The 144,179-nt window shown below is 39.3% G+C and overlaps 3 protein-coding genes across 3 annotated transcripts; all 3 read right to left on the bottom strand.

The window, feature by feature from the left end:
* Positions 1–40,117: 40,117 nt before the first annotated feature.
* LOC121383864 lies at positions 40,118–104,772 on the bottom strand. The gene is made up of 26 exons (XM_041513961.1): positions 104,563–104,772; positions 87,261–87,356; positions 78,939–79,137; positions 78,016–78,114; positions 77,033–77,162; positions 76,724–76,851; positions 75,033–75,212; positions 71,430–71,606; positions 70,846–71,097; positions 68,803–69,009; positions 66,480–66,674; positions 65,845–66,074; positions 64,362–64,620; positions 63,563–63,724; positions 61,216–61,377; positions 60,602–60,770; positions 60,180–60,370; positions 59,411–59,584; positions 55,710–55,940; positions 53,376–53,549; positions 49,829–50,017; positions 49,232–49,516; positions 48,615–48,806; positions 47,872–48,027; positions 47,179–47,305; positions 40,118–41,938 (listed from the first exon to the last, which is right to left on the bottom strand). The coding sequence occupies exons 1-26, from the start codon at positions 104,770–104,772 to the stop codon at positions 41,737–41,739; spliced, it is 4,776 nt and encodes a 1,591-aa protein (XP_041369895.1). The 3' UTR covers positions 40,118–41,736.
* Positions 104,773–112,633: 7,861 nt separating this feature from the next.
* Positions 112,634–118,693, bottom strand: LOC121384685 (netrin receptor UNC5A-like). Its single transcript, XM_041515174.1, has 4 exons — positions 118,314–118,693; positions 116,604–116,792; positions 115,644–115,928; positions 112,634–113,381 (listed from the first exon to the last, which is right to left on the bottom strand). Exons 1-4 carry the CDS (start codon positions 118,525–118,527, stop codon positions 113,272–113,274), a joined length of 798 nt encoding a protein of 265 aa, XP_041371108.1. The 5' UTR covers positions 118,528–118,693; the 3' UTR covers positions 112,634–113,271.
* A 126-nt stretch (positions 118,694–118,819) lies between these two features.
* LOC121383863 (sushi, von Willebrand factor type A, EGF and pentraxin domain-containing protein 1-like) lies at positions 118,820–139,224 on the bottom strand. The gene is made up of 6 exons (XM_041513960.1): positions 139,092–139,224; positions 132,294–132,455; positions 131,037–131,226; positions 129,376–129,560; positions 119,475–119,687; positions 118,820–118,860 (listed from the first exon to the last, which is right to left on the bottom strand). Exons 1-6 carry the CDS (start codon positions 139,222–139,224, stop codon positions 118,820–118,822), a joined length of 924 nt encoding a protein of 307 aa, XP_041369894.1.
* Positions 139,225–144,179: the final 4,955 nt, after the last annotated feature.

Below are 144,179 nucleotides of genomic sequence, written 5' to 3'. Positions count from 1 at the left end.
GGCTCCGTACGGATGCATACGGAACGGCATTCGGTAGCTCAAAAAAACAAACATTGTGCATGTTCGAAATAATTTTCCATCCGAATGTGGCGTCCATGTGTATTCGGGAAGCATTCTAAGAGCATACGGCATGTACGGAAAACGTTCGGGAAGCATGCGTCTAGTTCTTGGTGCATTCGGAATGAAAATGTGGAGGTGCTGGGTTCCGTATGCTTTCCGAACACCCCGAATGGACCTAGAACATGACGAATGCTTTCCGAACGTTTTCAGTATCCTTTCCGGATTTTTTTTATTTATGCCGCCGAATGTATAACGAATAGCCAGAACCCTTCCAGTATTCTTTCAGAACATTTTCCGAACTGCTCGTACACTTGCAGAATGCACAGTATGTTCCGTATGCTTTCCGAACACCCCTAATGGACATAGAACATGACGAACCCTTTCCGAACCCTTGCGGAAAGAGTTCGGTCCATTTTAGGTCGATTCGCCGTGTTCTGAAAGCGTTCGGAAAGGAAACCTTTCGAAGTCAACATGCGGGAAGTATTCGGTCTATTCTGAAAGCATACTGAAAACATTCGGAAAGCATTCGGTGATACACTGGGGAAAACACATTCGGAGGGACATTCGGCCAGTTTAAAAAATCACACCACTTTCGTATACGGAAAACAAACGGAAGCTCATTCGGGCCAGTGTGATCGCCCCATTACACTGTGTTTTAATCATATATTATTTTTAAACTGATATGTTTGTTATATATTTATTACCATTGCCTGACACCCAATGGCCGATTTGTTTTTCGTGCTGGGGTGTCGTTAAACATCCATCCATCCATCCTGCTATATACATAATTTGACTAATATTAGCATACTTTTGTTTTTGCATTTATTTTTATGATAAAAGAAAATCAAACTGAAAATGTATATTGATAATATTCCAACACTCTATACCAATTTGGATGCGCCAAAAAATGGCTACGTGTGAACAGTAGCACTTGCATGTAGGAAGATCGCATGGACCATACCACATCATGCAAGTATTATTGTGCGATCAACCTTTCTCCACACGTGCAATAATAGGTTCTTTGCACTGCAATTATTCAACCTTTTCTTAGGTGCAGTGCCATGACTGATCATAGGGAGGTTTGGGTTTTAGATATATATTTTTATATATCGACTATATACAAAATAACGTTTTGATTTAAAGGGACATTCCTGAGTTTGCTGCAATTGTTAAGATATTATCGACTAACAGACTTTTTAACGAGTGTAATTAGGCTACATATATCAAATATATTTTTCTGCATACAATATTAGTGGCTGTATATTAAACGTGTTTATGATCGTTTCAATATTTGTACTACGTTAAATTTCATTTTATTTTCTAAAATATTATTTTTTCGTACGTACGAAATTATTTGAAGACAAAATCCAGTTTGGGCTTCTTACAAATATTAAGTCGACCAGAAACACATTGAATATACAGACACTGATATTCTAAACAAGAACATGTATTTAATATGCAAGTTTAATCGTAGAACTATTTTATTAGTCGGAAACATCTTACAATGCAGCAAACTCAGGAATGTCCCTTTAAACTAAGTATGCATAAACAAACAATATTTCAGCAGACCGATTGTGTATAAACTAATAATTATGGTGCCTTTCGCATCCTAATGTGATACATTCTGGAACATCCCTAACACAGTCAACAATCTATTTCTTTACATGGGCTGATTTTCAGTTTTAACACGTAGATAAAGAAACAATGACTACAAATAAAGAGGTAGATAATGCAGATGAAGGCTCAAATTCTTCAAGAAAACAATCCAAAAACTGGAGTGAGGAAGAAAACGAATATCTACTGGATTCCATCACGGTCCACATTAAAGTAATCGAAGATAAAAAGACAGAATGAATGAATGTTTAACGACACTCCAGCACGAAAAACACATCGGCCACCGGGCGCCAAACCATGGTAATGGGAAAAACTAAAGTGATGATCAATATCAATACAAAAATTCAACAGTTAAATCAAAAACACAGTGTAAAGGAATGTATAAAAACACAAATATCACAGATAGATATAATCAAAATTTAGAATAAAATTCAGTATCACGTAAAAATTGTAAAACAAGTTCTGGATGGAATTGAAAGGACTCCATCCCAGTTCGTGGTCCAAATATATCTTTTCGAATTCTTTCAGATGGGTACACTCCACTGACAGTGCTCACACTGAGGTGAAGGATCTTTCTTCAAAATAAATGTATGGGTCAAATACGTATGACCGATGAGAGCACGACACAAGACTATTTCATCCTTCTTGCACTGTCTATAGGAGGGCTGCCACTCTCCCAAGACTAGCTTGATAGAATGAAGCTTGTTCGCAACCGCACCGTTCTAATCACGTTGCCAAGTCGAAAATATAAATTGGTTGATACTATATTTAAAATCAGTATAAGGTACACCAATCCTGGCATGAGACAAATCCAAAGCAGACTTGGCAGCAGAATCTGCCTTTTCATTATCCCTGATACCAACATGGCTGATGCAGGAATAAACATAAAGAAGACAGCAGCGTGTCCATGCATTATTTACAGCAACATATGGTGAAGCAAGAAACCCAAAACAGCTCAACGAGCAATGGAAACAAATGAAACTGATTGCAAAGAAAAACATTTCCGAATACAAGAAACATACTTTAAAGACTGGTGGTGGCACACCACCAAAGCCACCAAACGCTTTAGACAGAACGTCATCAGTTTATTCCATCTGAATTTAAAGAGTTGCACAATCCATACGATTATGACAAGCAGATAGACGAGAGAGACAATTCACAAGAATCATTGAATATGGTTAAATATCTAGAACCCATTTACAGGTAAACAATTTTTTACTTGAAGTAGGGGAGGGGGGTGCGTGCGGATGGATGTAGTTCAGTGGTAGAGCGTTCGACTGAGGTATAGGATCGATAGCCGTCTGCCGACACGGATTTTTTCCAGTCCCAACCTATGCCTCATGACTGGTATATCAAAGGCCGTTGTATGTACTGCATTGTACAGTTAACCAATTAACGCCTCCGTATGCCCTTCATTTCTATAACTTCATTTCAAGTTATTTTCGTGCTTATATTTAATAAAGGTCCTAGCACGCTGTCCTGGGCACACATATCAGCTATCTGGGCTGTCTGTACATGGCAGTGGGTTAGCCGTTACTGGTTAGCGAGAGAGAAGAGGGTGTAGTGGTTTTACACCTACCCATTGAGTCGTTAAAACTAGCTCTGGGTGGGAGCCGGTACCGGTCTGCGAACCATGTACCTACTAGTCTCATGTCCGATGGCTTAACCACAAAACCGCCGAGGCCGTTTTCTGTCACTTGGTGTAACCTGCCATATTATATATACTGATTGGTTTGCCTTTCTAAGCCTTTACCTTTATGAGCTGACGCCATTATTAAGAAAATAGGTTTAAAGCAATGACTGTCTTCTTAACTTGTAGATTACACTGCATATTATTTCTAAATGATATGAACCGTGCACGTGTGGAGTACATTCAAGGGTTGTATTTGTGTTAAATAAGTATCCCACATTATACTGACAATTTAAAAACCCCAATACATTTTGGCCGTTTTGTGTAGATGAAAGTTAACAAAGTTGCGTGGCATTGCTTCATCCACATGTTTTGGTATGTCTGGATAAAATACCCTCATGTTTTAATTTAACTTCCAGGGAGAATGGCAGTAAACACGGAAGTGATCATATTGCGGAGAAAGAATCGGTAGTAGACGCATACAAAAACTCTGTTGTATTATCAGCCACACCAACAGGGTCAAAGTGAAACGCGCCAGTACAAGCAACACACAAGAGAAACAGCGGATCAACTTTTGTGATGTCTGCCGAATAGCAGCTAGTTAAATTTGCAAAAGAGGAACACGACCTTAAGATGCCACAGCTACGTGAGATACACAATGCCAAAATGGATATTATGCAAATTAAACGGGACACCGCTACGCTTAACTTGCAGTTAGCAAAGAGTCAAACTGACAGTCATTTGGAGAAGTAACTTAAGAACATTATTTTTTTCTTTGCTATTAACTTGTGCCTACAAGATGTTTTATCATAACGACCGGTGTTAACCTTATCATCGTCAAAGTTTCTTCATCACATTACTAGTATTTTGCTGAGAGAGTAGTTTCGGTGATATTAATTTAATGTATACTGTTTTGTTTTTATGATTATCATAGTTTTCTCACTTTTTAAATGTCTTATTAAACATTGATTTGAGACATTGTTTTTGTTTCACGTAAATAAATGTAATTACATGAACATGGCGAATCAATTAAATGTACTGCATAACTTGCGAGATCTGCAACATTTTCATGTGATACCCACAAGCTTGCTATGATATGCACGAGTTTCCACATCGTGCTGGCCTTATAGACTGTGCGCATGTTAGAATTACCAATCCAGTTGCGTGTCTTCGTTACACGATTAGACTTAAATTAAAAACTAGCGTTGCTGTTATAACTGCAACTGCAGTGTTGCAAAACATGTTGTAATTAGAAAAGTCCAGACTTTGAGGGAGACTTAGCTGAGGATCCGTCAAATGATCATAGCTATGGAACTCATGCAAGGTATCAGAATACGCGCGAGGTTAATTGCAGAAGATTTTGGTGGCAATTAAATTTTAATGAATCGGAAAAAAACATCTTCCCACTGGGTGCATACACTTCCCAAAACACTCCCGCCATGTACGATCCTGATGCATATAACAACAGTGTATTAATAAAATGTACACAAGCTGATAAACTCAATGTTTTGTTTCAAGAAATGTGATGGTATTGAACATTCAGAAATACAACCTATACCTTTTATGTCACCAGTTTCAAGTTGAACCACCGTTAAACCTACCTACGAGTAGGTTTTATTTAATCAACTCATTTGGTGTTATTTATTCCACAGTTTAAGTCTAGACGTAGCACGGTTGATCATCTTGTTGGATTTGAAACGTTTTGTAGGGAAGATTTTATCCATAATCAGCACATGGTTTCTTTATTTTTTGATTTGGAGAAAGCTTACGATACCACGTGGAAGTATGGGATTTTAAACGACCTTCATGGCATGGGCCTAAGAGGTCGACTTCCTTTTTTTTTTCTCTCAGTTTTTAAAAGATAGATCTTTTAAAGTCCGGGTGGGGTCGACTTTGTCTGACATTCACCCACAGGAGATGGGTGTGCCTCGATGTAGTATCCTGTCTGTAACTTTATTTTCTGTGAAAATTAACAGCATCACCCAGTGTTTAACACCTGGTGTCGATTGCTCGTTATATGTCGATGATTTTCAGATTTGCTATAGATCGTCCAATATGAGTATCATTGAACATAAGTTGCAGCTTTGTTTGAATAAACTTCATCAATGGACAACTGACAATGGTTTTCGATTCTCAAAGGCAAAAACGGTTTGTATGCATATCTGCCAGAACAGAGGTCTACACTTAGATCCACAGTTTTTGGACAAAAATCCAATTCCAGTTGTGGAGGAGACCAAATTTATGGGGGTTATACATCTCTTTTGTGCCCCATCTTAAATATATTAAAAAGAAGGGCTTAAAAGCTCTTAATATTTTAAAGGTTATTGGTAATACGGAATAGGGAGCAGACCGAAAGGTTATGCTCCGTCTGTATAGATATCTTGTGAGGTCTAAACTTGATTATGGATGTATTGTGTATGGGTCGGAACGCAAGTCGTACTTGCAGATACTAGATCCTATACACAACCAGGGACTTAGGCTTTGTCTTGGTGCGTTTAGAACATCTCCTGTAGAGAGCTCGTATGTTGATGCACATGCTAGACGTGCAAATCTTTCTCTGCAGTATGCCACCAAGATTAAATCATTACCAAAACATCCAGCACATGATTCGGTGTTTGATAACAAATATATGAAGTTGTTTGGTGCAAGGCCAAATGCTATTCGTACATTTGGTCTTCGCATTCAGCGTTCTTTGTCGCTTTCCAACATTGATTTAACTGACACTTTGGAAACTCCTTCATATTTTGTTTTACCACATTGGTGTATTACACCACCTAAAATTGTGTTTGATATTTCGCATCTGAAGAAAGATCGTACAGATGCTGTTGTTTATAAACAGTGTTTCATGGAAATGCAAGACAAAGTACCGTGATTACATTCCTGTGTATACAGAGGGATCACGGGATGGGAATTCTGTGGCTTGTGCTACAGTTTTTTCATCTGACACAACACTTTCCATAAGATTGCCTGACTTGGCAATTTTTAGTGCTGAAGTTTGGGCAGTCATTAAAGCCTTGGAAGAAATAAAGGATTCTAGTGCATCCAAATTTATTTTGTTTACTGACTCGCTTTCGTGTCTCCAAGCTTTGCGCAATATGAAACTGGACCATCCCTTAATTGGGATGGTGATACGAAAGTGTGTCTTTTTATCCATTGCCAATAAAGAAATTGTATTTTGTCGGGTGCCCAGCCATGTTGGTATCAGGGGTAATGAAAAGGCAGATTCTGCTGCCAAGTCTGCTCTGGATTTGCCTCATGCCAGGGTTGGAGTACCGTATACTGATTTTATCATAGTATCGACCAATTTATCTTTTCGATTTGGCAACGTGATTGGGACGGTGCGGTTGCGAACAAGCTTCATGATATCAAGCGAGTCTTGGGAGAGTGGCAGTTCTCCTATAGACAGTGCAGGAAGGATGATATAGTCTTGTGTCGTGCTCGCATCGATCATACTTATTTAACCCATTCATTTATTTTGAAGAAGGATCCTCCACCTCAGTGTGAGCACTGTCCGTGTATTCTGACGATACGCCACATTTTGGTGGAGTGTAAGCATTTGTCAGCAACTCAAAAATATTTATTTGGACAAAGAAATGTGGATGGAATCATTTCGATTCCATCTATATCTTTTATTGCAGTTTTTACGTGATACGGACTTTTATTCTAAATTTTAATTTTATATATCTGTGATATTTGTATTTTTTGCACAGTTCTTTACACTGGGTTTTTTATTTTACTCTTGAATTTTTATATTCATGTTGATCATCAAATTTGTTTTGCATTTACCATAGTTTGACACCCAATAGCCGATGTATTTTTCGTGCTGGGATGTCGTTATTCAGTCATTCCACGGTTTAGGCTAAACCAGATTTATGCAAACGGACATCTAACACCGGTTTAACATTAAAGGGACATTCCTGAGTTTGCTGCATTGTAAGATGTTTCCGACTAACAAAATATTTCTACGATTACACTTACATGTTTAGAATATCAGTGTCTATATTCAACGTGTTTCTGGTCGTCTTAATATTTGTAAGAAGCCCAAACTGGATTTTGTCTTCAAATAATTTCGTACGTCCGCTAAAATATATTTTAGGAAATAAAATGAAATTTAACCTAGTACAAATATTAGAACGATCAGAAACACGTTTAAAATACAGACACTAGTATTTTATGCAGAAAAATATATCTGATATTTAATTACAATCGTTAAAAAGTCTGTTAGTCGATAACAACTTACAAATTGCATTCCTGAGTTTGCAGCATTGTAAGATGTTTCCGACTAATAAAATATTTCTACGATTAAACTTGCATATTAAATACATGTTCTTGTTTAGAATATCAGTGTCTGTATATTCAATGTGCTTCTGGTCGACTTAATATTTGTAAGAAGCCCAAACTGCATTTTGTCTTCAAATAATTTCGTACGTACGAAAAAATTATATTTTAGAAAATAAAATGAAATTTAACGTAGTACAAATATTGAAACGATCATAAACACGTTTAATATACAACCACTAATATTGTATGCAGAAAAATATATTTGATATATGTAATTACACTCGTTAAAATGTCTTTGTTAGTCGATAATATCTTAACAATTGCAGCAAAGTCAGGAATGTCCCTTTAACTAACAGTTTACATTAAACCGACTGTATGCATACAAACAGTGGTGTAAGTGTAAAGATATCCCTGGTTTAAGCTAAACTCCCACTAAGCAAACGTTGTGCATTCAGGCCCAGAATATCCATTTAGGGGGAGGTGGCAATGACATGTGGCCTTAACGTTCCCGATGGGATTCCTCGGATTCTACAATGTAAAATGTTTAAAATAAAAATATAAATGGGTTTTTTGGGGGGTTTTTTTGTGTGCTCTTTTTTTTTTGGAGGGAGGGGGGTACGGTTTCGTGGTGCGAGTCCCCCAAAACACGCAAAATATCTAGACCGAGCACGCAAAACCGGGTACCGTCGGATCTGAGTAAACACCTCGATTCACTTACGACACGTTTGCAGCACCCCCCCCCCCCCCCCCCCCCCCCCCCCCCCCCCCCCCCCGCTAATACCTAATAAATACGTGTTCTTCCTCTACACAATGCACAGTCTAACGGGCATTTGGTAAAATAGTGGTTCATTCAGTGAATCTATCCAGCGCCTTGTCCAAAGGAGGACAGCCATTCTATAGAGGAGATGACTATGTGTCGAAAATGTTACCAAATGTTGATATCCAATAGCCGATGATTAATTAATCAATGTGCTCTAGTGGTGTCGTCAAACGTAGAACTAAAATGATATATAACCAAGACAAGGCTATAAATTGTAATAGTTTTGACGAAATTACTGCAAAAGAAATTCTATCCGTCACAATGTCTATAGACAGAGCCCTAATACATACTTATGTTCGTGAAAATTTTAACACTTTATTGTTTTACTATCTATAATTTACTTGACTGCAGATATGCGTGCGTGTAATTCTGTTACTGGAATATCCCTACCAAAGTTCATATTCAACAGAAACAATAGACAATCCAATTCTATCACTTTATGTACTATACATTAGTGCATAGCTTCTTTTATTATAGGAAAACTCTGCTGTGTGTAAAGAAAGAAAGAAATGTTTTATTTAACGACGCACTCAACACATTTTATTTTACGGTTATATGGGAAAAAGTAAAGTTTGTTTTATTTAACGACGCCGCAGAGCACATTGATTTTTTATTTTATCATCGGCTATTGGACGTCAAACATATGGTCATTCTGACACTGTTTTTAGAGGAAACCCGCTGTCGCCACATAGGCTTCTCTTTTTACGACAGGCAGCAAGGGATCTTTTATTTGCGCTTCCCACAGGCAGGATAGCACAAACCATGGCCTTTGTTGAACCAGTTATGGATCACTGGTCGGTGCAAGTGGTTTACACCTACCCACTGAGCCTTGCGGAACACTCACTCAGGGTTTGGAGTCGGTATCTGGATTAAAAATCCCATGCCTCGACTGGGATCCGAACCCAGTACCTACCAGCCTGTAGACCGATGGCCTGCCACGACGCCACCGAGGCCGGTCGGTTATATGGCGTTAGACATATGGTTAAGGATCACACAGATTTTGAGAGGAAACCCGCTGTCGCCACTATATGGGCTACTCTTCCGATTAGCAGCAAGGGATCTTTTATTTGCACTTCCCACAGGCAGGATAGCACAAACCATGGCCTTTGTTGAACCAGTTATGGATCACTGGTCGGTGCAAGTGGTTTACACCTACCCATTGAGCCTTGCGGAGCACTCACTCAGGGTTTGGAGTCGGTATCTGGATTAAAAATCCCATACCTCGACTGGGATCCGAACTCAGTACCTACCAGCCTGTAGACCGATGGCCTACCACGACGCCACCAAGGCCGGTTAATATTTGTAAGAAGCCTAAACTGGATTTAGTCTTCAAATAGTTTAGTACGTACGAAAAAAAATATTTTAGGAAATAAAATGAAATGTAACCTAATATAAATATTAGAATGATCAAAAACACGTTTAATATACATCAACTAATAGTTTGTGCAGAAAAAATATATTTGATATGTAATTACAGTCGTTAAAAAGTCTGTTAGTTGATATTATCTTTAAAATTGCAGCAAGCTCAGGAATGTCCCTTTAAATGTTTGAAAAGTGCCATTTCATGACTCCAAACCCTGAGTGAGTGCTCCGCAAGGCTCGATGGGTAGGTGTAAACCACTTGCACCGACCAGTGATCCATAACTGGTTCAACAAAGGCCATGGTGTGTGCGATCATGCCTGTGGGAAGCGCAAATAAAAGATCCCTTGCTGCTAATCGGAAAGAGTAGCCCATGTAGTGGCGACAGCGGGTTTCCTCTCTATATATCTGTGTGGTCCTTAAACATAGGTCTGATGCCATATAACCGTAAATAAAATGTGCTGAGTGCGTCGTTAAATAAAACATTTCTTTCTTTCCCTCTAATAATTTACGTGTAGTCCAAATTACCCATATTGCTTTACTCCAGAGAAAAAACCCCAAGTTCGACGCATAGTTGCCAACTTTATGTTTGATTCCAAAAATCATTGTGTACGGATTTAATCTGAATTTGGGGTCAAACGTTTTTTGAAAATGGGTTCAATTTTTAAAATAAATTGTCTAGTTTTGTTGCAGTGAAAAAAGGCGTGCAAGACTGAGTCTACTCTGTCGCACACAAGGTAGGTAGGTAGTAAATTTTTACATGCTTACATGCCACTAGAGCTTCAAGCATGTCTGCCCCGGGGCCGAGTCCTGGATAGCCAGGGGTCTGCTCCGGGCCAGAAATTTAACGGGACAATTTAGATATTTACTCTAAAAATTAAATAAATATGGGGACAAATTTAAAAATTTATAATTTATTTGGTGTAATCCCAAATCAATCTACTTAAAAATAAATATTATAAATTCAGATATATCTTAATTTAAACACCTAATTTTGAACGGGCTTCCAAAATAACACAATTTCATGATCTACTTCATTTTAATTATTTAAGCCCTTGTCTGGAGAGGATTGGAGGTTTAAAGGTTCAAAGCGCCACAGGAAATACCAATTTTATTTTTGGTTAATTTATTTAACAGAGGAATACCGAAAATATCGGTAACTAAAGCGTGGCCGGATGGGGGGGGGGGGGAGGAGGGGGCCAACCCCCAAACAAACCTAACTCTCCCTACGGCCTAAACCGCCTACGACTAACCACTAACCTCCGGTGGCACACACACACACACACACACACCCACCCAACAATCTACCCCCCCCCCCCCCCGCCCATCCCGCCCAGCCGACGTGCCCTCCAACATCGGCATCCTCTATTTATCCAGAGGTGGTGTTCCTAGGAGAGGGACAAAATTAAACCACCTCCGGGAAATTCAAAAATAAAGGTGGTGTCCCTAGTAGAGGAACATACAAAACACCTCCAATAAAGTTCAAATAACTGCATGTCTGGAAAGTCGTGGGTGTGAAACGTATCTGTGTGTGAAGATCCGAGGCGCCTCTCTGTAGACCAAAAAGAACATAAACGTTACGTCATTCAAAAGACACTGGCACCCTTTAATTTAGAAAACCGATGCCTATGAGAATTTATGGGTAAAGCTACTCACAGGATATCGGCATAGGACCAGCATCCCGCCCTATTAAATTCGCACACAGGGCACTTCGGAATGTACTCAATCTTCCAGTCATAGAGATGTTTTCTAACTGCAATTACATTTCTAATCATTTTATAAATTAAGTCGAAGTCGTGATTTTCAATTAATCTAGAATTTAGTGTTTGACAAACATTTTTCCAGTTTATGTTTTCATTAAAAATGGTTTCCCATTTGGACTGCATATATGTCCCTAGTTTTCGGGACTGTCACGTCTTTATTCGTATCACCTACGTTGATACGAAAGATGGCGTCTAAGTCACCATAATAAGGGTCGCGGAAAGTTGTCCTGTAGGTCTTTTATTTGACGATTAAATGCCGCGCTAGTCGAGCAACCAGCGATGTCCATAAAGTCGTTTTCACCCAAGTCCCATATGTCTCGGACTAAATTTAGTCCTTCGCTACGTATACGTTTGTGTTGTTTGTTACTTATTGTCGGGTTGTCATGGACAGGTTCATACATAATTTGTTGATAACTCCCCGTGTCACGTGTAATGTCAAGCTCGTCCCAAATTAATAAAATATCTTTATAAATGTTCGGCATCGAGTTGAAATTATCTTTTTTGTTTACAATATTACATTTTAAAATGTGCCTTTCGATATTTACATTTTTGTATTGGCCTAAAAACTAATCAGCTAAAGATTTCCAATTTCCATCTCCCTCTAAAACTCAAAAGTCTGCTTACAAATTTAATTCTTTGTGTTTTAATTTTCATCCGAATATTTACAACTCCTAACCCACCTAACTCCTTAGGTAGTTGAATTTGCTCTTTTGATATAAAATGTTTTCTATAGCTCAAAATAAATTCAAAAATCATTTTATCAATTTGTTTAGCATATTTTTCCGGAAGTTCCAAAACGTTTCATAAATACCAAATGCCACTAGTGGCGAGTAAATTTACAGCGATTATTTTACCATGTAATGTTAATTTTCTATTACTCCATATATTTAAAAAAAATGTAATTATTTTAATTTGGGGTTCCCAATTATCAGCTGAAACGTCAATATTGCCAAAATAAAAACCTAATATTTTAATTTTTTCATTAGTCCATCTTATATCATGGGGAGTGTTTTTCTTATACCTAAGTTTCCCCATTAGGAAAACCGTTGGTTTTCTGAAGATTAACCTTAGCTCCAGATGTACGTTCATAGATATGTAAAGTTTTGAAGAGTTGTTTAACTGAGTCAAGGTCTGATTGAGTTGCGTTACTGTCATCCGAATATCCAACCCACTTACTGACGAAGCCATCTGGCAAAGTTATCCCATTAATTTTTTAATCTTCCCGAACAACTTCAGCCAAAGTTTCTGCTACTAGGATATAAAGAACAGTGCTGATCGGGCACCCTCGTCTAATACCCTGTGAGAGATCAAAGTAATTTGATACATACCCATTAACCGTAACAGCTGACTGAATATCTGTATAACATGTTTTAATCATTTTAATAAAATTTGGCCCAAAGTTTAAAAAAAATTAAACTTTATACAGAAAGTCCCATTCTACTCTATCATAAGCTTTTGTTTGATCTAAAGAGAGTATTAACCCCGGTAAATCATTACGATTAACATATTCTATTAAGTCTCTTATCAATGATGCTCCGTCATGAATTGATCTGCCTTTGACTGAACATTTCTGGTTTGGGTGGATAATTTTTGGTAAAAATTCTCTAATTCTAGTAGCCAAAGCTTTTGTGATAATTTTGTAGTCGCAATTTAATAAAGAAATGGGTCGCCAGTTTTTGAGAAATTGTTTTTCGCTACCTTTCCAAATTAGTCCAATTACACCACGACGCATGGTGAAAGTTAATTTTTCCTTATTAAGCGCGTCGTTAATTACCAGATCACTACCAATTAACCGAAAAAATTCCGGTAGAATTCGGCAGTCAAGAGTTACCGGCCTCGGTGGCGTCGTGGTTAGGCCATCGGTCTACAGGCTGGTAGGTACTGGGTTCGGATCCCAGTCGAGGCATGGGATTTTTAATCCAGATACTGACTCCAAACCCTGAGTGAGTGCTCCGCAAGGCTCAATGGGTAGGTGTAAACCACTTGCACCGACCAGTGATCCATAACTGGTTCAACAAAGGCCATGGTTTGTGCTATCCTGCCTGTGGGAAGCGCAAATAAAAGATCCCTTGCTGCTAATCGGAAAGAGTAGCCCATGTAGTGGCGACAGCGGGTTTCCTCTCAAAATCTGTGTGGTCCGTAACCATATGTCTGACGCCATATAACCGTAAATAAAATGTGTTGAGTGCATCGTTAAATAAAACATTTCTTTCTTTCGTCAAGAGTTATTTTCCCTTCACATGCGTCTCTGTCTTCATAACTTAAATGTCTTTGTCATTTTATTTAATAAATAATTTTGTGCTCAAACATCCGTCTTTTCAAATGTGTATAATGTTTTGTAAAAAATTGTAGTTTCATTTAAAATGTCTTCTTGTGTGTCAATTATTATTCCGTCTTCAGTTGTTAAAGAATTCATGAATTTATTGTTGGCTTTTTGTTTTTCAAGATTAACGGCGGGAACTGGTAACCCGATGTTGGCGAATGGTCGGACATGAGTGGCTACCATCAGCAAATTTTTCCTGCAACGGCCCGATATCAGCGCAATGACGATATCTTCTGTGACTACATCAACACTAATTTATCATCGGGTATTAATTATAATTATGTAAATAAATCCATAGTTTGTTAAAATTAGGGAAAAAAGAAGATCATTTTTGTTTTTCCTACAGCGGGCATACGTCGGCCCGACGTTGGAGCGATAACCCTATTTTCTGTGGTTAGATCAACACTAATTTACCATCGGATATAAATAACAATGTAGACCAATATATTTCTTTGAATTAAAAATAAAAGAAAGCTTATAAAATGTGTTTGTCTACATGTACAACGGCCCGCTGTTCGCCCAACGATATTTTTCATGGCTAGTACACGACTAATTTACTCATCAGACATAAATAATAATTATATACAGATCTGTCCATATTTTGCTTGAATTATAAAAATTTGCCTGCAGTCAGCCGTATATTGGTGCGATGGCAATATTTCAACATTAATTTACCTTTGGATAAAAATAATAATTATGTAGATATATGTCTACATTTTGTTACACTTAATTTTGTTTTAAAGGGACATTCCTGAGTTTGCTGCATTGTAAGATGTTTCCGATTAATAAACTATTTCTACGATTAAACTTACATATCAAATATATGTTTTTGTTTAGAATATCGATGTCTGTATATTCAGTGGGTTTCTGGTCGACAATATTTGTAAGAAGCCCAAACTGGATTTTGTCTTCAAATAGTTTCGTACGTACAAAAAATATATATTTTAGGAAATAAAATGAAATGTAACCTAGTACAAATATTACAACGATCAGAAACACGTTTATAGTTTATGCAGAAAAATAGATTTGATATGTAATTACAGTCGTTAAAAAGTCTCTGTTAGTTGAAAACATTCTTAAAATTGCAGCAAACTCAGGAATGTCCCTTTAATAAAATTTTAAAAACATGCGCACACAAGCTCATTATAAATACATTTTGCCCACAGCGGTCCACTGTCGGCCCATCGTAGAGCCAGATCAACACTTGGTCATGGTCATAGGGTTTTACGTGCACATTCAGAACAAGCTGTTGTAGCGCACGCCTGTCGTGGGCACAAGAGCCGGCCTTGGCCGACCCTTTTGTCCAAGACAGGAAAGGTGGGGGGGAAGAGGGACCGCCTGCACTGGCAGGTGCAAGGGAGCACCAGCAGTCCGATTGAATCGGTAGCAGGCGGGTGGTGGTGGTGCTATGGAATTTTGAGTGGAGCCATTTTAAAGCCAAAGAGAAAATGGTGCGCAGTTTTGTTGAGTAATTTTGGCGCAATTTTGAGCGGTCGGTCGAAAGGTAAATGATTGAGCTAGTATAGGTTTTGAATCGAGTGTAGCTCGTTAGTGAGTCGAGAGTAGCTCGTTACTTATCGACCTTCATGATGCTGGTTGTCTCCCTAGGTTGTCCGTAGGGTCCTGATAAGGACCTGACCTCTTCTGGTCGTGGCATGACAACCCAGAGGAGACTCGTGCAATTGTGTAGACACTGGCAGGCAAGGCGATTTGTTCCGGGGTGGTCGAAGCGCTGATGTTGGTTTGGTCTTCAGTTTCCTCCTCAGTGACACCAAGTACATTTCCCAGCAGCAAGTATCTGGGGATTGGGTAGGGGCGGCTGATATTCTTTTATTCGGCCTCCCCCGGGTGCATTGCAATTGTGTACGTTTTATATACCATATGTATTTGTTGCCTCTTGGGGCGGTGGCTAGGGGTCAATTAGTTTTGGGGTGATTTTGCCAAACACGTTTTCTTAATGCCCGAAGTATATCAACTCTATGTATCCCTGGCATGGCTGTCTGCTGCTTTGTTATCCGCAGCACCATGTCCCCTTTGTTGGACCCGGTGGTGGGTGGGGGGCATGCTTGATGAACATTTTTTCAAATCTAATATGGATCAACCAAAAATTATACCAAATACAGATGGGACCCTTAAAGGGTCCACACCGAAGTTTCGGACTTCTTGTCTTCCGACGAGGAGTCCATGAAATCGAAAACTAGTGTGAAGAAATCCAAAGTGATTTCTTCACAAAACTGGCCAAGGTTTCTCGTCATCAGTTCCACTGATGACGGAGCCTTGAATAAACTTTCCACCCTTTGCCATTCAAAAGGCAATTGTTGGCTTGGCTGGTGAGCCAAAATCTGTCAAAAAAATTAAGACTGGCCTTTTGGTTGAATGTTTAACCGAAAGGCATTCTACTTGTCTTCTCAAGTCGACAGTTTTTTGCAACGTACCAATTAAGGTAACTGCGCATTCCTCCCTTAATTCGTCAAAGGAGTTATCAGATGCAGAGATTTTGGAAGGTGTTAGCGAGGAAGAAATATGCCAAAATTTACGTATACAAGGAGTTTTTACTTTTACTGCTGTGAGGAGGATAAAGGTTCGTCGAAACAATGACTTGTTACCGACGAATACTTGTATCCTCACCTTTAACGTCCCTACCCTTCCTCAATCTGTCAAAGCCGGTTACCTTAATATTCCTGTTGAACCCTTTGTTCCAAACCCCTTGCGTTGCTTCATATGCCAGCGGTTTGGCCATGGTCAGAACACATGTCGTGGAAAACTTACATGCGCTCGTTGTGGTCTATTTGACCATGACAGCAAGACATGTAAGAACGATACACTTTGTCTCAACTGCAAGGGCAACCACTGTGCATACTCGCGAGAGTGTCCGCGGTGGAAGCTGGAAAAAGAGTTCAACAGGTGAGGTACAAAATAAACTGTCCTTCACGGATGCCAGGAGGTTGGTGGAGACAGCAACACCTACAGTCGGTGACAAGTCATATGCAGCTGCAGCTGCTGCCAAAGTCGCCACTAAAGTGTTGCAGTCAACACAGACCTCACTTTGCATTGTGATGAAGCCTAAGTACAAGAAACTGTCTGATATTGAGAAGACGCAAAAACAGGTGCAAAAAAGCAGCACAAAAACTAAAAATCACACCCCAGAAAAGGAAATTGAAACTCAGTGTCATTGGATTTTAAAAATCCACCAAATAGGTCGAGCACTAGTCTCCCTAAGACAGGCAATGACACAAAGAAATCTCCAAAGAAAGCTACAGAAGTACTGTCTGGTAGGCTGAAAAAGATCGAATTACGTTCGGTCCCGATCAGCAATATGTATGATACTTTGGCTGATATTGGTGATGATGATATGGAGATTTCATCTCCAGATCATTGCCGATCACAAAGACCACCAGCAAAGTCAAAGATATAACCCATACTTCCTCCCGATGGAAAATAAAGTTATCCAGTGGAACTGTCGTGGGCTTAGGCCCAATTTTGATGAATTAAGTCTTCTAATTCAAAAGTATAATCCTCTTGCGGTGTGTCTTCAGGAAACTTTCCTGAAGGATACTGACAGTATTAACATCAGAGGATTTAATCTCTACCATAAATGTCAACAGAGTGAAAACAGAGCGTCTGGGGGCGTTTCCATTATTGTAAATGAAAACATTCCCCAGAGTGAAGTCATATTAAAGTCGACTTTACAAGCTGTGGCCGTAAAGGTCACGGCTCATAAAACTATTACTTTCTGTTCAGTTTATTTACCCCCTTCGGAACAATTACAATTTTAGCACTAGGGACTTTCAAGGTCTTCTTGATCAACTCCCTACTCCCTTTATTATTATGGGAGATTTTAATGCACACCACACTTTGTGGGGACGCGATGACATAAACACTAGAGGTAAACAATTAGAAGACTTAATTCTCAAAAATGACTTAATATTACTTAATGATAAAAGTCATACATACTTTCATCCTGCAAGTGGTTCATTCACATCCATTGATTTAACCCTTTGTAGTCCATCACTTTGTCTTGATTTCTCATGGAAAGTTTGTCCAGACCCTTGTGGTAGTGACCACTTTCCAGTTATTTTGGAGAATGATGGACCTCCATCACTTGAAAGAGTTCAGAGATGGAGGTTGACAGGGGCAAACAGGGATCAATTTCGGCATCTATGCAGCACTCGACTGCAACAAACTGCCATGACTGGTGCCGATGATCCCATGTCTTTGTTCACCTCCATCTTGAAAGATATTTCAGAGGAAACTATTCCTAAGACTTCGGCAGTACCGAAGCGTTTCAATAAACCATGGTTCAATGAGACATGCAAAGATGCAATCAAAGAGCGAAACAGGACCCTCGAGAGGTTCAAACGCGAACCTACCGGGGATAACCTGAATAGTTATCGCATTGCTCGGGCAAAGGCTCGTAAAACTATCAGACAGAGTAAGAAATCATCTTGGAGAAATTATGTCTCCAAGTTGACTTCTCAAACATCTGTGAAATCTGTCTGGAATAGGATACGTAAAATCAAGGGAAAAGAATCCAATAATACAGTTCGCCATTTGTCTGTCAATGACACGGATGTTACGTCTCATCGTGACATTGCCAATGCATTGGCAGACAGTTTCTCCCATAACTCTTCTTCTTCTTTCAGTACAGATGTTTTTACGTCTGTCAGAAATAAAGCTGAAAAGCAACCTATTAACTTTTCATCTGAAAATGTTGAAGTATACAACAGGCACTTCTCTTTGGAGGAGTTGCAGGACGCTCTACGTAGAGCCCATGATACTTCGGTAGGACCATAGATGAAATACATTATCAACTCTTAAAACACTTACCTGAATCATCCTTAATGGTTCTATTAAATATCTTTAACAAAATCTGGATTTCGGGTGACTTTCCTTCTGATTGGAGAAAAGCCATTGTCATTCCTATTCCTAAGCCTGGTAAGGATCCAACAAATCCTACCAGTTATCGCCCTATTGCTTTGACAAGTTGCATTTGTAAAACCATGGAAAGAATGATCAACCGTAGACTTGTCTGGTATCTTGAGTCCCACAAATTGCTTACTAACGTGCAATGTGGGTTCAGGCCTAGACGTAGCACGGTCGATCATCTTGTTAGATTTGAAACGTTTTGTAGGGATGCTTTTATCCATAACCAGCATTTGGTATCGGTCCTTTTTGACCTCGAGAAAGCTTATGATACCACGTGGAAGTATGGGATTTTGAAAGACCTCCATGGCATGGGCCTAAGAGGCCGTATGCCTGGCTTTATCTCAAATTTCTTACAGAATAGGTCTTTCAAGGTACGAGTGGGATCTACGTTATCCGATTCTCACTCCCAAGAGATGGGTGTGCCTCAAGGTAGCATCCTGTCAGTAACTTTATTTTCCGTGAAAATTAACAGCATCACCCAGTGTTTAAAACCTGGCGTTGATAGCTCGTTATATGTCGACGATTTTCAGATTTGCTACAGGTCGTCCAGTATGAGTATCATTGAACGTCAGTTGCAGCTTTGTTTGAATAAACTTCAACATGGGCAACTGACAATGGATTTCGATTCTCAAAGTCAAAAACAGTCTGTATGCACATCTGCCAGAAACGAGGTCACCATTTAGATCCACAGCTGTTTCTGGACAAAACTCCGGTTCCAGTTGTGGAGGAGACCAAATTTCTGGGGGTTATTTTTGACAGGAGGCTATCTTTTGTTCCTCATTTACAGTATGTGAAAAAGAAGGGCTTAAAGGCCCTCAATATCTTAAAGGTTATTGGCAAGACTGAATGGGGAGCAGATAGAAAGGTTATGCTCCGACTTTATAGATCTTTAGTTTGGTCTAAACTTGATTATGGGTGCATTGTGTATGGGTCAGCACGTAAGTCTTACTTGCAAATGCTAGATCCTATACACAACCAGGGACTTAGGCTTTGTCTTGGTGCTTTCAAAACATCTGCTGTGGAGAGCTTGTACGTCGATGCACACGAACCTAGTTTGGGTGCTAGACGTGCAAAGCTTTCTCTGCAGTATGCTACAAAGATTAAATCAATGCCAAAACATCCTGCACACAATGCGGTGTTTGATAATAAATATATGAAGTTATTTGATGCGAAACCGAATGCGATTCGAACATTTGGTCTTCGCATTAAGCAGTTTTTATCAGTTTCCAACAATGATTTAACAGACATTTTGGAAACGCCTTCATATTTTATTTTGCCACCTTGGTGTATCAAACCACCAAAATTGTATTCGATCTTGTGCATCTAAAAAAAGATCGCACAGATGCAGTTATTTATAAACAACATTTCATGGAAATCCAAGAGCGGTACTGTGATTACATTCCTGTTTACACAGACGGATCACGGGATGGGAATTCTGTGGCTTGTGCTACAGTGTTTCTCCATCAGACACAATCATTTCCATGAAATTTGGGCAATCATTAAAGCCCTGGAACAGATTAAGGATTCATATGCATCCAAGTATATTATTTTTACAGACTCACTTTCGTGTCTTCAAGCTCTACAGTACATGAAATTGGAGCACCCCTTAGTTGGGATGGTGATACGAAAGTGTGTCTTTTTATCAATTGCCAATAAAGATGTTATACTGTGTTGGGTACCCAGCCATGTTGGCATTAGGGGTAACGAAAAGGCAGATGTTGCTGCCAAGTCTGCTTTGAACTTGCCCCGTGTCCATGTTGGTGTCCCCTACAGTGATTTTAAATTTCATATTAACCAATATATAGATTGGGACGGTGCGGTTGCGAATAAGCTTCATTCTGTCAAGGCAGTCCTGGGAGAGTGGCAGTCATCCTACAGGCGATGCAGGAAGGATGAAGTAGTCTTATGCCGTGCCCGCATCGGCCATACATATTTGACGCATTCATTTATTTTAAAGAAGGACCCTCCTCTTCAGTGTGAACACTGTCAGTGTACACTGACTGTGCGGCACACTTTGGTGGAGTGTGATCATCTCAAGCCGACAAGAAATGATATATTTGGCAACAGAAATGTTTTGGAATCGTTTAAATTCCATCCAATGTTAATTGTAAAGTTTTTAAAACACTTTGACTTCTATACAAAATTTTAAGATATACTTAACTTGATTTTATATATTGTATTATACTTCCTCCCCACAGCTCCTTACACTGTGGTTTTACATGAGTCTATATAAATATGTTCATATACTTACCATTTGTGACACCCAATAGCCGATATGTATTTTTGTGCTGGGGTGTCGTTAAACAAACATTCATTCATTCATTCATTCCATACCATATCAAAGGCTTTTTCTATATCTATAAAGATTGCTAGTACTTTATTGGACTTGCGGAAGGCGTCATTTATGCTATTTTGTAGTCTAACTATCTGGTCTATTGTTGAGTGTTTAGTTCTAAATCCACTTTGTACATTTGTAATTAGTTTATTCTCTAGTAAGTAATTATTTAGTCTTTTATTGATTATGGTTTCTAGCGTTTTGCACATGTGCGATGTGAGTGTTATCGGTCTATAACTCCCCGGGAGGGAGTGGTCCTTTCCCGCCTTTGGGAGACTGAAACACTCTGCGTGCTTCCATGCTGTGGGCATTTGGCCCTCCTCCCAGATTCTGTTATAGAGCGATAACACTACCTCCAGGGTTACATCTGGCATATGTTTTAGTAGAGTATAGCTGATTTGATCTGGCCCTGTGGCGGTGCTTTTTTTTGGCTTTAATGGCCGTTTTTAGTTCTATTAGTGTTAGTGGTTTATTAAATTCTAGATTATCTGTGTTAGGCTGTTTGTCCATCATAGAATCGTTTGTTGGTAAGTTGTTGTTTGTTTTAAGTTTATCAAAAAATTTGTTAGGGAAGTTTTCGTTGCTGCTATTTTTACTAAATGTTTTACTTAGGAGATCTGCTTTTTGTTTATTTGTGGTAGCCACTTTACTTTTTTGGAGGACTGTAGCGATCGTGCGATGTCCTTGAATAGCTTTAACTTTTTTCCACATTTCTCTAATACATGTTCTGTTATTAATTTCCCCGCAGAATGTCTGCCAGCTGGTCTGTTTAGCTTCAATGATTAGTTTGCCTATTTCGTTTTTTGCTATTTTATATTTGGTGTGGTATTCTGGTTTACCTGGGGGGTTTTAAAGAGCTTTCGCATCCTGTTTTTGAAGCCGCATTTTGTTTTAATTTCGTCCGTCCACCAACTGACGGGTGTATTTTTTTTTAGCTTGTTTGGTTTTTGATATATTATTTTCCGCTACTTTAATTATTTCATTGGTAATTTTAGTGGTCGCTTCATCGATATCTAAATTAGTTTCTAGTTTAATTTGCATTCGCTAGTAAAGCCTGCCCAATTGGCTTTACTGAATTTGAATTTTGGTAAGAATTTTTCTTGTTCGGTATATTCTATGTTACTTTTATAGTTGGTTAGGATGGGTAAGTGGTCGCTATTTAGAGTATCCAGAACTTCCCATTGGGCGTTTGCCCCTATATTATTAGAGGTTATGGTAAGATCGATGGCAGATGAGGTTGCTAGTTGGTCATGGTAGTAGGTGGCGCTGCCATCGTTGAGACATACTAGGTTGTTTATGTTAATGAATTCTTCTAGTATGTCTCCTTGTGTGTCGGAGTGCTGACCTCCCCACAGTGGGCTATGACTGTTGAAGTCTCCTACTAGGATTAGGTTATTATTAGGTTTAATAAGTTTATTGTAGTCGTTTATGTTTAGTTTTTTATGGGCTGCTCCCGGTGGGCTATATACATTGATGACGTCTATAGGCATCTTTTTGTTTAATACAGTAAGTCCTAGGGCTTCTAGGTTGGTATTTAGGGCTTCGTATTTAATTTCGCTATGCGGGATGGCGCTTTTAATCAGTGTGGCTATTCCACCTCTATTTTTATAGTAAGTTGTATAGCCTGGGATTTTGAATTTTTTAGCTGTTATTTTATTATTACTTTTTTTTTTAACCAGTTCCTAGCCAAGTTTCTTGTATGCATATATCTGGCTTGGTGTTGTTGGTGCTAATGAGTTGAATGAGTTCGGCACCATGTCCCATTGAGTGGAGACCTTTAGCGTTCCATTGGAGAACGCTAAGGCCTTTACTTATAGGTTTATTTTTATTAATATGGGTGTGTGGAGACTTGTCTCCCATATTTTAGTCCCGTTGATTAGTTTATTTAGTTGTTGTTGTTTTGTTTGTTTTTTTAATTTATTGGTTTATACTTTTTTTTTTTTTTTTTTTTTTTTTTTTAATTGTTGAGTTTATTTTTAATGTTCATTTCGACAACCAGTGTTTCGATTAGTGTTTTTAGCTCGGTTATCTGGGTTTGCTCGTTTGTTTTTACTTTCGCCGCGTAGGTTATTTTGGTTGTAACTGGTTTTGGCGTTGGGTAGGTTGTTATTGGTTGTTTTGGTTGCTCTTTCCTATTATTTAGCTGTCTAAGCGCACGCTGGTAATGGTGGCATGTGTCATCGTGGGCCATGTGCCTGCTTAGACAGTTGGGGCATTGGATGGGTCGGGTGCATGGCGAGTTACGGGAGCTTCTGGGGTGCTTTTGGCCGCATCTGTAGCAGGTGGGCTGCTCCTTATGATGTTTACATTTGTTGGCGCCATGGCCCCATTGCTGGCAGTGGTGACATTTGGATGGTTTTATCTCGTAGGGTAACAGTTGGTATTGGCGGCTTTGTATGAAAATATATTTGCTTTTGGTTTCTGCTGTGATAAGCACATACCCGTTGGTCCATGTTGTGGCCTCGGTGATGTTGAGTTCAGGGTTGTTAAATTTTAGGCGGTTTAGGGAGGTTTCGTGGGTTGGAAGGGGGTATAATTTGATTAGCCATTTGGAAGTGGATTTCGGGTTTTGGTGGTTATGGGTATCCCGGGGGGTGGTTGGGTGGGTTGGGTTTTCCTGCAGGGTGGTTGAGGGGTTGGCAGGACTTGCTAGAGTTGGGGTGGGGGTAGTAGAGGGTGGGTTGGTTGGGAAGCTGGTGGGTCCCGTTGGGGTTGGGACGATGGTAGTAGTGGGTGGGTGGGTTGGGGAGCTGGTGGGGCCTGCTGGGGTAGAGGGTGGGTGGACGAGGGTGGTGGTGGGTTCAAGAGCTGGGGTATTGGTGGGGCCTGCTGGGGTAGAGGTGGGTTCAGGGGCTGGGGTAGTGGTGGGGGTAAGGGAGGGTTTTTGATAGTGTTGGAGAAGGTGATGGTGGTGAGAGGGTGGTTAGGTTGGTTGGCGGAGTGGTTTTACTGGGTTTCTTGTTGACTAGCGTTACAGTCTTTTTGGTGAATTGCCCTAGTTTATGCCCCCTGGGTTTTAGGAAATTGGTTGCTTTGAGGTTATTTTTAATTGGGCTCCTGTTTTTTTGGTTGGCTAATCTTTTTATCGCAGTAGCTCGGGGGGGGGGGGGGGGCAGTTTGATTGTTGGGATGCCTGTTTGGTTTCTTGTTGACTTTTTTGGGGCTATGCCGTTTGGTTTAGTTTGTTTGCTTTTCTCAATTGTTGGGACTCCTGTGTTGTCTGCCAGTCGCCCCTCCGCAGACAGCTGGTTTGGTTTGCTGTCAGCTGCCATGACGGCGGGTGCGACTGTTTTGTCAGGGTCCGTTGTTGTCTGCTGGATGTCCATTGGTGACTCGGCGGTAGTAGCTGGTCGGTTATCGTTTACTGGGTTTTGGTCGAAGTTAAGTTTTTTTTGGTAGGATTTAACTAGATTGTTTCCCATCAGTTTAGTTTTAATAGCGCTGTGAATTTTTTTTTGGCTGATTGTTGGGTTATCGCGGTTGGTTGCCAGTACTTTGTGCGATCGAGCGGGGCTGGCCGTGCCGGAGTTTGTTATGACCGGCAGGAGTTCAATTAAAGTTAGTTCGTCCGAATCCGGGTTGGTTGTTAGTTGGAGGCTTGTCCCTAAGGATTTTAACGCTTCTTCCGAGACTTTTACAAAGGTGTCCCCGTTCGTTAGTTGGGCGTGGAAAATTACATTGTGGATTCCCCCTTTGGTTTGGGCGTGATGGTTCTCCAATGTCTGCTACCAGTATATGTACTGATAGAGAGTGGGTTTTTTTCCGCCGAATGTTACTCTCCGAATACCTTTGAGGGGTTGTCCTGTCATTTTTGCTTTTTTGTGGCTTTTCTCGGGGGTGGCTTGGGATTCGAATTTGTTGCTAAGCTTAATTTCTGGGTGGATGTCGGCTTCCACATCGACGTCTGAATCACTGTCTGATTCGATTAGGATCTCTTGGCTGAGGTTTGGGGATCCTCTTCTTTTCATTGAGCTACGGGGGGTGGAGGGGGCTGGGCGGCTAGTTGATTGGAGTGCTAGCTTTCATGCAGCTTCCGCGTTGTTGAGGTGGGGGTGCTGACGTCGGCTGTTGGTAGTTTTTTCCCTGTCTTGCTGGTTGGCGCGGCTGGTTTATGAGTTTGAGGGGGTGGTGGAGAGGGGGACCTGGGGGAGACAGTTGTCTCGCTAGTTTCGTCCACTGCTTCTGTTAAGACATATCACGGCTATACTGCCGCTTGCTGTGGTTGTTTTGGTGACTGAGCTATCAACGGTGGCCATATTCTTGTATTTTGCGGGGTTTATTTTTATTTTATTGGTTCGTAGGTTAATGAAGAAGGTTATCTAGTTAGTATGGTCGGTATTTGGGGTTTAGTTGGAGCGGTTTAATAAAAATGGTGACGGTAAGACAGTGGATTCCACTGTTAGATCGCTATGAAGCTGGACGTTTCGTCGTGCGCTCTTAACTTCCCCCCCCCCCCCCCCCACCCCCCCCCCCCCCCCCCCCCACACACCAATGGCAAGCTTCGGAATGCTTGTGGAGTTCCGCGTCGCGTACACCGGGTCACGGGCGACCGTGACTTTGGTTTACAGCGACGCGGACTCCAGAAAGAAGACAAGAAGAGGAGGAAGGAACGTGCGCCAGGGGCGGCTCAGGAGGGAACAAAGCGGGCGGCTCAACCGCCAGCGGCGGTCCCGTCTGCGTCGCCGCCCCCCCCACTACAACTTCGCCGAAGAGGAGGACCATGCCACCAGCGGAGACCACCTTGGACGCTACGGCAGGCCTACTGAACACCGCCATGGCTCAGTCGCCGCCACCGTCTCCTGCGTCGACTTACACGCCTGCTCCGGTGCAGCGGTCAACTTTACCGACCGCTCCCGTTGAGCAGGCAAGGGACCCTGTTGTTGTTGCGGCGGCGAAGCGCAAGGCCACTACACCTGCCATCCAGCCAGACACGGACAAGCCGCCGAGCCGACAACGTACCCTCCCAGCCCAGCCGGAAGACGCATGGAAGCTTCAAGTCAAGAAGATCAAGCCAGCGTTCCGGCATTGCGTGCAGGGGGACACCACCGACCCCGGCAAGCTGATGGGGAAGTTCCTCAACCAGGCCTGGAGACCACTGCAGGATGGTACCGAGTACGAACTACACCATCTCCGGACCAAGGAAGGCCACTCGGGACTCGTTGTGACCCACCGGCGCCGAGACTGCTACCGACAAGCGATCCTGCTACGAGAGATGGATAGCTAGACCATCCACAGGATCGTCAAGGCTATCTTCGGCGCCGGCTACCACCAGGTCATACCAGCTATTATGGACAGGAAGCACGAAGTCCCGAACTTGACCACCGGACCCCTCATCAGCTCGCCGTAGGCGTCAACCTTTTTCAGGAGACATAGATTGGACTTTAAACTTTTAGACCTCCTTTCAAAATTTTATGTCGAAATTATTCTTTTTAAAAAAAATATTATTAAATAGTCCGATCCTCTCTTCTTTCTCTTATTTATTTTTGGACTGTCCGTCTAAAATGCTCCAAATTATATAAATATTCGGCCGAGCAGTCAATTCTTTTTATTTTTGGCTCATAACTTTTTTTTATTTTTTATTATTCTACTAACTTTTTTTTTTTTCTCTCTCTTTACTAATTGCTATTTTCAAAATTCTGCCCATTTTCAACACTAACCCCATCCCGAGTCAGGCCACCGATCTTGTCGGAGGTTACTCAGGATGAACGTGTTCGAGGCCCTAGTTATCTAATTTCTTTTTGACCGTCCGATCTAATCTAGCGACCAAATTTCATGAGTAGAATTATTATTTTTAATTAGAGATGCGCATCAAAATTTCAAAGGCCCACTATTTAATTTTTGGATGTAAATTTCAAAATTAACCCTATTTGTTAGGTTATCCCTGTCCCGAGTCAGACCCCCGACCCTATCGGATGCCGGACTCGGGATAGGCGTGTTCGAAACCCTAGTGGTATATGGACACGTTAAGTATTTAGTTTAGCTTAGCTTAGTAACTTGTTTAACGTGTCCATATACCACTAAGGTTTTGAACACGCCTATCCCGAGTCCGGCCTCCGATAGGATCGGGAGTCTGACTCGGGGACAGGGATAAGTATTTAGTAGCGTCCAGCGACTGCGCGGACCGACTAGTAGACACCGAAAATGGGCCGTGTTCTGACTGGCTGAATTTCGATTCCTTCGGATCTAACTAGAAAAACCTAAGTCTACGGAGAATAACTGCACCTAACATCATGTCCGGACTAAGAATTTAAACCCAAAAATAAGTTTGACTGCTCGGCCGAAAAGGTTTTAAGGTGATTTGAGCAATTGAACGGGCGCCAAAGTAAAATGTGTTGGACTATTTATAAAAAAATAAACATAAGGATTTTGAAGCTCGATCTAAAAATGTTTAAAGTCCAACTAAGCCCAAAAAGGAGGATACCTGTCCTAGGTAAGGTTGTTCTACTTCGGGGAGCCTGGAGTGTCTCGGAGCGACGGCAGCTGTTCCTTGATTTGTTGGAGATTCTTTATCACCAGGGAATAGTCGGGGCCGCAGACCGCTTTGAGCATCCTGTGGATCGATCTGTTGTCGAGCTTCCAAAACAGGATGCACTGCCTGTAGGTCCGGTCCCTTCGGTGCGTGACGACTATTCCCTTAGTTCCACCGAAGATCTTAGAGTGGAGCTCATAACTGCTGCCGTCATCCAATGATTTCCAGTTGGTGTTACGAAATCCTCCCCGAAGTAGGTGTGGGTCGAGCGTGTCCCCCTGCATGTACTGATGGAGGTGACGGCGAAGTCCACTGATGGAAATGGTCCATTCGTCGTCAGCAGGGGGAGCGGCTTCCGGCGGCGGCTTTGTCTTGGCTGGCTGGGTGGTCGGTGATGTCGCCTTCCTTATCGTCGCCGGAACAACAAGTCCATGTGGCGACTCGACGGGAGCGGTCGGTATAGTTGACCGCTGCACCGGAGTCGTCGACTTTGGGGTGGAGGTCGGTGGTAGCACACTCGTCCGTTGGAACATCTGGATGTCCTGGGTGGTGTACGGCCGTTCCGGGGATGCAGGGTCCGCAAGCGGTTGCTTCCTCTCTGGAGGACTCGGTGGGGGCGGTGTCACAGAAGGGACCGCCACTGGCGGTTGAGCCGCCAGCTTTGTCCCCCCCCCCTGGGCCGTCCCCAGCACGGGTTTCTTCCTTCTCCTTCCTCTTCCAGTCCCTCCTTTCCTCTTCTGTGGAGGCGGGTCCCCGTACAACGTTAAACCAGTTACTAAGCTAAGTTATTGTTGATTGTTGAAAACGTTTTAACGTGCATATATACCACGAAGGTTTCATGCACGCCTGTCCTGGGCTTAATCTCTGGCCTTTGTCCAGGACAAGGGGGGGGGGGGTGAGTTTGAAGTGGGCAGAATTTTGAATAAGTATTTAGTAGCGTCCAGCGACTGCGCGGACCGACTAGTAGACACTGAAAATGGGCCGTGTTCTGACTGGCTGAATTTCGATTCCTTCGGATCTAACTAGAAAAACCTAAATCTACGGAGACTAACTGCACCTAGCATCATGTCCGGACTAAGAATTTAAACCCAAAAATAAGTTTGACTGCTCGGCCAAAAAGGTTTTAAGGTGATTTGAGCAATTGAACGGGCGCCAAAGTAAATTGCGTTGGACTATTTATAAAAAAATAAACATAGGAATTTTGAGGCTCGATCGAAAATGTTTAAAGTACCAACTAAGCCCAAAAAGGAGGATACCTGTCCTAGGTAAGGTTGGTCTACTTCGGGGAGCTTGGAGTGTCTCGGAGTGACGGCAGCTGTTTCCTAAGTTGTTGGAGATGTTTGACCACCAGGGAATAGTCGGGGCCGCAGACCGCTTTGAGCATCCTGTGGATCGATCTGTTGTCGAGTTCCCAAAACAGGATGCACTGCCTGTAGGTCTGGTCCCTTCTGTGCGTGACGACTATTCCCTTGGTTCCACCGAAGATCTTTGAGTGGAGCTCAAAACTGCTGCCGTCCTCCATTGGTTTCCAATTGGCGTTTAGAAATCCTCCCCGAAGTAGATGTGGTTGGAGCGTGTCCCCCTGCATGTACTGGTGGAGGTGACGACGAAGTCCACTGATGGAAATGGTCCATTCGTCGTCAGCAGGGGGAGCGGATTCCGGCGGCGGCTTTGTCTTGGGTGGTCGGTGATGTCGCCTTCCTTTTCGCCGCCGGAACAACAAGTCCATGGGGCGACTCGACGGGAGCGGTCGTTACTGACCGCTGCACCGGAGTCGTCGTCTTTGGGGTGGAGGTAGAAGTCGGTGGTGGCACACTCGTCCGTTCGAACATCTTGATGTCCTGGGTGGTGTACGGCCGTTCCGGGGGTGCAGGGACCACGAGTGGTTGCTTCCTCTCCGGAGGACTCGGTGGGGGCGGTGTCACAGAAGGGAGCGCCACTGGCGGTTGAGCCGCCAGCTTTGTCCCCCCCTGGGCCGTCCCCAACACCGGTTTCTTCCTTCTTCTTCCTCTTCCAGACCCCCCTTTCCTCTTCTGTGGAGGCGGGTCACCGTACACCAAAGTCACGGTCGCCCGTGACCCGGTGTACGTGACCCGAAACTCCAGCATAGGGCCGAAGCTGGCAATCAGTCCCCCCAGGTGGGGGGGGGGGCAGCTCGAGAGCGCAGGTAGATACGTCCACCTTCATGATAGACAGCTGGAGAAGTGAGAAGCTAAGTTAAACTGGGAAACTCTTTTTACGTGCCCCTATCCACAGAGGTTCAGGCACGCCCACCACGGATTTAGCCTCTGACTTCGCCAGTGACTAACTCCGGAGCAGGAGGGGGGGGGGGGGGGGGGGGGGGGGGGGGGGGGGGGGGGAGTTTGAGGTGGGCGGAATTTGGAATAAAGCCATTTAGTAAGGTCGACGCGAGCGCGGACCAAATAGCAGACACTTTGTAAACTTGAAGTACACCGAATGGGAGCCGTGCTCTGATTGGCTGAATTTCGATTCCTCGGTGAAGCCTGTATTTTACCTAAGTCTACAAAGAGTAACTGCATCCAAAACATGTCCGGACTCTAAAATTTAACCAAAAATAGTTAAGACTGCTCAGCCAAAAGGTTTTTAAGGTGATTTTGAGCAATTGAACGGGCGCCAAAATAAAATGCGTTAGACTACTTATAAAAAAAATAAACATAAGAATTTCGAACTGCTTCCAAAACGTTTAAAGTCTAACTAGCCCAAAAAAAGAGGTTGTTACCTGTCCTAGGAAAGGTTGTTAGCGGGGATGTCGTCACGGAGAGGCGATGAATAGGGACGAGTCCAGATGGGTGAGGGCGTACCGGTTTGCGGACTTGGCGATGCTCTCGGTGATTGGACGGTAGTCATCCCCGGCAACGGTCTTGATGACGCGGTGGATGGTCGGGTTGTCCATTTCATCGAGAAGCATCCCTTGGTTGAAAAGTCCCTTCCGGCGGACGGTAAGGCAGATCCCTCGCCCATCGTTTATCGTGATCCTACGCACCGAGAACTCTCCCTCAGTTCGTGGCAGAGGTTGGTAGGACTCCGGAGACGGTCCACAAAGGAGCTGACGGACATCCCCAATGTTGGTCTTGACCAGCCTGGAGTAGCGTGTTGGGAGCTTGCCGGCCTGCAGTGACCAAGGTTCTTCAGGGGGCTGGTCGTTCACTGGAGATGATGTTGGTGGGGGCGGTTGTATCGGCGGACTTGGCTTGGCTGTCTGGTCGCCTGGTGACACCATCGCCTTTCGTTTTCCAACGAGTACCAGTCGGGCCTGGGTCTCTACAGCGCCACTCTTCCTGGGTGGGGGTGGCATCGCTGGAATCCCGGGGGTCGAAGTAGTCGGAGTTGTTGGTGACGACTCCATCTGGGCCTGGTTAGGGACCGTGTCCGCCACTGGCGAGTCGACGACTGTATCCTGCAAAGCTGGATCAGCTGGCCTCGCTGGTATTGACTTGGGCTTGGGGGGTTCAACGGGAAAAGTCGCCGCCGGTAGTTGAGCTACCGGTTTTGACCTCCCCCGGTCCGCCCCTGGCGCGTCCGTCTTCCTCCTCCTTCTCCTCCTAGTTGGTTTCTTAACCGGGTCGCCGTACACCAAAGTCACGGTTGCCCGTGACCCGGTGTACGCGACGCGGTACTCCAATAGCACTCCATATGTTGTTATGAGTCCCCCCAGGTGGGGGGGGGGGGGGGGTAACTCCAGAGAGCATGAACATACGTCCTGCTTCATCGTAACAAGAATTAGGAATGAGCTAAGTTAAGACAGTGGGTTTATTGTGGACCTGAACGGAGCCACTGAGAAATACAGTAAATTGATCGTTTAATATGCAGTCGATTCTTGCACTTCGAAACTGACCACGATGAGGATGGACGTATGTCAATGTACTCTCGCGTTACCCCCCCCCCCCCCCCCCCCCCCCCCCCCACCTGGGGGGACTTATGGTCTCCTACGGAGCGCTGCTGGAATACCGGGTCACGGGCTTCCGTGACCTTGGTGTACGGGGACCCGGCACCACTGAAGACTGGAAGATGGAGGAGGAGGAGACGTGCGACAGGAAAGGCACAGGGGGAGCCAAAACCGGCGGCTAAACCGCCGGCAGCGACTCCTTCTGTTGCGCCGCCAACCTCCGTACCCCGGAAGAAGACAGGATCGGAAGAGGCACCAGCCCCGGACGTCCCGACTTCAACCAAAGGTCTGACTAGACCCACTCCACAGGCCAGGACTTCAGCGCCTCCGGTTGTGCCGCCGACTATACAGGCAGCACCCGTTGAGGCACAGGCCCGAAAGATTGCCATGGTGAAGCGGAAGGCAACCACTCCCCCGAGTGGCCAACCAGACAAGCCAGGCCCTCCGAGTCAACCACCGAAGCCGGACATGGACGGGGATGAGCCTTGGTCACTGAAGGCCGGCAAATTGACAGCACGCCACGCTCAGCTCTCCAAAACCAACATCGAGGACGTCAACTTCCTCTTCACGCAACCTAAGCACGAGGCATTTCAACCATTACCAACGAGGCCGACAGAGGGAGACTACTGTTTCCACCACGTCACAATGCGGGATGGCCGAGGTATCTGTTTTACAGTACGCCGAAAAGGAATTTACAACCAAGGACTGCTACTCCCAGAAATGGACAACCCGACCATACACCGAATGATCAAGATCACAGCCGGGGAAGATTACCGCTCAACAGCCAAGGCGTTGGCAGCATCCCCATATCGGTCGGTCATCCCGCATTTCGACGCTGTCAACTTTATCGGAACACCGTGACGTGCTCCCCTTTGCCAACCTCCTTCACCTCCGTGAGTACTATTTTTTTGGGGGCTAGTTAGACTTTAAAAGTTTTCGATCGAGTTCTAAATTCATATGTTTATTTTTTTGTAAATAGTCTAACGCATTTTATTTTGGCGCCCGTTCAATTGCTCAAAATCACCTTAAAACCCTTTCGGCCGAGCAGTCATAAACTTTTTGGGTTTAAATTTAGAGTCCGGACATGTATTTGGATGCAGTTACTCTTTGTAGACTTAGGTAAATTACAGGCTTTACCGAGGAATCGAAATTCAGCCAATCAGAGCACGGCTCCCACTCGGTGTTACTTCAAGTTTGCGAAGTGTCTGCTAGTCGGTCCGCGCTCGCGTTGACCTTACTAAATGGCTTTCTTCCAAATTCTGCCCACTTCAAACTTACCTTCTCCCCCCCCCCCCCCCCCCCCCACCCCCTGCCCCGGAGTTAGTCACTGGCGAAGTCAGAGGCTAAATCCGTAGTGGGCGTGCCTGAACCTTTTTGGATAGGGGCACGTTAATACAGTTCCCAGTTCCCAGTTTAATATAATAGTTAACTTGTAATTCTAAGTTAAAAATAGATCTATTAACTTGTATTTTGATGCTAGATTGTTAATAGTAATTTTAACTAAATGATTTCGGTAGTTAGTATTATATGTTTTGGCGGTTTTTTGAGACGGTTATAATAATGCTAGAAAAAAACAATATAAAGAACTATCTAATATTATACGCAAATTATCTAATTATGTTGAAATACTATCTTAACCTTTCAACACGGGAATGTATTCTACTTTAAGTCCTAGGTAATATAAGTATGGTGGTTTGAACAAAGAGAAATATACAATAGTAAAAGTAACAGTGTAGAGAAGCTATACGTATAGATAAATTATTTATAGTTATTCAGTTTTTTCTATGTTATCAACAAAGGAAAGTTTTCCTACCTTACGTCCTAAGTTCAAGTTCTGCTCCTGTAAGTAGTGTTCAGCTCTTAGCAGTGTAATAAAGACATTTTGCCGATGGGTCGATATCTATTCAATATTGTTTGGCAACAATGGTCCACTTTTGTATGGATGAGTGAAAAAGACTATGGGCTGATGTTGGCAACTGACAACATATGTCAACGACGGAGTCGATGGTGGGCCATCGATGGGCCGATATCGGTTTAATGTCGCGAACCGCTTCCGTACAGACGAGTAAAAAAGATTGTGGGCCGACATCGGCAACCGATAGCGGGTCAACGATTCAATCGACGAATGAAAATGACAAGAATTGGCTCAACAGCTTATGGGTGCTGTCGTTGTTTTTATAATTATGCTGGGGAAAGACCGATTTCGTGAATTTTCCTCCACAAACACTGTGCCCTGTGGAATGAACAACCCATGACACATCCTTCGTATGGACTTCAACACTTTTTTATAATCTAGTTTCCTTTCCCCCGACATCAGGACGAAAACTAGCGGAACTTGCTTTATATTATCACCGCTGCGAACAAAGCCATGTATTGTGACTAGCTGCGTGAATGGCTCCTTGACCAGTTTGAATGTTCCATCCATATACCACGGTTTGGCATTCGAAAGCAACTGTATCATCTTATCAGAAGCAAAAGTCGACTGTGGTGTCGCTGCGGAGGAATTAGTCTGGAACAAACGTAGGGTCTATTCCGAAATCAAGAGTTGTCTTAACTTTTGTCGGTGTTGATTGGCGGCTCGTGCTAAGTTTTCTGGCTTTCATAATGCTGGTAAGGGTGCTATAATAATGTCAAGTTGTTCCTGTAGTATTGCCTGCTTTAGAATTTCCGCTGCTGAAGTGACGATTTCTTTTTAGACCGTCTTTTTCACCTCACTTCGTATCTTTGTTGCAACGGCTATGGGTTGACTGGGTCCGGTGATGTTGTCAAACACGACCATTCGATGTCAGTCCCTCTGCCACAGCCCTTCTGTACTCTTCGAGCCTAATGCCAGTTTGGCATGTGCGGTGTTGTCAAACACGACCATTCGATGTCAGTCCCTCTGCCACAGCCCTTCTGGACTCTTCGCGGCTAGTGCCCGTTTGGCAGGTGCGGTGTTGTCAACGACTGCAACCATTACAATTCAGGCCTTCTTGTCTCAGTCTCACGGGTTGCTGGCAGGAAATGTAGATGTCTCGACTTAAATCGGTCATAGTTGTTAGTTTGTTTTCTTGAATCCCCACTTCGTTTATATAGTTTTGAGGATTTAATGCCCAATAAGGATATCCCAATAAGGATATCCCTAACGAAGCCCCACAAACACCCTCCGAAAACAAAAAGGCCATTGTAGTTTATAATTGCCTTTTATGACGTCAAAATCCACATACATGTGCTTTCCTAATTTAGTATCAGTAAATAATTTTTAAAACCTGACCCTTTCATTCCCCGGCCCCTTTAAAGTACTATATCAAATTCAAAAATGTCAAATTTCGCTATTTTGATATTTACTTGCAATAACTAACTGGGAATTAACCGATCCCACCCTTGCATAAATTAGTCATGAATGTCGATAATGTAATATGCTGACGGCTGAGGAGGCTTTAGCCCACCCCTAATACATCTGAATTGAAAAAGTATTACTGGCATTTACCAGCATTTGTCATGATGACTATTACTTGAAGAATAGAAAACATTGCATTGTTGGACATCTAATAGTTTCAGTTTTACGCTTGAGCATGCACATGAACCCCTTAGCGCTGTAACCTCACCGTGGTGCAGGGGTGTAACATTCTCTTTGAGAATGGCCAATACAGCACAAACTTGAAGTTTTGAGTAAAATTCAGTATCCGTAAAATTCGCTGATATTTGTGTTTTTGCACAGTTCTTTACACTGTTCTTTACACTGTTTTTGTTTAAACCTTGAATTTTTATATTGATGTTGATCATCACTTTATTTATTTGCATTACCATAGTTTGACACCCAATAGCCGATGTATTTTTCGTGCTGGGGTGCCGTTAAACATTCATTCATTCATTCATTCCCTTAGCGCTGATGAAAACGTACTTGCAATGGAGTCAAACCAGTTCAGTTCCATTGTTTAAACACAACGTTCTACATAGCAACTTGAAAATAATGCATTGAAAATGATATAGTTTTTTGAAAATCGATGCAAGTGTTTATTTCGAAATTTAATCATGATTTCATTTCAGTTATTTTGGTGCTTTGATCTAATTAAGATTTAAGCACACAGTCCTAGGCAGACGCCCCATGGGTTTTATTGTCTATCAAGGTCTGGGATTAATGGTTAGTGAGAGAGAATTGGGTTTACGGTGCTTTATTTCTTTCCATCGATCCGTTAAAGCTCGCTCTGGTGGGAGACGATTCCTGGATGCGTCCTCAGTAACTATCAGCCTTACCACTGCAAAGTGACTCTGGAAACTGCACTGTGGGAACCAGGACACAATTATTGGACACCGTCCAAAAGGTAAAGGACATGAGAATAGTTGAGAGGCACCAACGGATAGATGAGGTCTACCTATTCTAACCTCGGAATGTACGGGGAATTGCTCTGTGAACGATTGGTCGTCCAACAATTGTAACAGTCCACACTGTATGAGAAAAGAATGGTATCATTCGGTCTATTAACATACGTCTTACAAAACAAGTCTCTTATCTATTATATTATAGTATATGGCTTATTACGATATCTCTGTGTTTGGTCACCGAATCAGTGCCAAACACAAAACAATTCTAAAACGTTCAGTTGTAGCCATGTCGTTGTGTATGCCATTTAAATCCACATACATCTGATTGACTGTTTTCATAAGCTTGAATTAAGCTTGAGATTATATGAGGCTGGTATGATACAATATTTATTCCTGATAAATGATATTGACGATACCGAAACACACTGTTAAAGGGACATTCCTGAGTTTGCTGCAATTTTAAAGATGTTATCAACTAACAGACTTTTTAACGACTGTAATTACATATCAAATATATTTTTCTGCATAAACTATTAGTGGCTGTATATTAAACGTGTTTTTGATCATTCTAATATTTGTACTAGGTTACATTTCATTTTATTTCCTAAAATATATTTTTTCGTACGTACGAAACTATTTGAAGACAAAATCCAGTTTGGGCTTCTTGCAAATATTGAGTCGATCAGAAACACATTGAATATACAGACATCGATAGTCTAAACAAGAACATATATTTAATATGTAAGTTTAATCGTAGAAATAGTTTATTAGTCGGAAACATCTTACAATGCAGCAAACTCAGGAATGTCTCTTTAATGTGCCCCTTCTTTGTCTTTAAGTCTGTCTTCATTTACCATAGTTTGACACCCAATAGCCTATGTATTTTTCGTGTTGTGGTGTCGTTATACATCTATTTTATTCTGTGTCCGGTCTCGCGGGTTTCCTCAGATGACTACTGAGTCGGAAAAACCAAATGTTTGACATCCAATAGCCGATGATTTATTAATCAATGTGCTCCAGTGTTATCGTTAAACAAAACAAACTTCTGTTGAGTCAATATGATTAAGTCAATATTACATGTTCAGGTATGGGGAGGCTTTGACCCTCCCCCACCAGAGGTTCTGCCCCCTTGCAGATATCGTTCCTACGGGTCTGGGGCCTAATTTAGGTCTTTTAGGCTCTGCTAGACAACAAAGCATCCTCTTTGCAAGTATGTTAGCATTGCACTGCGAGATCGCAAAGTTGCGAGAGTTTAGTGAATTAGGATCCAGGCTTCGTATTCATAAACGTACTTAACTCAATGTATGATACCTAAATACATACTTAAAGTACATAAATAAGTATCATACATTGACTTAAGTACGTTTATGAATACGGAGCCTGGTGTTTCTATATATTATTGGGTCCCAACCTAGACTTTTATTTAGAAAAAGGTCTATGTGTGGACATTAGTATTATGTGTTAAAATATATAAAATGTTTAAAATTATACGTTTGATGATTATAATGAATGCGTACAGGTATTAGCAAAATATTAGATATGATTTGTAATTTCTGAACAATTCACAGTTCAGATGAATGGATAAAGCTATCTAAAATATTGAATAATGTATTAATTAATAAATGGTCTCATCGAACTTACACGAAAACGCTAGCAGATGACATAATTGTTACTTAATCCATGTCTGTACGGTCACAGTATTGTGAACTGATGCAATTTGAACGTTGTATGCGTTCATATAAAAAAAAATCCCAAAAACACCCCACACTAAATGTTTGGTTTTTTAAAATTATGTTTTAATTTTATTTCATAAAAAAAAGTTTAATGTAAAATTCACGATAATAAACACCTAAAGCTATATTCAGTGCTCTCAAGATTCCATATTCAAGTTGGCACCCCACAGTGCTGGCGTGACCTAGTTCCGCTATCCTAGTTCATTTTCAAAAGCACGTCCGCTATGTTAAATATCAAACGGTCTTGCTCGCAAAATTATATTTTCATTGAAATCTAAACTCATTAACATTTCCTACTCGAAAGAGCGAAGAATGCGATTGTGTTCAGCAAACGTCGAGGTTTCAAATCGCCGCCCCCCCCCCCCCCCCCACTACTCGGAAGCAGCAGATGCCAGGAGCGGCAAAGGGGGACCTAAGCTGTCAGCTCAACTTGCAGTGGCGGCCCCTCCCTCTACACCACCAGCGCCGATGGAGACAGGACATGCCAAAGTGTCGTCAGCATCAGCCAGCCGATCGGCGTCTCCACGAGTTGTTTCGACAGCTAGTGCAGAGCGGGAAGAGGAAAGTGTCGGTTCAGGACCCGTTTGACACCCAACCCACTACTTGGCAGATCGCCTGCGACAAGCTTGCAGGACGGTACCGCGAGTGTGTCAAGGAGGAATTCACTGCTACCTCCCAACTGCCAGGCCCCTTCATCCCCAAGAGTTGGAGACCAACACCATATGGTCAGGGGCGGTACCAGTTCCAGTACGTCGAGAAGAGTCGCACCTTCTACTTGACGTCTGAGCGGAACGGGGTGTATCGGCAAGGACTGCTGAAATCAGACAATCGTCCATCGGATTAACAGGCTGACAAGTCCGGAAGATTACCCAGCCTTACTTCGGGGAGAGTGCTATATTGACCTGTCTCACTTCTTCCCGAGATTCGAGGCCGATCACCCCAACATTTCGCCATGAGTTCTGCCAAATCTCTCATAGGACAGGAACCTCCTTTTGGGGGCTTAGTTGGACTTCTTTTGGCCGTGGTTCGAAATTTTATGGTTTTTTGGGGGGTTTTGTTGTTTTTTTTGTAAACAATCCGACACACTTTACTTCAATCTAATTAAAATTAGCTCCACTATTACATGTGGATCTAACAGCAGCCAGATGGAGCTCATGTCCACCAATCAAAACCTTACTTGCAGAATCATGCCAGTGATTTGAAAATAATTTGAAAACATTCCGAATTTTTCATGTTTTATGTGAATTACGAATGCCTTATTTAGACCAGTAGAACTAATTTTAATCAGATTGCTAACAACACTGCGTAGTCTCCAATGTCCAAGTAACATTTCGTCTGTAAATAATAATTTAAATATTGACCAATCACACTTCGCCTTTTATAACGTTATTTGGGAGCATACAAATTCTAAAAATATCGGGCGAGTCTATTTTAGTGGCCGCAGTACAGACAACCATACCAATACGTACGGAATGGGTTATCAGTCTTCAGTTTTACATTACAAATTATTTATTTATTAAAAAAACTAAAAACTGAAAACTAAATCAGTCTTCAGTTTTACATTACAAATTATTTATTTTATAAAATAAAACATGTTTTAAGGCATTCGTAATTCACACGAAAAATGTCGTATACCCTCAGGATAATTCGGAATGTTTTCAAATTATTTTTAAATCACTGGCATGATTCTGCAAGTAAGGTTTTGATTGGTTGACATGGGCTCCAACTGGCTGCTGTTAGATCCACATGTAATAGTGGAGCTAATTTTAATTAGATTGACTTTACTTTGGCAGCTCGTCTAAATTGCTCAAATCACCCTAACAACTTTTTGGCCGAGCACTCTATTATTTTTTGGATTTTAAATTTTATCCAGAGTCGAATGTAGCAGCTCCTTTTGGCTTTAGGTCCCTTGACCTAACTACTAAATTCCAAATACCAAATTCCGCCCACATTAAATTCACCCCCTTCCCCCGGCCCGGACCATATATATCGGACTTCATAAACTTTTAGACCTCCGTTCAAAATTTTATGTCGAAATTACTTCTTTTTAGTATTATTAAATAGTTCGATCCTCTCTTCTTTCTCTTATTTATTTTTGGACTGTCCTTCTAAAATGCTCCAAATTATATAAATATTCGGCTGAGCAGTCAATTATTTTTATTTTGTGGCTTGTAACTTTTTTTTCTTTTTTTTTTAATTCTATTAACTTTTTTTAGTCATTGGTATTTTCAAAATTTTGCCCATTTTCAACTCTAACCCTATTCCCCCCCCCCCCCCCCCCCCCCCCCCCCCCATCCCTATCGGAGGTCGGACTCTGGGTGAGCGTGTTCAAAACCCTACTGGTCTATGGGCACGTTAAACTAGTTATCTATTTATCTCACTGACTCGCATACATTACTCACAATTTCTCGTCCATGGGACCAAAAATGTGTGACTGCCCAACTACTACATCGTGTACCCTCCCCGTTTATATACATACCTATATCAGAATCCAAAAATAACCTTTACAGATTTCAATTTAAAAAAAATTAAACATTAGACTCAAACTACTTAATAAACAACTTAACCACTGTCTTTGATATATAATAGTTTATTTCAAAAATAATAAAATTTCAATAATACATCACTTCAATGAACAACTCGATGCTTATTAGTGTGTTTCACAGCACGTTACAAGGGATCAGATTGAAAATGACCCAGCAGAATTAACATTCATATAGAAATTAATGAATACAGTTCAACTGGTTTTAGCACTTTTTTGTCAAACCTCAATTTTAATTGTTTATATTCTGTCCTATTGGTAAGTTCATGGATTTTCCTCAGGTTGGTTTTTAATCACCAAGCTAGCCTTGTACAGAATGCACGGTAAACTAGAAATTCATGGATTTTCCTCAGGTTGGTTTTTAATCACCAAGCTAGCCTTGTACAGAATGCACGGTAAACTAGAAATTCATGGATTTTCCTCAGGTTGGTTTTTAATCACCAAGCTAGCCTTGTACAGAATGCACGGTAAACTAGAAATTCTGCCGGTATTTACATGTATTAGCCACTCGTATAATATTATTTATAGATTTATGCTTTACATATCTACAAACATGTATTTCTTGTTACCAAAAGATGTTTTCTACGGAAACGACTTTAAAATTATGTATAATACATTTCTGAACTAAACAAACATAATAATTAATGAAACTGGAAAAATCTATTACCTTTTTATACGGGCAAGGGTACCCTAATATAATTCACATACAATATTGGTTTAAACAATTATTTATCAAGCATAAAACGTGTGCGGTATTGGGATTAACCAACACGAAGAATTGTTTTTATTACCTCTCCCTACATTTTACCGGTAGATATGCGCGGTAAAATTTGAACAATACGACGTATCTCGATATTTTTCTCCAGTACCAGTACATTACGCTTATATTTTTTGTACGTGTGTTGTTGGTGCACACGTATTATATTTTCAAAGAAACCCTGCCAATTTAAGAAAAGAAACAGAAACAATAGCTTGTTCGGAACGAATCTTGATTGACAGGTGTATCATTGTATTAAGTTATACAAAATGTACATGAAATTAAAGCACTTTACAAATTTTAATAATTGAGAATTGGTCTTCGCAATATATCACACTACGAAAACATTGGCAATACCTATCACTAATTACCAATACAAAAAGGAAGGGGAAGTTATGGAACCTACCTTCATTTTGATCTATAGATACATTTTCAAATGATCCACACAAAACACATAATTTTTGTATATTACAATTAGCATTTACTGAAAACTGCACGTGTTTCAAAAGTACATAAAAAACGACTTGATATCATACAATTCCAAAGAGGGTGGTTGTTTGTGGTTTCCTACTCACTAACATTTTTCAGACAAAGTTCGATTGCTTTTTACTACTTTGAAGGAAAGGAAATGTTTTATTTAACGACGCACTCAACACATTTTATTTACGGTTATATGGCATTTACTACTTTGATGAAAAAATACTTCGAACAACACCGAAAAATAATTGAATTTTGTTTTGGGTGAATAATGACACCCACACACACTTAATATATCAATTATACATGTAAAACTTAAAAAGGCTTCTCCGAATACTGTCCACTTCAGTATATGTGCATAAACATGTATTTAGATGGTGTCACCTTAATTAAATTTCAATTTTGTCATTACTGGCACTATTTTACATTTCAGCTCAATTTCCCGTTGTCCAGGTATTATATATGGGAGTAGGACAACGTTCTGTGTAAGCAGGTGGCTGTTCGCCCATGTAGTAGTGGTCATACGGACCCATGCTGTACCCAGGAACGACTTCAGGAAGCACCTTGCTCGTACTAGCCTGACTTGCTGGGCGGCCTCTGTCCTTTCGGGGGCCTGCTTTCTTTGTCATGTGGCTTCTGGAAAATAGATTTTAAAACAAATCATATTTCTGTGCACAGTAGAATCAAAGAGACGTTTTGACAAAGTCATGACTGCTATCATCAAGCACTGGCATTGGCTTTTTCTACAGATATCGGGTGATTCATTAAAAACAATGCCCCAGTTTTGATGTTGAATAGAACATATACTGATATAGTATTCAAGACAGAGTATTACAAATTTGCATAAAATCAGTTTGTTGTCTGTTAACACACAATGAGATTAAGAACACAAAGGAATACTAACTGACTTTTGTTTAGTCTAAGATTTATTGATCTAGGACTTATTCGGCACGCGAACGAAACGACCAATCGTGTATAATTCTCTGACTTTTAAAAAAGGGAGCAATAATTTTATTAGAATTAAATAGCAACAGATAGTAGATCGAATCAGCCAATAATTTGCAAGTCAAATGTTTTGGTATTCTTAACGTCTGACTGCTAAATATAACTAATGGTGTATGATTTAAGCATGCGTTGTCAGTATATAAAACTATTTTTAAAAATGTCTTTTATTATTTCATGAAATTCATTTTCAATGAATCAATCAAATAAATGACCAGATGTTTTCTATCAGTTTGTAAAATGACTGAAATATTTAGACAATTTGTAGATTGTCCGATTGAATCAGTTTACAAGTTAACTGAAAATAAATGTCTGTAATTTTACAAGTTACAAATTATAGGAAGACTAAAATGGGAACATACTCGGATAATGTTTTGATAAATCAGTTGACACCGTTATGGAAACAGATGAAAGCAGTAAACATTTGATCACACCGACTTCATTCAGCATCGCTAACCAAATTGCTACGGTCTCACTACACAGATCAGTTCCGGGTGAGAGTTCATTCATCACAGTTCACTATAGTTCCTAACTGTGACGCAAGTTATGGTTCACATATTCACTTCTAGGAAATGGTAAAGAAGTAAAAGAATATGTATGTTTAAAGTGCTGTTCCAGATGTATGATGTATTGAGCTATATCAGTCAACATTATTTAATATGATTAGAATATATATATATATATATAGAGAGAGAGAGAGAGAGAGAGAGAGAGAGAGAGAGAGAGAGAGAGAGAGAGAGAGAGAGAGAGAGAGAGAGAGAGAGAGGTTATTACCCTCATGTATTTCGGTATCGTCAATATCATATATTAGGAATAAAAATAATGTATTATGCGAGCCTCTGGCGAGCATAATACATTATTTTTATTCCTAATATATGTTATTGACGATACCGAAATACATGATGGTAATAATCTCTTTATCATATAAACTCAAGCTTAAAGGGACATTCCTGAGTTTGCTGCAATTTGTAAGATGTTATCGACTAACAGAGACATTTTAACGATTGTAATTACATATTAAATTTATTTTTCTGCATAAAATATTAGTGGCTGTATATTAAACGTGTTTGTGATAGTTCTAATATTTGTACTAGGTTAAATTTCATTTTTTTTCTTAAAATACAGTTTTTTCGTACGTACGAAATTATTTGAAGACAAAATCCAGTTTGGGCTTCTTATAAATATTAAGACGACCAGAAACACATTGAATATACAGACACTGATATTCTAAACAAGACAATATATTTAATATGAAAGTTTAATCGTAGAAATATTTTATTAGTCGGAATGCAGCAAACAATGCAGCAAACTCAGGAATGTCCCTTTAATACAACGTGTTTTTGTAAACTGTACACGCAACTTTAATTCCAGTCCGCCATTACTAGATATTCAAATGTCGTAAGAATATGAGGCGCGGTGTATTTTTGAATGGAAATGACGTCAAACTCGAATGACGTCATTTTGGATGTCCTTACATCAAAATAAAGTTATGCCTAACGTTTTTTTGTTTTCTGAACGCTGGACAGCTTTCAGTGTCAAATTGCCATTGAAATGTTTTTATTTGATGACTATGAATGCATACGTCAATCATGGCGTGTCACCCAAGTACGTTTGTTTAAATGTCAATAAACCTAGTGCCGAGACCTCGACTAATTTACATCTAATTTGCAAAGTTATCATATTCTCAAAGTATGTGATCTGAAAAATATCACATACTTTGATTGTACTGAAAATGTAAGATATGTATATATATATATATATTCCCCTGAAAAACAGAACCAGCTGAATTCGTTTCGGGAATTTCCGTAAGATTTAATCCGTGACGTCACGAAGGGAACTCCTTTCGATAGTCGGCGCCATTGTTCATTGCTTCTCGTGTGTTTGTTATGGTTAAAAGGCGTGTTGTTGGCGGCTGTAGCAATACAAAAGCCGATACATTTAGTCTTCACGCATTTCCGAGTAATGTTGCTGTAAGAAATCTGTGTGTGAATTTGATTAAAACAACGTGGAAAGACTGGACAGGAAGAAAATGCCGGAGACCGTTGCGACAGCAGACACTTTAGTTTCGATTCGTCCGAACTGGCTTGTCGGCTTAAGCGAGATATGGGTATACCATGTGTTATGGCTTTTAAAAAAGATGCCGTACCAACAATGTTTCTGCGACACAAAACAAATGACAACAAGCCGACGCCATCCACACCGAAACGACCTTGGGGTGCATATCGTCAACGTCCCAAACTGCGTTATGCTTCCAACTCCGGTCAGTTTTGTTTTCTCATGCACGGTTCGTGCAATCAACCAGATCCGATTTGTTGTTGTTTGCATCTCGTTCATTTGTGAGGTTTTTATTTACAGTTCGAGAACATTTTCATTAACAATAAAGTTCCGACAAGTAAGTATCTATAGCCTAGTCCGTCTCATCCTACCAAAATGTTTTTTTTGGTAAATAACAACACAAAAAAAGAGGGGGGGGGGGGGGGGGGGGGGGGGGAGCTATTTTTGTATGCAACTTAGAAACCAATCGGCTCAGAAATAAATAACTTGTACATTCCATAGTATGAAAAAAGGCGTTCCCTGTGAGACAGACCATAAGTACATTAAATTAATTTTACTATACCTTCCCACAGAGAACACCTTTTTTCATACTGTGGAATGTACTATAAGTTATTTATTTCTGAGCTGACTGTTTTCACAACTGCACACAAAAATAATATTGTTTTGTTATTTCCAAAACACTTTTACTTTTTTTCTTTTTTTTTTTTTTTTTTTTTTACGTCAAACCAAACTGAAATTATCACAAAAAACATCTTTATAGAGGGATGGGACGGACTAAAAGTCGTCTTTGTTTATTTCTTAAAATTACCGATATCGGGTCCACTAGACTCGTAGAATTCAAGTGTTATTTATCGTCTTTTCTACTACATCACAAGTATTAGAACATACAGTGTAGCAAAATAATTCGCACGAAAAGCTAAAGAACAAAACAAGAATAAAAGTTGTAAATTAGTGGTAAGCTGTCTCCACGACCATTTTCATCGTCATCTGTCAGGCCGGTGGTTCGTCGGAAGATGTTCCAGGTTCAAACTGATAAGGCATTATTTGTTGTGTTGCACAAATAGTAGTCCAGTCGTCATTACTACATTATACATCATCGAAAGAAGAATCGCATGATAATTGAGCTTGGCAGTCACTGTCGGTCCCACTTTCTGTGAAGCGAGTTCCCTTCATGACGTCACGGCTATTTACAGGGTCTATACTACCAAATCAAATCCCATAGACGACAATAGTAATATATGTGGCTAAAACTCCGACCTGCAACGTATCAATCGACATAAACGCCACGGATATAAATACTACCACCCCTCACCCTTAAAGTGAATCACAAAAAAGTGGGTGTCAAGCTGCTCATTTCTGAGATAAAGGGTAGCGTCTATGACTACCCTAGTTCCGCACAAAATTTGACTACTTTTTTTTCCAAGCACAAGGCTACTTGACACAGTGGTACTAGATGAAATAAAATTGCATACATTTTTAGCCCAGATGAAACTAATTTTTTTTACAACCAATACACTCACATTTATAACCAATCACAGGACTTGTGGTGTTGTTCACTTCTCTATCAAAAGTTCGGTGCACCTCGAACTTTGACCCAGCCGGAAGTTATTTGGTTTAGTACTACCTATAGGTAAAGTTTGTTTTATTTAACGACGCCACTGGAGCACATTGATTTTTTTATCTTATCATCGGCTATTGGACGTCAGACATATGGTCATTCTGACATTATTTTTAGAGGAAACCCGCTGTCGCCACATAGGCTACTCTTTTACGACGGGCAGCAAGGGATCTTTTATTTGCGCTTCCCACAGGCAAGATAGCACACACCATGGCCTTTGTTGAACCATTTATGGATCACTTGACGGTGCAAGTGGTTTACACCTACCCACTGAGCCTTGCGGAGCACTCACCCAGGGTTTGGAGTCGGTATCTGGATTAACAATCCCATGCCTCGACTGGGATCCGAACCCAGTACCTACCAGCCTGTAGACCGATGGCCTGCCACGACGCCACCGAGGCCGGTCGGCAGATGTCTATAGTTATCCCTGTAGATACTAGTATGTTTTATAGTAATATTTAAAGCAACAAAGCCACGAGACAGAGTTCAATTTGTACCTATTGCCAGTAAAACAAAGGGAAGGGATGAGTTGTGGATTCTAGTTCCATTTTGATTTATACATTGTCAAATGATCCACACAAAAACGAATAAAAAAGGGGACATGCTGAGACAAGGTTTTGATAAAAAGAATTATTTCAAATCAGTTGACAGTTATGGAAACCGATGGAAGCAGTAAACACATTTGATCAGGTCAACGTCATTCAGCAGTGTCGGTACGTAGCTCAGTGGTAGAGCGCTCGCCTGATGCGCAATCGATCTGGGATCGATATCCGTCGGTGGGTCCATTGGGCTATTTCTCGTTCCAGCCAGTGCTCCATAACTGGTGTAACAAAGGCCGTGGTATGTACTATCCTGTCTGTGGGATGGTACATATTAAAGATCCCTTGTTGCTAATCGAAAAGAGTAGCCCAATCTCAATATCTGTGTGGTCCTTAACCATATGTCCGACTCCATATAACTGTAAATAAAATGTGTTGAGTGCGTCATTAAATAAACCATTTTCCTTCCTTCCTTTTCAGCATCGCTATGTCTTCCAACATTCTTATCGCCTATCTAGTCAAAAATTCAAAATAGTTTATTTGTTCTTGGGATGACCATCCCGTAACAATGAGGACGGCAAGAAATTTACTGCCCCTTTACATAGTCAATATTCAATTCAATCAAACACGAAAGAAGTGCTTTTTTTCAATTAATTGCAAACCTATATATTTTGTAGACGATAGCCACAAGAAGACCTGCTGCCGCCATAGCGCCCAGGGCACCACCTACGACTTTCCAAATTGAGTTTCTCTTGTCATCCGTAGTCTCATGATTATTATCAGCTGATTCTGGAAAATCAAAGTGTGTTTTATTGATAACAATTTAAGAATGTTTCTATTGATAACAATTTAAGAATGTTTCTATTGATGTTCATCGTCATACAGCTCTGTTTGACACCCACTATTCCATAAATAAAGGCGGGACGTAGGCCAGTTGTAAAGCGCTAGCTTGATGCGTGGTTGGTCTGGGATAGATCCCGGTTAGTGGGCCTATTGGGCTATGTTTCGCTCCATCCGGTGCAACACGACTAGTATATTAAAGGCCGTGGTATCTGCTATCCTTTCTGGGATGGTGCATATAAAAGATCCCTTCCTACTAATGAAAAAATGTAGTGGGTTTCCTCTCTAAGAATATATGTCGAAATTACCAAATGTTTGACATACAATAGCCGATGATAATAAATTGATGTACTCTGTTGGTGTCGTTAAACAAAACAAACTTTACCTCTATTCGATAAATAAATAACTAAATAAGTACATCAATACATTAATTAATTAACGCATATATTTATTTATTTATTACATCATCCCTGCGTCCCCAGTAATAACAGACAGCTATGTTAACAGCTTCTTACCTGTGCAATCCTCAACATCTGTTGATCCAATGAACTGTGTAGATTTCCCTGGCGGACATCGCTTACATTCAGTTTGTCCTATTTCATCCTGATAGGAGCCCACTTCACAAAACTTGCATTCGTCTCCCTGGCTGTAGGCTCCTGGTGCGCAGTACACTATAACACACATTATTTAGTCAACTTCAGGTATTATATACAAAGGAATGGCACTGTATTTGTGAAAATAAATTGTTTCCTCACTGACCATAGTGCAGTCCCGAGACAGTGCTTTGTGGCCCGCATCTAGAAACGCTGGCCTCAGGCATTCATATTCTAAAAACCCTAACATAAGACAGTTTGAATTTAACTTGTGCTTAATTCATAAAAAAAAACCCATACTTACCCACATTCAAGTCCTTATCACAATGATTACGTTACATCTTGGGTAGCAGAATGGCATCATGGAATGGGTTAAAGGCGTTATGAGCTGTTTAATTGTGTTTTAACAAGATTTACTAACTTTTAGAAACCATTTGTCTTTTTGTTTAATAAATTGAATAACGACAGTCATGACACTTGTATTATAGGTTACATGTATCAAATATTTATTAATACAATCTTGGTAAATTACATCGCGATAATAGTGAAACGAGGGAGGTTCCAATTAAGGTAAAAACAAAAAGAACATTATATCGAGTGATGCGTATGCAAATGACTACATTTTGTCTCCGGCAATAGTTGAACGGGTTATAGAATTATCATACCACAATAGATATCTCTGGCAGCGGTCCCTGTTGGACAGTGCAATCCTGTTGCCGTGGTTACACTCTCTTTCAGTACCGAATACTCGACTCCATTAACTCTTGCAAGGAATATTGAAGTGTCGTTTTGGATCTGCTTTGCTGACATTTCCAAAATGTTTATTGCATTAATCAAAGACTGTAGAGGCTGACTGACTGCAATACACAAATTACATTGCATGTGAAGTTCGATTCGATGCCCAACGACTACACATACAAATGTATAATAATAATAATAATAAATAGGACAAGGTGGCTTTCCTACCTTGCTTTTTAAACAATACAAAATTAGCGACTTGGGATTGCCAACAAGCAACAGCCTATACAAGTCTCTCACTACATTTTATCAATCCAAATATTTGTTTTTAAACTGACAAATCAAATACAATATAAATATTTCAAAATGTCTAATAAGTAGCACAAAGAGAAAGAAAGAGCTATGTATTAAATTAAAGGAAAGTAAAATGATGAACGGCTAATTAATCTCAGAATTGGTATTTTCAATAACGAAGGTTATCATACCTGTAAGTCTGTCGTAAAACGACGTTTGTACTTGCCCGTAACTCTGACGTAATACTTACTTGTTTGTGTTGCCAGAAAGTCTCCAAGTTGAAGGTCACCTTCGATAATATTTATAGTTATATTAATGACAACTGTTGTTAAAATCGATCTTCTTCCTCTGTAACTGTCACCACAGCCGACTGCCTGAACATTTGTCTGGCATGAAGAATGTGAACTGCATGCTAGAGTGGCGGTATTTTGGTGTACAGACGACTCAATACCAGAAAGTGAGGTTTGGGACAGACACGAATCTGTCTGGTATGTCGCAGTTGTAGTAACCGTTGCGACAGATGGGGCATTGATTTCTGAAATACGAAAACAATGTTAGACCTACGTTATAGATATAGTAGAAACCTGATGAAACACTCGGAATTATTAATGCTGCAATTCATGAAAATAATGCCTCATAACATTCATTATCTTGCGTTGGGATGGGTAAACGCAAAGATGAGTCATTGTTTTCAGCAATGCATGTGAAATATGTAACTTAAACCTGTTTGTTTGGTTTTTGGAGTTATCAGCAAACAATAAACTGTGCAGCAATATCCGGATAACATTTTGTGTGTTAATAAATTAATAACTTTTCCTTAATTTCATGATCACAGTGATCATCTTACTGGTGCATGAAGCCACCTTCGGCCGTTCAGCATCCCAGATTCCATCTCTGCAGCGCACAACTTGTTTGTCAAATGGATCGACCACGTGATTCGGGTTTCTGCACACCGATACACAGTCTAAGGAAGACTCGGTTCCGTTACACTGAGCTCTAGATCCTAATCCATTCCGGACAGCAGTCGAACGACAAACTGTTAAGAAACCAAAACAAAACAAAAATATCATAATTGTGGTGTGATACTATCATGTGTTATGTAAGATCATAATTGTGGTGTTACACTGAGAATATAAAGTGCTGAATTGTCTTTATTAGTTTCATTGGTGCAGTTGTCCATTATAAATACAATTAGATAGATACTATCATGTGTTATGTACTCGACTGCGAAAATGAGGTGGAACATTGTTGGTATTCATAACCTGAATAACTTGTATAAGTGTATAACTAATGCGGGTCTAGATATGTGGTTCATCTTTGCATGAACGACACAAATTACCATGGCCAATTTGTATAATTCCACGTATATACTTATTTCATTAATAAAATAAATACTACGAAGTAACGACGAAACACTTTCTTCAGGCATAATGGGAATCCCTATTCTGTTATTAGGCTTTCATTTTATTTCCTAATTTAGTTTTTTTGTACGTACGAAATTATTTGAAGACAAAATCCAGTTTGGGCTTCTTATAAATATTAAGACGACCAGAAACACATTGAATACACAGACACTGATGTTCTAAACAAGAAAATATATTTAATATGTAAGTTTAATCGTAGAAATATTTTATTAGTCGAAAACATCTTACAATGCAGCAAACTCAGGAATGTCCCTTTAATGGGGAAAATGCACCTCGTTTAATCTGGAGGCTGTCAGAATTACTAGTTGTTTGACCTCCAATAGCCGATGGTTATGCTAATCAAAACAAACTTTACAAAGACGTCTTCAGTGGTATAGTTTGGTTTATTGGCCAGTGACGTCAAAGTACTGTGCGCGGCCATGTTTAGAATCACGTGATCGGTCCGCCATTAATGGAGTGAAACTCGCACAATAATAACATGTGAAGGTATTGCATCTGGGTAAATTTTCAGTATTTATGACCTTTTTGGTACATTTTGTGAAAGCAAAACCAGTATGTCGGATAATTTAACCTCATTTAGAGATTGTAGATTCATAACAAAGTTGGTGGAAGTATGTTAATAATTAAAAACGTCAATAGTGAAGCTCATATGCACGCGAATACAAAAGCATAATGAATAATTCAAATCTATGCAAGCAAATATAATTTCCCTGGACGCCCATATTGACTAATATATTACACTTTAAAAACAAAAGTTCGCCTCGGCGGAGGTGGGTGTCAAATGACACCGCACCCCAGTCTATCCCTTTCTTCCCTTAACAAACATCCCTTTCTTCTCCTTAACAAATATTCCTTTCTTCTCCTTAACAAATATTCCTTTCTTCTCCTTAACAAACATCCCTTTCTTCTCCTTAACAAATATTCCTTTCTTCTCCTTAACAAACATCCCTTTCTTCTCCTTAACAAATATTCCTTTCTTCTCCTTAACGCATATGCCTTTCTTCATAACAAACATTCCTTTCTTCGAGACAAATATGTCTTTCTTTCCCTATGACTAAAACAAAATAATAAAAATAAATATTTGTATTCAATTAATCTTTATTTTACGAGGAAGGAAATGTTTTATTTACTCAACACATTTTATTTACGGTTATACGGACATATGGTTAAGGACCACACAGATATTGATTGAGGAAAGAAAGAAATGTTTTATTTAACGACGCACTCAACACATTTTATTTACGGTTATACGGACATATGGTTAAGGACCACACAGATTTTGAGAGAAAACCCGCTGTCGCCAATACATGGGCTACTCTTCCGATTAGCAGTAAGGGATCCTACACCATCCCACAGGCAGGATAGCACATACCACGGTCGTTGTCCAGTTGTGGAGCACTGGCTGGATATAGCCCAATGGGCCCACCGACGGGGATCGATCCCAGACCTACCGCACATCAAGGGAACACTGAACTACGTCCCGTCCACACAGGGTTATTAGAGGATGCTATTGGGTTCTGCTTGAACATAATACATAAATAAATAAATAAATAAATAAATAAATAAATAAATAAAATAAAAACAAATAAATAAATAAAATAATTTAAAAAATAATAGAAAAAAAAAATTCTACCTCATGAGATACGAACGACGTAGCTTTCACGCTCAAGTCGACTACGCTAACGACTGAGCTACCGAAACAGTGGCAAAACCTGTCATTTAAACCTTATATATGTGTGGGTGTGTGTGTGCTCGCGGGATGAAGCGACGAAATAGGTCAGTTCATAATAATCTTGTGAATGCGCTATCAGATAGTGTAGAACGAGAATTCCTTTTTTCACCTATTTCAATCATTTCGTCTTTCTGCCAGACTTTGAGAAAGTAACTTCTAGAAGTTCCGTAGAGTATTTTATTTAGAGACTGACAACACAAGATACCATCACTTGCCGGATGTAAACAGTGATAACCATTCATCATTCAGCGCGCTAAAATTAAATACACTACCTCGCGTCGGGCAGTCCTTAGAAGTGGTAGGTTAACGGCACCACTAGAGCATCTCGATTTATTAATCATCGGCTGTTGGATGTGAAACATACTTCTGACAGTTTTAGAGAGGAAACCCGCTGCACTTTCCCATTAGTATCAATTTGGGATCCTACACCATCCCTGTCAAGGCTAGGCGACGAGTCACACACCAAGTACGTCAAGGCTATGACTTACACCAAGGTCGCACACCTGCCCAGGTATACCAGTCACTGCCTTCTAAGTCGGTCAATGCTAAACAAATCGGTCAGGGCCAGTCCAAGGACATCAGTACCAACCTAAGTCGGTCAGGGCCAGTCCAAGGACATCAGTACCAACCTAAGTCGGCCAGGGACACGGGCGAGCGTTCACCCTAGTAGGCCACACCACTATGACTCACACCAAGGCCAGACACCAAGGTCAAGGTCACGGAAAGTAGGTCATGGCACCCGGCAGGCCTTGTTACTACTTACACCACCTGTTTTCTACAAACGTACATAACTGAAATCTTTTTGTATACTTTAAGATGCATTCAGTTTCACTTAATAACCATCAAAATTATATTCTTGCGTGTGTTTAATTTATTCGCTATGCTTTTGTATCTAGGTGCTTTACTATTTATGTTTTTAATCATTAACAGACTTCCACCGATTTTGATATGAATGCAGAATCTTTAAAAGATGTTGAATTATCCGAGATGTAATACTGATTTTGCTTTCTCGAAACCTTCCAAAAACGTAATAAATACTGAAATTGCACCTAGATACAATGCCCTCACATGTTATTCTGGCATGAATTTCACTACCTTAATGGCGGCCGTACGGTTAAGCCATCTATCGACGACGTCATAAACTACTGGGCGACAATCGGGAAAACCCCATCTATAGCATCCCGTCTGTGGTTACGAAAGTTGTGGGTAGATCTGGGCTAACAACTCGTAATACAAACCCGGACAGTCGACTGTGTTACAGGCACGTGTCTGTGAACCTGAACCACTACAATTCTTTCCTTCAGGTTGAGTTGGTGCAGGGTTGTCACATCGTCTTCTCCTCGTCTGAGTTCCATATCCACAAGTCAGAGAACACACATCCCAGTCAGACCAGTTATTCCATTCGCCGTTTACTACAAAATACGCTCAACACAATTAGTTATGGGCTAATAGACTTTAGGTAATTCTTTGCTAGTGTCTTATTGTAGCAACTTTTAATAGCAGACGGCATCTTAGCATAAGCGTACGAGACAGGGGGGGTAATTGCCCGCCTAGTGCTGGAGCAAAACCTCAAATTCGGGCAAATATTGTAGAGATATTCGGAAAAAATGTGCGATTCTGAGACCGGTTTACTATGTATTTCCACCATTCTACCATCAAAATTAGTTCTAATCCATGTACAGTGATTCGTTTACAACCCTAAATAGCTGTTTGGCAGTAAAGACCGGCTTACTATGTATTTTCACCATTCTACCATTAAAATTCGTTCTAATCCATGTACAGTGATTCGTTTACAACCCTAAATAGCTGTTTGGCAGTAAAGACCGGTTTACTATGTATTTCCACCATTCTACCATCAAAATTAGTTCTAATCCATGTACAGTGATTCATTTACAACCCTAAATAGCTGTTTGGCAGTAAAGCTTACATGAATAGATGTTCTTATCCAGATTCGGGCATTTTCGTTTAATTCGGGCAAACGGCAACACACACACACACACACACACACACACACACACACACACACCACCTACACAAATGGGAGCCCGTACGTCTTTGCTTCTAGGTAGTGTTTCTGTAACATCTGGCCCACGATAGACGCAAAGATTTTGCACATAGTGGGTTTCTCGTGCATTAATGAAAACAGTTTGAATTCGACTAGGATTCGTTATACTTTGGTTCGTAATGATACCTGTCATTTTTTTCACTCTAAACTGTTATTTAAGTCATTAAATTTATAACGTGGACACCAAACAATGGAAGGATTGTATTTGTTTTTACCATATTACACAAAACGAAAACTATCTACAGACACTTATTCATTAATTAACTATTTTCCACGGATCTGGACAATTTGGAAGGACTGAGAGTGAATCCAGACTAAAGTATACTGAGACAGACCTATGTGAAATGCTGGACTTCCTCACTGACAGCTTATATCTCAAATCCTGGGATATGACATATAGACAGGAAATAGGAATTCTCATGGAAACTGTGCTCCATTACTCGTCTATATGATTCTCTATGCATATGAACAAGAATTTCATACTAATCTTGTTAAATCAAAACAAAGGAATCTGGCTTTTACTTTAATTTCTGCTGTATTTATGATCTAATAGTCAATAATGGCAGGATGAAAGATTACCTTCCACTGATTTACTGACAAACTACTGAAATAAAGAAACATCTGAAGGTATCAAATCAGTTCCATACTTCGATCTTAGCACAGCAGTTGTTCCATCAAGGTTATGATGTCCAGCGACTCCTGGGGCATTCAAGGCGTTGTATGGTAGATATTTGGGGGCTATATCTCCTAACTACGATGTATCACTGATCAAAATGATGGCAGTTACTATCCATATTTCTAACTTGTTGCATACGTTTTCAAATTTGTTTCACATTTTTTATTCCTTCCAAGAAGTGACCGACTTGACAGCTATGGTGGCAGTATTAATGATGGGTGCCACCGGTTGAGTAGGTTTTGCTCACATGTCAGTGTTTTCACAGTGATACATGAGTGCGTGTCATCACACTTATATTTATTCCAATGAGCTCTCGCCTGTGCTAGGTTTGATCTAGTAAACTAGTCTGGGAGTGGCAGTGCTCTTTTTGGCGGTGCAAGAAGGATGTATTGTCCAGTACACTATAGATGAGGCACTCGATAGAGATTCATGGAATCAATCCGTGTGTGTGTGTGTGTGTGTGTGTGTGTATATATATATATAAATACATACATACATGTATGTGATATATATGCATGATGGTATGTGCCCATGAAAAGGTTTTACTTTATTGATTAAGAGAAACTGCATTATGGAAATTAATTCATGGAGATCATTTGCCCTAGTCCATTGCTTTTTGGATTTAATTGTATCTGATGCTGGGGTGTCGTTAAACATTCATTCATTCATTGTATCTGAATGACTAGACCATTATGCTCAATCAAGATCGAATCTCTGCATAATTTAGATCCGAATGGTATTTGCCTCCACGAATCTCTATCTAGTGTCTCGTCTATACGGCTGCGCAGTCATCCCTGAGTCTACCTACCATGGAAATGTTAGGAATATTACCTATTTTCACTTCACACAACTGTCCTTTAAACCCATCATAGCAGTTACACACGTAGTCCTTTGTTCTGTTCTCACACGTTCCCTGTTCACATTTGTTGTCTGCACAAAAATCCGGAGGAACTGAGCAGTCTGACCCAGAAAATCCGTCCTGACATTCACACCTGTAGCTACCTGGCAGGTTTATACAGGTGTGTCCGTTACAAGGTGAGTTCTGCTGGCATTCGTCAACAGCTGTAATATAAAATGTGACTAATTTAAGAATTGAAAGTGATAATATTTTATGTTAATATATGAACCTAAGAACTGTTTTAAAGTATGGAAAGCATATCACTTTCGCGTGAAACTGTTCATACCTAACTGTGTATAACTATTTCAGTGTTTTCCTTGGTAGCCAAAAGATATAATTTTCATTATTCTTTCTTACATTAATATAATTGTTTTTTAACCTTTAATAATATTTACTGATTCAACATTAAAAGTAATGTAAAACGTACGAGTGTTGTGCGTAGTTATTGTACACTCGTGATGTTTTGATTGACAGCCAATACTCCCGAGTGACAAAGCACGAGGATGTATATTCTGTCAGTCGAAAGTGTGCGATAACCATGTATATAAACTAAGTTTATGGGATGTATCACGGCATTAATTGGAAGTCTGGTCATTCTATATAGAGTACAACGGGAACGCGGACTTTGTCACGCTTGTGTACAGCGGGGGCAATTTGCCTACAGGGACACGTCCGAAGAGATAAAAGAGGAAGTCAAGGAGATGCGCGCCAGGGGCAGCACAGTGGAGCTCAAAGTTGACGGCTCAAAGGCAAGCGGTGGTCTCTTCTGCGTCGCCGCCCAAGGCTAAGAAAGAAACACCAAGAGCGGCAACAGGGACTGCATTGGGTCTCGACCCGAAACACGCGCCAGGGGTGACCAGGGGGGAACCAAAACTGTCGGCTTAACCGCCAGCGGCGATTCCTTGTGTTCGGTTTCCCCCTGTGGAGCCCATGGAAGAACACATCATTCTCATGGAAGTCCCAGGCAGCCCCACATTCTTGCCATTGGTGCCCTCCCCCCCCCCCCCCCCCCCACACACACACACACAATAAGGGGAAGGTGGCCCCACCTCTATTCCAGGGAGCAGCTTAGGTACCAGACGCTGAATCGCCCCCTCCGGTCAGCCCTTGGAACGCATCACAGTCCACGCTGGCCCCTCGCTATCACCACAGTACATCCAGGGTGATGTAGATGTAACCAAGTTACGTTTTCGGCTGAGGGCGGACCGTTTCAAGGCCTTCAACCACCGCAAGGGGGGGGGGGGGGGGGGGGGGGAGGGGGGTACGAAGCTTGGATCAACATCACCAAGGAGCAGCAGCCTACTGGACACTTCATTACAACTCGAGAGGATGACATCTTTCGACAAGCGCTGATCAAGGCCAACTTCGACGCCCACACAATTTACTCGATGCTGAGGATTATGTTTGGGGGGAAAGACTGCAGGCTATTCGTCAGTGAAAACAACCTCACCACAATTTTCCCCAAGCTCAGGCCGACAACACCTGCCTCACCGTAATCATGCACGAACCTTTCTACCTGCCTCCAGGTAAAGACTTAGTCGGACTGTTTTTCTGTTCCTGTTCAAACACTTATGTTTATAGTTTTTGTAAATAGTCCGATGCACTTTATTTTCAACGTTTTTGATCGAGCGCTCAAAGTTTATTTTTGGATTTAACCTTTTTGTGACAGACGTGAGTAGACTGCTCCATTTTTGGCTTTCTAAATTTATTCCAAATTCAGCCCACTTAAAAGTTCCCCCACCCCCCATCCTGTCCCGGACTTAGTCATTGGCAAAGTCAGAGGTTCAGCTCGGCACGCGCGTGTTCAAACCTTTGTGGTATAAATACTATGAGTACGTTAAACTAGTAACCAGGACATCTGAATGAATGAATGAATGAATTAATGTTTAACGACACCCCAGCACGAAACATACATCGGCTATTGGGTGTCAAACTATGGTAATGCAAATAAATAAAGTGATGATCAACATCAATATAAAAATTCAAGACTTAAACAAAAACAGTGTAAAGAACTGTGCAAAAACACAAATATCACAGAATTTTACGGATACTGAATTTTACTCAAAACTTCAATTTTGTGCTGTATTGGCCATTCTCAAAGAGAATGTTACACCCCTTCACCACGGTGAGGTTACAACACGATCAGGGGCAGGACATCTGGTGCTGTGAGGGGTGGCATTTGTTATGCAGGAAAATATATTTGAGATGTAATTACAATCGTTAAAAAGTGCTGGAGCAAAACCTTAAATTCGGGCAAAAATCATAGATATTCCGGCAAAACGTGAGTCCGGGGTGATGCATGACGAACCGTAGATCGCCACGGTTGTTTTATGATGTTTAAAACTTCCGTGGCTCACCGTGGTCGCCGCCGGTGAATGCATATCGTAGTGCCGCTATAGTGTAACCTTAGTACCACCGTGTCCCGCCATAGGACCACCGTAGACCCTTCCTTGCCCATCCGTGACCATCCGTGGTTCACCCTGAGTGTCGACTTATGGCTGCCGCCGACTCTGCTACATAGTCGAATCGTGGGTAACCGTGACACACCGTAGCACCACCTTTATGGTCCTTGACGACACCGTATTGGTCGCAGGTAGCACAACAGTGCACCGTAGCCTACCGTGGGGACACGTAGTGGGGTCCATAGCAATACTGTGGTCTTCCGTACTAAAACCGTGGGATACCGTGGCTCACCGTATAATAACCTTAGCACCACTGTGGCAGACTGTCTTTTGGGACAAAATTGGAGCCAGAGTTACGGTGAGCTACGGTTCATAGCACCGGGACCTACCGTGGGATACTGTGGCCATCAGCGGGACCTACCGTGGGATACTGTGGCCATCACCGGGACCTACCGTGGGATACTGTGGCCATCACCGGGACCTACCGTGGGATACTGTGGCCATCACCGGGACCTACCGTGGGATACTGTGGCCTTCACCGGGACCTACCGTGGGATACTGTGGCCATCACCGGGACCTACCGTGGGATACTGTGGCCATCACCGGGACCTACCGTGGGATACTGTGGCCATCACCGGGACCTACCGTGGGATACTGTGGCCATCACCGGGACAGTGTGACTGGGGTTTTAAAGGGACATTCCTCAGTTTGCTGCAATCTTTAAGATGTTATCGACTAACAGAGACTTTTTAACGATTGTAATTACATATTAAATATATTTTCCTGCATAACATATCAGTGGCTGTATATTAAACGTGTTTCTGATCGTTCTAATATTTGTATTAGCGTAAATTTCATTTTATTTCCTAAAATCTGTTTTTTCGTACGCACGAAATTATTAGAAGACAAAATCCAGTTTGGGCTTCTTACAAATGTTCAGACGATTAGAAACACTTTGAATATACAGACACTGATATTCTAAACAAGAAAATATATTTAATATGTAAGTTTAATCGTAGAAATATTTTATTAGTCGGAAACATCTTACAATGCAGCAAACTCGGGAATGTCCCTTTAATAATTAGTTAGCAAGTAATTCACTAATAGAATCAACGTCACTACATGTATGGCGTTAAAAGATTTAAGAAGAAGTGCCAACTTGCTATTCTGAACTATAACACCATTAGCATATTTAAACTCGTATCTTGACACAGGACTACTGTTATATTTACCATCACAAGTACTTGGGATGATCACCCGGACAGATCGTGGTGAATCGCCGCCTGAGAGGTCAATCAGAGACAGGGCAAAATCACTCGGTTTACTTCCACAAGAACTAGCCAGAGTCCGGACGTCACTAGCAGACAAGGCAGTGGGAAGAAGGAACAGGGACCTCATTGTCATAACTGAAAGTAATATAGCGGACTTAATGTGCACACATACATATACACATATATAAAACATTTTATAAAGATAGTTAATTGTTGTAGATGATTTGTTTTGTTTGTTTGTTTAACGATACCACTAAAGCACATTGATTAATTAGCCATCGGCTATTGGAATGTCAAACATTAGATAATGTTGACATATAATCTTAGAGAGGAAACCCGCTAAAATGTTATTTAGTAGCAAGGGATCTTTTATATGCACCATCCCACATACATGATAGCACACACCACGGCCTTTGATATACCAGTCGTGGTGCACTGGCTGGAACGAGAAATAACCCAATGGACCCACCGATGGGTATTGATCCTAGACCGACCGTGCATCAAGTGAACACTTTACTGCTGGACTACATCCCGCCCCCGGTGTACATGAATTCACAAACAGCAGAATACAAAATTGCATTCAGAAAATAGAAATCACATATATTAATACATTGTATTATGTTTAACTACTAAGTGCCACTATCTGTATTTTAATATAGGTATGAGATTACGGTAACAACATATTAAATATTTATTTTATATATAACTGTAAATTAATTTATTCACATACCAGCGTCGGCTTGTGCAATGATTTCCAGGCGGGAACCAGAATCAACTGCTGGTGTAGGTACAGATGCAAGAGTTTTTGATAAAGACACTTCCCCATTGTTATACACAGTCACTAATTTATCTGTGTATGCAAACACGATGGATACATGGGCCCAGCTTGATGAAGGTAACACGACGTCCGTGATATTATTTCTGCAATAATGTAAAACAAAACTATGCAAATCCTTTACATTTGATGTGTGTTGTTAAAGTCTGTTCACGTGTCACACTTTAATTGTAGGCAGAACTTCCAAGTACACTATGGTTAGCTACACATACTCTAGATTTTAATTTTTGAAAATCTTTGCTGTTTGCTGTTAATTTATAATGTTCACTGTAGTTGGTAAAGAATTTACTATTGCTACAAAAATTCCAAAATCCTACCCTAGCACGTTGAGACGTTGGAATGGGTAACTTTCGTCAGACTGTTTGATTCTTAGATTTGCTTCAGCACCAGTGGCAAACCACAGAGCAATGGTGAAATCATCAGTGCTGTTTTGAAGGGATACCGTAGATGATACCAGTGCTGGACCCTCGACTCTAATGTCGAATTCTGTAAATGAAAACATCCATTAATCAATGTGTTCAAAATAACCACATTAGAATGTGTGCAATGTGTTTCACTGAAGATGATATAACAGTATTTATATTAAAATGTATTGGCACTATAGCATTCAGTTATGATGTTTGTTTTTAAAACAATTGTTTCACAAGACAAGAGTCCTAACTAAATTATAAGATACTTGTCTCATTTGTGGATAGCAACAATTTGTATTTTTCTTAATAAGTTTCCCTGTGTGTGTGAACACTGAACCATTAAAACTTTCGCAAAAAACCGGTATCATCATTATTCAGTGATTCTAAGTACATAATCACTGCAATATCAAACTGTCCTTTTAATTCTGGCATTTGTAGAGAAATTTAGAACGTTGACGATATTTTGAATAACTGACTTAATGTTTATATTTATGTTATGTCAAAAGTCTTTAAATTCTTACCCTGACAGGCGTCAGGATCAGTTGTAGCAGTGTTAGTGGTCGTGGTGCCATAGTCGCATGACAGACAGTTCTTTGATCCGGAATTCGGCTGGTATTGTCCAATTGGACAACCGTCACAAGGTACGACACCATTACTGGAGAAATGACCAGCAGAGCAGACTTCTGTTTTAAAAAAACAACAAAAAACAAAAACTGAACATCAAGTTAAATGTATACAATCTTCTTCAATACCTAGTAAGCCTAATAATATCTTTTGTGATATGATATAAATGAAATTTAGAAGAAAAATAGGTTGTCTGTGTTCTCGTGTCCGCCTAGTAATCAAAGTTTGATTGTTTTGGTTTAATTTGAAGTAACCTGAGTGACCGAATTATATAACTCTTTGTGCGCTTGTTTTGTTTAACGACACCACTAGAGCACATTGTTTTATTAATTATCGGCTATTGGATGCCAAGCATTTGGTTATTTTGACGTATAGTCTTAAAGAGGAAACCCGCTGCAGTTTTCTATTAGTAGCCAGGGATCTTTTATATGCACCAAGCCAAAGACAGAATATCAAATACCACGACCGTTGACATATCAGTCGAGGTGCACTGGCTAGAACAACAGACAGCCCAATTGACTACTGACTGGAATCGATCCTAGACTGACAACTCATCACGCCAGCGCTTTAGCACTGGGCTACATCCCGTCCGAATCATATAACTGAGACCAACGTAGACAGAAACGGGATGAACAGAACAAGGCAAATTTACATATCTGAGATGTAGGCCTATATACGTAACGGGAGACAAGAGTGCCTAAAGCACCCCCATACTGTTTGATGTGAAATGCAGTGTATTACAACTGTCTTACGTCTGTGAAAATTGAACAGTCAGCTGGTATTCACTGCGACGTGAGAGCCGTGGTGGATAACACTGGCTCATATGGCTTGTCAGTTAATTCATCAAATAATTACTTTATGCTATTAGTTGTGCTGGAGTGAGGTCATCACCAAACGTCATTTAGCAATTAAAGATAGGCCTGCACGTGAAGCCTTGATGAAGTCATAATTTCATAAAAATACAGTTACTAATTACAGATTTCACAGTACAGTTCTGATGCAAGACTGATATCAACAAATATCATTTATTACCCACATGGGCAGAGATAAGTGGGGAAAGAAAAAATATCTTTCCCTTGGGAAAGAAAAAAAGAAGAAAACATTTCTTCCTCTGGGTAAGTTGTGACATCTTAATCAGTGGTTCACTACAGGCTTTGAGGTCACAACTGTTAGGCAACAACAAACAACCGTAACCAGTGTATTAAGTGTAAGAAGTTTCCATGGTGTTAGTCACAACCGACGTACGTTATCAGCGATATGTACGTCACAACTATGACGCAACGCTGTCTCTTGTTCTCAACTTGCAAATTTGATTTTGATAACAGTATCGTTTGAAAATCTTCCATAAAATGATAACGATTGATAATGGGTAATGATAAAATAACCAACTCGCTACTCGGCAATACCGTTTATCTTGCACGAGTGAAATGATGTTGTCCTTCCAGAAAAAAAGAAATGTTTTATTTAACGACGCACTCAACACATTTTATTTACGGTTATATGGCGTCAGACATATGGTTAAGGACCACACAGATATATAAAGAGGAAACCCGTTGTCGCCACTACATGGGCTACTCTTTCCGATTAGCAGCAAGGGATCTTTTATTTGCGCTTCCCACAGGCAGGATAGCACAAACCATGGCCTTTATTGAACCAGTTATGGATCACTGGTCGGTGCAAGTGGTTTACACCTACCCATTAAGCCTTGCGGAGCACTCACTCAGGGTTTGGAGTCGGTATCTGGATTAAAAATCCCATGCCTCGACTGGGATCCGAACCCAGTACCTACCAGCCTGTAGACCGATGGCCTACCACGACGCCACGGAGGCCGATTTGTCCTTCCAGAGTCAAAGGACAAAGGCTCGGAGAGGACAACGTCAATTCACTCGTGCAAGATAAACGGTACTGCCGTCTAGCTGGTTAAGTATTCTCTAATTACTAATCACGGATTCATCTGTATAGTTTTAATAGAGCTATGACATCATCGTAACTAGAGCTACATGGAAGCTAAACAGTGGCGCAGGGGCCATCCCACTCAATCAAACTAAAAAAAACTTTTACATTTTATAAAATCATACATAAATATATACATACAATGTGCATACCTAGTGTCGATTGCCCCCCACCCCCTCCCCCATATAGGCTGCCCTCCCAATCTAAAATTTTAGCTACGCCAGTGTGCTTACCAGTACAGTTTTGATGAATCGATGACGTCATCGTAACTAGTGATACATGTAGACTTACCAGTACAGTTGTCGCGAGTCCTGGCGCCGGTGATCACGGTCGTGGTACCTGTGGGACACGTTTTACACTCAAACTGTCCAGCCTCGTCTTGGTAGAACCCAGTGGGACAACTCGAGCAGACGTCGTTAGTTTTATCATACATCGTACCAGTGGGGCAGGGAGCTGTTCAAATCAATGGTGATGTTCAGGTCTTAACACATTTAAAACAAAACTCAAATACATTTAATATCAATGTATCATACACCAAAACTAAGTTTCTCTAACGCTATGTACAATCACGTCCATGTAAATTACATGCAGCTATAGTCTACGTGGATTTTGATGTAAGGACATAAATAATGACGTCTTTCGAGTTTGACGTTATTTTGATTCAAAAAGACATATAATAGCTAGCATATCCAACTGTTGTTTTCCTCACCCAACCATCCTGGTGCTGTAGAAAAACACTCAAACTCAAAACTCAAAATGGAGTAGCATGAAACGTTTTCACCATGTATTTCAATAATTGTAACCACACTTTCAGTTGTAATACATGTGAAAATGCGTACTATGCAGTCATATATAATCGTTTGGCAGTAATGCTAATATAAATAAATGTTGTTATCCAGAATTGGGCATTCGGGCAAAAATCGTCCAACTCATTATACAATTGGGAGCATGTACGCTTATGTCTGTTCTATTACAATAGATGCAGAATTACTCTCTTTCTTAGGGTTAGGGACAAATATCGGTGTACATTTGAGCAGACAAATCCCAGTCACTATATTCAGTAACTTATAATGACTATAACAGGGCTTACAGCACGTTCCTCTTGCCCAGTTCTCCGAGTACCCTAGAGGGCAGACAAGGTGTGATTCATCATATCCGTACGAATTGGATCTGAGTTCAAGTCCAGTCAGACTGATCGCACTATCATTGTTTTGAACGAAGTTGTTCATGCGATCTGCGAGAGCCATCAGAAATCCATCTGCTGTAGTGATAGCTGAAACGGTGTCGCCGTCGATTGGAACAACCCAGTCCCATGATATGACTGTCTGTGTCTCTGCAGATCGCTTCATCTGAATAAATTTAGGAAATGTTAATTTTAAAAAAAACCTGAAACTATTTGACGAGGGCTATTAAAAGTGTACTCCAAAATATGCAAAACATGTTTGCGCCACAATTATGTAATCACTTTTATTCTGAAATGAGAATATTATATGCAATAAAGTACACTTAGAACGAACATACTTAGAACGAACTACTGCTATAACGAACTAACTATCATGGTCCCTTCCAGTTGTTATAAGAGTACTTTACTGTATACACATGTATATTCAAATATATGCCTATAAAATAAAAGTAAACAATAAAACTTGTATTATGTAAGTTCTCGGCACAATTATGTGATAATTTTTACTTTGAAATGAAATATAGTAGTAGTAGTAGTAGTAGTAGTAGTAGTAGTAGTAGTAGTATTCATCTATATGCCTATAAAATAAAGTAAACAATTAAACTTGCACAATGGAAGTTCTCGACCCACAATTGTGTAATCAATGTTAATCCAAATGTTACACCTTCAACTATATTATGCCCACAAAAATACAAGTATACAGTGAACGTTAATAGTGAGATGTTTTTGGGGAGAACATTTAGAAGACAGTTGAGGCATACATTTTGTAACGTTACAATATACATGACATTTGTTTCTGACAAGTTTGCTGTCTTTGTGCAACGCATCTGTCTCTGACCGACCTATCTACATACAGACAGTTGATGTGCCAGAGTTTGTTGTGACGTATCAAAATAGGAATTTAGTCGTATTGAACACCACTCGATATTCCCGAGGTATTAATCAAAGATTAAACGTGACATCAATTAATGTGTAGTTATTTTATCACAAATAGATGTAACATTAGCGAAATATGGCACATGTAACTAGTTACAGCACCTATAATATATTATCGTTGTGTAAACGTCCATACATTAACAATTAAGATATTTCAGCAACCAATCAAATTAACGTCTTGTAATATGGCATTGTGTTTATTCATGCAAATATGAATTAAAAAAGGCGACCCATTGCGTTATTTCTCGTTCCAGTCAGTGCATCACGGCTGGTATATCAAAGGCCGTGGTATATGCTATCCTGTCTGTGGGATGGTGCATATAAAAGATACCTTGCGATGATTAATATGTCAATGTGTTCTAGTGGTGTTGTTAAAAGAAACAAAATAAAAAAGGCGAATTATTGGTAAATTGTTACAGTGCAAAAGTTCGTGAGTATAGAATGTTTTTTTCACCTCGGTGTGTGTATCTGTGCTTCTTCGTTTGCGCCTTGATTGTCCCTCTCCACAGAAAACAACGACGTTATCCACCGTGCATGTCGAACAGCTCACAACCCAAATACCCTTATCATTCATAATATTTACAAAGTTTCCCTTGATTTCATCCAGTGTGGAGTTGTCACCACATGATCCAGAATAGTAATATAATTCTGAACTCAGGCGCATTTTGCCAGCTGTGAATTTCTCTATTAAAATAATAATAATAAAAAATAAAATAATGCATATATCAATGCATGAATGAACAAATGAATAAATGAATGAATGAGTGAAATAATTAACACTGAAGAGAACGTTTTGCACTTCTTAGGTTCAATTATAAAGCCTGGTTATTTTATGAGAGAGAGAGAGAGAGAGAGAGAGAGAGAGAGAGAGAGAGAGAGAGAGAGAGAGAGAGAGAGAGAGAGAGACACACAGAGACACAGAGAGAGAAATAGTGTGTGTGTATGTGCATCTTTTATATATGTGAATACGTTGATATATGTACGTGTACATGTGAATACGTTGATATATGTACGTGTACATGTGAATACGTTGATATATGTACGTGTGCATGTGAATACGTTGATATATGTATGTGTACGTGTACTGACCAGTACAGTCGGGAATATCTGATGTTGGTGCCCATCTGCCCGTACTCCAGCCACAGATATACAAATCCACGGGTTTAGCCAACCGAGGTATGTCCCAGTTTTCCTGACACGACATAGAGCAATAGAAACTTGATACGCTGGTATCACAAGCAAGTGCACCATTCTTTGGGCGCTTTAGGTCCTGACATGGCCTCTCTGAAATCACAATTAAAAACGAGCTGTAGGACATGCCCAGCAATATGTTCAGCAAAACATGGATGGCAGGGAAAATGACGTTCGGTAACTTTTATCTATGGTTAAATTACCGACTCTGGCAACTGACTAACTGATAGATAGATAGATAACAATTTAACGTGTCCATATACCACTAGGGTTTCGAACACGCCCATCCAGAGTCCGACCTCTGATAAGATCGGTGGCTTGACTCGGGATGAGGGGAGGATAGAGTTGAAAATGGGCAGAATTTTGAAAATAGCTATTAGTAAAAAAGTTAATAGAATTAAAAAAAAAACATTAAATAAAAAGTTACAAGCCAAAAATAAAAAGAATTGACTGCTCGGCCGAATATTTATATAATTTGGAGCATTTTAGATGGACAGTCCAAAAATAAATAAGAGAAAGAAGAGAGGATCGGACTATTTAATAATATTTAAAAAAACGGAGGTCTAAAAGTTTAAAGTCCGATCTAAATGGTCCGGGGGGGGGGGGGGGGGGGGGGGGGGGGGGGGGGGGGGGGGGGGCGTGTGAGTTTAAGGTGGGCGGAATTTGGAATACGAATTTAGTAGCTAGGTCAAAGACCTAAAGCCAAAATGAGCTCATTCATACAACTCATGTCTGGACAAAAATTTAAGTCCAAAGAACAAAATTAGACTGCTCGACCGAAAGAGTTTTAAGGTGGTTTGAGCAATTTAGACGGGCTTCCAAAATAAAGTGCGTCGGACTGTTTACAAAAAAAATAAAAAATTAAAGTCCAATTAAGCCCTTGGAACGGTTGGCGACTACGGGGACGAGATGAAGTGCTTGGCGTCGACCAAGTATCGAGCGTACTGGCCCTTGATCTTGGAGATGGCTAGGCTCCAGGCGGCGTCCCTGCCCCGGGCTAACTGACTAACTGATCACGACTGACGGATGAGTGGACGAACCGGCTAACGTACTCACTTCCTCATTGACCAACTCAATCAGTGCCCCCCCCCCCCCCCCCCTTACACACACACACACACACCCAGTACCAACGCAATCACACTCGGTCGCTCATTCGCTTTAAGTATCACCACAAAAGGAGAACGTTAGTGTTTTTGTGTAATGTGGTAGCGTTTTAGACGCTGGTATTATATTCAATTGGTTGGGGTTTCTCGTTCCAACCAGTGCACCACAGCTGGTCAAAGACCGTGGTATGTGTGTTTCTTTCTGTGGGAAAGTGTATATAAGAGATCCCTTTGCTACTAATGAAAAACTGTAGCGGGTTTCCTCTAATGACTACGAGTCAAAATTACTAAATGTTTGACATCCAATAGCCGATTATTAATAAATTAATGTGCTCTAGTGGTGTCGTTTAACAAACCAAACTAACTTTAGCTTTATATTGGCCTGAAATCAAAGATCAGACATATCCCAAACTGATATTCAACTGTATGGTCCATACTATCCTGTCATTAAGGAGCCATTTCACCACGTGACATGTCCTGAACGTGTGTTAAACGAGGTTATTCAAGTCGTTTCATCGTGTAATTAATATTTAAAAAATAACCAAACATAAACACCAGTTGTGACACAAGAATACCTAGATGTACATTTGGTGAAACACCATTACATTACAGAACACAAGAATACCTAGATGTACATTTGGTGAAACACCATTACATTACAGAACACAAGAATACCTAGATGTACATTTGGTGAAACACCATTACATTACAGAACACAAGAATACCTAGATGTACATTTGGTGAAACACCATTACATTACAGAACACAAAAAAACAAACAATACAGTTCTCCCTTTATGGCAATTCTTCAAGTACATTTACCGGCCTAGGGTTGTGTCGTGGTTAAATCATCCGACATAAGGCTGGTAGGTATTAGGTTCGCAGCCCGGTACCGGCTCCCACCCAGAGCGAGTTTTAACGACTACACCCTCTTCTCTCTCACCAACAACTAACCCACTGTCCTGGACAGATAGCAGAGGTGTGTGCCCCGGACAGCGTGCTTGAACCTTAATTGGATATATGATATCAATTAATTTGTAAAGGCGAGATATAAGCACGAAAAGTTGAAATATAAATAAAGTACATTTGTCTATATCTATAGAACAACACATGGCTTACTTATGCAGTGTGGCCTAATTTCGCCTCCCAGGTCCCAGTATGTGACTGGAGGGATGGAGTTGTCCTTCTCACAGACGATTGTGTTAGTTCCGTTCAGTGGAAGTCCAGCCTTGCAGGAAACAGAGCACTGTGATCCGTATCTGTATCCGTGAGTGCAGTCGAAGTGCAGATTGCTGTCACCAAAATCAGGATAGTCACATGTCAAAGCTGTAAATATATTTCAGTAGCTGTTAATAAATGCGCATTTGGAATCGCCGTTGACACTCCGCCGCTCAATGCAGATCAATACAAATAACCCATAAAATTAAATTTTTGTTACATTCATTACAACGTAATGTCATCCCATTGGTCTAGACGTAGCAACTTGAGTTTGTTCATATTTAGATGAACGTAAGAAGTACGTCGTCAGGGAACGTCATATCTTTTGACGTCATTTTATATGGGCAAGTTGAATTGTTGAGCGTTATTGTTTATGGACCAAAAGTAATTAAAAATAAAGTATGAAGTTTTAGTGTTATTATTAGCATGTTTGATTCAAATTTAATTATAAGTATTGTTTGTTATTTCTTTTACGTTCATCTGGGTATGAAAACAAAACAAAAACATCCGCATACTTATGTGAGAACGGCTTTGCCGATTCAGATAGTGTGTGGATGATTTTTTTTCTTTTTTCATACCCCGATGAAGGTAAATGAAATAACAGACAAGCCTTAAACAATTAAATTTCCGTTACATTCATTACAACATAACGTCATCCCATTGGTCCAGACGTAGCAACGGGAGTTTGTTCAATTCTCCATGAACATAAAAATTACGTCGTTAGGGAACGTCATATCTAATGACGTCATTTTATATGGGCAAGTTGTCTTATTGAACGTTATTGTTTATGAACCAAAAGTAATTCAAGATAAAGTATGAAGTTTTAGTGTTATTATTAGCAAGTATGATTCAAATTTAATTATAAGAATGATCTGTTATTTCTTTTACGTTCATCTGGGTGTGAACAAAACAAAATCATCCGCATACTTATTTGAGAACGGCTTTGCCGATTCACACAGTTTGCGGATGCTTTTTTTTTTTGGTTCATACCCCGATGAACGTAAAAGAAATAACAGATAATCCTTAATTGGACCGAGACACACCAAATATGCGTGCAAGAAGTCGTGGGGAATTGACGTCATATAATAATGACGCCATACATTCTACAGTGTAGTGGGACACTGGGAAGTTCATTCTCGCGTTAAGAACATATCGATGTGTCGCTTCCTTGTTGCATTGTTATATAAAAGAAATTAGTCATTTTCCACTTCACACAACGCCGCCATTTTACAACCGTACTGACCCGTAAGCGTGCTGCTCAGTCCACATACATATGTGAATTGAGACCAAAATGGATTGACACGGTTTCTTACCCGTATTTGGTGTGTCCTATACGGATCAAAACGCATTGAAGTTCGGTGTGTCAACGGTATTAGTTTAACACCCAACAGTGCATTTTTCGTGCTGGGTGCCATTAAACGTTCATTCATTCATTCATTCATTCTGAAATATCTGATGCTGACGCCCACTTTTTTTATTCCCCAGCCTGTGTTATGTCAGAGTTATAATGAAATCGATTTGTTTTCACCTTATATGAGAATCAACCAGAAGGTGAAACAAATGATAAAATGAAGTTCAGTTGTCAAATAAAGACCGGCGAGGCGAGTAACCGTTTCCTCTAACAGTGGAACGAATCTGGAAGAGATCAATGGCTTATCTTCGTCACAATGTGTATTTTTGTAGTATCGCATTTCTTCCGGTTCTCTATTATCAGGAAAGGACATGTTGTTGTGTATAGTAGGTAGATACTTACTGGTAGGGTTTTGTGTTATTAAATGTGTGACTGCAAAACAAATTTGAAAACTTTCACTATCATTACAAAGGTACTGATGGATCTGTGAATGTTAATTGTAGTTAAATACTTACTGATGACATCAACAGAAACTATATAGTAAGCTATGCGTTTTGATGTGTATGTGATGTGTATTCTAGTTAAATACTCACTGACGACATTCACTGCAAATGCACAGTGAGCTGTGTTTCCTGAAGGGTCTGTGGCGGTGTATTTTATCGTGCTGCTTCCTTCGCTGAAAGTCTGGTTAGGTCGGAGTCCATCAACCTGCTGCACTGTCACCGTTCCAGAGTTGTCTGTCGCTGTTGGTGGATTCCATGTAACAACGGCCGTTGTTTTACCCCTGTCTGCGTAGGCTTGGATAGACGCTGATGGACAGTTATTGAATTCGGGTCTTAGAGTATCTGAAATTACATAATAAATAACTAACTAAATTTTGTGCTTGTAAATTTGAAATCATTGGAATTTGTGAAAACAAAACAACTTTAAATATTATAAAATAAATTATTAATTTAATTTTTCTTCATTTGCATTAATATAAACCAACAAACGTTTTAAAATGATAAAGTTATCATAGTTATCATGGGTGAATACAGTGGGAGGGGTGTATCTCTTTTTTGATACAATTGATAGCCGTTTGTATTTATTTGACTAAAATTGTAAATCATCAAGTAAGCAACATCCATGTCTTTGCGCACTTTACTTTTCAAATTCCTGTATCTGCCCTTTTTTGTACCTGTACATTCTGGAAGGGGTAGCATCCAGTTCTGGTTAACTTCGCAGACAGTTAGCATTGGTGAACGGGTGAATCCGGGCTTACAGCTCAGCACACATCGGCTGTTGTAGTTGTTTCCATCCGAGCACTGGTAGTCCTTTCCATTGTCTGGTATCGACAGAAGTGGACATTGTTTGGCTGAAATTATACTGAAATATATTAGTAGCATCTGACTGAGTTATGTTGAAATGAAGAGAAAGGTACGCTTGTTTGGCTGAAATTATACTTAAATATATTTGTAGCATCTGACTGAGTTACGATGAAATGAAGAGAAGGATACGCTTGTTTGGCTGAACAAATACGTATATACTAGTAGCATCTGACTGAGTTACGTTGAAATGAAGAGAAGGATACGCTTGTTTGGCTGAACTAATACTTAAATATACTAGAGTCCTGTTCAATTGTTTAGAGCCTAAGTGTTTTGCAAATGTTACATTTAATTCCTATTCAATCCTTGTTTTCTTTACATTTGCATGAAAACAAACCCAAACCTCGACAGGTTTTATATACAAGTCATCATCTAATTTTCGCGAAGTTGACTTATTACTATTTTATAAAAATCTCTGTATGTTTTGAATGCTGGTTCTCTCTCTTATAAATAACTAAGGCTATTTGCATAACAAAATGTTAGGATACGAGGCTACGAGAAGGCCATTATAGCTTGTTTCAGTGAATCAAGGTTGTAGATGTTTTGTAATGTAAAATGTGTACCAGCTTTGTCTAACCTTTTCTTTAAACATATACATATCCATGTACATGCAGTATATTGAATGAATTTTGCCAATACATTATTAATTTGAATTTTATTTTATAAATTATATATTTACATACCTTACCTAACCTAACACAACTGGGGTGTAGTAACAAACAAGAATCAGCTTATACAAGGTCGGGGTGTTACAGAGTCCACAGTGTTAGGTCTGGTAGGCCCTCCCCTTTCAACAATGTTTTTCTTTTAATTGGGATCCCTTGCTGTCAAATCTATAGTATGTATGGTGGTATTTATGAGGGGGTGTGTACTTTTGTAATGCGCAAGCTATTTTGTAAACCAAAAAGCTATTGTTAAAACTTTTTCGGAGGTTCCACCACTTGACCATCCCCTAGACACGGCCCTGAATGTCCAAAATACGACAACATTGCTTGTACATATCAAGTCCATGGTCAATAACATATTATTTTCGAAGTATAATCTATGTTTGCACGTATTGTTGTAGCATTGTGTAAACCACATGAAATACAAGTATAGAAGGGTATATAAGTTCACAGAAAATGTATTACTGGACATTCCATACATTATTGTTATTTGAGTAAAATATGGGTAAATCGAAAAGCATTTCAGTTGATGTAAAATCTTGTATTAAGAACGTTTTTCATTATTTTGAAGACGAATATCAGCGTGGTAGACCTAGATATACCGCTTACCGAACTGCCGAACGAGTTGCCGCTGCACTTAAAGTTTCGGTTTCAACAGTGAAAAGAAGTATTAAAAAATCTAAACGCTACCAATCCGAGCACAGAATGCACTGTTAAAGAACTGAACACTCATCGATTTTGTTTATAAAAATATTATTAGACGACGAGTATACTGATTTTACAGAGAGGCGAATTACCTACATTACATAAGATTAATTTGTCTTTGAGCTCTCTAAATGCGGAATCAACATATCGATATCAACATTACATAGAACACTTCACGACCTCGGTTTTAAATGTCAACGTATTTCTACAATTGGCAAAGTGATTTTAGAGGACGCCAATATATCAAACAGGAGACTCCTATATCCATGAAGTATCCAGTTTACGAAAACAGGGGTATTTAATAGTATATCAAGATGAGACGTAGGTGAACGTTAACCGTACAACATCCCAGCACTGGACAGATATCCATCCGGGCACAAGTACCGCCAATCATCGGCCTAAATTAGACACTACTCATCGAGTTCCTAAACTCTGTTCGATGACTGGGAAGGGAAAACGTATTATCTGTCATGCTGGATGTAATAAATATGGATTGATAGATGGTTGCGACTTGGTATTTGAAACTAAAGAAAAAGCCCAGAAGGAGACTATCATGGTAAGATGAATCATGAAAACTTTATTAATTGGTTTGAAGAAGAACTTATGCCTTCTTTACCAGAGCCCTTTGCCATCGTCATGGAAAGAAATGATTGTTTTATTTAACGACGCACTCAACACATTTTATTTACGGTTATATGGCGTCAGACATATGATTAAGGACCACACATATATTGAGAGAGGAAACCCGTTGTCGCCGGTTCATGGGCTACTCCCTTTTTCGATTAGCAGACAGGGTAGTACATAAAACGGCCTTTGATATACCAGTCGTGGTGCACTAGCTGGACCGAGAAATAGACCAATGGACCCACCGACGGGGATCGATCCCAGACCGACCACGTATCAAACGAGCGCTTTACCACTTGGCTACGTCCTGCCCCAAAATGTTATATCAATGCAAATGATTATAATTTGATGATAAGTATATTCATTCTATGACCTGACTTGACTCATTTATTTATCGTGAAGAAATATCTTCCACCTGTGTGTACTGTCAGTGTACTTTGACGGTACGCCACATTTTGGTGGGGTGTAAGCATCTGGCAGAAATTAGAAAAGATCTATTTTGTCAACGAAATGTGATGGAATCCTTTCGATTTTATCCAGAACTTTTATTATAATTTTTACGTGATACTGACTTTTATTCTAAAAATATTTTTATCTATCTGTGATATTATGAAATTTTCGCAGTTCTTTACACTGTGTTTTAATTTAACTGTTGAATTTTTATATTGATGTTGATCATCACATTGTTTGTTTCCATTTACCACAGTTCGACTGACGCCCAATAGCCGATGCGTTTTTCGTGCTGGGGTGTCGTTAAACATCCATTCATTCATTCTATGACGTGATATTTAGTTTTATATTTATTCTTTGACGTCATATTTAGTGTTGTTTTATTATCCTAATACGATGTTTTATGGTCATCTCAACCATGTGTTATAACGAATAAATCAACTGAACCCAGCAGCAACTGCTCATATATAGTACAAAAATAATTATATTACTTTTGTGAGATATTTCTTTAATTCATTGCTGTCATGACACACCATTAATACAGTAATCTGTGTCAGGACGCACATATACTACTTTATATGTATTATCTTTTAATTAAAGCACATATACTACTTTCATATATATTATCTTTAATTAAAGAAAGCACATATACTACTTTCATATATATAGATGTTTGGCGGATGGCGGATAGTGAAGGTGGCGCTAAATAGAGGGAATTAACCAAGAAAACAAACGGTACTTGGAAGAAAGTTGGCGATACGAGAGGTTGGCGTTAAATCGGGGGGCGGTAAATCGAGGTTATACTGTGTGTGTATATATATATATATATATCTATTCTGTTTTAATTACAATAAGATTTATGTCAGTATTGTAATGTACTTTATTATTATGTGAATGTAAGATCAGATGAAAATGGATACATAACTTATAAGTTATTTAATATAGTTTTGGATATAACAGCATGCTACTTACGTTGACAACTGGCCAGACTGACGTCATAGTTTTCGTTACTCTGACAAGTGGCAACAGTGTAACCTGAAGGTTGGTATCCCGTATCACACGACAGACGACATGTGTCACCATAGATGACGTCATATCTCCCACAATTGATCTGGCCATTGTTTGGTTGATAGGGCCATGGACATGATCTAACTACAACAGAGGACATTCAATACTATTACTATTAGTTATAAATGTACATGACAAAAGATTTACTATAAAGAAATAACAACTCACATCTACATAAAGCAGAGTGCAGGGAGGTTTTGACTAGATCCGCATTGCTATCATGTCCTTTGTCCACGGCTGGACTGTCGCTCACAAGGGCGATATATTCTTCCTAATCCGCCTGCGGGAAGCCACTACTCACATGATGAACTCGACCTGCAAAAGACAGAACTAACTATCTCTCTCTCTCTCTCTCTCTCTCTCTCTCTCTCTCTCTCTCTCTCTCTCTCTCTCTCTCTCTCTCTCTCTGTGTGTGTGTGTGTGTGTGCGTGCGTGTGTCTCTGTCTACTTTTCTGACTGTGTGTCTGTCTTTCTCCTCTCTCACTCTCTCGTTGCGTGTGTGTATCTCTGTCTGTCTTTCCCTCTTTGTGTATGTGTCTGTTTGTCTGTCTGTCTGTCTGTCTGTCTCTCTCTCTCTCTCTCTCTCTCTCTCTCTCTCTCTCTCTCTCTCTCTCTCTCTCTCTCTCTCTCTCTCTCTCTCTCTCTCTCTCTCTCTCTCCACCATAGGCCTTCTCTGACGACTTGATGGAGAAATGACAAAGTGAATTGAAAGTTTACTGCCACATTTATATAACAAGTAATTCAACAGAATTTATAATAACTACTTGAGGAGAAAATAAGTGTCATTTTGGAAAATTGCTTATTTGCCATATGTATATAAGAAGTGGGTTTCTTTTATTATCCCACTGCTCGAAATAGCGGCCTGCAAAAAGCAGATCATGTTTTAAACCTAGCAGGTGAAATAGACATTTTGGTCGTGATTCTCTTATATTTTAATTTTATACTACTGTGAAATATACAGTGAAACCCCGCTATTAAGATCACCCACGGGACTTAATAAATAGGGTCTTATTAGCGGGGTGGTCTTACTAGTGTGTTACTATCTTTTTAAGTATCTCAGAGTTCCTTCCTTTTCACAGTCTGACCCAAACTCTTCACTCAACCCGTGCTGTTTTATTTCCAGCAGGCCATATGTTTTCTTAGTAAGATATAATTCTTTGGCTTGCTATTTTCAAACAAAAGGCCATGTTTCACTTCAGATTTCAAACCTTGTCCTTTCCTTCCCCCCCCCCCCCCCCCCCCGCCCTCCCCACATGTGTTTCATTTCAACTCCTATCATTCAATTGCTTTCGCTGTCCTTCCCCACACTCCAGTCCCTCTCTCTCCAACAGCGACATGTGCTTGCCTCTTGTGGTTATCTGTGCCAAACACCTGCTATTTCCCATCAGCTTTAGCTGTGGGCTTAATCTCGCCACTTTGGAGAGTGTTCAGTAGGTGCACCTAAGATGTTCATGATTTAAAAACAAAACAAACAAGCTAAATTTAGCTAATTGCATACAACAGCTAAACGTGTTCTCTATTGTTTAATGTACATGATTTGATTAAATGTTGTTTTTAAGCGATAATATATTGGAAAAAGAATTACGAATGCATACCTTTAACTTCAAAGGAGAATGAACATGTCTTTGTGAATGCCTTTTGGTCAACAAGTTCATAGACTATTGTATAATGACTGACACTAAAGTCGTTTCCAGAACTTCCCGATGTTGATGCAAGACTGAGGCTGAAAGGTATAAGATTCAAACAAGTGGCCAATATTAAACGAAATGTAAATAAATAACTGTCATATATATTTAATATATACATATAATTTTGTATTCATTCGTTTCTTTCCAAAGAGAGAACGTCAAGCAATTAACATTAGTGCGTTATTTATTATTTCTAGATATATATAGTAGTCTCACGTTGGTTCTCCGGCACTTCCGCTTTCATAAGTCGGTGTTGTCCACGTGACAATAGCAGCCCTTTTTCCCTTGGGAGTGTAGATGACAGATTCAGGACCTGCACATTTTGTAAACTTGGGAGGCTTATATTCTGTAATGAAAATATAGAGATAATTATGAGTGTCTGTCAAATAATTGTGTAGGACAGTAGCGAGACAGACGGGAACGAGGGTTGTAGAACTAGATACTGAACCTGACGACAAAGCAAAGGGTTTTATATTATTTTCCAATATGCATTTGGTCAAACTGTTCATAAAACTCTTGAAGCCAGTACAATGCAACTCTTCTGATTGGCCTATCGACCACCATTTTTCGCAGCCTTCAGGTCTTCATAATCGTGAAATTGGGTACCAGACAGACAGACTTAGAAACAATCTTAACAACAATATAGAGGCTGTGGCGTAGCCAGGGGGCACGGAGGCCATGCCTCAATCACACAATCAAACCTTTTCAAAAACTATTAAATTTTACAAAATCAGACATACATACAGTGTGTGTTGCCCCCTCCCCAAAATAAAATCCTGTCTACACCAGTGTATAAAGGCCACTCATTAAGGAGTAATGAGATACTATAATTCTACTTCAATAGTAAAACACACTGGCATGTCATACGTAATAATAAAGAATCTAAGAATATATTTAAATTGTTAAATTAAGATATACTGAGCATATAAAAACATTTGAAACATTAAAAGGTTTTAAGAAAGACAAACGAGACTCGCTGAAGAACACATAAAATTTCTCTTCTTCGGACATCAATTTAAAAATTAGCCGATATCGAAGGTTTTCAATTAAATGATGGTTTTTCTTACACATACATTGTAAGGCAAATTCGTTCGTCAATTGAGAAACGTTTGTATCTGCCGGATTCTTAGTCTTAAAGGTGCAACATCGCATCTGAACTTAAAAAAATCACTTCAAAAGAGACAAAATTATAAACTTACCATTTCCGCCACCACCGCCACCACCGCCACCGCAAAACATAAGACATGCAACAACGCCAGCCACAAACCAAAAAAATCGCTTTTGTCGGTAGTCATAATCTGTAAATAACAAAAAAGATGACCAAGCTATAAAGAATCATTGGTTACTGGATGTCAAACATTTGATTTTTCTGTATTTTGTTTGACAGTGAAATCTGCTCAGTTCACTTAAATGCTGGTCTTAGACAAATGTATTTTTCACTTAGGCAGTCATGTTCTGCCCCTCCCCCCCCCCACCCACACACACACCTCAGCCCCACACACCCTGCCTTAAAATGTACTCTTAAGAACATATTCATAAACAGGCTCTGCGGAAGCAATTGAACAGACAAGATTGGAGTTGATTCATTGAGGCCGAGTGCTTCACGCACTCTAGTTTTTAGGGAGTGGATTTGGCAAATTTTGAAAACTAGATATCCTGAAATTCAATTTCCTGCATTCTACAAGTAAAATTCACAACGAAAGAATGATGGAAATGCAAGGTGAAACGTTTTTGGCCATCATTATTTTGTTCTAATGTATCCATCATTTGGATCGAATGAGTAGATTTGCTCTAACATTAGGTGTGTGGAGGGAAAACGCGTTTGAATGTGACCTAGATTGACAAAAAGGCTTAGACGAAATATAAGAAAAAGTGTGACCACCTAAAAAAAGGAAGATCTATTCTTAATCCTTAAATAATAAAAAAATATTCTAGAGACCGTATATTTAATAATCTATTCTAAATACTTAAATAGCGAAAATATATGCTCGAGACCTCAACTTTAATTATCTATTCTAAATGCTTAAATAGTAAAATTCTAAAGACTGCAGATCTATTTTAAATGCATCAATATATTTAATATATTTACTCACGACTCCAGTCTAATGCAAGTCGTACATACCATGCTGACATTGAGACGTGACCCAGGACCCTCGTACACAGGTAAAACAGGCGTTGTCTACGACACACTCGGAATACTCGGACAGCAGATACCCATCAGACTGAGTCAGGGACATCCCTGGAGTCTCAGAAGGATGTCGACATATAGCAGGTCCTTTGTCTACAGGGACAGCACAATTGTCCACGTTTAGGTTAACATCCTGAAACACGCATTATTCAAATAAATAGTTCTCACAAAGAAAACCAAACGAGTATGTGGTTAATGCCAAAATAACACATTTTTAAGTAAGCTAAAATCTGAACTTCGTTTTAGATACATTTATTCTGAAGAATACGCCAAATTATGGTGGAGTGCAATCATCTCATCGAAACCAGAAAATATATATTAAGATATGGCGTCATTCTGAACTTTTTGTTGCAATTTCTTCGTGATACAGAATTTTATTCTAAATTTTATTTCGTCCTATCGGTGATATTTGTATTGTTTGCAGTTCTTTACTCTGTGTTTTAATTTATCTTACGGGGCGGGATTTAGCTCAGTCAGTTGAGTGCTCGCTTGAGGTGCTTGAGTCGCAGAAACGGACCACTTCGGCGGATCCATTCAACTGATTGGGTTTTTTCTCGTTCCAACCAGTGCACCACAACTTGTCTAAGGCCGTGGTATGTACTTTCCTGTCTGTGGGTAAGTGCATATAAAAGAGTTTTCGCTGCATTAAAGGTAGAGGAAACTCAAACAAGAGCTTTATGTGTTGGAAAGATGCATACCCGGACCACCAACACATACTGACACTTTAACAAATGAAAAACGTGTAATTTTAGAGTTAATAAAAAAAACCCTATTATTCCTGCTAACTGGGGGCAGCCATTTTGTTTCGTTTTTGTGACGTCCGGTGGTATAGCTTGAGGCGAAGTGACGTCAGCTCCGTCCATCTACTGTATACACAATGTAAACAAACGCTCTAATTTACGACAAGGCGCTTCGCTTTCATCAACCTGACTTGTAAAACAACATAAATGACTTGATAGTATAATAAACTATTTAACTAAATATATTTCAATTTGCATCAATAGAACGAAATGAAGTTATAGTATTTTTTTTTTTTTTTTAAATTGCCTAGTATTGGTAGGGTTCCCTCGAGCAAAAACGGCCACTCACGATACCCAAGTGATACTTTTCTTTTCTTTGGGACGACGTAATTGGTCAGTTTTGTGATTTTAGATGGGAAAGTCTACTTAAGCAAGGGTTTTACAGAATTACTTACAGTAATAACGCAGGGCGGCTGGTAATGTACATTACGAATAGAGGGGTATCCGTGCGGTTATAACACAATACCCTGTGCTCTTAATGAAAGAGGCATGTCTTTTAGTGTGTCTAGACACAGTGTCTGGGGACCGTCTAAATATACACCTGCCAATCAGGAACCACAGGTACAGGCCACGGAAAGAAAATACCAATTAACCAAGAAAACACTCCGATTATTATTTCAGTACATGGGTTAATTTATGTACTAAACATATTACAGTTATTTCAACACTTTGACAATGGTGGTTTATTTTGTATTGAAAAATAATATTTAATTGTTACTGGCTTACTGGGATGGCTATTACAGAACACTGCGATGCATCCGCAAAAATCATGTATGTTTTGTTTCTTCAGTTCGAAGACTAATTCCTGACGTGACACGTTAAGTATTACGTAACCACCAGCTCGCCAAAGGGCGTATTCACTAGGATGGTACAAAATGGCTGTCCCCGTTATATATAATAGCCGTCACATTTAACCGTTTTATTAATTAACTATAACATTCTGTTTGTTGATATTAAGCAATAATGTGCATTATATATCGTTGAATATGCATACCAGGCCAAATGCTTAATTGTCCCCTCCTATAACAAACATGTAGCGGATTTTTTCTCACTAAGACATGCTAAAATTACCAAATGTCCAATAGCCGATGATTAATAAATCAATGTTCTCTAGTGGTAGTGTTAAACAAAACAAACTTGAACTTTAATTTAACTCTTGAATTTTTATACTGAAGTTGTTCATGACTTCCTTGTGCACGTGCAATCTAACCTAGCTCCTATTTTGGACCCATCTTTTCACTTACAAGAGAAATTATTTATTAGGGTAATTATTTTTGAAACAAATTACATTAAATATACAGAGGATTCGCCACGAGTATTTTCTAATATGGAAACCTCAGTCATATATTCCCAGTGTATGTTTGACATCCAGTAGCTGATAATTAATAAATCAATGTGCTCTAGTGATGTCGTTAAACAAACCAAACTTTAATTTTAAATTATTTGCATACGTATATATAGAATATTACACGAGTTTTCGCTAGATATCATTTTTACGAAACGAGTGAACTTCCCAAGGTATCTGACCGAACGAAAGTGAGGTCAGATACCATGGGAAGTTCACGAGTTTCGTAAAAATGATGTCTAGCGAAATCGAGTGTGGTATTTTATTTATTACCTACCTTCAAACAATTGAATATTTGTCATAAAAAATAGAAATTCCTGCATTTCGAATATGTAAACATTTTACACTGTGGCGGAATGATATCACAAGACTGTGAACTACGGTATGTCCCAAAGGTCGCCGCTTAACAAAATAGTTTGTTCTACTTCCGGGTTTTAAAAAAAATCCATATTTCGTCCCCAAACCAGTTCGCTACCTGTCTGGTCGTCCCAGTTTTACATATATACATGTATATTTTTATTACAGAAAAAAATGAATGAAATATATAGTAAAAGTTGTGGAATGTTGACAATGTAATTTTTCATGAATGAAAATAAAAGTCCCGGTAGACCTGCTGTCCAACCAATGAAAAGACGTACATCCGGTACGACACTCGTGGTGCGTACCGTATTTGTACGACACCGCTATACGTTCACCAGGTGGGTGATAAATGTGTATATAAACACAACACACTCGTGCAGAAGTATACCCTCAACTTGGCAAGCACGTACACACACACACACACACACACACACACACACACACACACACACACACATAAATTAATTCGACGGTACGTACTCGCATACGTACACATTTTCAAAATATAAAATTGTATTAATCTCCATGGTACTAACAGTTTACTTCAAGCTTTAAAAACAGACTCGTATTTTGCTCTTAACGATTTAGCCGAGTAAATATGACAGCCATTTTGAAAACAAGAAAAGAAATAAAGCTGAACACGCCTGCTTTTTGAAAGGAGTAACAACGGCGCATTTGGACCTGTGGGTTTCAGCAATATAGAATAATAGGTTTTGGCATGAGTCCTTTTGTTGACGCTATTATTTTTCTTGAAAAGAAAAAAATATCTACAAAAGGACGAGTGCAAGAAATATTTTCTAGTGCAATCGGTCTTACATAATTATAGTATAGTTATTAAAATATCAACTGCATTTGATTTTTGTACCATTATGTCATTCCGTCTCTGAATTAATATATAAATTATATTTGTGTGCATATCGTATAATAGATTTCGTATTCAATGTAATAAAAACGTGATATTTTTCAGATAAGATACGTCCAGAATTTCATAACTTTGATGTAAAATAATCAGGTCACGGCTCTACGTTTATTGATAATTATGCAAAAGTACGACCGTGACACTTCATAACTGATGTATGCATTCATAGTTGTGATATGTTTACCACATGTAAACAGACAGACAAAATCTTTATTTACGTCTCACCTTGTGTACAGATTAAAGTAAAAACAACAGTTCAACAGTAATAGTACAGTATTGAAAGTATACAAGCCACACCTATGGAGTTATAAGATACTTTAAATCTATTAAAAGATTATCAGAAATATTTAAAAGTATTTTATTTACAAGAAGTAAAACTATATATATATATATATATATATATATATGTCTATATGTATAAAACATCTTTCACGACGTAATAAAATAAGATGGTAACATTTGGCTTTAATTTTACCAATATCCGGGTGGCTTAAAAGTAATGACATTCTTTTTCTTTATCTAAAAGGTTATTAAAGTTTACTACAGCAGCTACTGCCTTTTTAAAAAGATCTACTCCAATGTCATCTTAAAGAGGACAGTGAATAAGAACATGTTCTTCAGAGTCTATATAATTAACACAGTTAAAACAGGTTCTTTTGTGAATTTCCAAATTTTCATATCTACCCGTTTCTAACTTTAAAGGCGCGATACCACTACGAAACATTGATAACACACGTCGATATCACTCAGGCATAGGCGTAGTAACCTTAAAATTCAGTGGTAAAACCACGTTTAAAAGTTCTATAAGTACGGAGTTTATTTTCTCCATATTTTTCTAGTAGATGTGTCCCATTCCAAAACATTTGTTCACTTAATTTTGAAATCATCTAATGCTTTCCTTTCCGTTTCTGTTATTGAAATTGGATTATTAAAAATATACATTGTACTATTACAACCCAGAGCACTAAAAGTTCTGTAAAATCAAAAATGCCAGTTTTTACAATGCGAACCGGATGCATTGTTTGAACATACAAAAACTGTAAAATGTATGTAATGTGACGAGTTATGGCCATTGAATAAAAAAAAAAAAAAAAAGGTTTATTTAACGACGCATTCAACACCTTTTATTTACGGTTATATGGCGTCAGACATATGGTTAAGGACCACACAGAAATTGAGAGAGGAAACCCGCTGTCGCCATTTCATGGGTTACTCTTTTCGATTAGCAGCAAGGGATCTTTTATATGCACCATCCAACAGACAGGGTAGTTCATACCACGGCCTTTGATATACCAATCGTGGTGCACTGGCTGGAACGAGAAATAGCTCAATGGGCCCACCGACACGGATCAGTCCCAGACCGACCGCGCCTCGAGCGAGCGCTTTACCACTGGGCTACGTCCCACCCCGGTTATTGAATAGACGCACTGCTTCACGACACAGTCAGATATAGTCGTGTTGGATGTTACATGGAGCCAGATATGGACACAAACACAGTCAGATATAGTCGTGTTGGATGTTACATGGAGCCAGATATGGACACACACACAGTCAGATATAGTCGTGTTGGATGTTACATGGAGCCAGATATGGACACAAACACAGTCAGATATAGTCGTGTTGGATGTTACATGGAGCCAGATATGGACACACACACAGTCAGATATAGTCGTGTTGGATGTTACATGGAGCCAGATATGGACACACACACAGTCAGATATAGTCGTGTTAGATGTTACATGGAGCCAGATATGGACACACACACAGTCAGATATAGTCGTGTTAGATGTTACATGGAGCCAGATATGGACACACACACACACACACACACTCTCTCTCTCTCTCTCTCTCTCTCTCTCTCTCTCTCTCTCTCTCTCTCTCTCTCTCTCTCTCTCTCTCTCTCACACACACACACACACACAGTCACACACCAAACTAAACCAAAAACGTGTGGAGAAAAGGAAGGAATGAAATGTTTTATTTAACGACGTACTCAACACATTTTCTTTACGGTTATATGGCGTCAGACATATGGTTAAGGACCACACAGATATAGAGAGGAAACACAATGTCGCCACTCCATGGGCTACTCTTTTCGATTAGCAGCAAGGTATCTTTTATATGCACCATCCCACAGACAGCATAGTACATAACATGGCATTTGTAACACCAGTTGTTGTGTGGAGAAAAATACAGTACCATCAAAGTTTCCAACATTAGGTTGGGTTTTTTTTTAGAGCTAATGCAGGAACACTAATTATAAAACAACAGGAACATTTCAGACGACGTGTGCAAGCAATGCCATTTTGTAAAGACCAGTGATGTACCGTCATGATCGTAAAGTCGATAACATTCTTTATATTGATATCGCTAATATATATATTAATGGGCAAATAGTGTATTAAGTACTGTAAACTATGGAGTGGAAGCGTTTCAAGCAGTATTGTCAATTCATACTTATAGTTCCGCTATCTTCCAAAACGGATGTTTAGAAAGTCATTTAGCTTAATAGAAATTAGAGTTAGAAATCAAGAAAACTACAGAAAGTATATAATTTATACCTTGCTGTGTTTAGAGATTCAAAACGACGTTGACCTTCATACAAAGCCGTATGGTAAAAGGGATGACTTCAGCTTTCCAATAGTCGAGCAATATCCCGTCCACTCTAGCTTCTGAAGTCTACATTTAGCAATGTTTGAGATACCTTAGGACATGCTCATCATATGCCCATTTTAAAGACCGACATATCATTCTGGTTGAGAAGTTTGATCAGGCATATAAGATCCAAGGACTCCTAAAAGCCTTCACAATTCTTTTAATGGTAGACACCCAGAGGTCATTTAACGATATGACGCATCACTGACCAAAATAATACCTGGTGCAATACCCTATTTTAACATTGTGCATGCCTTTACAACCTGTATATTTCAACTCAAGACTGTGTCTGTAGGTTGTGCTCACGACAGATACATCCGATGGAGCAGAATATGCTCATATTTCGCTAACTCCAAATAGCATCACTGTTTTACAGCGATTCATGAGTGCATGCCACCAGAGCTGTATACGTTCCATTGAGCTCTATGCTGTGCTAGTCATACAAATATGGCATAACAGACTTGTAGTGATGAGGCTCTATATACGACAACCGTATAGAATATTTTAGAATTTTATATAAATGACCGCCGTGTATAAAGACTTCGCAAATGAGGGCCGGCTATTATTGCATGACAAAAATAACTGCGAATACGCTGAAATAAAATAATAAACAGTCGGAACATGAACTCACAATTTATTATTATTATTATTATTATTATTATGATCAGGCGCGTGTGCATGGAATTTAACAGGAGAGAGAGTCTAGACGGTTACAACGCTATAGTGCTTGGTTCGAAAACGGATAACATGTTTTCCAGCGTCACATATAACCAGCCAGTCCTTTTTCGTTAAACGTTTGCAAATTATTTTGACTGATTCGCAAAGTGGTAATTCGGTTTAATGTGCAGCGTAAAAAACAACAACAAAAAAAACACAAAAAAACCACACACAAAACAAAACAAAACAGTATAGGGCCTACTGTCGCATGTTTTGCCGTCCAAAGGTTGGCTTAATTATTACTTAACCCAGTTGAATCCAGTTCTACGTGCAGGGACAAGTTCAGCCTGCCGTTTGTGCAGACGTTAATTTTGCATTTTTATTGCCGCCTCCCCCTGCCCCCCCCCCCCCCCCCCCCTCATAAATCACCGCCCCCTCCACCCCAAAAAGGTAGTATAGTAGGCTAATAATAATAATAATAAAAATAATAATATATTATTAATAACTTATTTTCATTGATGTTTTCTTCTAATTACCCTACGTCGCAGAGGACAGTCAAGCGTTCTCGTTACACGAGCTTGGTAAATCGTTTTGACAATGCGATTATTCGGGGGATGCCCCTTCACGTGACTCAAAATAATACGTCACACCTCTGCTCTCCAAATAGCCGTTATTTTTCTCTGAATTATGAACCGTCGACATAATTCAATTATTTTTTTATGAAATATCAATAATAAGTGGAATATGCTGGTTATGCAGATGGTTCAGTAAAGTACTTTTAGGTACATATCAAATGTACATATTATCATATAATACGGTGTTTTGTTGGGTCAATAATTAGGTCAACCATCCGTGAGTGAGCGCCTTTAAGACATTACTCGTGTGCTCGTTCTATACAGAAATTTTGTTATTCCAAGCGCTTACAGAATAAATGAATAGTAGTTGTATGCATTTATATTGCAAACTACATGTAGTTAAAAAATTATTAAACGAGCTTTAACGAGTGACAATGAAAAATATTTTACGAGGGATGGTAGCGAGTGTAATATCCTATTTATTACACACAATCAATTTTAATTTATATCACTCAACTCGTTTCGTTGATTCTGTAAGGTTATTGTCCGCCAATCGATGACGACACAAAGTGTTAGTCCCACTTGGCGTTCAAGATATTTTTAACGATATGTGTAATAAATTTCGTTATAATTGTGTGGAAATATTATGTTATAGTAGCCAGTACTATTTTATGTAAAGACAACTGATATCCTGCTGCTCACTTAAAGGCGCAATATCGCCATCTAAAGTATAGCGTATTATATAATGGATAATATAGGCAGATGCCAGTTCCCGCTTGTATAATTCAAATAAGACTGCACATTCGTTAGTGACAAACGTATTTTACATATCAATGATTTAACCATAACAGCGATATTTGTACGCAGACCAATGCACACGTATTAAAATGCACTTGCTATAGTTCCATTACATTTTAATAAACACGAAAACAAAATGATACTTACATAATACTTAATCTGTGTTGGACTCAAACCTGTGTTTTCTGTCAGCTGCACGAACAGAAACATCCCAAGCAACAACATTTTGAAGTAGTCCATGACCTGAAATATCATGCAATATCTTAAAATCGTACAAATGGCTAATATGGAATGATACTCTTAAAGTGCGAATCAATGTGCATAAATATGAATTGATCAATGTTTTCAAGTAATTTATAAAGTGATCAAATTGTGAAAGAGAAACTTGAGAGATTTGAGAAATATCACGTTGTGTTATTTGGGCTTACCTGCCACAGGCAAGTATGTATAGATGTCTGAATATTTATATATTGTATGTACTGACTAGTACATACTTAGATACTATCACACGGTCTCAGAAGATAGAATCATTTTGTATGTATATATGTATGTATTAATATCTGAATATCTATATATTGTATGTATGTCGGGTTTTACTATTACATGTACATACATAGGTATTGTGTATGTATGTATTGATGTATATATTGATGTATGAATGTGTGTGTGTGTGTGTGTGTGTGTGTGTGTGTGTGTGTGTGTTACCACACTGTACAAAACTATACTACATGTTATGCAAATTAAATATATTCGCAAACCTACCTCAGGTGTCCTAAGAGCAACAGACCACTAACTTGATCTACCAGGGTTCCGCTATTTGAACGTCTAACCAGGAAGATATATCGTACACGCCTCAAGACAACAGCGAACTAAGTGGTTCTTTTTATTGCCAGTGAATACTGGTCTCAAATAACAGCCAGTATAGGCTGCCAAATGGCCAACTCGTGGCTGGCTAACCGTTCATTGGACAGACACTACCCGGAATATCGGAGCGTATATCACGGTCTAATTCGGTTGAATGTGTAGTATGGTTTTGTTTGTGCGTTTGCTGGGTTTTTTCGTTTTTTTGTCGTTTTTTTGTTTGTTTTTTTGTTTTTTTGTGGGGGAGGGTTTGGGTTGTTGTTTTGTTTTATATTGTTGTTGTTTTTATAGGTTTTTGGAGGGTTTTTCATTGTTTTTGTTGTTGAGTTTGTTTGGGGGGATTGGGGAGGGGAGCTTTGTGTCCATTTTTTGCTCCCCTCACCCTCAATGTTAAGAGAAATATTTTACAAGCAAAGATATAGACAGACAGACATACGGATAGACAGACGGAACTCGTAGATGGGACGTGACACTTTATATCCCTCTCTAGATTCGAGCCTAATGTATCGTCCATTGCCTTGTTTCGGTGAGAGACTTGTTTCGATGGTTGCGTCGTTTGTGCGCAACAGTGCGTACATTTGAAGATTTCTGACGTCGTTGACTTTTGCATAGGGAAAGTAAACAAATGTCGATCATATTCACAGAAATGTTCATAAAAACAAGGTTAAAACGAGCAAAGAAAGGAAGATTGAATTTAACCCACACATAACCATGGCACATTTCTTGATACCTTTTTATACAATTTTCAAAGACTGTAATCTGAAAGAAAACTTAATTTTAAAAACTAAATGTGTGTGTGTGTTATCAGCTGTAATGCTATCTAGTTGAAGTCACACGATTGTCACGGTTTCTGCTGGCAATACTCTCTATACAGACACTTGCTAAAAGTATATGGTCCTTATATATTTTAACATAAATATCTTTCTGGATGTCTGTTTATATATTTATTAAAGCTCAGAATGCAACTTATATGTTGTAAACAAACACTTTTACCATTACAACCATTCATTTGCTCAACGTATAACACGACTGCAAGACATCATTATTGTTATATTCGTTTTCTAAAAATGTTGTCTGTCAACATTGATTCTCGAAGATTCCATTTTGTAATTTGCCTTACAATATTTTAAAATTGAACAATATATATGTTTTGATAAAACACTGAAAAGTTTTGTATTCGATAGTTTTGGCTGTAAGCTATACCACTAAACGTTACACTCATCGAGACAGATAACGTCCACTTTAGTGCTCATTTGAAGCGTAGAAATACTAATAAAAAAGTATCTATTTGGATAACAACTGTTAGTTTATAAATATTGGTATATTTGAGCACAGAATGTTTTTGCTAACCGAAAATGGTACATTTATTTATTTAATACTAGTGGAAAGAAATAAGGAAACATGTGATATTTTGACCAAATATGGGTATTATGAAAATGTTCGTATCGCAATATGTGTCATAATATATTATTTACAGCAGCGTAAAATCTCTTTTAAGGAAGGCTTCAAACATAAATTAAGACATTCTTTTGAAATATTCAATAATCTTAGCCCGTTCCTTTTGGCAAGAATGTTTACCATTTTCTGCCATGATGCATTTAGACCACACTCGTAATGATAGATCGCTAACCTACGGTCAAAATCCACCATAACGATATTTCCGACTAACAGACACTTAAGGAAATGACCGAATGTATTGGTGCAGGCAGGGTGCAATGTTATATGTGTTATTTGCCTTTCCAATGCTAATATATCGGTATACCGGCAATACTGCGCACACCTAAAATTTAATCCATCACCAGGATAGTTAGGTATGTATAAAATATAGAGATGTAATGCCGAATTGAATGTCAGTATTGTGGAATTGACTGCCAGTACTGTGGCATTGACTGCCAATATCGCCGTTCATTGATGCTGTCGATGATTTGAATGCAGTCAATATATGCTGTTACTGTCTATGTGGTCCCTTCTGTGTTTCCATCAGTACATATATTGGAGAGAGAGATGAGGAAGGGAGAGGGAGATTATTACTAGAGTGTTTTCCGGTATCGTTAATATCATATATTAGGAATACAAATTGTATTAGACGAGCATAACATTATTTTTATTCGTAATATATATTGACGATACCGAAACACACGAGGATAATAATCTCTTTATCATATAACTCAATTTTTGTAAACTGTATACGCAACTTTTAAAATTCCAGTCAGCCATATATATATATATATATATATATATATATATATATATATATTACATAGTGACGTTGGCCTCGGTCAATATCAATTTCTTCGGTCCATAAAACATGATATCAATATTCACCAACAACGAACTTTTGAGTATGAACCGTGTGCACTTTATCTTCTAAGTTGGCGACATATATATATATATCAATGAGTGATATTTCTTTCCACGGACTAAATAAACAACAAGTTTCTTCTATCTACTTATAAATATATATCTGAATACTGTAGGCGCCGATTTTGTTTAATCGTTGCACACCTCCTTAGAAGAATCCTGCAACCTCCCTAGTAAAATAATAATTGGAGTTGAACTGATTCGGTCATTGAGCAGTGTAACTGTACACCCGATTGTTGCAAGTACATTGCGAGTGCATTGATCTTCCTGGTACACTATAATATGAAAACTTGGCATGTATTCATAATGTGCTTACTGAGCCGGGGCACAGAGACACCAATCAACCAATCAGTGTGAATGGCATGGGTAAAGGGAATGCCCCTATGCCTTTACGAAACCACCTGAATGGAACTGTTATGAATTATGTACTTAGGCTGTAATATAGAAAAGTCCATAACGGCATGCCGAGACAAGTTCAAATCCTTGATTCATGGGGCAGGGTCCTGATATTTTATTTTGTTAGGCTAGTCTAAAATTTAAATACGTAATTAAGATCCGTGTTATTGCCGATCGTTAATAAGAGTATAACACAATAAACACTTGGACCCTTATAAAAACACCATTTTATATACTTATTACGCAAATTGTGGACACTAAATTGTAAAGTAATATTCATCTCCCATAGCATTAGATTAGCATTACAGTGTGGGGTGTGTGTGTGTGTGTGTGTGTGTGGGGGGGGGTTATAGGCAGTGCAGGAAGGATGAAATTGTCTTGTGTCGTGCTCACATCGGTCATAAAGATCCCCCATGTCAGTGTGAGCATTGTCAGTGTACTCTGACGGTACGCCAATTTTCGCCACATGTATTTGTCGTGCTAGGTGTCGTTAAACATTCATTCATTCGTTTGATGGGCGGAACATACCCTAGCGGTAAAGCGCTCGCCTGATGCGCGGTCGGATAAGGATCGATACCCGTCGGTGAAGCTATTGGGCTGTTTCTTATTCAAGACAGTGCAACACCACTTATATAGCAAAGGCCGTGGCACATGCTATCATGTCTGTGGGATGGCGCATATAAAAGATCCCTATGATTAATTAATGTACTCTAGTGGTTTCATTAAACAAAACACATTTTAACTTTTGTCTGATCTTTGATGTTTCGATACCTGCCAGATTCCACACTTAATTTATGAGTGCACATTCTAATCGTACATAGTTCCTTTATACAGCATGTTTCCAGTGACACTCTTGATGTTTCCAATCTAAATTATTTTAACAAATGTTCATATTGCTTGTCTTTTATGCATTGTCGTTGCTTTATTGTAACGCAAAAGCTTGAAGGGCCATTCCTGAGTTTGCTGCAAGAGACTTTTTAACGATTGTAATTACATATCAAATATATTTTTCTGCATAAAATATTAGTGGTTGTATATTAAACGTGTTTCTGATCGTTCTAATATTTGTAATAGGTTAAATTTCATTTTATTTCCTAAAATATAGTTTTTTCATACGTACAAAATTATTGGAAGACAAAATCGAGTTTGGGTTTCTTACGAATATTAAGAGGACCAGAAACACATTGAATATACTGATATTCTAAACAAGAAAATATATTTAATATGTAAGTTTAATCGTAGAAATATTTTGTTAGAAACATCTTACAATGCAGAAAACTCAGAAATTTCCCTTTAAACGTATCTAATATTCTTTCAATGACTGCAATACAGAAGCTGTCGTCTACATGCGATACATTCCTAATGTATACTCTTCAAAAGAAGAAACGCAAAACCACATTGTCGTAACATTTGGAGAATTGATTTAATTATTGAATGGTGAGTCCGATAATTACCAAATGTTGGAGGATTGTTCACAATTCACTCTAGTCCATTGTGAGTAAGTGACAGGACACACCACCAAGGTCAAGGTCATCTGGAGTCAATACCGGGTGTGGCCTCCGCGTGTGTTGACAACTGCCTGGTACCGCCTGCCCATTGAAGCAACCAGAGTACGGATGACGTCCCGGGGGATGGTGGCCCACTCGGCCTGCAAGGCTGCTGCCAGCTCGGGCAGGGTCTGGGGCTGTGGTTGTCGCTGTCGGAGGCGTCGGTCCAACTCGTCCCATAGATGCTCAATTGGGTTCAAATCCGGTGATATCGATGGCCAAGGAAGGACATTAATGTTGTTGTTCTGTAGGAAAGCCGTTGTGAGACGTGCTGTGTGAGGCCTGGCGTTGTCATGGTGGAACACTGCGTTGGCGTTGGCCATAACTGGAACGATGTGTGGCCGGAGGATCTGGTCAGTGTAGCCCTGTGCATTCAGGTTGCCCTGCACGTGGACCAGGTCAGTTCTGCCAGTGTGTGAGATGGCTGCCCACACCATGACACTACCCCCGCCGAATCTGTCCACTTCCTGCACGCAGTTTGCCGCATAACGTTCACCACGACGCCTATACACGCGACATCTTCCATCATGACGTCGGAGCAGAAATCGGGACTCGTCACTGAACCACACCTGTCTCCATCGCAGTTGAGGCCATTATCGATGAATCTGGCACCACTGCAGTCGGAGTCGACGGTGTTGTGGTGTTAAGATGACACCTCGAACTGGACGTCTGGCACGAATTCCTACCTCACGTAGGCGGTTCCGTACGGTCTGGTCGGATATCCTGCGCAAACCTGGTATTGCTGCGGCTGTGGAGGTGGCAGTAGTCAATCGTTCCCGAAGGTGACTGAACTATTCTTTTTCGGAACCAATCCAAATAACTTCAGATTCGGGGTTGGTTTTCTTCTCGATTTTTGTTTTGGGGTTGTTTTCTGTTTTTTTTGTGTTTTTTTCAGGTGGGGCGGTAACCCAGTGGTAAAGCGATCGGTTCATGCGCGGTCGTGTTAGGATCGAACCTCATTGCTGGGCCCATTGGGCTATTTCTCGTTCTAGCCAGTGTACCACTGGTATATTAAAGGCCGTGGTATGTGTTTTCATATCTGTGGGATGGTGCATATAAAAGATCCCTTGCTACTAATGGAAAAATTGAGCGGGTTTCCTAAGACTATATATCAAAATTACGATATGTTTCACATCCAATAGGCGATGATTAATAAATCAATTTGCTCTAGTGCTGTCATTAAAAAAAAAAAAACTTTTAACTAGTGGTGTCGTTGAATAAAACTTTTTCAGGTTTGTTTTTGTTTTAGTTTCATTTCAATTTCGACCTTCTGGGGTTTATTTTTAATGACGTTTCTTCATTAGCAGGTGGAGACTGTAACTTAACATTCAGAATTAAGATATACTAGTGCTTGTGTGTAGTTTTGCTAAGGGTTTCGTACTAGTATACGACTAGAATGCAAATTTAATTAATGGGTAAATTTACTCATGTGAACAAATCCGTTCGAATGACTTATATACTCACATAAGCATATTAGTACAGTGAAACCACTAAATACCGGACCCTCTATAAAACGGAATTTTCCCCAAACAGGACGTTTTCCATGGTCCCGTAATATACATAAATTTGGACATTAAAGTTTACCTCGTTAAACCGGAAACCTCTCTAGACTAAACACCAGACGAATAATTCAGTCACAAAATGTTTATTTAGTTCTGTTTACTCAGAACTCTATTTACGTACCCATATACCCCGAAGGTTTCAGGCATGTCAGTCCCAGGTCCGGTCTTTGGTACTTTTATTTAGTGTAAATCGTACTTCTGAAAACCGGATACTCAGATCATTATGGAAGGAAGGAAGGAAATGTTTTATTTCACGACGCACTCAACACATTTTTTAACCGGCCTCGGTGGCGTCGTGGCAGGCCATCGGTCTACAGGCTGGTAGGTACTGGTTCGGATCCCAGCCGAGGCATGGGATTTTTAATCCAGATACCGACTCCAAACTCTGAGTGAGTGCTCCGCAAGGCTCAGTGGGTAGGAGTAAACCACTTGCACCGACCAGTGATCCATAACTGGTTCAACAAAGGCCATGGTTTGTGCTGTTCTGCCTGTGGGAAGCGCAAATAAAAGATCCCTTGCTGCCAATCGGAAGAGTAGCCCATGTAATGGCGACAGCGGGTTTCCTCTCAAAATCTGTGTGGTCCTTAACCATATGTCTGACGCCATATAACCGTAAATAAAATGTGTTGAGTGCGTCGTTAAATAAAACATTTCTTTCTTTTCTTTTCTTTTCTTTCAACACATTTTATTTACGATTATGTGGCGTCAGACATATGGTTAAGAACCACACAGATATTGAGAGAGGAAACCCGCTGTCGCCACTTCATGGGCTATTCTTTTCGATTAGCAATCATGGGGTCTTTTATATGCACCAGCTCACATACAGGATAGTACATACCGCGGCCTTTGTTACACCAGCTGTGGAGCACTGGCTGGAACGAGAATTAGCCCAATTGACCCACGAACAGGAATCGGTCCTAGATCGATCGTGCATCAGGTGAGCGCTGTACCACTAAGCTTCGTATCCCCCCTCCCCCCCCCCCCCCCCCCCCCCCCCCGATCATTATGGAGCCACTAACTATTTTGTATCTTATCACATCATCATAACAACAGGACGATTAAATATCATTTGGCAGCGTTGATATTTAAGTAACTATTTTGTGCATTATCGGCTTCGGTGGTGTCGTGGTTAAGCCCTTGGACATAAGGCTGGTAGGTACTGTGTTCGCATCCCGCTACCGATCCCACCTAGACCCAGTTTAATGAATCAATCGGTAGGGGTAAAACCACTACATCGACTTCTCTGTCACTAACCACTAACCCACTGTCATGGACAGATATTCCTGATAGCTGAGGTATGTGCCCAGGACAGCGTGCTTGAACCTAAATTGGATATAAGCGCAAACATAGGTATGAATGAATTAACATATGTACTGTGTTTATTTGGAGGTTTGTTGTGGTAAATGTAGTTCACATTTAGTTGTTTGTCTGGGTTAATGATTTTTTTTTAAAGTTTGTTTTGTTTAACGACACCACCAGAGCACATTGTTTTATTAATCATCGGCTATTGGAAGTCAAACATTTGGTCATTTTGACTCGTAGTTATCAGAGGAAAAAAAATTTCCATTAGTAACAAGGGATCGTTTATAAGCGCTTTTCCACAGACTGTACAGCTCATACCACGGCTTTTGACCACTGCTGGTGCACTGGTTGTAACGGGGCAAAACTCAATCAGTTGAATGGATCCACCGAGGTGGTTCGATCCTGCTATGCAAACACCTCAGGCAAGTACTCAACTGACTGAGCTAAATCCCGATCCAGGGTTAGTGATTAAAGGCCCTTCACAAATATGTCCTTTCATGGTTTGCTTATCTGAGCAAATATACGTATATGAGTAATCTGGTGAATGCATTTGGGGTTGGAGGGTCAGAGCCTCCATGCCTTTCCCCTCCCCCGTAAATAACAGTTATACTTTAGAGATTACAAGTTATGTGTTGTAGTTTTACGCAGACTAATAATATTGGGTTAAAACAAGTTCTATTGTGAATGTTTTTTGTTTGTGGTTGGGTTTGTGTTGGGTTTGTGTGGATTTAAAAAAAAAAAAAAAATTGGGGGGGGGGGGGGTGTTTCTTCTAGTTGTTTTTTTTGTTCGGGGTTTTGTTTAGGCGTTAACAAGGACAAATTAATTTTGGTCTGACTATTCTCACCTCGGAAGGCATGGGGATTTACCTGTTTCTGCTAACTACGCGCGACTGGTGTAAGAACAATTGTAACAGTCCATAAGACGATAAATCATATCTTTCGATCCGTGTCGCATATATCTCTCAATACAAAGACTGTATTGTGTATGTGGCGAAGATGCATTTGGACACCGCCTGGTGAGGTCTTACTATTCTCACCTCGGAAACATGGGGATTTACCTGTTTCTGCTAACTACGCGCGATTGGTGTAAGAACAATTGTAACAATCCATGAGACGACAAATCGTATCTTTCGATCCGTGTCGCATATATCTTTCAATACAAAGACTGTATTGTGTATGTGGCGCGTTTGGTACCGCTTGTGTCACTCATTGTTAATGAAACGAACGGAATCGTTTTATAAAAGATTTACATTACTTTATTGGAATCTTAACCAAACAAAGAGACACATGTCCAAGCCAGACAATCAAACAAATATATTCAAAAATCGTTACGGGGGGTGGGGGTGGGGGGTGGGTGGGGTGGGGGGTGTAACCCAGTGGTAAAGCACTTGATGCGCGGTCAGTCTGGGATCGATCCTCGTCGGTGGGTCCTTTGGGTTATTTCTCGTTCCAGCCAGTGTACCACGACTGGTATATCAAAGGCCGTGGTATGTGCTATCCTGTCTGGGATGGTGCATATAAAAAGAGCCTTTGTGTTTTAATCGTCTTGATAAGATAGTCTACATAACCAATATTCAAAGTTTTTTTCTAGAAAATTCCTTCAATATTCGTTTTATTCACCAACGTGCTTCTGTAAATCAAGCTTCAGCGATAGTTTTGCCCCCTGACTAAACCCTATTTTGAAACCATTAAAACAATGCTGGGAGTACGTTGTACTACCTGAGCCTACCTGCCATTAAAACAATGTTGGGAGTACGCTGTCCTACCTGAGCCCACCTGCCATTAAAACAATGTTGGGACTACGCTGTACTACCTGAGCCCACCTGTCATTAAAACAATGTTGGGAGTACGCTGTCCTACCTGAGCCTACCTGCCATTAAACAATGCTGGGAGTACGCTGTCCTACCTGAGCCTACCTGCCATTAAAACAATGCTGGGAGTACGCTGTACTACCTGAGCCTACCTGCCATTAAAACAATGTTGGGAGTACGCTGTCCTACCTGGGCCCACCTGCCATTAAAACAATGTTGGGACTACGCTGTACTACCTGAGCCCACCTGTCATTAAAACAATGTTGGGACTACGCTGTACTACCTGAGCCCACCTTTCATTAAAACAATGTTGGGAGTACACTGTCCTACCTGAGCCTACCTGCCATTAAAACAATGTTGGGAGTACACTGTCCTACCTGAGCCTACCTGCCATTAAAACAATGTTGGGAGTACACGGTCCTACCTGAGCTTACCTGCCATTAAAACAATGTTGGTAGTATCCTGCCCTACCTGAGCCTACCTGCCATTAAAACAATGTTGGTAGTATCCTGCCCTACCTGAGCCTACCTGCCATTAAAACAATGTTGGGAGTACGCTGTCCTACCTCAGCCTACCTGCCATTAAAACAATGCTGGGAGTACGCTGTACTACCTGAGCCTACCTGCCATTAAAACAATGTTGGGAGTACGCTGTCCTACCTGAGCCCACCTGCCATTAAAACAATGTTGGGTGTACACTGTCCTACCTGAGCCTACCTGCCATTAAAACAATGTTGGGAGTACGCTGTCCTACCTGAGCCCACCTGCCATTAAAACAATGTTGGGACTACGCTGTACTACTTGAGCCCACCTGTCATTAAAACAATGTTGGGACTACGCTGTACTACCTGAGCCCACTTGTCATTAAAACAATGTTGGGAGTACGCTGTCCTACCTGAGTCTACCTGCCATTAAAACAAAGTTGGGAGTACACTGTCCTACCTGAGCCTACCTGCCATTAAATCAATGTTAGGAGTACACTGTCCTACCTGAGCCTACCTGCCATTAAAACAATGTTGGGAGTACACGGTCCTACCTGAGCCTACCTGCCATTAAAACAATGTTGGTAGTATCCTGCCCTACCTGAGCCTACCTGCCATTAAAACAATGTTGGGAGTACACGGTCCTACCTGAGCCTACCTGCCATTAAAACAATGTTGGTAGTATCCTGCCCTACCTGAGCCTACCTGCCATTAAAACAATGTTGGGAGTACGCTGTCCTACCTCAGCCTACCTGCCATTAAAACAATGTTGGTAGTATCCTGCCCTACCTGAGCCTACCTGCCATTAAAACAATGTTGGGAGTACACGGTCCTACCTGAGCCTACCTGCCATTAAAACAATGTTGGTAGTATCCTGCCCTACCTGAGCCTACCTGCCATTAAAACAATGTTGGGAGTACGCTGTCCTACCTCAGCCTACCTGCCATTAAAACAATGCTGGGAGTACGCTGTACTACCTGAGCCTACCTGCCATTAAAACAATGTTGGGAGTACGCTGTCCTACCTGAGCCCACCTGCCATTAAAACAATGTTGGGAGTACACTGTCCTACCTGAACCTACCTGCCATTAAAACAATGTTGGGAGTACACTGTCCTACCTGCCATTAAAACAATGTTAGGAGTACACTGTCCTACCTGAGCCTACCTGCCATTAAAACAATGTTGGTAGTATCCTGCCCTACCTGAGCCTACCTGCCATTAAAACAATGTTGGGAGTACGCTGTCCTACCTCAGCCTACCTGCCATTAAAACAATGTTGGGAGTACGCTGTCCTACCTGAGCCTACCTGCCATTAAAACAATGCTGGGAGTACGCTGTACTACCTGAGCCTACCTGCCATTAAAACAATGTTGGGAGTACGCTGTCCTACCTGAGCCCACCTGCCATTAAAACAATGTTGGGACTACGCTCTACTACCTGAGCCCACCTGTCATTAAAACAATGTTGGGACTACGCTGTACTACCTGAGCCCACCTGTCATTAAAACAATGTTGGGAGTACGCTGTCCTACCTGAGCCTACCTGCCATTAAAACAATGTTGGGAGTACACTGTCCTACCTGCCATTAAAACAATGTTAGGAGTACAGTGTCCTACCTGCCATTAAAACAATGTTGGGAGTACACGGTGCTACCTGAGCCTACCTGCCATTAAAACAATGTTGGTAGTATCCTGCCCTACCTGAGCCTACCTGCCATTAAAACAATGTTGGGAGTACGCTGTCCTACCTGAGCCTACCTGCCATTAAAACAATGTTGGGAGTACGCTGTCCTACCTGAGCCTACCTGCCATTAAAACAATGCTGGGAGTACGCTGTACTACCTGAGCCTACCTGCCATTAAAACAATGTTGGGAGTACGCTGTACTACCTGAGCCCACCTGTCATTAAAACAATGTTGGGAGTACACGGTCCTACCTGAGCCTACCTGCCATTAAAACAATGTTGGTAGTATCCTGCCCTACCTGCCATTAAAACAATGTTGGGAGTACGCTGTCCTACCTCAGCCTACCTGCCATTAAAACAATGCTGGGAGTACGCTGTACTACCTGAGCCTACCTGCCATTAAAACAATGTTGGGAGTACGCTGTCCTACCTGAGCCCACCTGCCATTAAAACAATGTTGGGAGTACACTGTCCTACCTGCTATTAAAACAATGTTGGGAGTACACTGTCCTACCTGCCATTAAAACAATGTTAGGAGTACACTGTCCTACCTGAGCCTACCTGCCATTAAAACAATGTTGGTAGTATCCTGCCCTACCTGAGCCTACCTGCCATTAAAACAATGTTGGGAGTACGCTGTCCTACCTCAGCCTACCTGCCATTAAAACAATGTTGGGAGTACGCTGTCCTACCTGAGCCTACCTGCCATTAAAACAATGCTGGGAGTACGCTGTACTACCTGAGCCTACCTGCCATTAAGACAATGTTGGGAGTACGCTGTCCTACCTGAGCCCACCTGCCATTAAAACAATGTTGGCCAATGTGGGACTACGCTGTACTACCTGAGTCTACCTGCCATTAAAACAATGTTGGGAGTACACTGTCCTACCTGAGCCTACCTGCCATTAAAACAATGTTGGGAGTACACTGTCCTACCTGCCATTAAAACAATGTTAGGAGTACACTGTCCTACCTGTCATTAAAACAATGTTGGGAGTACACGGTGCTACCTGAGCCTACCTGCCATTAAAACAATGTTGGTAGTATCCTGCCCTACCTGAGCCTACCTGCCATTAAAACAATGTTGGGAGTACGCTGTCCTACCTGAGCCTACCTGCCATTAAAACTATGTTGGGAGTACGCTGTCCTACCTGAGCCCACCTGCCATTAAAACAATGTTGGGACTACGCTGTACTACCTGAGCCCACCTGTCATTAAAACAATGTTGGGACTACACTGTACTACCTGAGCCCACCTGTCATTAAAACAATGTTGGGAGTACGCTGTCCTACCTGAGTCTACCTGCCATTAAAACAATGTTGGGAGTACGCTGTCCTACCTGAGCCTACCTGCCATTAAAACTATGTTGGGAGTACGCTGTCCTACCTGAGCCCACCTGCCATTAAAACAATGTTGGGACTACGCTGTACTACCTGAGCCCACCTGTCATTAAAACAATGTTGGGACTACACTGTACTACCTGAGCCCACCTGTCATTAAAACAATGTTGGGAGTACGCTGTCCTACCTGAGTCTACCTGCCATTAAAACAATGTTGGGAGTACGCTGTCCTACCTGCCATTAAAACAATGTTGGTAGTATCCTGCCCTACCTGAGCCTACCTGCCATTAAAATAATGTTGGGAGTACGCTGTCCTACCTGAGCCTACCTGCCATTAAAACTATGTTGGGAGTACGCTGTCCTACCTGAGCCCACCTGCCATTAAAACAATGTTGGGACTACGCTGTACTACCTGAGCCCACCTGTCATTAAAACAATGTTGGGACTACACTGTACTACCTGAGCCCACCTGTCATTAAAACAATGTTGGGAGTACGCTGTCCTACCTGAGTCTACCTGCCATTAAAACAATGTTGGGAGTACGCTGTCCTACCTGAGCCTACCTGCCATTAAAACTATGTTGGGAGTACGCTGTCCTACCTGAGCCCACCTGCCATTAAAACAATGTTGGGACTACGCTGTACTACCTGAGCCCACCTGTCATTAAAACAATGTTGGGACTACACTGTACTACCTGAGCCCACCTGTCATTAAAACAATGTTGGGAGTACGCTGTCCTACCTGAGTCTACCTGCCATTAAAACAATGTTGGGAGTACGCTGTCCTACCTGCCATTAAAACAATGTTGGGAGTACGCTGTCCTACCTGAGCCCACCTGCCATTAAAACAATGTTGGGAGTACGCTGTACTATCTGAAGCTACCTACCATTAAAACAATGTTGGGAGTACGCTACACTATCTGAGGCTACCTGCCATTAAAACAATGTTGGGAGTACGCTACACTATCTGAAGCTACCTACCAGTAGTGGATTTATGCGCCCCTCCCCCCACTAAATTTTTCGACAATTATATATATATTTGTTTTGTTTTGTTTTGTTTTATACGTTGGAAAAATCCGAGGAGTATAATATTATTATTGCGGTGTAACTACTTTCCAAGTTATTAGTCAGTATAGAGGGGTAGATGTTTGTTATTGGGGGGGTTGAGGAGAGGGGTGTCCTGATATAGGACCGACCAAGTAACTATTTTTCACTCTTTATCACAGTTAGAAATGTTAGCTATAACATATTTTCCCAATGACACATGTTGGACAATATCGTAATAGTCCTCGGTTGACACTGCAGTTCAAGTATCTTTGTACTCAAAGTTAATAAGTTCTGAGTAAAATCAAAACGTTTATTTATAAGACAAGTTCAGTAATAAAATGCACATTGAATCCATCATGGTCACATCCAAGGTGAAATAATAAGTTTTGAGAACTAATAGGACTATAACAAATGATGACATGAAACCAAATAAATAAAAACACCAGTGTAAAACTTTTAACTGATAGTGACTTAGAAAAATTCAGGCTAAGTAATACATGTAAGTATTACTGACTGCAATTCTGTGTAATTTCATTTTAGGATATTTTCAATATAAATAATTGCCTTTCGTAATATAAATAAACAACAGTCTATGTATTTAATTCTTTAGATTTGTTAATTTGCCAAAAATAATTCAAAATGCCACAGAAGGCACTGGAGGCTTGACAAGGGGAATGTTTTTGTTCTCCCGTACAATATGACTGTTAGTTTGACAGTGTCGGAGGTCTCAACGGTGTCGATCAGGGGTGTAGAAAATCCTATTTCGGGTAGTACCGGCAAGCCGAATAATAAATGTCCTGGGAAACAGAAGGGTTTTATTGATTTGCATGTTCTGCATTGCTATATGAGCCGTGTTTACTTTAACAACGAACAACGAAATGAGGAAGCGTACTCGCATAGGATTTGTTGTTGCTTGTTTGTTTGTTGTTGTTTTTTTAAGCTGGCACTGCTATTTGAATGTGGGTGTCTAACAGTTCATTTACCATATAATGTTCTGTAGCTGACATGAAACAAATGTTCGAACAACCGCTGCATATAAAAGCAACTTAATCAATGTTACGAGGAGAATGAAAGTGAAAAGGCTGAAAACATCACATGTATATCTACTGTGTTGGGTCATGTATCACTGGGTCATTGATCATTGGGTGGTGCAGTACTTTTTTTTGGGTCATTGATCATTGGGTGGTGCAGTACTTTTTGTTGGGTCATTGATCATTGGGTGGTGCAGTACTTTTTGTTGGGTCATTGATCATTGGGGGGTGCAGTACTTTTTGTTGAACAGCCATCTTTTTTGTCGTTATTGGAATGCTGTGAATATATGGCATACTAGTATATACATGTAATTGCCACGTTATCAGAGTTAATCTTCGAGGCCACTCTTATTATCACCTTGAATCTAAAATATGATTTTCAGTTAGCAAGAGGTCGTTATAACTGAATTCCGTGACCCACAAATTTAAATCACTAATACAAAAACCTCGTCCTGGTTTATGTAAAATGCAATAAATAGTTATTGTCTTGTTCTAGCAGCTACAGCGGCGACCGTTTTGGATTAAATTGATGTTGTAATGCCTTAATAAGTTGCGAATGGTTCAAAATGAATTCCTGGTAAATGTTGTTAAGTGTAGGTGAAACTGTTGCACTTTTTTCATCGTTTTACAGAAAGTAACAGATGACAGCTTTGATTGCAGTACTCACTAGTGCCACCGGTAGGGCAGGATATGCTCAGTTTTCGTGAACACCTAATAGCATCACTTGTATTACTGTATTTCATTAGTGCATGTCATCACAGCTGTACTTACTTTAGTGAGCTCTGTCCGGTGCCAATTTTGATTTAGTAAACTAATCTGTGGGTGGCAGTCCTCTTTTGACAATGCAAGAGGTAGATAGATATAGATAGATAACTATTTTAACGTGCCGATATACCACTTGGGTTTCGGACACGCCCATCCAGAGTCCGACCTCCGATAAGATCGGTGGCCTGACTCGGGGTGGGGTGGGGGGTGGAGGGGGTAGAGTTGAAAATGGGCAGACTTTTGAAAATAGCGATTAGTGAAAAAAAAAGTTAAAGAGACATTCCCGAGTTTGCTGCATTGTAAGATGTTTCCGACTAATAAAATATTTCTACGAATAAACTTGCATATTAAATATATTTTCTTGTTTAGAATATCAGTGTTTGTATATTCTATGTGTTTCTGGTCGTCTTAATATTTGTAAGAAGCCCAAACTGGATTTTGTCTTCAAATAATTTCGTACGTACGAAAAAATCTTTTTTAGGAAATAAAATGATATTTAACCAAGTACAAATATTAGAACGATCAGAAACACGTTTAGTATACAGCCACTAATATTTTATGCAGAAAAATTTATTAGATATGTAATTATAGTCGTTAAAAAATCTCTGTTAGTCGATAACATCTTAAACATTGCAGCAAACTCGGGAATGTCCTTTTAATAGAATTAAAGGGAGATTCCTGAGTTTGCTGCAGTGTAAGATGTTTCCGACTAATAAAATATTTGTACGGTTAAACTTGCATATTAAATATATTTTCTTGTTTAGAATATCAGTGTCAGTATATTCAATGTGTTTCTGATCGTCTTAATATTTGTAAGAAGCCCAAACTGGATTTTGTCTTCAAATAATTTCGTACGTACGAAAAAACGATATTTTAGGAAATAAAATGAAATTTAACCAAGTACAAATATTAGAACGATCAGAAACACGTTTAGTATACAGCCACTAATATTTTATGCATAAAAATATATTTGATATGTAATTACAATCGTTAAAAAAGTCTCCATTAGACGATAACAACTTTAAAAATGCAGCAAACTCAGGAATGTCCCTTTAAAAATAAATAAATAAAAAGTTACAAGCCAAAAATAAAATGAATTGACTGCTCGGTCGAATATTTATATAAGTCCGTATCGTGGATGGCCACCTTACTGCCGTCGGGGAAGCGCTTGACACTTCCCTCTTGGATACCTCCCGGCAGTGAGCCCACGTGTGGTGTATCACCAACCAAGTACTTAAGAGTACTGGCTCTTGATCTTGCTGACAGCGAGACTCCATGTGGCAAAGTCCCTGCCTCGACCAGAGGCGGAAGGCCGTGCCTTGGCTGGCTGGTCACTCGGGGGAGTGGCGGCCTTCCGTTTCGCAACACCAACTTCCTTGTTCGTCTCAACGGAGTTCCCCGTGGGTGGGGGTCTCGACGGAGTCGAACGTGGAGGTGTAGGAACGGGAGACGCCGGCCGTGGAGTCTCGCACATGGCAATGTTCAGCTCCTCTCCTGGCGTCAACGCGTCAGGCTTCGCTGTTGAGCCGCCAGCTTTGTTTCCCCTTCCCCCTGTGCCGCCCCTGGCGCACGTTTCCTCTTCCTCGGTCCTTTTCCCTTCTTTTGTGGAGCAGGGTCGCCGTACACCAAAGTCACGGTTGCCCGTGACCCGGTGTACGCGACGCGGTACTCTATCAGCGTCACATACGAAGCAATTAATTCCCCCAGGTGGGGGGTATCACGAGAGAGCATGGAACAGCGTCCATCTTCATCGCCAGCTCGAGTAGGTCTGATGCAAGAGGTAAATATCAAATATAGGATCTCCTCGGGAGTGGCTGTCCTCCTATAAACGAGACACTGGATAGCGATTCATAGAATCAACCACTATGTTGCCATTTCTTAACGACAAAACAATTATCCGCGATCACGAAAATATTGGTTGAGTCTCTATATAGTGCCTCATCTATATGAGAACAGCCACTCAGAACGAGATCCTTTTTTATGACAATACATTATTCGTGCACCGCCTCAAAGAGTACTGCAACTCCCAGACTAATTTAATATATAAATCAAACTGTCGCCCACCATGATAATGTGACTTAACGCCGTCCTCTGGATGTTTACAACATACCAGCCATGCTACATTTGATCCCGTCATGCTCGACACATATTTCCATTCATATTTATACTTTAGCACATGCATTACACTCAGTTTGTCCCTCACGGGCCCTACCTTGTTTGTCCTACTATACATATAAACAAACAAAACTCGTACTTATAGCGTATGCCCGAACGATGTGTGGCCGGAGGATCTGGTCAATGTAGCCCTGTGCATTCAGGTTGCCCTGCACGTGGACCAGGTCAGTTCTGCCAGTGTGTGAGATGGCTGCCCACACCATGACACTACCCCCGCCGAATCTGTCCACTTCCTGCACGCAGTTTGCCGCATAACGTTCACCACGACGCCTATACACGCGACATCTTCCATCATGACGTCGGAGCAGAAATCGGGACTCGTCACTGAACCACACCTGTCTCCATCGCAGTTGAGGCCATTGTCGATGAATCTGGCACCACTGCAGTCGGAGTCGACGGTGTTGTGGTGTTAAGATGACACCTCGAACTGGACGTCTGGCACGAATTCCTACCTCACGTAGGCGGTTCCGTACGGTCTGGTCGGATATCCTGCGCAAACCTGGTATTGCTGCGGCTGTGGAGGTGGCAGTAGTCAATCGTTCCCGAAGGTGGCGTACCCGGATGTAGCGGTCCTGCCCGGGGGTAGTGACCCGTGGTCGACCGGATCTAGGGAGGTCACGTGTTGATCCATGTTGCTGGTAACGGTCCCACAGTCTGGAGATGGTGCTTGGGGACACATGGAATGCCCTGGCAACGGCCGTTCTGGATTCGCCTGCGTCTAGTCGACCGATGGCATTGTTTCTCTGCGGTTCACTGAGACGTGGCATGTCCTGGATTGTCAACTGTCGGCCAGATACAGAGGCCAGGCAAGCGAACACCCTGCACTTTTATACTGTCGGTGTTCATGTTGCACGTGCAGACAACGCACGTGCAGTGCTGACATGGTTTGCACGTGGCTGCGTTTTTGCGAATATTCACATTTTGAAACTTTATTTTACAGTAGCTGCGTTTTATCGAATGTAACCGTGGAAATGTGTTTGGGACATGCAATGACCTTATATTCACAAAGCATGAACCGGTAGGAAACATAAAATCGGAGTTATAACCCATTTGTACCCTTTTGCGTTTCTTTTTTTGAAGAGTATATATATATATATGTGCAGCAAAATAGTGGGGTTGCTTAACCTCATTTTTTGACGAAATCGTTACCGAGTTGAAGAAAGCACCAACTTTGGTACACATGACCCCTAGGGCCTACTGATCAGATTCAGAAGGGGTGCCACGAAATCAGAGGTCTGTGTGACCTTCAAAATCAAGGTCAAGGTCACGATACTGAAAATATCAAATGTGTTATGTATTTATCTTTCTGGTTTACTATAATCATTTATTTCAACTCAATTTGTTTACTATTCAGCATAAATTATAGTTAGAACACATGAATAACCTTCAGCATATGGGTCAAGGTCACGATAAAGGAATGTAAGGGGAGGGGGGGGGTGCCGTGGCTTAGTGTAATAGTAAACATTTTGATTTGATTTTCTCGGTTCTTATAACATAAAGTTTAAAGATATGTTGCTAATAACATTCATATGAGATAAACAGTGTATTGTTGTTCAGTAAGTTCAGTGTGGATACGATTTTATTTTTCAAAATGGCCGCCATTTTTCTATAAGGCTGGCAACAGTCCTGGAACCAGGACCAGCTTGAATGTTTTTTGTCATGCAACTCCCACTACACAGTTGATTTGGCACCTCACACTACTAGGGGGTGTCTCCGGATCATTTCTAGCCCTGATGCACGGTTGAATTATGGTAGCAACACTAGATGGCAGCCTATTTTCTAATGGGGGAGGGGGTCGTGGCTTAAATGCATTTCTGAGAAGAAAAAAAATTGATTGTCTCAGGTTCTGCAATATCACGTTTTAAAATTTCTTGGTAGTAATATGTTCATATGAAATAAATTTCTTGTGTTGTTGTTTAGTTCTTTTTTCAAGATGGCCGCCATTTATCAATATGGCTGCCACTTTACGTTATATTTAATGGTTAAAAGTGTATTCCATTAGCTGATGCAAGCATGTACTAAAATGTATTTTTAAGTCCACAGAAGTTTTGAATGTGAAATAAATATGTGTTGTTAACACTGGTAACTTTGACCTATATGTTGAAACACTAGAGGCTCTAGCTCCTTGGTAGTTTGCATTAGAGCATCAAAATTACGCAAGATGGATATCGATACACATACGAGATATGAAAGCACTGCCACAAGAGGTTGAAGAAGACTTCAAACGTTTCTGGGTCAGTCAAAAGATACAGCGCAAATTTTCCTGCATACCAATAGATCAGGCACATGAACAGAACAATAAGATTGTGAAAACACCTGGTGGAGCTATTGGACTGATGGAGAATCCAGTAGCCTTTCGACAATGGATGATTGCTGGGCCAGAGCAAGCAAGGTTGCTGAGTGAGTTCGAGAGTCAATTCATCGAGGATGACGTACTGGCAGTAGATTACCATGAGCAAGGACCCACAACTCAAGAAACCTTCAAAGCACAGGTGATAAGTCTGTGTGAGGCCATTGAACAAATGGGCAATCCAAACACTGGACACTCACAACTGTGCCAATGCGGATGTGGTGGAAACTGTGAGAGGAATAAATGAAAAAGGTCACAGTCAGTACAAGAAATATGTCAAGGATGTCATCATTGACAGAATAGTGTCAATCCATGAACCAATCAAGAAGAACTCTGCCCCTTTTTAAGCGTCCTCAGGCATCAGGATCTAAAAAAGCAAAGCAAACAATGGCCAGTCTTACAAGTGACTGCACTCTCTTTGGTCAGCTTTATATTGCAAGCATGTTCCGAGATGTTGATCACAAAGAGTTTTTCTCACATGAGAACCACTCATGGCCACCATCCTTATCAGATAATGGGAAGCTTCGACTGCCAACAAAAAACCCAGATCTACTGACATTTCTTCACACAAAATCTCAAGCTGAAACACCAGCGTACTTCGATGCCAAGGTATTTGATGGTGCTGTCATAGTTCATCTCCTCCCAACTTGTCAGGTCTCAACATTTGATGAGTACTGTGAGAAGATTTTCATCACATGGATCACAAATCAAATGGACAATACTGACAGGATCGACATTGTGTGGGACAAATACAAGTCTGACAGCCTGAAGGAGTCAACTAGAGAAACGAGAGGAAAAGGAACAAGAACCAAAGTTCGAGGTCAATCCAAACTGCCTCCAATCAGAACCAAATCAGCCTAGTCCCCAGGGTTATGGCTGGACAAAGCATGATGATTCTTGGATGCCAGTTTGGACCCTCTTGCCAGAAGCAGCAAAGGCCTGCAGAGAATTTGTCAAATGCATTTGCAAAGCTCAACCTTGGTGTCACAAACATTGCAAATGCAAAGTGGCAGGGCTGAAGTGTACTACAATGTGCAAATGTGGTGGGTCATGTGGAACATAAGTACATTTATAACTAAATTTATGTAAAATCTAAATGTGAAAAACTGACTGGCATCTGATGCTACTGATAATTTTGTTTTTTGCAAGTACGTACTCGGTATATGCATGTAAGTTGTGGTCATTTTCAGAAAAGGTTTTTAATTTTGTTCACGGGCATCATTTTCAATTTCATCTTTGATGACCTTGAATGATAAAATGACTGTCATGACCTTGACCTACATTACCAAGGTTACCTTGAGTATATTAAATACTAGGCTGAGAATATAATACATAAATATCCATGATCCTGTGGGTTAACAAAAATAACTAATTTTGATTTTCATGTTTTATCATTATGACCTTGACCTTGAAAATAATGTCATGACAACACAATTCAAAATATATCTTCTACATTGCTATATCCTTTATCTAGACACCTTTGATGAAGAATGAGGTACTTAAATCTAGCCAAACTAGATAATCATAGTGTTATTATGAAATGTGACCTTGAAATAGAGTCTGAAGGTCATCCGTACCCCCGATTTCGTGGCACCCCTTCTAAATCCAATATGCACTCCCTAAGGATCATGTATGCCAAAGTTGGTGCTTTCTTCAAGTCAGTATCGATTTTTTGATTAAGCAACCCCACTAAAAGGGAAACGTAATTTAATGAGCAGGGGGAGAATGTTACCGTTTTAGCATGCGTAAATGCATGTGGCCAGGCAATGCCTCCCATGTGTGTTTGCAAGGGGAAAACAGAAAAACCACTCCGTTCGTTTGCCATTCTTGACGCTCCAGTGGGGACTTTTTGGACTGTGTGATGTCATTGGGGAGGAATGGTTGTTACTGTTGTTGTTTAATGGGAGGGAAGATTTAGCTCAGTCGATTGATTGATCGCTCGCCTGGGGTAGTTGCATCGCAGGATCGAATCACCTCCGTGGACCTATTCAACTGATTGAATTTTGTTGTTTTGTTCCAACCAGTGCATCACGACTGGTATATCAAAGGCCGTGGTATGTGCTGTTCTATCTGTGTGACCGTGCATATAAAAGAGCCCTTGCAGCTAATGGAAAAATGTAGTGGGTTTCCTCTGTTGAATACATGTCAGAATTAAGCTTAGCAAATGTTTTAGAGCCAGTAGCCGGTGATTAATTAATCAATGTACTCTAGTGGTGTCGTTAAATAAAACAAACTTTAACGTTTTGTTTAATGGACTTGGATCGTTTTATTCTAGGGGGTTTTGAGTGTTTTATTATTTTATTTTTTTCAAATGTATTTTATAGACATTGTATACATATCTTCTTGTGTTCATTGAGTTGAAATGCTTAATGATGTGGATATATCATTAACTATAACTGATCTCCATTTGTTTTAAAAGATAATTCATATGCAAGGAACGAAATGGTTTATTTAATGACGCACTCAACACAATCTAATTAAAATTAGCTCCACTATTACATGTGGATCTAAAGACAGCCAGTTGGAGCTCATGTCCACCAATCAAAACCTTACTTGCAGAATCCTGCCAGTGATTTAAAACTAACAACACTGCGTAGTCCCCAATGTCCAGGTAACATTTCGTCTGTAAATAATAATTTAAATATTGACCAATCACACTTCGCCTTTTATAACGTTATTTGGGAGCATACAAATTCTAAAAATATCGGGCGAGTCTATTTTAGTGGCCGCAGTACAGCGAACCATACCAATACGTACGGGGTGGGTTATCAGTCTTCAATTTTACATTAACAATTATTTATTTATTTATAAAATAAAAAAAACCTAAATCAGTCTTCAGTTTTACATTACAAATTATTTATTTTATAAAATAAAACATGTTTTAAGGCATTCGTAATTCACACGAAACATGTCGTATACCCTCAGGATAATTCGGAATGTTTTCAAATTATTTTTAAATCACTGGCAGGATTCTGCAAGTAAGGTTTTGATTGGTGGACATGAGCTCCAACTGGCTGTCTTTAGATCCACATGTAATAGTGGAGCTAATTTTAATTAGATTGGCACTCAACACATTTTATGTACGGTTATATGGCGTCGGACATATTGTTAAAGACCACACAGATAGTGAGGGAGGAAACCCGCTGTCGCCATTTCATGGGCTACTCTTTTCGATTAGCAGCAAGGGATCTTTTATATGCCCCGTCACATAGACAGGATAGCACATACCACGGCTTTTGATGTACCAGTCGTGGTGCACTGGCTGGAGCGAGAAATAGCCCAGTGGACCCACTGACGGAGATTGATCCCAAACCGACCTCGCATCAAACGAGCGCTGGGCTACGGCTCGCCTCACAATTCATATGGGGTCGCATTTAAGCCCGATAAAAAAAACTAGCAGGATAATTTCGACCCTATTTCAAATTTAAATATAACTTGTTAACAATGCTTTTTTTCTTGAAAAACAAGCACATATTTACATGATGTTAAGTGATTTTATTGCATTAACAATTTCATAATAAAATTTATTGTCAAGGCCGTACCATCACTTTCTTTTTACACCAAATAATAGTGTTTCATTTGTTTATAAAAAGTAGTGCCCCCCCCCCCCCCCCCCCTCCCGGATTTTGATCAGGATACGGCCCTGATTGTCGGATTGTATACCTCCGATATGGATTTTTCCAAAGTTTCTGTCTTCTAAAATTTGCGTGAACGCTATCAGACGGCCAGAAGAAAAGATCGGGTTAGTGCGCATGAATAGACTAAAGATGGTTTGTAACGTGCTTTTCATTTGGAGGTTGAAGGTACCATTGTTATGAAAGGAATACACCCGTTAGTCTAAAAGAACGGTTCCCGGAACGTGTTTAAGTAACGAAAATCCGAAGAGGTCAGGTTTACACGTAGGGTCGAAATATCACCAACCTACCCTAGCAATGTATTACATTTACCACTAAAACTAGCAGGTAAACCCAATTGTTGACACATTCTTAAATACAATGTCCTTTTGTTTCCTTGCAAATAACTGATTTACTGGCGACAATGTATACACCAGTACTAACAAGTGATCTACTAGGTAGATAATAACTACGTAATAAATAATACACAAACTGACGCTGATAGAAAACTGTATTTCCAAAATATAATTTAAATAATACATCACTTCAATCAACCGACACCATGCTTAGTATTATATTATTTTACATCACGTTAACTTTAATCCCATACAACAGGACCTTGCAGTTTATATTCATATATATATTAATTCATATAATCCTACTAGCGGAGAGGGAATTCATAACAAATGTGCACTTTGTGACAAGTTTTTTTTTTTAAAATTTGGAATGGTGTTAGGTATAGGCATCAGGTTTTCAAACATAACCGCATACAAGTCCCCTGGTAGCCGGTATTGACAACATCTAATATGGCCGTTATTTTTCTGGTTCAAGTTAATTTGCAAGGTCAAACGTCATTTTAGCCAAAACCTACCATAACTTTACAACTAAACCACGAAACAAGATGATCGAGGTCTCTAGACCTATGTTTCCGATGCCAAGAAATTCATTTGTCAATTATTGGACACCTCAATGTCACCCTATAGTTAAACATCCAATATGGTGGGGAAAATGGCCACCGTTCTAGCTAAAAATTACTCTAACTCCGGAACTTATCACATAGAAATATGATAATTGGGTCGACTCCTGGTATAAATCATATATTATTAAAAGAAAAAGAAAAAGAAGAAAAAGACTACATTAGTTTGAAAACTTTATTATCAAGCTGTTAGTTTGGGTTGAAAATACAATTATGGACCCATTTAAACAGCCAGGCATTATGTAAATATATCAAGTTTCACTGTCATTGTCAGTGTAGGCCCTTCGCACTTGCACAATGGGCTAAAACAGGGTCTGGCTGGATGTCACTTACAGACACCACAGGCACTCCTAGCTGACATCTGCCACATCTGTCCAATATGGCACCCATGTTATCGTTCTGGCATTCCATTTCCAGCCCCATTCACTGGGGTCTGGAATCTAGGAGTCTGTGGAGAGGGACTACTTCCAGACAAAGGCTTCAGTCGGCAGGGCAAACTTAGCATGCTGGAATAAAGCATGCTGGGTCGAGAAGATTGAGTCCAGGGACTTGAGGCCATGGGTGAACATGAGCTTCCTTTCTTGATTCACAGTCTTAATTGCAATTCTTACTGTACATCAGTACAGACCAGCGCTCGACACTGTAGATCACCACACACACACACACACACACGTGTTATGTCAATATAAGTATGTAAAGTTTAAATTAAAACTTCTCGTAATAGATACTGTCCACTTCAGTGCATATGCATAAACATTTATTTGACTTTTGCCACATTAATAATTTTGCTATTGTTGCCAGTCCTGGCATCACGAGATAAGATCGCTGGGTGTTCTGTGGAAGCTGGGAGCGACTCGTTCATGTGATATTGGAGAGTAGAACCACTGTAGTATCCATTGGCAATCGTAGGATGAACTTTGCTATTATTACAATATCCTGGGCGGTCTGGTCTCTTTTCCATGTACGTTCTGAAAATAAAACTCTAACCGTAACCACATATCTTATCTCTGTGATCAGTAAAATCAAATTTGTTTTACTAAGTCGTGACTGCTACCATAACTCAATTTCATGGGCATTTTTTAATATATTAGATGATTCATAAAAAAAAAAGGATAAAAACATCCACCCTTTTGAAATTGAATAAAGGAAATATTATGCAACCCAAGAATATTTCAAATTTGCAAAAACAAATCAGGTTGTTGCCTAGTGATGGAACTATTAACACATTTTTGGGTCTACGACTTATAGGCCATGCAAACAAAGGAACGAATCATTTTATGAGCAGAAAATGTAATAAACGTTTCGTTCATAACTAGCCCATTAATTTCTAACACTAAATATTTCAAAGGCCAAAGCTTAGCCCTTGTTATTTATTACGTTTATTTGATGCATTGTTAAAAGATTCAGCAAAGCAGTTCCGTAGCACTCGCTAATAATTTGATTGGCTTCCACTGTCATATCCTGGACATTTTCTGTTTTCGATATCGGTTATCCCTTTTAATATAAGCTTTTGGTGTTCTCAGTATTATGTACTATTTCAGTGAATACTTCATTAGAAAAACGTCATATAATTTATAAAACTGTCATCCCCAACCCTCTATTTTCTAATTTGTTTACACACCAACAAAAGATGACTCGACATATAAATATGTGCAGATTGTTAGTGAATATATATGTGTTAAAATAACTAACAAAAACATGACAACCCACTGGTAAATTATTTGCAAAAGATGACATCTGAATTTATTGGAGAAAAAAGAACACTTTTCAGTGTTTATTTCATTTTTGTGTTACGATATTGCTGACATTGGCCTAGCCACGAATTAACATTAGGGGCCCACTCACACTGTTTATGAGTCGCGTTATAGGACAGCAGCCAAATACAAAAGGTGGTGGGAAAAGAATAATTGATTATGGGTCATGGCCTTATGTCCTTTCATCCGTCTGGCTACGCGGAATTTCAGTAGTAGAACTATCATACCACAATAAATATCTCTGGCAGAACCTCCCGGTGGACACTGTACTCCTGTTGGTATGGTTACACCTCTCCGTACAGAATACTCCACCCAATCAACTCTTGCAAGGAATATTTAAATGTTTTGAATCTGATGGGCTGATTTTTCTAAAACATTTATGGCATAAATCAAAGACCGTAACGGCCGACTGACTGCAAAACACAAATTACATTGCATGTAAGTTTGATGCCCAGCAACTATTATAATAATAATAATAATAATAATAATAACAGTAAGTTGCAATTTGATATGTGGTTTTTATTTTAAATCCAGCTTACGCAATAACTTAAAAAGCATACGATGGAATAAAAATATAAAACATAATTCCATTACAAAAAATAATAGTAAAATCAAGACTGATTTTACTCGGCAGCACGGCCAATGTAGACCTATCCCATAAACAAGCTAATCATGGGATAACTATACTGAACCAAATACACAATCCAGGATGATATATATATATATATATATTGGTGCAGCTTATATCCAGTATGAAAACTCTAAATATTTTAATGCTGAAACCTTCTATACTGTAAAACAAGAAATTCAAAACCATGTTAGCGAGACAGATTACATTCTACTACTTGGTGTTATGAATATCAGAACCAGTACTTTACTTATGAATATCAGAACCAGTACTTTACTTGATTATATTGCTGACTGTGATAAGTGCTGATTTGCTTGATCTATATGAATATTTGCACAGGCAGTAAGGATGTTCAAACGAACAATATTGGTTCTCAAATCCTAAACATGTGTAAGTCTACAAACGTCTTTAGTTTAAATGGCCGTTCTGGCAATGATAAACACTTAGGAAACTTAACATTGCCTCCATTTCACTTCTATCATACCGTACATAAAATATTTCTAGATTTGTGTTTTTAATCCAATTCTTTTAGATATTCACTGCTCACTTTAGCTTGAGCTGTGGTTTATAGCAGATACAAACATGAATTATACAAAGCTGTTGATAAAGATAAAACTTTGAAAAAAAGTAAGAAACTTGATAGTGTGTCAGCCGACGCATATATTAATAATATGGACAAGAACAAATAAAATCAGATGGTTTTATAAATACTGATATAACTGATAAAGTAACTGGGTGTTTTAATAAATTCAGCAAAGTAAATAAACAACAACAATCTGATGCAAATAAAGTTCTGTTCTGTCAATAAGGAAGTTTGTACTTGCCCGTAACTCTGACGTAATACTTACTTGTTTGTGTTGCCAGAAAGTCTCCAAGTTGAAGGTCACCTCCCAGAATATTTTCAGTCATCTGAATGACAACTGTTGTTAAAATCGATCTTCTTCCTCTGTAACTGTCACCACAGCCGACTGCCTGAACATTTGTCTGGCATGAAGAATGTGAACTGCATGCTAGAGTGGCGGTATTTTGGTGTACAGACGACTCAATACCAGAAAGTGAGGTTTGGGACAGACACGAATCTGTCTGGTATGTCGCAGTTGTAGTAACCGTTGCGACTGACGGGGCTTCGATTTCTGAAAAATAAAAACAATAGTAGACCTATGATACAACTAATGCCCAAACCTGAACAATTGATTTTGATAGAACGTTATGATACATTAATTTCTGAAAAATAATGCAAAATATTAAATGCAAATATTTTTATTAATATGTGTGAAATGTTGAGCTGTATCTACAAAACATTAATTTCACACGTCACCAAATAAATGCTTAGGGGTTTTCACAAAGCTTACTTTAGTACTCTCCCATATGGATTAAACACTTTCTTCTAATAGTCATGATTAACTGCGGGCCATTTGTTATTTGCTGGACCCTTCATTTCACTTGTCCAGATAGCAATGGCCTGTTCTGGTGGGTTATGGTTCCACAGACACATCTCATTTTCCTACCACATTTTATAATTGAATATCCCCCCATATACACGACTCGTAAACAACGTGGGTCTCCTCCAATATGAAATTTTGATTACGCCAAAGTCAGAAAGCACATTAAATTTGTCTTAAACCTAAAACAATTATTACATGTTTTCAATATGCATATGTTTTGGTGCTGTGGTGGTTTTTGTTGTTGTTCTTTTGTTTGTTATGTTATCATCAAAAATGTAAGACATAAGTAGTTACTGCAGCAGTATGAGGTTACATTTTTCATATGAATACCTTAATCAATACGATTGTAATAGTTTATCTTACTGATGCATGAAGCCACCTTTGGCCGTTCAGCATCCCAAAATCCATCTCTGCAGCACACAAGTTGTTTGTTAGATGGATCGACCACGTGGTCTGGATGTCTGCACACCGATACACAGTCTAAGGAAGACTCGGTTCCGTTACACTGAGCTCTAGATCGTAATCCATTTCGGACAGCAGTCGAACGACAAACTGGAATCAAAAAAATCATATCAATCTGTAAACTGTGGTGTTACACTGGTGCATTTTATTTTAATTTGTGCTTACATCCAATTAGTGTCCAATCCAGCTGTCACGAGCTTATACCAGCTACACAGGCTGTCTGTCAAGGGCAGTGGCTTTATCACTAGTTTGAAAGAAGTCGGTGCAGAACACCTGGTACTACAAGCTTTAAGTTCAATGGCTTAAATGTTGAATTGCCTTTGTTGTAAACGTCGATGAAAAGACATATAGGAAGTTCCTATCATGTGTTTTGTCCTGGCTTACGAAAATGAGGTGTAATATTTGTATTGCTGTTATTGGCGTGTCTACATTTGGACTACGGAATTTTAAATTTTCGTATCACAAGTACTAACTTGAAAGGATTTTATCTTGAATTTTCACAATATGTCACATAAAGCTGTACCAAAGAACTGTTTCAGAATAATTTTGTGAATTACAACAAAAACAAAACAAAGCAAACAACTCCACTCTTTATCTTAATCTGATTTTAATATAATGCATTATACATATAAATACTTTTGGAATCACAGTTGGCTGAATTAAGTCAAATCCCGTTTGGCTATTGCAAAAAATAATACATTTATTCTAACAACATTATTTTAGAAAAAACGTCGAAATTACAAAACACTGCGATGTACAGAAATACATTGGTTAAAGATATATTCATATTCTATCTAAACAAGAAAATTAAGTAAATTGTTTGGGGTTTTTTGTTGTTGATTTTATTTTATTTTTAAATAAATATTTATCCTAGATCATATAGCAGTGTCGGGTTTCGGAGACCCGAATCACTGGTTTACATACATAGCCATGTTCTAAACAACAACAATTTGTTTTAAACTATCAGAAACACACGCATTCGCATACATCGGGTAAGGTTATATAAGCAGAACAAAACTGACTTACACGAACGCACAGATTAAAACAAATTACTGAGACATGTCCATAAAAAGGGCAAACAGGCAATTTGATTCGAGATTTAAACGAGAACAGATAAAACAGCGAATAATAGGGAAGATAATTGTTATTTTAATAATGTAAAAACATTTTTGATTTGCCAAAAGCCTTTTAAAATGGCTACAAAATTTTTGCCAGTTGAATTCCACTTTCATATACACCGAGGAGACGTTTTCTATTTTCTATCTGAGACATCGTTGTGACCACAAAAAGTATGTCGTCTGCTCAGAGCATCATCACGTGACATGTATCAACAAGGGAAATCACTCGTATATATCTTGAAGAATCCTTTTTGTAAGACGTATAAGAAGACCGGATCATCTTAAAGTACAGGAACATTTCAGATTGTTTTCTGTGAGGGGACAGTGACCCATTGGCAATGACAATTTGTACTGACAATTTATACTATTCGTCCTCTTTGCGTTATGTCTACTGGTATAAATGCTATGGTATAATAAAACAAACATCAGTCGTTTGACATTCCGTCTCTAAAGTGTGAACTGGGTAAGAAGTATTATAATATGTAATACGAACCTGAACACTCCTCTGTGTTACAGTCACGTGTCTGAGAATCTGAACCACTGCAGGTCTTTCCTTCAGGTTGAGTTGGTGCTGGGTTGTTACATCTTCTTCTTCTCGTCTGAGTTCCACCGCCACAGGTCAGAGAACACTGATCCCAGTCAGTCCAGTTGCCCCATCCACCGTGTACTGTAAAATATACATAGTATTTTAGAACACAAAGTGTCATTTGGCGGGATTCGAACCTACTGCACAGATTCGCATGGAATTTTGACAGGCCGCGACCATAACCACTCGGCCAACAAGGTCTTCCACAAAAATAGAAGACCAATTATCCATAACTAACAATGTGATCTGACAGACACTCGGTACGAAACTAATGAAACAATTTGAATTAATTTGAATTATATACAGCAATTTATAAATTAAAAATTAATATAATGACAATAGGATGACGGCTCCCACGAGTCACTGCCATGTGTTTTGCTATTAGGAGGACTGCCACGTATCAGGACAATGACTCATTCTTCATACGCCTTCAGCAGGATAGCCACTACCAAGACTGGATATACAACACAAATCTGCACAAGACAGAATTCGGTGGAAATTTACAGAGTTGTGTCCATATAAAAAGGAGCGATATATTACTGAATATAATCTATGATACATGAATTTCCGTTTCATTCATTAAAATATAACGTCACCCCATTTGTCCAGCCGTAGCAACGAGAGTTTGATCAATTCTCGATGAACGTAAAAATTACTTCGTCAGGGAACGTCATAATATCTGATGACGTCATTTTATTTTGGTACTTTGTCTTGAGCGTTATTGTTTATGGACCAAAAATAATTCCAAATAACATACGAACTTTTAAGGTTATCATTAGTAAAAATGTTTTAAATTTAATTATAATAATTGTCTATTATTTCTTTTATGTTCATCTTGGTATGAAGCAATGCCTGTATTGTCTGTACAAAAATACCTTTATACAAAACTATTTGCAATTTTTTACACATCATAAAGAAAATGCTGGATAATGACGTGTGCCTATGCAAATTTTATACTAAAGTTAATAGAACAGGACAAACGGCGATATGGGACATAGTTCACATGGAACATTTACCATGTTCGTTCCTTCAGTTTGGAAACGGTTAAAATTGTATAAGGAATATTACCTATTTGCTCGTCACAAAACTGGCCTTTAAATCCGTCAATACAGTTACAGACATAGTCGTTCGTTCTGTTCTCACACTTTCCATCTTCACATTTGGTGTCAGCACAATAGTCTGACCCGGAATATCCGCCTTGGCATTCACACCTGTAGCTACCTGGCATGTTTACACAGGTGTGTCCGTTACAAGGCGAGTTCTGCTGGCATTCGTCAACAGCTGTAAGGTAATATACGTTGTACTTTATAGATATATCGTTATAGTACACAGACTAACATTAATGGGACATTCCTGAGTTTACTGCATTGTAAGATTTTTCCGACTAATAAAACATTTCTACGATTAAACTTACTTATTAAATATATTTTCTTGTTTAAAATATCAGTGTCTGTATATTCAATGTGTTTCTGGTCGCCTTAAAGGGACATTCCCGAGTTTGCGGCATTGTAAGATATTTCCGACTGATAAAATAGTTCTACGATTAAAGTTACATATTAAATACATTTTCTTGTCTAGAATATCAGTGTCTGCATATTCAATGTGTTTCTGGTCATCTCAATATTTGTAAGAAGCCCAAACTGGACTTTGTCTTCAAATAATTTCGTACGTACGGAAAAACTAAATTTTACGAAATAAAATAAAATTTAACCTAGTACAAATGTTAGAACGATCACAAACACGTTTAATATACAGCCACTAATATTTTATGCAGAAAAATATATTTGATATGTAATTACAATCGTTGAAAAGTATCTGTTAGTCGATAACACCGTAAACATTGCAGCAAACTCAGGAATGTCCCTTTAATATTTGTAAGAAGCCCAAACTGGATTTTGTCTTCAAATAATTTCGTACGTACGAAAAAAAAAATATATGCAGAAAAGATGTATTTGATATGTAATTACAATCGTTAAAAAGTCTCTGTTAGTCGATAACATCTTAAAAAGTGCAGCAAATTCAGGAATGTCCCTTTAAAGCAAACCACTTTCATTACTTGAAGAATGGGTTACATCATGTAATATTTCCAATAATTTCAAAGATTTAACAATTCTACAAGTCAACATATTGTATACCGTATTTACTTTCTTTTTAAAATCAAACCTAATAGTTAAAAACGTATTACGCTTATCACAGATTGCGTAATATTAAATATCACTACTTACGTAAAACAAAACATCGTAAACATGATTTTGCACATAAATGTAAACCTACCACTAAATCACAATTCTTATTGCTATTAAAAAGACATTCTTGAGTTTGCTGCAATTTTGAAGACATTATCGACTAACAAAGATTTTTAACGATTGTAATTACATATCAAATATACTGATGGAAAGAAATAAGGGAACACATTGAATTGTAGACCAAATGTAATTCACTGCTAGCATAGTTATGGCTGTATTTCATACCAAGTTGTAATGTGCGATTGAATGTCTGTAGTGTTGAATGAGCTGCCTATATGTTCCCAGTCAACTTCTGACAATATGAACTGCTTGTTGATGCAGTCATTATTTCTTGTTGCTGTCTGTGTGATCCTTTATTTCTTTCCATCAGTGTATATTTTTCTGCATAAAATATTAGTGGCTGTATATTATACGTGTTTCTGATCGTTCTAATATTTGTACTAGGTTAAATTTCATCTCATTTCCTTTTTTTTCTTTTTCGTACGTACGAAATTATTTGAAGACAAAATCCAGTTTGGGTTTCTTAAAAATATTAAGAAAAAAAAAAAGAAAAAAAAAGAAAAGAAAATATATATATATATATAAAGACGATCAGAAACACATTGAATATACACACTGATATTCTAAACAAGAAAATATATTTAATATGTAAGTTTAATCGTAGAAATATTTTATCAGTCGGAAACATCTTACAATGCAGCAAACTCAGGAAAGTCTCTTTAACGTACTACAAGTATAGTTTAAGATATACGTATTTAATTTTCTTTCGTTCTTACAATGCTGCATCTTCCATAAAGATGTCATTTTCTGCATCAAATTCATGTCAAACACAATGTCGTATAAATGAATATAACTGCTCGTCGCAAACATAAACTGACGATCATTTGTGAAATTGTGAACCATAACTCGTATCATCTCATCAGACAAACGAAATATTTACCATCACAAGTAGACGGTGTCATGACCCGAACAGACTGGTCTGAATCACCACTTGTGAGGTCAATAACAGACTTCCACAACAACTAGCCAGAGTCCGGATGTCACTAGCAGACAAGTCATAACTGAAAGCAATGTCATACTCTTAATGAATTAAACACATGCACATACACACATCTATCGGAATATATATATATATATATATATATATATATATATATATATATATATATATATATGTATATGTATGTATGTATGTATGTATGTATGTATATATATATATATATATATATATATATATATATATATATATATATATTGTAATGGACCCTACTAGTGTGTCCATTAATTATCGTTACTATTTATAGTAATGTAAGAAATCACGTGATAAACATGTTAATAGCAAACAGTCGATTTTGACACTTTACTAGCTGAGAGCAAATTTATTTTACCTCATAAGACGGTATTTCGACAACCTGATTAAAATTAGCGCTACTGGTCTCGCCAGTAGATCTAACAGCATTGCATGGACTCCCATGTCCAGGTGACATTTCATCTATAAATAACAATTTAAATATCGACCAATTACACTTCGCCTTCTATAACGTTATTCGGGAGCATACAAATTCTTAAAATATCGGTCCAGACTATTTTTGCAATAGGCGAACTTGTTGGTCTATTTCAAAATTGAAAAAACGGGGAAAAGTGCAGTAATAAACTCTGGATTGTATACTAGTATAAACAGATTTTATGGCTATACCATCACGGTTTTTTTTTTCGTCTAGAAAGGAATTTTATATATAATACTCAAAAGAATTTAAGGGTCAAAAATTTATAACCAAATAAGTTTCAGAATGTATTAGATTGATGATGTAAACTACACGAACTTTTTTATTTATTGTTCCATATTTACAAAAAACCACAAATAAACGTCACTGTATACAAGAAAGTCGCATGACATGCTGTCAAAGTTGAAGGTTGTCAAACATGGATTTTACACATTAGAACATTCGTTTAATAGTGTGTGAATCCACCCCTGGCGCGAATACACTCGACACATCGTTGCCTCATGCTGTTGATCAGACGTCTGAAGAACTCTTGGGGAATGGCCTGCCACTCTGCCATAAGAAGTTGACCCAGATCATGAAGGTTGGGCGGAGGGGCATGGTTATCCCGAACTCTCCTGCCTAATTCGTTCCAGGCGAGCTCTATTGGGGCCAAGTCAGGCGAATATGCTGGCCAATCCATCCTGGCGATACCTTGTTGTCTGAGAAACTCCGTTACCACCCTGGCGCGGTGGGGTCTTGCATTGTCATCCTGCAGAACTGCCCCGCCGCCAATCTGCTGAAGGCCTTGGAGAACCAACGGCCGGATAATCTCATTCAGATAGCGGATTCCATTCAGATTGCTATCCACCACATAGAGGGGGGTCCTGTGGTGGACTTGGTAGTCTTATTGTTATAGCACCGCTTTTGGATACATTTCCACAAAATAATGGGGCATTGTTTTACGTTGACTTGTATCGTAAAATGAATTGTTGTATAATATTAAGTATTGCTGTGCCCCACTAATTCCGTTTGGGGCAGAGTTTGCCTGTATGAAAAAACACAAACACAAGTAGCAATAAACGTAAATGTTCGAAGCAAGTCGAACGGCTGACTCGATGGAAGTCCTATAAATTGTACAGCCAATACCTACTTGATTTTTGGGAAGTAATGTGTACATCAATACTGTATAATAGCAGATTCTGGATCCGTTATTTATCAGGGGCTTAATTCACAAAGGTCTCTTAGGCTCTGCTAGACAACAAAACATCCTCTTTGTAAGTCGTTACGAGAGTTTAGTGAATTAGGCCCCTGGTTATTTAGCATTTTCTTTGTGAAATAGATCCGATCTGGCGTATCATCAAGCCAAATTACGTAACGCGATTGGTTCGATAACATCATGCGAAAAGTATAAAAGGCGCGAAGGAACGTTTCTTTTTGATTATGCCTTTCCGTATTAGTCATAACATCTAAACTAATAATCAAAAGAAAATGGATGATTACCTTTATGACAAATAGTTAAGTATTTAGGCCTGACATTTGTAATGGAAATTGACACTGTTTACAAGCACTTTAAAGTATTTAAACGAAATGAAATTATGATTGTGCCTGCATTCCTATTACACTACTTTTGCTAAATTCGTAGCTCAGCTTCACTTGAACACCAGTTGAAAACGTCTCCTTGATTTATACGAAAGTGGAGTTCAATCGGAAAAGGTCAACCTCATACTCAATTTATGAATGCTGGTTTAAACTTCAATAATTAGTATCGTTTAAAAGCTATAATATTCAGGTTTAATAATCTATAAAGCTTTATAAAAATATATATTTCATTGTCACATTTGTGAACGGAAACATGGGGTACCCAAAAGAATGATGAATGTCACAAAACAGGGACCAGACATTCAAATTTCATTTTTAAAGTAAAAGCAATATAATTATTGTTATCTTTAAAAACATGAATTAAGCAGGTATGCATGAAATATTATGAATAACATTTTTCACATTTTGATCATTCTTGGTGGATGTACAGGCCTTTCCGACATGACCTCATTAACGTCCGTCACAAAATGTTATAAAAAGTTGGGAGGGTGGGGGGGGGGGGGGGGGGGGGGGGGGGCGGTTAAGAACAAAGGAGAAACCACACCTGTTCATAGTTTTATATTATAAATAAAACTCTCATAAAAGCAATATGCAGATATATACATTTCGAAGTAATTATACACAGAGGTTCACAAAGTGTATGACAGACATACATCATTTTGGTATGTACGTCCGTCACACAAAACATTGTCATGAATATGTCCAAATACAATTTAGTAAACGTGTTTAAATACACTAAAAGGACATTTAGCTGAACCTATCTCAGTATTGAATAATTTATGTAAGAGTTAAAGTTTGTTTTGTTTAACTACACCACTTGAGGACATTGATTAATTAATCGTAACTAGTATGGGTTAAGGTGGCTGTTGCAAACCCTAAACATACGAAAATCAAGTATCATGTTTAGGTTAAAAGAGCCTTTTTTTGTCTACCTCAGGCTTTTTGCCAGGAAATAATTTGAGGGCAGGTAATAAAAACAAAACAGATCATGACTACCCGTACTAGATAGTTATGAACTTGAAATCTTTTGAAATTAGATAATGTACTTTTACAAATTTTAAATAGTAATTCTTTTACTATAATCTTTCTAAAAATTATTTTTGAATTATATCCATGAATTTTCTTGATTTTAGGATACGCAGTTTTACCCTTCGTACCCTCTGGCAGAAACCTTGCACCTGTAAACCTGATTCTTTTTCTACTATCACCCCCCACTTACTTTAGGGTAGATACGGACCTGTACAGGATAGTAACACAATAAGATATTAAGGAAAGTTGACGGTTAGAAGCATAAACAAATTATTTTAGACAAAGTGAGAATAGAGGAAGGTTGCCAGAATTACAATTGTTATACTTGTGGTACAGGTATTGTTACCAACTCAACACAACTGTAAATATGGGTGATATAATGAGACGTACAAAACCAAGGCGGAGTTCAGCTTGTAATCAGCAATATCATGTTGGAGTACTGCCATCCTATACATATCCTTATTTTAAAGAATATTGGTTGCAGTGGACTTGTAGTTAGGAAGAGCCTAGCACCTAACGTTCATCTTAATGGTCAAACTCAGTTTTGTCCGTTAGCAGATGGACCATTTTTCTTTAATATTGTACAATATTGGCGCCTGAAAACTCATGTATTTGACATAATATTCGGTAAACTTAAATAGGCGAGACCACCATATGATTCTGATTCAGAATGGGAAGTCCTTTGTGTACAGTCAGTACAGACTTGAACAGTGTACACGGATATATATATATATATATATATATATATATATATATATATATATATATATACTACTCAAAAGAATTTAAGGGTCAGACGATATTTTCGACATTATTTTCTGAATGTCAATTATATTAGCTAGACCATAATGTCACGCATGGTATTGTTCCATTTTGACGAAAGTGGGTCTAAGCAACCCATAAATGAATTAAAATCCACTGTCATTGACACTGTCGACTAGTTCTAATGGCGAAAACATGCTTACATTTGCACGTAAATTAGGGCGAAAGCGAAAGGTCTGCTAAGTGCCCATAACTTGCTTTTTCACAAAGCGCTTCATTTGCACGCTTTGCACGTGTATTCCATGTTCCCAATGCTGAATTTCCGTATAATTGGAGCTTGCGTTCGTGTACGGTGCACACTCCAAATTTTACAATGGTACGACTTTAACTGACTATCGAAGATCGAGGAAGGGCTATTGCTTGGCTTCAGGATGGCAATACGCAAAGAAATGTTGCTCTGAGACTTGGTGTCAGTCAGAGTGTCGTTGGCCGACTGTGGCAACGGTACCAAGCAACGAATTCTGTTCGAAATCGTCCACGTTCGAGAAGACCCCGAAGCACTATAAATAGAGGACCGCTACATCACCAATATGGCTCTACGTCAACGCACAACCACTGCACGCCGATTACGTGACAATCTGCGGACTGCGACTGGAACTCGAGTGTCTGATCAAACCATACGCAATCGTCTCAGAGCCAATAATCTACACTGCCGTCGCCAGGCTGTTCGACCACCACTCCTACCACGTCACAGAACGGCCAGACGTCACTGGTGCACACTTCATCTGCGGTGGCAACGTGTTCAGTGGGGTGAGCGATGTTCACTGATGAGTCCAGGTTTAGTCTCCAGTTCAACGACGGTCGGGTTCGTGTCTACAGACGTCCTGGGGAGCGCTTCGCTGACGTTAACGTTAGACAACGTCACCGGTTCGGTGGTGGCAGCGTCATGGTGTGGGGCGGCATCTCTATCCACCACAGGACCCCCCTCTATGTGGTGGATGGCAATCTGAATGGAATCCGCTATCTGAATGAGATTATCCGGCCGTTGGTTCTCCCAGGCCTTCAGCAGATTGGCGGCGGGGCAGTTCTGCAGGATGACAATGCCAGACCTCACCGCGCCAGGGTGGTAACGGACTTTCTCAGACAACAAGGTATCGCCAGGATGGATTGGCCAGCATATTCGCCTGACTTGGCCCCAATAGAGCACGCCTGGGACGAATTAGGCAGGAGAGTTCGGGATAACCATGCCCCTCCGGCCAACCTTCATGATCTGGGTCAACTTCTTATGGCAGAGTGGCAGGCCATTCCCCAAGAGTTCTTCAGACGTCTGATCAACAGCATGAGGCAACGATGTGTCGAGTGTATTCGCGCCAGGGATGGATTCACACACTATTAAACGAATGTTCTAATGTGTAAAATCCATGTTTGACAACCTTCAACTTTGACAGCATGTCATGTGACTTTCTTGTAAATATGGAACAATAAATAAACATTTTGGTGTAGTTTACATCATCAATCTAATACACTCTGAAACTTATTTGGTTATAACTTTTTGACCCTTAAATTCTTTTGAGTAGTGTATATATATATATATATATATATATATATATATATATATATATATATATATATATATATATATATATATATACGGTTGACGATAGTAAAAACCCCTGCGTGTGCTGTAACCTCACCGTGGTGCAGGGGTGTAACATTCTCTTTTTGAATGGCGAATACAGCACAAAATTGAAGTTTTGAGTAAAATTCAGTATCCGTAAAATTCTGTGATATTTGTGTTTTTGCACAGTTCTTTACACTGTTTTTGTTTGTCTTGAATTTTTATATTGATGTTGATCATCACTTTATTTATTTGCATTACCATAGTTTGACACCCAATAGCCGATGTATTTTTCGTGCTGGGGTGTCGTTAAACATTCATACATTCATTCATTCGATAGTAAAAACGATTTGCTGACATCGTAGGTACTTTAGATTTTAGTGTAAACATTAATGTAAAGAGCACACCGTTTCATGTCAACCATACAAGAAATCATACGTTAGAAGATCTTATATTCTTTGCAAGGATACAAGAATACACGGACTTGATACAAATGAAATTTAACCTTAGCGACTAGGCAGAAACTTTTATCTTGGTTGGGAAGTGCTCAAGACTACTTACTAGAAGCAAAACTTACAGCCGAAACATATAAATGTTACATATGATTTTACAACCTGGAATATTTAGGTCATTTAGAATGTATATCTAGATTACTACTTTCAGACAGAAAAAACAATACTTCGGGCCTTGTGTGTCTAGTTAATAAAAACTGTACTTTTCAGAAATTACGTTTTTCACCTAGAAACACTGTTCAGAACATTAAAATAAATTGTGATGTTTTGTCTGCTCTCTATTACAAAGTATCCATTATCAATAAATAAGGTTCTTTTCTCTAATATCCATTTTATAATATGTAGGTAAGTAAACATGCATGGATTTCAGGCCCGTTTGAACGATATCAGGAGTGAGGGGAACAATTTCTAATAACGGAGCATTCTCTCGCGGTGGGTCACAAGCAATATTTTCTGTCTTTATTAATATATTAGCCCATTAAAAACGTACATTTTCGTCCTCAAGCAGGGATGCACAGGTCCCTCATCACGGAATTTTTAACAAACACTTCCAAAGCCCCTGTATCAAAACTATCAGGACAGTGTCAGAAATATCATCCTAAACACACAGCTGCAGGGCTTAGTCATACAGGTGTTTTGGGTTGGGTTTTCTTTAACAAAAACATCATTCATTCTTTTTCTTTCTTTCTTTCTTTCTTTCTTTCATCTTTTTTTTTTTTTCTTTTTCTTTTTTTTGGGTGTTTTTCATGAACTACGTGTTTGGATACGCAAACTTTACTAATTTTGTAAATGGCCCACAACAGATTATCCGCGTATTTCATGAATAAGGCAGAAATGTCTTGCAGGTATAACACGTCATCTTTATATCAGACTCATTGTCGGTGTTAGATTTAATAATATGTAGTCCTGATAATCCTGATATATAGTTCTACTAGGTTTGGGGCATGCAAATAAAAAATATATATAGTGACTTTGTTATTTCATTATACTTTAAATCAAATAAATATATTTTAAAATACTTTGTCTTAATAATTAATATTTAAAGATAAAATTATCTAAATAAATTTGTTAAATGTAATAGCCCGTTCAATTATCGTTGAAAATGTCATTTTTAAAAATAGCTTGCAAAAGAAAAGTGGGCCTACCCACAAACGCATTTGATTTAAAAGACGTCAATACAAATTGTTTTTAATTCTTAATACTCTTATTCTAATTTATATGAATTATGTAATAATTTTTCTGCCCATCGATAATAATTTGAAGAAATTTCGAGAATGAAAAAGCGAGTTACGATGCCCGGGATCTGGACGCACGAGAATCTTTGACGTTAGCGACAGCAGACATAGTTGGCCGCCAATCATCTGAATTGGTTAGCACAACAAATTGCCGATGAATGTGCGTGGAAGTGAATATTTTAAATGTGTACCACAAAAGATACCGCTCATGACAGATGAGCATAAACGGAAAAGAGGACTGGTGCATCGCCCATCGTCACAATAACTTTGACAACGTGATATTTATGGACAAAAGTAGCTTCTAGTTTCATCGATGTACACGAAAAAGGTGGGCTAAATTCGGACATTGTCCGAAAATGGTCCCATACATATACATATACATATACATACATACATACATACATATATCTTTCAGTACTAAATACCAGTGTCAGCCTCTACACTAATATTGAAGTAACACATACAATATATAACGTCTACATACCGCTATCTGACTGCACACCGAGTTCCAGGCGAGAACCACAACTAATTGCTGGTGTAGAAACAGATGTCAGCGTTTTGGATAAAGCCACTTTTCCGTGTGTATACACTGTCACTGTTTTATTTGCGTGCACGACTGTTAGATGAATCCAGCTTGATGTGGGCAACTCAAAATCGGTGGTTTCATTTCTGTAATTGTGAGGTAAATAAAAACAAGTTTAAATTACATTGCGACTTGCGTTTTTGAATCTTTAATATCTAGATTCAAGAGTACTGTTTAATCTGTAAAGAAAACAATCACGAATTTAATCAATGTGTCGAAATCGTAACCCCATTAACAATTTTGTTGTGATGATTTGAGGACCGGATGCAGTTAAGTAGAGGGAACAACCTACAAATGAATTTTGTTTTGTTTAACGACACTATTAAGGGGCGGGACGTAGCCCAGTGGTAAAGAGTTCGCTTGATGCGCGGTCGGTCTAGGATCGATCCCCGTCGGTGGACCCATTGGGCTATTTCTCGATCCAGCCAGTGCTCCACAAATGGTGTAATAAAGGCCGTGGATATGTACTATCCTGTCTGTGAGATGGTGCATATAAAATATCTCTTGCTGTTAATCGAAAACAGTAGCCCTGACGTGGCGACATAGGTTCCCTCTCTCAATATCTGTGTGGTCCTTAACCATATGTCCGACGCTATATAACCGACAATAAAATATGTTGAGTGCGTCGTTAAATAAAACATTTCCTTCCTTCCACTAGAACACATTAATTATTAATCATCAGTTATTGGATGTCAAACATATGGTAATTTAGAATGTAAACCCGCTGTATTTCTCCATTAGTAGCAAAGGATCTTTTATATGCACAATCCCACAGACAGGATAGCACATACCACGGCATTTGAAATACCAGTCGTGGTGCACTGGATGGAACGAGAAATAGCCCAATGGGCCCACCGACGGGGATCGATCCCAAACCAACCGCGCATCAAACGAGCGCTCTACCACTGGGCTACGTCCCTCCCCACCTACAAATGAATGCCAACACTAAATGAATACACCAACATGTATTACATATATGGGAATCGTCAGAAAGAGCCATCCAGCCAAGACGGCACTAGGAAGTGCATTCGTTATAGTCACTCAGTAAACACTGGGCTTTCCACACTTCCTGCTTGTGGGATGAGAGCTAATCCACAGCAACCACTTAGAGCCATTCCTCAGTGTTAATAAAGTGCTACCTTGATAATATATTAAAGTCCACAGCTTTATTTATTTATCTGTGCAAAATTTACAGCGGAAAGAGCTAAATATATTTAAAAGTACTACATAAATAGACCAATATATATAAATTTAAAAAGCTGTTCAGTTGTAAAAATATTGGCACCCTTAAGAAATTGTGTAAATTTATTGTTATTATTAACAAACAATTCTGCTCCTCCTAAGACTTCTATTGTGTATATATGTTTTATTCATTTTTATTCAGATATTGTCATCTTGATGTTGTTTATGCTATGTTGTTTATGTATTCCTCTGATGCCATCGAACGATGGCCACGAGTGTAATAAAGTTCTGTTCTGTTCTGTTCTGTTCTGTTGCAGTTTTGAATTTATGATTTGTACTCTTGAATTTACCATTTTGTTTGCAAACATCCCACCACTTACCCCGACACGTTCAGGGTCAGATTCTGCTCAATGAATAGCTGGAATGGGAAACTTCCATCAGACTGTTTGATTCCTAGACTTGCTTCAGCGCCAGTAGTAAACCACGTGGTAATAGTGAAGTCATCAGTACTGTTTTGAAGAGAACCAGTAGATGATACCAGTGCAGGACCCTCGACTCTCATGTCGAATTCTGTCAAGAAACTGTTTGTCAATGTGACGTTATGTTCAAACTAATCACAGCAGAACAGTGTATTTCACTGATATTGATATAAAAGTATTTGTATTAAAATGTATTTGCACCATAGAATTATGTTGTGGTGTAGGTTTTTAAGACAATTTTTCTCAAGACAGAATCCAAAAATAAAAACCAATCAGATGATTTTTTTATTTTTATATTGTTAATAAGTTTCTTTCTGTGTTTGAAAATTAAACCACTGGATACTCTTTTAAAAGCACTTGGTACCGAAGCTGATCAATGTTACGTGAGTGCACTGCAATATCAATGTAGCAAAATGTCTCATCGATTCCGCAATATATAGTGTTGACCATAATAACCATATTAGTGTCCTTGACCCAGATTTCACAAAAAGGTATAAAGTTACGTCTACGACTAGCACTTAAGTCTGCTGTAGATTTACGTTTACGTGCAAGAAGCACCTTATTCTCAAAGACGGCCATAATCGTAAACGTAATTTAAGTGGACATAAATCCACGAATGTAATTCTCTCACGGGAGAAATTAAAAAAAAAAAAAAAAAACGATGGCTTCCGGGTAAATAACAAATGCGCAAAACGCAATTTCATTTGTCAGCTGCTACAACAACATCGCGAAGGGCGAACCATAGCATTTTGGTATTGGTGAGAATCTGCGTTTTGGTACAAACTTTAGGACATTCTTAAAAAGGAAAAGAGAACTCAGGAAAAATGTGGCCGAGTCTAAAACAACCGTTCGATCACACACAAAAATATGTTCAATCCGTGGGCGTTCGCCATCGCAAACTGCTTCAATTATTTAAATACCGCCTTTTACCGCAAATAATAGTAAATAACGGCGATTGTGCTTGACTTTATGTACACGACGTATGTGCAGCCTTAGCTGTAACCAGAGGCACACTACACTTAGCTTACGTTTACGTTGTTTCGTGAATAGTTCTTCAGTCGTAGATTTACGTTTACGTTTAAAACTAGACTTATGATGTTTTGTGAATATGGGTCCAGATGTATGTATAATTCGAGCCAAAAGTCTTTAAATTCTTACCCTGACAGGCGTCAGGATCAGTTGTAGCAGTGTTAGTGGTCGTGGTGCCATAGTCGCATGACAGACAGTTCTTTGATCCGGAATTCGGCTGATATTGTCCAATTGGACAACCGTCACAAGGTATGACACCATTACTGGAGAAATGACCAGCAGCGCAGACTTCTGTTTTAAAAAGAAAAGACTAAAACATTTAATGTTTAATCAAGTTGTAGTTTCACGAACCATGTTGAACATAATATTCAAGTAGTACCGTAACACTGAATTATATATACTGTGCCAAAAAAGTTTAACAATTGCGTAGAATGTTGAATGTTGAATTTATTTATATACATTCTTCCATTGATACAACATTCGTGAATATGACCAGCAGTACTTTGTTGTCAGTGTCAACGTCGTCACTTTAACGTCAACTGATGTAACGGTGGGGTACATCTACCAAAATATTGAGACATTATCAATAATGTGTGTGTGCATCAGCGGCATTGACGACAGTAGTACACCGTTGTCGCATGCTTCTAATGAGACCACTGATCTCAGGAACTGCAATAGCATTCCATTCCTGATCCAGAGCAAGTTCAAGGTCACAGACGTTCAGGATATGGGGATGGTTTTCACGTACCCTACGACCCAGTAGGTCCCACGCATGTTCTATTAGGAATAAGTCATGGGACTTTGGTGGCCAGTTTAACACCTGTATGTGGTTCCTCTGAAGAAAATTAGTGGTGAGCCTAGCGGTATGCGGTCGGGCCTTTTCCTGTCGCAACAACAGGATGCTGATGCAATAACTACTGGTGTGATGATATCGTCGCAATAACGTTGAGCATTCATGTTTCCATGAATGAAAACGATATCTCTTTTTCCAGCACCCATCTATGGCAGCCCAAACCATGATGCTGCCACCGCCATACCGCTGAATGACGTTGTTTGCGTCATACCGTTCTCCCCGTCTCCTCCACACACGACGCCTACCATCCGCAAATTGAACACAAAACCCGGATTCATCCGTGAATAACGTCTGATCCTATTGTCTGAGAAGCCAATGTTGATTAATTTGGGCCCATCTCAAACGTTCTTGAATGTGCCACGCCGTCAGGAGAACGTGAACGGCAGGGAGACGTGCACGTAATCGAGTTTGTGCATGAACTCTAGTGTCTATGGTATTTTGTAAAGTACGGGCTAAACGAGGTGCACTTTCAAATCTGTGACGTCGAGATGACGTCACTAAATATTGATCTTCTCTTGGACGTTGAATGTGGTCTACAAGAACGTGGTTGATCTCGCACCTGCTCAGTTGGATGTACACGTTGTCGGAGACGTGATATGGTACTTGACCGGCGTTAAGCCTTCCCACTGCTTCGTGGCGTTGGTTTTCAGATAAGACTGGACGGAGATCCATGTAAACATTAGATATTCTTTGTGTAGTTTTTGGATACTGTTAGTTCACTGCATGAAAATGAGGTTTCAATCCATCCGTAATGCGCACGCATCTGCGCTATCACGAGCACAAAGCGTGCGATATGACAAATGGCATTATTTTCATTACACACAGCGAGAGGTAGTATGTAACCATCATACTAGCAAGTTACATAATGTTGATGTTAAAATCATAAAGCAAAAATTGCTAAACGTTATTGGTTAATCAAATCAAATCAATCGCACATTAAAATGCGCGTGCGCAAAAACCATTTCCTGTTAATGGGCAGGTTCACATTTACTCAAGGATACAGTCGGGCGCCAAAGGAAAAACATTGAGTGTCAAGTGACCTATGGCAATAAAGAAGTCAGGATCTTGACATCTGTTGTGTAATTTCGTTTTTGAAATCGGATTAGGTCCAAAATCTTACAGCGACTTCGACTTCTCCCTACTGCTAATACCTCGGCGACTTTAGTCGACTTTTGGCGAAGAAAACGCTAATTTCGCCGACAAAATTAGGGCCTGCATTACACTAATGCTATTCGTAGGATGTACATAAAAATTATAATGACAAAATTGATTTATTTAAAAAAAACCCACGGGTTTGTGCCCCTGAGGTTCCCACATAAATCCACGCCTGTTAACAACAGTTTCGTCGTCCTTGTTTTGTTCGAAGTAACCTGAATGACGGAATTAAATGACCAACTCAGATTAAGAGTTAACAGAACAAGGCAAATGCACTAACCCCAAAGATAAGAAGCGAGACATACACAGTAGGAGGGCTTTCACTTTAAATGTGCATCTTTGACCATTTTGAGAAAACCCTAGATTACTGTACCTTGATACTTTTACTCTCTCAGCCCACCCGAAATGTTTGTTTGTTTGTTTGTTTGTTTGTTTTGTTCTTCTTTTATTTCTTTTGTTTAAACTAGATGCACTGGGCTCGACCTCAGTGGTAGTCCGGAGTTCTTTACCTATAGAAGTCCACTTCGGTCTGCTAGATTCCCACAACCAGTAGTCCAACGGGTTATTAGATTTCCCCATTAAGAATATATTCATATTAGACGTTAAATCAGCCTTTCTCGTGTGTCGGTGCTCGTGACAGGAGTGGCGCACATGGTATTAATTTCTCTCCCACTCTGAACTGCAGATTTCAATTCAGCAAGACGTTTTTCAAAACAAAATGTGTGAATTCCTCCTTGACAGAGATTTTGTGATTGATTAAAATCATTACAAGTAATCGAGTAGCTGAGGATAGAATACAACAACAACAACAATGGAATATGCATTGTGTAGATGTAGTTATTGCTACTTTAACCCATCATGACAGTAATAACGACTTTGCTTAGAAGTCGTTGACTCTGCTTTGTGCATAGACACGATTTTGATATCTGTTGTACCTGGTGCTGGGAATTACAGTGTTATATTGGTTATCGATTGTAATCGGCATCACTATCCATTCAGCTTTCGATTATGCAGGGTTGAAGATTAGCAGTCGCCCGTGGCGACCTTTATTGGCTAAGGGTGACTAAATTTTTTACAAAGATAGTCCGTTGGGCGACCATCGATTTTTGAGTTTGACGAGTATGGTACCAGTTAAAAAAAGAAAACGCACTGAAATTGAATCGAATGACCAATGTGACAAAAGACTGACGTGAACTAGAGATCTGGCAGGAGACGATATTATTGGACTGACCAGTCTGGGGTTGTAAACAAAGATAGCTCAAAACGTATTGTAGACACTTGAAATTTGTTTTGTTTTTAAAAAGTCGTCGGTTTATTGGAATGGACTGGATACGCCATAATTATCTAGTAGACCTATGTTTTGACATTATTAAATGTTATGGTACCAATACATCCTATGTAATTAGCTTACTAGTATTTTATTCTCGGATAAAATCAAAATTTATCTTGTAATTTTAACGCACACTAACAATGAAAGTTTACATTACTACAGGGATCATTCCAAAAGTCCATTAATTGGCATGTAAATATACAATTCATATTAAAACATAGTAATTTATTAAATTGTGTGGATATTTGGGAACATAGTGGATGATTCCATCAATCTTTATCTAGTGCCTTGTCTAGAGGTGGACAGCCACTCCCGTGGAAATCCTTTACTGGAGAGCTCATTCCTCTTGCATCGCCATAAAGAGGACTGCCACACCCAGACTAATTTACTAAAACACGCGCAGTACTACCTTTTATGGTTTTAGTCTCTTTATACTGCAATACTGATTACTTCAGAGACACGTCAAGCTGCATAAATTAGCTGTTCCAGTATTTTTCTTAACTCGTGTATTAAACATTATATTTAATCTGTGCCATTTTTATTCATGATGGATTTCTTTTTCAAAAAACGTTTTTTGGGTTGGTATGGGTTCAAAACTTAATAATATGTTTTTAATATGAATGTTAACTTCATTCGTTATGAGGTTACATACCAATTCATCATTTTCCTTTTTACGCAAACGAACTATATACATAGTTATTATTATACATGGTTATTATTCAACAAAGAAAATTCTAGTTTTGATTTTTGCTGTGCAGTTAAATTGGAGGGCTAGATGAATTTGAGAAGGGCAAGTAAGATTTTTCTTCAACTGACCCTGCTGGCGACTATGGTTTTCATGTTAATTTTCAACCCTGTTATACAATTTGTTAAAAATTAATGGACCTAAGAAGGATTTGAATTATTAAGACCATGCACCCATTGTTGTGTTTTAAGGGTGCACCCTACAAATCGTTTTACCTTTAATATCTATTCACTATATGTTTTTACAAACCCAGCATATTTACATCCGCTCCTTTATCTAAACTGATAACGGCACCAAACTACATTTATTACTCACTTGATGAATATTTGGGTGTTGTACAATTTCAGTATGCACCTGGTGGTGCGCATTCATTACTAAATGACGTCATTTCGGTAAGTGGTCCATTTGCATGTGGTTATTTCTGTAAGCTGCGTCCATTCGCATGAGTAATGTTGGGAGCACTTGTCAGATTGTACATTATTTGATGGTGGGCAGTAAATAAAATACCACATTCGTTTAGCATAGTGTGGGATTCTATATTTACTAATAATAAAAAAAAAACTAGGTTTCACGAAATAATGACGTCACCAAACTATGTTTAATAATCAAAGACTTACCAGTAATTTTCATGGAGTGGTGACGTCACCAAACTATATTTACTAATCACAAACTGGTTAAATAAAAACAAAGCAAACTGATTAAAACGTTTGTCACAAGTCAAGTTTGTGATCTAGATTAATTGTGTAGTTGTGGGTCTCTTGTGACAAGAGGCAGGTCTATATGTATATTTTTAGGTATAATATGTACATTGTGGGTTTGGACTTGTGGCAAGTCTATCATTATTTTGTTAGCGTGTATTATGTACATTTCCCCAAAGTAAAGGAGTACTGAGCAGGAAGGTTGGGTTGCACGGGCGTATCGCTTGAGGCAATCTTGCTGCATTGCCGATAGTGGTTAGCCAATGGGAAAATAGGTTGGGTTAGTCCCAAGGTATAAAAGTAGTCAAAGTATTAGAGTAGAGCGTGCACTACATAGGTCGGTGAAAGAAAAGTACCGGAGCAGGTTATCTGGGTTAGAAGTAACCGTGAGTAAACATTCATATTGTTTTGTGTGTATACGCCGTTTTGTGTGTATACGCCGTTGATGTAACTTCAAATATAAGGTGTGTTTATTTGTCCAGTTTGAATATTGTGTATAACAACATTACCAGAGATTGTTATAAAATGTGTATAGAATTGTGATGAGAGTTATACTATTACAGTGACCGTCTGATGCCCGAGTGGAGGGGTGCATAGCGCTGTGGGTCGACATCGGCCCATATGATAGAAGATTGGTGACACAACGTAAACGTCGCGGTGGATGACAACATAATCGTCGTCGCGGTGGATGACAACGTAAACGTCGTCGCGGTGGATGACAACTCAACTCGTCGTGGTGGATGACGACTTCGCGGTGTAGGATGCGAAACCGAACATGTGTTTTGAACTGTTAAGAACCAAAAGTTCTTAACAGGAACTAACTGACGTAGTGGATTTTATAGGGGTTGTGTAATTTGTTTGTGATTAGCATTAAAGTATAGGGGGTATTTTGGGATTTGAATGGAAGCGAATGAACGGAATAGATGTATGCTTGTATGCTTGTATGTTGTAGAGTAAGTGGGGATTTTTGTTTGTTTAGTGTATAAATTGTATTTTTTTTTAAACTTCGCGTGTGTTGGTCTTTTTAGTTATCAGTTCGTGACAACGTTTAACTTTACTTTCTGCTATATTGATGACCTTGTATTATTCAATAACGGCAGGATTACGGATAACCTTACATTGATTTTCCCACAAGAGTTAGAAATAAGAAATATCTGGATGTATTAAGTCAGTTTTCTCCTCGATCTATGCATAGAGATTACAAGCTGCAATGGTCTCCAAACTAAGCTATCTGACAAAGGTTTGACTTCAATTTTCCAATAGTCACATTTCCCTTTTATGTCAAGTAATATACCTCTTTTCCAGTTTTTGGTGCCTACATATCACAACTTCTAACATACCTTACGGCATGATCCTTGTATGCAGATTTCAAGCGTCATATCATTCTGGCACAGACGTTGCTCCACCAGGATTATGATGTCCAGGGACTCCTGGGTACAAGTTGTATGGTAGATATTTTGGAGCTATATCTACTAAATATGATGTATCACTGATACAAATTATCGTTGATGCTTTTACATATTTTGAACTTGAGCATACATTTCCCTATCTTTGGTGAAAGTCTGGCACATTTTAAAATTGTTTTGGACGAAGTGACGGACGACAGCTGTGGTGGCAGTACTCGGGTTACTTAACTGGTGAAGTAATGATGTCACCAAAGTACATATAAAATTAGAGCAGTACTCGGGTGCCACCAGTGGGGCAAGGTATGCTCACCTTTTGGGAACGCCTGATATCATGACAGTGATTCATGAGTGCATGCCTATTTTGACCATGTGTTACAATTTTGTCGTTCATATTCACAAGTATAGTTTTGATGCCGTAATGACGTCACCATAATACATTTTCTAACCACAGTACAGTTTGGATGGAGCTATGGCGTCATCAAACTACAAATATTAATCAATATGTTTTAACGAAAAGATTGTCTTCAGAACATCTACTAATCACAAACATGCTGGTACTGCTTTGCAAGTGGTGAAGTAATGATGTCAAAAGGTACATATAAAATTAGAGCAACTCACTAGTAATGTTTTGATGGAGTGACGAAGTCACCAAACAACATTTATTAATTAAAGAGAAAATCACCAGTACAGTTTTGATGGAGTATTGACGTCACAAAATTACATTTACTAATCAGACTTACCAGTACAGTTGTCGCGAGTCCTGGCGCCGGCGATCACGGCCGTGGTACACGTTTTACACTCAAACTGTCCAGCCTCGTCTTGGTAGAACCCAGTGGGACAAATCGAGCAGACGAATTTTGTTTTGTCATGCATCGTACCAGTAGGGCATAGTACTGTTCAAATCTATGGTGACTTAATGTTTTAAACAAAACAAATACATTTTATATCAACATGTTAAGGACTAAAATTAAAACTATAATCAACCCAACATAGCCGTGTTTAGAATGCAATCTAGTGATAATACCAAACATTTAAGCTGTGTGTGTATACATGTGTGCAATTATATGTGTGTGGTGAACGTGTGTGCCATGTATTATATATATATATATATATATATATATATATATATGTGTGTGGTGTGTGCGTGTGTTTATGGTGTGTGTATTTGTTGTGCGTGTGTGTGTGGTATGTGCGTATATGTGTGGTGTGTTTGTGTGTTCGTGTATACCCAGTTTGTTTTGTTACTATTAATATAGATATACTGCGGAAGTATAGAGAACTAATTGATTGCAGGAAAAGCCCACTGTCTCCATACTGTGATTATATTGATGACAATACAACTTACAACACGTTCCTTTTGGCAAGTTCTCAGAGTACCCTAGAGGGCAGCCCAGATGCGACTGATAATAGACAAACAAATCAGGTCTGAGTAAGTCCAGTCAGACTGATCGCACTGTCATTGTTTTGAACGAAGCTGTACATGCGATCTGCGAGATCCATCAAAAATCCACCTGCTGTAGCGATAGCTGAAACATCGTCACCGTCGATTGGAACAACCCAGTCCCATGATATGACTGTCTGTGTCTCTACAAGTAAACAATTAAATTCACTAGTAGAATTTCGTTTTACACTATGGCAATTTTAGAGGTCGACTGACGGAAATGGACAGGTTCAGATACAGCTCGCAACATTTCTGCCTCTCACAGCCCATTCTAGATTCTGACACTCGACTTGCTATGTTTTGTGCTCGACGTTTTCATAAGATTTGCTACGATGTACCGAGTCAGGAATCTAGTTGTGCCGAATGAATGAATGAATGAATGTTTGTTTAACGACATCCCAGCACAAAAATACATATCCGCTATTGGGTGTCACAAATGGTAAGTATATGGAAATATTTATATATATTCATGTAAAACACAGTGTAAGGAGCTGTGGGGGGAAAAGTATAATACAATACATAAAATCAAGGTAAGTACATTTTAAAACTTTGTATAGACGTCAAAGTGTTTTTAAAACTTTACAATTAATTCTGGGTGGAATTTAAAAGATTCCAAAACATTTCTGTTGCCAAATATATCATTTCTCGTCGGCTTGAGATGATCACACTCCTTGTTCGCAACCGCATCGTCCCAATCGTCTTGCCAAGTCGAAAAGATATATTGCTTTATATGAAATTTAAAATCACTGTAGGGGACACGGACACGGGGCATGTTCAAAGCAGACTTGGCAGCAACATCTGCCTTTTCGTTACCCCTAATGCCGACATGGCTGGGTAACCAACAAAATATAACATCTTTATTGGCAATTGATAAAAAGACCCTTTCGTATCACCATTCCAACTAAGGGGTGCTCCAATTTAGTTGTGCCGAATGCAGCTCAATGTAACGTGCGTGTTGTGATATTAAAATGTGAAGTATGGATTAAATTGTAGTTTTCTATCACAAATGAACGTAAAACAATACTAGAGAAATAAGTCGCACGTAAGTATGATTTTGTACATTGTATGTAAAATCTAGAAGTCGATGATACAGATACTTTACCAACCAGTCAATTTTAATTCCATATAATATGTGCTTAGACGTACAAATGTGACTTTTTAAAAACCAACAATAAAAACCAAAACAACCCCGCCCAAAAAAATAATACCCCCCCCCCCCCCCCACCCCCAAACAAAAAAACAAAAACCCCACCAATTATTTGTCTGTTATAATAGTAGAAAAGCATGTGTATGAGTAAAAAAAAAAAAAAAAAAAAATGTTTTACCTTTCTTTCTATAATTGTGTTTGATTGTCCCTCTCCACAGAACACAACGACGTTATCCACGGTGCATGTCGAACAGGTTTTATCCCAAATAAGCATTTCAATCATAATATTTACAAAGTCTTCCTTGATTTCATCCAGTGTGGAGTTGTCAACACATGAACCAGAATAGTAATGCAATTCTGTTCTTAAGCGCATTCTGCGAGCCCTGCGTTTCTCTATTAAAAGAAATAAATATTAGTAGCACTAACATGGTCAATTTGATGCATTCCACAGTCGCACATGCCTGAACCATGTCTGAATCAAGGCACTCTACACACATGACTCGACAGTCACACTTTCGTAATTGATACACTGTAGAGATGGCACATTAAATGGGTACAAGTATCTGTGAAGGTGTGGAAATTGCTTATTTACAACACATTCTGTCTGTTGTTTAAAGTAACCATTTTATGGAATAATAAACATTTCGTGGCCGCATAATACGGGAATCTTAGCCATTTGTGAGTGAATTTAGATATTTAATCACATAATCACTTATTGCAAGTGCATTTACATTAAAAACATTTGGCAAGAAAAAGGTGGCAGCTTATGTCAGGTACTGCTGATTACAGATGACTGTTAGGATAGGTTTCAATGAATGTAATATTTAAATACTGCACCGGGATATTTGATAATGTGCTGCAATAACAGCAGGAGTAGCCGTTACAAAGACGTCTTTGCAGATGTTCTGAGACATTTCTTTAGAATTATGATATGAAACAGATGCAACAGATGCAGTCTATGATTATGAAGACAATGTCGAATAGGATGACCTATAGAGACATCCATTGTTCTATCATCATCTAGAAATCTGACATTTCTACACACGTATGCACCCAGATGAGTCGGAGACCGGAGTAGCTCTCTTAGGCTGCTTGTTTTGTCTAGGCGAGATATTACAATGTTACTGTTGTCGACTATGTGTCTATCGGTGGACTGAGATGGAAGAACAGTCTTTACCGTGATGTTCCTATGTTCGGGTTTAAGACACACATCTGTTCCGTGGTGTTTTTCATTTTATATAACGGACTTCCAACATATTTAAACGTTTCGTCCCATATTGATTTATACCCTATAGATTTGAGTGATGTTCTTTGTTCCTGAGGTGGGCCCGGGCGTGATCCCGAACCAATAAGTCTTGATTCGTTTGTGACAGGTATACGGCATTTTCCGTGGTGACGTATCCAGACGTTTCTCGCTTTTGTAAATGATGGCCTTCCTTACCATCGGCATGAGAAGAACACCAGCAAGCTAAGAGCTCAGATTTTACCGAATCCAAATGAAATTCTGATAAAACATATAAATACATTATTTTTTAAATTTATCTGGCAGAGTAAAACTGAAAAATTGAAACTAAATTTAATAACGCAAGATTATAAAAGGGGTGGTATTAAAATGATAAACATAAATAATTTTATAACCGCATTGAAATGTACATGGATTCGAAGAATGTTTTTAAATAACTCAAAGTGAATCACTTTGAGTCGATTACAAACATATCGTTAACAGACATGATTAAACAAGGTGATTATTTCCTAACGCGCAAAATAGAACATATTCGCAATAGGTTTTGGAGAGAAACCCTGTCCAGCTGGATAAATATACAAAAAGTTCAAAACCCACAAAGTGTGGATGATATATTAAGTATTAATATCTGAAATAACAGCAAAATATGTATAGGTAACAAACCATTTATATACAAACATATCAATAATGGTATCACATTTATTAATGATTTATTAAACGAACAAGGTGATGTTTTAACATACGAACAGTTTATAACAAAATATCATATAAATACAAATTTCTTGGAATATGCGTCAATAACAAATGCTGTTAAATCATTTATAAACAAATTAGAAAAATAAACGATGACACTTTCACAAGTCTTAAAAATCCTGTTTTCCCGTTCAAGATAAAACATTTATTAAAAGACAAAAGCGGTTGTAAATATGTGTATGATATGTTAAATTCACAAACTGTCATTCCAAAAGCACAATTGAAATATGCAAATGAAGGATACATGTATGATACAAAGAAATGGGAAAAGTATTATGTTATTCCTTTTCGATGTGTAAAAGACACATTATCATGGTTTCAGTATAGAATAGTACACCGAATCTTAACTACTAATACATTTTTGTATATATGATACATTACGTGGATTCTAATACTTGCGACTTCTGCAAAGCTTCATGTGAAACGTTACAACATCTTTTCTTTGACTGTAACGAGGTTAACCACATTTGGGAATTAATACTAGAATGGATATTGACTGAAACAGGAATTGACATTATTTTTAGTCAAAATATTGTTATGTTTGGTATGATCAATAACGAAAATAGTAACTTTGTAAATTGGTTGATTATCAACATTAAATATTATATCTACTGTATGAAAGTACAGAAAAAACTATTAAATATCAGTGGAGTTGAAAACATTTTGCAAAACAAGTTTGAAATAGAAAGATTTATTTTATATAAGAATTGCAATTACGAAATTTTTAATCAACAATGGACACCATGGCTTAATCTCTTTGATTGAAACGTATTTCCTAACAATAGCTTGTTTCGAATTCCAGGTCTTTTCGTTTCGCGCTAATATAGATTTACCCCCCCCCCCCCCCCCCCCATTTATTTATTTATTTATTTATCTATTTATTTGTTTTGTTTGTTTGCTTATTTATTTATTTATCAATTTATTATTATGTGTTTTAACCATTATATCTTCTTTCTTCTTCTCCTATATTTCCCAGTCCTTTCCATTATATGCGTCATAGCAATTTGTTTTGTTTTTTACCAATCTTTAATTTATACAGAAACATTACAAATGCATTTATATATCAAATTGTTATATATGACTATATAACATTATTATACAACAAATTAGATATGTGTACTTGTATATAAATTATATTACTTTGATGTAAGGCCATGAATTCAAGGCTCCCCATCCTTGACATGGTCAGAATGGACGGGAAAATAAATATTTAAAAAAAGAAGAAAAAAAGCTCAGATGTTTTC

This window comes from Gigantopelta aegis, chromosome 10, assembly GCF_016097555.1.
Source record: "Gigantopelta aegis isolate Gae_Host chromosome 10, Gae_host_genome, whole genome shotgun sequence".
In the NCBI taxonomy this organism is placed as follows: Eukaryota; Metazoa; Mollusca; class Gastropoda; order Neomphalida; family Peltospiridae; genus Gigantopelta; species Gigantopelta aegis.
This window is presented reverse-complemented; position numbering and strand designations above follow the sequence as displayed.

Coding starts and splice junctions, on each gene's coding strand:
- LOC121383863 (XM_041513960.1), bottom strand. CDS start 139,224: ATGCATGACAAAACAAAATTCGTCTGCTCGATTTGTCCCACTGGGTTC. Junction 132,456..139,091: donor GACTCGCGACAACTGTACTG/GTAAGTCTGATT, acceptor TTTTTAAAACAG/AAGTCTGCGCTGCTGGTCAT. Junction 129,561..131,036: donor CTGACCCTGAACGTGTCGGG/GTAAGTGGTGGG, acceptor TCACAATTACAG/AAATGAAACCACCGATTTTG.
- LOC121384685 (XM_041515174.1), bottom strand. CDS start 118,527: ATGACACTTTGTGTTCTAAAATACTATGTATATTTTACAGTACACGGT. Junction 116,793..118,313: donor TAACACAGAGGAGTGTTCAG/GTTCGTATTACA, acceptor TTTTGATTCCAG/TTTGTCGTTCGACTGCTGTC. Junction 115,929..116,603: donor AAAGGTGGCTTCATGCATCA/GTAAGATAAACT, acceptor TTTATTTTTCAG/AAATCGAAGCCCCGTCAGTC.
- LOC121383864 (XM_041513961.1), bottom strand. CDS start 104,772: ATGTGCGAGACTCCACGGCCGGCGTCTCCCGTTCCTACACCTCCACGT. Junction 79,138..87,260: donor CAACACAGATTAAGTATTAT/GTAAGTATCATT, acceptor TGCGTGTTTCAG/GATGTTAACCTAAACGTGGA. Junction 76,852..77,032: donor GGAAGTGCCGGAGAACCAAC/GTGAGACTACTA, acceptor TATACCTTTCAG/CCTCAGTCTTGCATCAACAT.